The 144,179-nt window shown below is 34.8% G+C and overlaps 11 protein-coding genes, 1 long non-coding RNA gene and 1 pseudogene across 13 annotated transcripts in view; 3 read left to right on the top strand and 10 right to left on the bottom strand.

Moving 5' to 3' along the window:
- The window catches only part of LOC144558178 (protein NRT1/ PTR FAMILY 7.3-like), a 3,901-nt gene extending 768 nt beyond the window's left edge, over nt 1-3,133 (top strand). The window contains exons 2-5 of the mRNA XM_078306948.1: nt 1-118; nt 954-1,171; nt 1,266-1,831; nt 1,985-3,133. The exon at nt 1-118 is cut by the window's left edge and continues 66 nt beyond it. Of these exons, the coding sequence (XP_078163074.1) occupies nt 1-118; nt 954-1,171; nt 1,266-1,831; nt 1,985-2,822 (1,740 nt within the window). The 3' untranslated portion in view covers nt 2,823-3,133. The remainder of the gene's footprint in view (nt 119-953; nt 1,172-1,265; nt 1,832-1,984) is intronic.
- Nucleotides 3,134-3,340: 207 nt separating this feature from the next.
- Nucleotides 3,341-6,048, top strand: LOC144557847 (uncharacterized). Its single transcript, XR_013512805.1, has 3 exons — nt 3,341-3,443; nt 3,527-4,581; nt 5,415-6,048. It is a non-coding gene; the product is annotated as an uncharacterized LOC144557847 (long non-coding RNA).
- A 231-nt stretch (nt 6,049-6,279) lies between these two features.
- Nucleotides 6,280-10,388, bottom strand: LOC144558014 (S-norcoclaurine synthase 1-like; annotated as a pseudogene). Its single transcript, XR_013512834.1, has 6 exons — nt 10,128-10,388; nt 9,390-9,635; nt 7,491-7,524; nt 7,264-7,449; nt 6,799-6,870; nt 6,280-6,699 (listed from the first exon to the last, which is right to left on the bottom strand). The product of XR_013512834.1 is annotated as an S-norcoclaurine synthase 1-like (transcript).
- Nucleotides 10,389-19,185: 8,797 nt separating this feature from the next.
- On the bottom strand, nt 19,186-23,178 carry LOC144557842 (S-norcoclaurine synthase 1-like). The gene is made up of 4 exons (XM_078306459.1): nt 22,871-23,178; nt 21,102-21,349; nt 20,402-20,726; nt 19,186-19,455 (listed from the first exon to the last, which is right to left on the bottom strand). Exons 1-4 carry the CDS (start codon nt 23,147-23,149, stop codon nt 19,210-19,212), a joined length of 1,098 nt encoding a protein of 365 aa, XP_078162585.1. The 5' UTR covers nt 23,150-23,178; the 3' UTR covers nt 19,186-19,209.
- Nucleotides 23,179-26,628: 3,450 nt separating this feature from the next.
- LOC144557846 (S-norcoclaurine synthase 1-like) lies at nt 26,629-29,494 on the bottom strand. The gene is made up of 4 exons (XM_078306462.1): nt 29,156-29,494; nt 27,872-28,119; nt 27,276-27,597; nt 26,629-27,138 (listed from the first exon to the last, which is right to left on the bottom strand). The coding sequence occupies exons 1-4, from the start codon at nt 29,426-29,428 to the stop codon at nt 26,893-26,895; spliced, it is 1,089 nt and encodes a 362-aa protein (XP_078162588.1). The 5' UTR covers nt 29,429-29,494; the 3' UTR covers nt 26,629-26,892.
- A 1,306-nt stretch (nt 29,495-30,800) lies between these two features.
- Nucleotides 30,801-35,233, bottom strand: LOC144557845 (S-norcoclaurine synthase 1-like). Its single transcript, XM_078306461.1, has 4 exons — nt 34,886-35,233; nt 32,111-32,358; nt 31,309-31,630; nt 30,801-31,190 (listed from the first exon to the last, which is right to left on the bottom strand). The coding sequence occupies exons 1-4, from the start codon at nt 35,156-35,158 to the stop codon at nt 30,945-30,947; spliced, it is 1,089 nt and encodes a 362-aa protein (XP_078162587.1). The 5' UTR covers nt 35,159-35,233; the 3' UTR covers nt 30,801-30,944.
- A 13,925-nt stretch (nt 35,234-49,158) lies between these two features.
- Nucleotides 49,159-51,502, bottom strand: TIM17-2 (translocase inner membrane subunit 17-2). Its single transcript, XM_078307092.1, has 3 exons — nt 51,119-51,502; nt 49,837-50,291; nt 49,159-49,385 (listed from the first exon to the last, which is right to left on the bottom strand). Exons 1-2 carry the CDS (start codon nt 51,356-51,358, stop codon nt 49,848-49,850), a joined length of 684 nt encoding a protein of 227 aa, XP_078163218.1. The 5' UTR covers nt 51,359-51,502; the 3' UTR covers nt 49,159-49,385; nt 49,837-49,847.
- A 3,792-nt stretch (nt 51,503-55,294) lies between these two features.
- Nucleotides 55,295-56,919, bottom strand: LOC144558013 (protein root UVB sensitive 6-like). Its single transcript, XM_078306706.1, has 5 exons — nt 56,809-56,919; nt 56,590-56,691; nt 56,243-56,371; nt 55,742-55,980; nt 55,295-55,560 (listed from the first exon to the last, which is right to left on the bottom strand). The coding sequence occupies exons 1-4, from the start codon at nt 56,917-56,919 to the stop codon at nt 55,936-55,938; spliced, it is 387 nt and encodes a 128-aa protein (XP_078162832.1). The 3' UTR covers nt 55,295-55,560; nt 55,742-55,935.
- A 1,295-nt stretch (nt 56,920-58,214) lies between these two features.
- LOC144557844 (S-norcoclaurine synthase 1-like) lies at nt 58,215-60,982 on the bottom strand. Its single transcript, XM_078306460.1, has 4 exons — nt 60,625-60,982; nt 59,327-59,574; nt 58,681-59,002; nt 58,215-58,545 (listed from the first exon to the last, which is right to left on the bottom strand). The coding sequence occupies exons 1-4, from the start codon at nt 60,895-60,897 to the stop codon at nt 58,297-58,299; spliced, it is 1,092 nt and encodes a 363-aa protein (XP_078162586.1). The 5' UTR covers nt 60,898-60,982; the 3' UTR covers nt 58,215-58,296.
- Nucleotides 60,983-66,776: 5,794 nt separating this feature from the next.
- Nucleotides 66,777-69,803, bottom strand: LOC144558481 (tobamovirus multiplication protein 2A-like). The gene is made up of 6 exons (XM_078307322.1): nt 69,535-69,803; nt 69,058-69,157; nt 68,623-68,703; nt 68,447-68,551; nt 67,538-67,747; nt 66,777-67,023 (listed from the first exon to the last, which is right to left on the bottom strand). The coding sequence occupies exons 1-6, from the start codon at nt 69,756-69,758 to the stop codon at nt 66,937-66,939; spliced, it is 807 nt and encodes a 268-aa protein (XP_078163448.1). The 5' UTR covers nt 69,759-69,803; the 3' UTR covers nt 66,777-66,936.
- A 6,765-nt stretch (nt 69,804-76,568) lies between these two features.
- Nucleotides 76,569-85,750, bottom strand: LOC144558845 (putative ABC transporter C family member 15). The gene is made up of 11 exons (XM_078307746.1): nt 83,405-85,750; nt 83,149-83,235; nt 82,366-82,746; nt 81,482-81,739; nt 80,924-81,088; nt 80,515-80,809; nt 78,958-79,172; nt 78,274-78,579; nt 78,135-78,198; nt 77,285-77,524; nt 76,569-76,966 (listed from the first exon to the last, which is right to left on the bottom strand). The coding sequence occupies exons 1-11, from the start codon at nt 85,649-85,651 to the stop codon at nt 76,863-76,865; spliced, it is 4,362 nt and encodes a 1,453-aa protein (XP_078163872.1). The 5' UTR covers nt 85,652-85,750; the 3' UTR covers nt 76,569-76,862.
- Nucleotides 85,751-113,857: 28,107 nt separating this feature from the next.
- LOC144558846 (putative ABC transporter C family member 15) lies at nt 113,858-129,842 on the bottom strand. The gene is made up of 11 exons (XM_078307747.1): nt 127,494-129,842; nt 127,237-127,323; nt 126,455-126,835; nt 125,534-125,791; nt 124,986-125,150; nt 124,577-124,871; nt 116,628-116,842; nt 115,933-116,238; nt 115,794-115,857; nt 114,983-115,222; nt 113,858-114,243 (listed from the first exon to the last, which is right to left on the bottom strand). Exons 1-11 carry the CDS (start codon nt 129,741-129,743, stop codon nt 114,140-114,142), a joined length of 4,365 nt encoding a protein of 1,454 aa, XP_078163873.1. The 5' UTR covers nt 129,744-129,842; the 3' UTR covers nt 113,858-114,139.
- LOC144557937 (uncharacterized) lies at nt 119,413-121,109 on the top strand. Its single transcript, XM_078306608.1, has 2 exons — nt 119,413-120,736; nt 120,874-121,109. Exons 1-2 carry the CDS (start codon nt 119,413-119,415, stop codon nt 120,915-120,917), a joined length of 1,368 nt encoding a protein of 455 aa, XP_078162734.1. The 3' UTR covers nt 120,918-121,109.
- Nucleotides 129,843-144,179: the final 14,337 nt, after the last annotated feature.

Raw genomic sequence — 144,179 nt, 5'->3', positions numbered from 1 at the left:
GATGATGCAATGGAGAAAGTTTGTTGTGGCCACACTCAAGATGGATCGGTGAATTTTAGAGGCAAACCTGCTTTAAAGAACAAATCAGGTCGCTGGTTCGCTGGAATCATAATCCTTGGTACGTTGTCTCAGTCTATATATTTAATTTGCCATGTAACCTTTTTTGAAAGAGACTGTTGATTGTTCAGAGAGATTTTGATTCCACTAGTACCAAAGCACCATCTAGAAAAAAAAAAAACATTTTTCATAATATCATATTTAACCTTCTAAATTCTAAAAAGCTAAAATTTACCCAATTTATTATTTTTTTTTGAAAAATAGTGGTATATACCACCGATTTCATTGAAATCAGAATCCTTAGCACAATCGATCTGGTACCTAAAATTGGTACCAAAATCAAATGTGGCAAGTCTTTACAACATGTCAAAACAAAAGTAGCAACATGAGAAAATAGCAAAAACATAATAACATGCACAAAACATAAGACAACAATCTAAGAAAATATCTAAACAGCATAATATGCACACAAAAAACTAAGTACTACATATCTAAAAGGTCTTCATCATCCTCCTCTTCTCCAAACATTGGAGATGGAGGGTTGACATTGCCAAAATCCTGCATATCTCCTACTGGTGTTTCCTGGGACAGGGACAACAGAAAGTCCATCACTTGGGTCGTATCAAATTTATAAGTTTCTATTTTACTTTTCATTAAAAAAAATACAATTTATGTATAGTTTGTGTATGAGAAATATTTAGTCTTCTAATTTTGATAGTTGTTGGGACAAATGTATAGTTTCAAGATTTTTTTTATTCCGAGTATATATTTCGTTAACAATTTTTTGTACATAGACAAATGATTTGCTAAAAGTTGGAACCTTTTCCAAATCATATTCCCAATATGCGTTACACTCAATTGATTCTGAGTATTTTGCAACATCTTTTTTTATGCAGTAAATCAGGGATTAGCAACACTTGCTTTCTTTGGAGTAAGCGTAAATTTGGTGCTTTTCTTGACAAGGGTTTTGCATCAAAGCAACGAGGATGCAGCCAACAATGTCAGCAAATGGACAGGGACAGTATACATGTTCTCACTGATAGGTGCCTTCCTCAGTGACTCTTACTGGGGCCGCTACAAAACTTGTGCTGTCTTCCAAGTTATTTTTGTTCTTGTAAGCAACTGTAATTCAATTGACAGTTAATTACCACAAGTTTCTTTTAACTGTCAACATATTTTTTACCAGAATTCTGTTTATTGTTTTACAGGGATTGGTGCTATTATCAGTATCAACACAATTATTGCTGATAAGACCTCAAGGATGTGGTAACGAACACAACCGTTGCAGCTCTCACTCAAGCATTGAAGTTCTTATCTTTTACATCTCTCTCTACATGATTGCTCTCGGAAATGGAGGATACCAACCCAACATTGCCACGTTTGGATCCGACCAATTCGACGAGTCGGACGGAACCGAAGCCCATTCGAAAATTTCATTCTTTAGTTATTTCTACTTGTCACTAAATTTGGGCTCGCTTTTCTCAAATACCTTCCTGAGTTACCTAGAGGACAATGGAGCATGGGCCTTGGGGTTTTGGGCATCAGGCGGAGCAGCCGTTCTTGCGTTGATACTATTTATCGCTGGTACCACAAGGTACAGGCATTTCAGACCATGTGGCAACCCTTTATCGAGAGTTTCCCAAGTGCTTGTGGCATCATCGCGAAAATGGAAGGTGATGGGGCCATTAAGTGAGGACCACTTATATGAGCAAGATGGCAGTGAAATTGCTGAGGGAAATGGAAGCAGAAAAATGTTACATACTGAGGGTTTCAGGTGAATAAAACAAATTTCATGATCGTTTACCAGAAAAAAAAAATATATATATATATATATATATATATTTTTTTTTTTTGAGATGAATTTATCACAAGTACATAATTTTCCTCCAATGAATTTGTCCCTAATGATTTTATTATTTATAACTAGGTGCTTGGATCGTGCTGCTTATGTCGATGTAGATGACTTCACAGCAAATCCGAAATCTGTCTCTCGTGACCCATGGAGACTATGCACTGTAACTCAAGTCGAAGAAGTGAAGTCCGTACTGAGGCTCCTACCAATCTGGCTCTGCACCATCATCTATTCTGTGGTGTTTACCCAGATGGCCTCTCTATTTGTTGTTCAAGGTGCAGCAATGCGGCATGATGTGTTTGGCTTTTCAATCCCTCCAGCCAGCATGTCGGCCTTCGATATCCTTAGTGTCGCAGTCTTCATCTTTTTCTACCGCCGAATTCTCCAACCCTTGGCATGTCGATTCACCGGAAATCCATGTGGGTTGACAGAACTCCAACGGATGGGAATTGGGCTTATAATTGCAACTGTAGCCATGCTTTCAGCTGGAACAGTTGAGTACTTTAGGCTTAAAATGGCTACTGAGGATGGTACAAGCACACTACACATAATGTGGCAAATGCCGCAATACGCACTAGTCGGGGCATCCGAGGTTTTCATGTATGTCGGGCAATTGGAATTCTTCAACCGACAGACACCGGATGGACTGAAGAGCTTCGGAAGCGCACTTTGCATGACATCTATGTCCCTTGGGAATTATTTCAGTGATGCAATTGTGACGACGGTGATGAAGGTAACGACGGTGAAAGGACGGGCAGGATGGATTCCAGAGGACCTAAATAAGGGGCACATGGATAGATTCTACTACATGCTTGCAGTTCTAACAGTGATTGATTTTGTGGTATATGTTATGTGTGCTAAATGGTACAAGAGCATAAGAATTGAGGGAAAGTCAACAGCAGTTTACCACTGAAGAGTTCTTTGTAAAATATGGGAATGGGTTTAGGCCTTGGGGGCCCAACTTGATTTGGGCCAAGATATTAAACTAAGAAATAAGAGCCCGTGATGATGCTTGTTCAAGGCCCAAGCATGGGATGGCAATTGTTTTCGGCGGTCTTGACCAATTATGTCAGAATGAGATGAGCTGATTGAAGCATTTGTCAGATTTATTATTTATGTATGAACTGTTAACAGAGTAGGTGATTGATTGTAAAATGTATCATTTACTAAAGATGCATTGTAAATTGAATCCAACTAATATATGAATGAATAGTTTTGTTCTTATTTTTTTACAATCTTCTTGTTTTGGCTACTATGATAATTCAATGTGAGATTTACATTTTGAAAATAAACTTCAACTGGGTCGGTTTAACTTCTAAAATAATTTATAAGAATTTATTTGAGTTGGATTATGGTAATACGCATGTTACAATCAAAGAGAATTATTATGCTCTTTTTAAAAGAAGTACGAATAATAAAAGAAAGAAGATACAAAAAAGAGAGAAGAATCCCAAAAGGGGTTCTCTTTCTTCCCAAGTACGCTCTCTCTCTCTCCCCACACCCCACACCCCACCAGCTTGTTGCCCCTCCAAAGGTTTGGGGTTTTTTTTTAACTTTCTTGTTTGAATTAGAGATTTAGTTGTTGAATTTCGTTACTTATTTCGTTTCTCTAATTAGGTCTTTGAGGCAGCAATATGGTCAAAACCTTCGGGGAAACAGTTCAATTTGAATTCACTACAAAGGTAAGATCGTGAATACTGAAGTTAATGTAGGGTTTTGCAGGCAAGGTGTTTGATCAGATACTTGAATGAACATTTTTTTAGATTTGTACCATTTATGGATTTTAATTAGTCATGAAAACTTTAGGATCTTACCTATGAATTATAAAGTAAAAACCCTGCATTTTCAATAGTTGCAAAAAATCTGTAGCATTGTTAAAGAAATAACAAATGAAAACAATACATTTAGTTTTGTATAGCTTTCGATTTTGATATAGATAACATATCCATAATTGTACTTATTCTATTTTGATGAACTTTTGTTGATTGTTACGGTTGTCAAGTAAAGATGGTTGTCTATACATCCCTTCTCTCAAATGATCCAAATTAGGGTTTGATTGCTTTGGGTATGGCAGTGTGAGGTGGATTGATTTGGCTTTATATCCTTTGTAATTTTTTTTTTGAGATATCTCATTTGATTTTGGCCACTCGGGGTTTTGCAGCGTGAGGTGAATCGATTTGGTTTTATGTCCTTTCTAATTTTGGGAGAACCAGTAGTCTGGTGGCCAAGGCAATTCTCCTTTCTAATTTTGTACTGAAGATATCCTATTGGATTCCGGATGATAACTATCTTGATCGTCCAATCTTAATCCATTGGTGAATGGACTCCAGCACATTGTTCGGTAGCAGGTAAACCCTAATTTCTTTTGTATAAATAAAGAGTTCCTCACAGAAGCCCCTCCATCTAATTTCCAGCCGCCAAGCTGAAACATCTTTGACTCACCTTCCTCTCTCCACCCGTCTACAACTAATCCTATTACTGTCAGCTCTACACCCAATTCAGCTGTGTGTCTACCAACTGGCATGCGGCTGCCAAATCTTAATGACTTCAACTGGCCTTCTCCGTCACACCATTCACATGTAATTTTTGGATGGAATTTTCAAGTACAAATCATTTGCATGGGTGGTCTAGGAAATTGGAGAAGTGTGAGCGGTTGGACACTTCCTAATAAGGTGAGTAGAGTTTAATTTTTCAGTAAATATCATATTTTTATTGCTTATAAGTTGTCTGTGGACTGTGGAGTGTTTTAATTAATCAATCAGTTCATGAAGTTAAGTTGATAATACATCTTCTTTAGAGGTAGGATGAAGTGCTTTGCAAAGCTACCAGTTGGCCTATAATTTGGTTCCATGTCTCAATTTTAATATTTGAATGGCCTATCGAAATGCTCACTATGATCTAAATATTGAAATCTAGTAGGCAACAAAATTTAATATTTTTCAGAATCTTTTTTTACTATTTTCTGGATAGGGAAAAAACCATTTCTATTGAACGATCTAGAATTTTTGAAATTAATATGATTTCTCTTATCCAAAAGATAGGTAAAATATCAAAAAAAAAAAAGTTTAAGAAACTTGGATTGGCTATTTGAATTTTTGAAATTGGGATATGGAGCTGAAGAACTGTCTGATCTATGTTGGCCAAGCACGTTAGTCTACCTCTCTTTCTTGAAGGAAATAGTTAGTCTGCTTTTTTTTTTTAATCTAGGAAGGGGCAACATTATTCTCAGATCATATAACATTTCTGGTTAGATTTCAGTTATGAACTGTAATTTCTACTATAATGTCCTCTTAAAATTGAATTTTTTTTTCTCAGTTCCTTATATTTGATTTCTTATGAATTATTTTGCATTATGTCATAACTACCATTTGTCTTTGGAAACTTTCGTAGGGATTCAATTTGAGGCACTATTCTAAAAGCATCTGAAAGGAGAAGAAAATTATTTTATAATTACTTGAACACAATAATTCGTACATGACTAGAAATCCTGAACTATGTATTGTAGGTCCAAGCACTGCATCATATTTTTTAGGAGGGGAGGGGACTCACTGTAGTCCAAGTCGAAGATAATTTCTTTCCTCCCTCTTCATTTTGGATGTACTCAATGACTTCAAATTAGAGGGAAAGGGAAGGAAAGAAATGCAAGGGTGAGACGGCTATTATTATGGTCTATATACACTAGCTTATGACTGCCTCAAAGATTAATATAAAACCCTAATTTTGACGGCTGATAATCCTAAAAAATGACAAATACATCCCTCCCATTACCCAAATTTGACGGATTAGATTAAACAAATTTGATCCGGATGCATAACCATATAGGTAACCTTTTAAACATTTAAGGTTTATGGCTTTAACCAAAATGCTTTTTCTGTAGATGGCTCTAAACAATTGGTGTATGTGACCTGATGTAAAACTGAATCTCTGTAATATTGTAATATACTGTTTGAAGGAACTAGCTATAAATTTGTTGGCTATATAGTAATTCTTGTTATTACTGCTAATTTCTTGGTAGAAAAATTAGTTTATTTGTATGACTAATGAAGTATGTTGCAAAACAAGATCTTATCTATGTTGTAAATTACATCACAAGGCATTAATTTGTTCGTTCATTACTGTGCGCTCCTTTATCCAAGTGGAAATGAATATTTTGAATTAGATAATTTATTTAATTCAACTTGATTTTATTTGAGATTGGGGAATATAGAATTAATGACAACTTGATTTGTGTTATTTGCTGATTATATCTACATTGTATGATTATTATGTGATGATATTTAAGGTTACCATCTAGAATTGGTAAATATTTCAATTGGAAATTAAAAAAAATTCATAAAATTTATCAAGTGATATATTACAGATCAAGTCTAGAAGGAACAATCAGAAATTAATAATTGGCTGACAAGCAGAACTCCATAAGAGAACAATCTTTTATTACATATCATGTGTCTGATCTAAATCACACCAAGCCAGAACAGAAGTTACATTCAAATGAAAAGGTCAATACCTTTATTTTCTTAATTTACTGTTTATGGCGCACTCTATCAAGGGTTTAATTTCATAAGTTCGATCATGCTCTTTCCATTTAGCTTTTGGGAGAAAACAAGCTTGGCATACTCTTGCATACTCAGTGATTTGAATAGTGACATTTCTTTGTCTACAATCTCTGCAAGTGGGCCCACTGTTTTTCCGAAACTGGGACTATGAAAAGCAGCTATAGACATCCTCTCCTCTTTTGCATTTATAACAACCCTATGCTCTATGCTTTTGTATCTTCCATTTGTTAAGATCTATTAAAAAAAACATGGTGATTTAGGAAATGATTTCAAAGACCAATTACAAGGTGGAATTAACTAATCTCAAATCTGACATGATAGCATCATAATTACCTCTAGAGCATCACCAATGTTGACAACAAGAGCACCAGGAAGTGGCATTACAGGAAGAGTTAGGCTGGGGTGCTATGGATAGCATAGTGGCCTCCCGTGCTACGGCTCAATATTCAAGTTTTGAAAATCCAAACAGTCGATCCGAACCGTTCATCTTGTTCTCCATATTAATATGTGTTTGGAGACCAAATTTTACATTTTTTGAAAACTTTTTACTATTTTTTTAGCTAGGTAGAAAATCAAATATTTTAATGGTGCAGAATTTTTTAGATCAAGTGATTTTCTACCTAGCTAAAAAAATAGTAAAAAATTTTCAAAAAATGTAAAATTTGGTCTCCGAACACATATTAATATGGAGAACAAGATGAACGGTTTGGATCGACCGTTTGGATTTTGAAAACTTGAATATTAAGCCGTAGCACGGGAGGCCACTATGCTATCCATAGCACCCAGCCTAACTCTTACAGGAAACCATTTATCATTCCTTCTGATTTGCAATCTTGCAACTGGACTTACTTGTAAGATAAGAGTCAATCCAGAAGCATCTGAGTGTGGCGAAAGACCCACCACCTTATCATGAGCATTTGCACAAGGTGGATAATAGCTCATTCGTACAGTTTGAGATTCAAACAATAGTTCGGATATTTTCTCCTAGTTTATGCCCAAATTTGTAGCCATGAAGCCTAAAATACTATGTGCTGCCTTCTGAAGTTCCCTTGAGTAGCTCTGCAGTGAATCCCTTTCTAGAACAATAAAACAAAAACATCATTGTCAAATTTAATGCATTATCCAATTTGTCATGAGTAGGTTCTAATATCTCATGTTTTTTATATGTTTTATTCATGCATCACATCTTAATCTCCGTTTTAAAAGTGAAAACAATTGATCTGAACTGATCAATATGATTTCCATATTAAAATATAGTTGGAGACTAACTTTTATGTTTCTTTTGAAAATAATTGACTATTATTTTTGGATATGTACAAAACACCATTTTTTGGATGGTCATAATTTTCTGAAAAATGGTGATTTTGTACATATCTAAAAAAAATATAATAATTAAAAAAAAAACAAACATAAATTTGGTCTCCAAACACATTTTAATGTAGAAATTGTGTTGAGCAGTTCAAATCGACGGTTTGGACTTCAAAAACAGAGATCAGGATGTTAGACACAAATGAGGCATGAGGCATATGTTTCCTGACCTGACTCTCCTTTTTATTTTATTTTATTTGTATTCTCTGAGTTAACTCAAATTTTGAGTTAAGATTTGGTCTGTCAAATTTAAATCCGCAGTAATATTAAAGGACAAGTGCGTTATAGGCATGGGCCGAATTGGTCCGAATTTTAATTGTATGATCTAAAAATTAACTCAAACGATACATTAATGGACATGATACGGATTTAGGGGTGAAAACGGAGCCGGATTATCCGACGGATATCCGCTTCGAATCCGTCTAAAATCCAAATCCGTTTAAAACGGATACGGATAATTCCGGATAATGATCCGAATATTTATTGGATTTGAAAAAATAACCTGGATACGGATAATTCCGTAAGAGTCCAAACGGAACGGATATCTGTATATATCTGAATCCATTCGGACCCGCTAAAACATTTTCATCCGCTATTAACGGATCGCCAGTCTTAGGGAACCGCCACCACTGCATGGGGCAGTTGGTTAAGGCATAGTTCCCCTACGGGAGGGACATGAGATCGATTCTGCTTGGGGGCAGAATTGGAGCCTACAGGCTTTACTCAAAAAAAAAAAAAAAAAAAAAGTCTTAGAGAACCAGGCGAACGACTTCTGTCTCTACTACGCCTATTTTATAGGCACTCCTCCTAACGTCTATTTTTAATGTTCTCATGTGGGACTAAACTTTTCAAATATCCAGAACCGGATAGGACGTTTGGGGACATGAATGGCTGCGTGGAGTTTGACAATGTACTGGACCTTTATAATTATTAAAGGCCTGTTTATCATTGGGCCTGATTTAATATAAAAGCCTAAATTTCTAACTACTACTGCCGTGAATTGGCATTTGGAATTCAAAATCCATTTGGAATTTAAAAAGGAGTGAATTAAAATTATATTTATTTATTTTTATATTTGAAATTTTGAATATAGTTAAAACCATAATTATATTATAAAATTTATATGATTATTATTCGATGATTATTTGTTTCATATCCGTATTCGAATCCGTATTCGTGAATTATCCGTTTCGTATCCATATCCGTATCCGTTTAAGGGGGATTTGGTTTTGAATTTTGATATCCGTTTACTATCCGTATCCGTATCCGCTCATTATCCGACAGATGCGGATATGGTATCAGCATTATCCACTCCGTTTTCATCCCTATGCGGATTCCCTTTTTTATATACATTTAATTTTTGCAATTTGAAGAGAAGGGCAATTTCGGCATTCTTTCTAAATAATATTATCTAACTTGAAATTAATCAAGTTTAAAATTGGAGATATTTTATAAAAACCCATTATTTAAATGGGCGAATTTTTAAATTGTTATTGGAAGATATCAAAAAGTAGAATTTAAATGGAGATATAAATAATTTTCTCTTTGAGTGTTACCTAAAAGAGGGTGGTTGAGCCGGCCAGCGTTTAAAATTGCGAAAATGAGGGGGCTGAGTGAACAGAAAGAGCATGTCTGCCCAGTCTAACTTTTGTTCCTCAGAGAGCACAAATACGGCCATAGCCTTCCACATCTCCTGGAAGCTGAGCCACTTCTTCCCTCTCTTCTAAGGGAAGATCAAAGAATCCCTTTATGTTATCCTTCATTTCCTCTGTCACTTTTTCTGGTACCCCATGATTTACTAGCTGTTTGTTTTATGATACAGGCCAGAGACCAAAATAAATACGAGAGATGTATACATTAAAAAATTTCCTTGAATATGAACTTGCGATTTTTTTTTTAGAAACCATAAATAAAAAAATAAATTTTACTAATCCAACTTGATTGCTTTGTTTTTTACAAAAATCATAAGAACCGAGATACTATTTCGGTCCTTTTTTTTGTGGACCGAATTGTCATTTCGGTCCAAGTCGTTTTCACATAATTCGAGAAATTTTTTTAAAAAAAATTGTCAAGATAACTGGGACCGAATTTGCTATTTTAGTCCAAAAAAAAAATCAAAACCAAAATAACATTTCAGTTCTTATGATTTTTGTAAAAAAAAAAAATATAATCTTAATGGTTTCATAAAAATCTTCTTTCCAGTTATGGTTTATAAAAAAAATTCTGAACTTGCCTCATTTTCGAACTTGCCTCTTTTGAAAATGAATAAATTAGATAAGAGTGTCAGTTCTGACCTGAAAGAAACTCCATTCTTCACAAGCATGCTTGAGCTTTAGGGCCTCTTCTTCCCTCGACAATTCATGATCCATCAGTCTACTCATATCGATTACCGGTATCCCCTTAGAGCTGTCACCTGAAAACATATCGTCACCGTTCATCTCCGGCCAGATGTACCTCTCCATGATCTCGTCCGTCAATTTCTTCTGATCAGCTGCGAGTGCTTGCACGTTTCTTGTCTTTATAGAGGTCCCCAAATCCCTTGGCCTCTCCTTCATGCCCTGTTCGGCAGCTCCGTTCCCACAGGAAATTGATGGGATTTGAGACTGATTCCCACTTAAGTTCCCAAATCCGTTCGGACAGACAAAATTTTTTCAATTATTCCTATATTTGTTCCCATCACAGTTCCTATATCAATGCAAGTTGGTAGGAATTAAAAACAGTTCCTATATCAATGCAAGTTGGTAGGAATTAAAAACGGAGCTCGGACTGAATTTGTTTTTTCCCATCTTCTCTCTTCTTCAGCTCAATTAAAACTAAACTTTTTTTGTCTTTTTTCTCTAGTGCTTTGTATCTGCTTGATAAGAGGTATTATATAAGCACCCTCTGTTCTCTAAAATTTTAATGGTGGGACTAAAGACCAAAACTGATTCGGACACAAATGCACTCAGACATCATGAAATATTTCTTTTGGCGCTCTCTTTATATGTACTTTATTTATTATATAATGCAAATACTAAAAATTGAATCATGATAATGGTAAACTAAGTAATAAGAAGAAAACAAGTATTATACTCATTAAATACACCTTATTTAATTATAAAAAATATTTGTATTTTATAAAATAATAATTATTGGTATGTTATGATTCAATTTATTTAATTAAGTATATGTAATAATTTTATTAATTAAAATAATTATATAATATTAAACATTTTAAAAAGAAAAATGTGATTTTTTTCATTTAAAATAATGTTTGTTCGGTTCTATTTCAGACCAAAGTAATTGTGACAGAAAAAATTATTTGAGATGTGGTTTAAGCATCAGATACGATACAAGATTTTTTAACAATTTCATCCAACTCATTAATAAATTTAACAATTAAAAATCCAGTTTATAAATACACAGATTATATCCCTCTCATTAAATACAATTTATTTAATTATAAACGTAAATACTTATTTTTTATGATATAATTACTAGTAAATGTCATTATGTTGTTATTTAATCTACTTTATTTAGTTATAATATTATTATTAATAATAAGTATAATTGTATAATATATATCAAGCATTTTAGAAAGAAAAATAGAATTCCCACAAATAATCTCACGGTACAACCGAACACTCATTTTACCACATTCCCATAATCAATCCTGTGCGTGGATTCCCACACTTTCAAAAGTAGATTCCCATCCCCATCAAATCCCATTCCGTGTAATCCTGTGACAAACGAATAGGCCCTCAGTTCTCTTGTCTCCATTACACTTCTCTTATCTCACCTCTGTTTCCATTACAATTGCATCTCTCTTTTATTTTTTCATTTGTTTTTACTATTATTATCTGACCAAGCATCTGATAAATCGAGCACGTGCTCAATTTGAAAATAAAGTTGATAGACTATAGGAGACTTTTAATCCCTACGGCCGATAATGAATATTTGAATAAACAAAAAATGCACCTTATCAAAAAGAATTTTGGAGCCTTTCAGTTGCGGTCCGTGGTTTTATGCGGCAGACCTGAGTTACCTCCATGTGGCTTACTGCATCTGTGTCTGATCCATAATGACAAATGAATTATTCGGGTTCAGTTCGGCGAGGTCAAAAATTCGTGATTCGGGAATAATTCGGGTATAATTCGGAAATGATTTGAAATTATTCAGACCAGAGATCTCAGTCCTGCAAGAGAGAGAGAAATATATATATATATTCTGGAAAAAAATTGAGAAAAATTCTTAAAATTCAAAAAAAAGTTCGTAAAATTCGCGAATTATTTGGGTTTAATTCGGTCAAAGTTCAGTTAACCGAATAATTCGGCGTTCGGTTCGGCATCACTAAAAAAAACTAATTATTTGAGTTTATTTCGGATATAATATGCGAATTTTATCACTATGGACTCTGATCTACTTCCTAAAAAATAAAAATAAAAGGACAACTTCAACGTATACTCTTCAAAATCTCAAAATTAAGAATAAGAAAGAAAATTTCCCAAGAAAGGATCCAATGTCAATGATCAATTCTGTCCAACGGTGCCAATTTTTTATTCATATTTAAATTAATAAATTTATATCGTCAAATGTTTTTGATATCATCTTAATTTCATCCTTACAAAAAATCATGAAATTTTGTCATTATTTCGATAGCCATCAAATAAAGGGGTTAAATCAACAAAATTAAGTTCATCCATTTTGTTAGCTCTCGATAATTAATATAAGATGATGGTTCAAATGCATCATATCTTTCATGTCTAATTATGCCTCATATCTTTTATTTATATTTTTAAAGTTCAAATAGTTAATTCGAATCAATCAAGATGATTTTCATATTAAAATGTGTTTGCAAGCTAAATTTAATATTTTTTTTGGAACCTTTTAATATTTTTTAGTTAGATTCAAAATCATTGTTTTTGGATGGTCCAAAAACATTAATTTTATACCTATGTAGAAAATAGTAAAAAAGTTTCAAAGAATATATATATATATATATATATATATATATAGAGTTAGGCTGGGGTGCTATGGATAGCATAGTGGCCTCCCGTGCTACGGCTCAATATTCAAGTTTTCAAAATCCAAACGGTCGATCCGAACCGTTCATCTTATTCTCCATATTAATATCTGCTTGGAGACCAAATTTTATAATTTTCTGAATTTTTTTACTATTTATTAAGTATTTTACAAAATTGTTGATCCAACGGTGGCTGCACAAAACAGTAAAACCGTTGGATTAGCGATTTTCAAAGTGGCTTAATAAATAGTAAAAAAATTCAGAAAATTATAAAATTTGGTCTCCAAGCAGATATTAATATGGAGAATAAGATGAACGGTTCGGATCGACCGTTTGGATTTTGAAAACTTGAATATTGAGCCGTAGCACGGGAGGCCACTATGCTATCCATAGCACCCCAGCCTAACTCTATATATATATATATATATATATATAGAGGTAGGCTAATATCAAATTGATTGTTCCTGAGCCATGGAGCAATCAAGTTTTAAATCGTCTGATCTGATTGAAGATTTGTGCATATCGGATTGATCTGATCTAACAAGTTTCGCTGGAACAATCAAATTTCGCTATCCAGTAACTGAACGTTACTGGACCCGTCCAGTGCAGTAACCCTCCCCCAAAACCCCGACCCCTTCTCTCTCACAGGCGATCTCTCTTCTCTCTTATACTCTCTCTCCCCGACCTGAAATTGGTACTAATATTACTATTATCGCACCAGTCCATCAAAACGCTACCTCAAAATTGGTATCTCCGTTCGAATGGAGAAATCAGAAATCGCACCAATCCGAAGTAGCAGGTTTAGGGTTTTTAGCGTAATCAAATTTTCTAAGTTTTTATCTTCGCACCAGTCTAGGATTATTGAATGACTTATTTCAATTTTTGAAGCACCTTATTTGCACTATGAATTATAATTTTCTGTTATCAAGGTGTCTATGCAGTGACAAAATATCTTTAATTTAATTTCTTAAGTAGTTTGTCTAATAGCAAAACCTAATTGATATATTGAAGGATTGATTGTATTGTGGATCTATATTTCAGGATAAAAGCAGATTGAAGAAATCAAAATCTGAGAAAAAGAAGTGTCGCAGCTCTTTTGATTCATCTGACAAATGGTAGGAAGAAAAACTTTTTAAGTAAACTAGGAAATAAGTATAATTTCTCAATACTGCTCAACTTTTCATAATATCATGTTTCTCCCTTAAAAATCATTACCCTTTGTTTCTGTTAATGCAACTTTTTTGTTAATGCATAATATTGGATTAAGTTCCTCATTTGGTATAATGACAGATTGCAGTATACCTTTGACTTTCTAAACTAATATTTTTTTTTAATTGCAGGTTGTACTAAAGGAATGCTCACTCCAGATTGTGCATGAAGTATATGGACATTGTTAGAGTAGTGATGCTTAATTTTTTTTTGATACTGATACTTAATTAATATATTACTTTTCTTATGGTGAGATTCAGATCTTATTGTTTAGCTTTTGTAAGCATAGGCTAAGTACAGTTACGATGAATACATATTCATTTTTTTACTGCTCTAGTGCTTGTTTTCTATTTATTTTGTATTAAAAACATTTTTGATACATGAATTAAATAGTTTCATTGAATTGCAGTTTAATTGCTGGAGTGAACAGTTGCAAAATAAACAAAATTAGTTCCACTGCACAATTAATAAAAACAGAAAGTACAAATGATGAATTTCCATTTTTTCTAAAATACCCTTGACTGCAACTTGTAGAACAAAATGCACTATATCAGAAAAAAAATGTACTAACAGAAAACCAACATTACTCTTAACAAAAGAAAACAAATAACAACAAAATACATCGTTCAGATTCATCATCTCCAACATCTTCATCTTCATCTTCATCTTCATCATTGTCCTCACTATCGGAAGCTTTTTGGTTATCCTTTCCAAGGCCTTATGCTATCTGTTAATTGGATGAACAGATCAATACTTAGTAGAAATTATTAAAAAGAAGAAAAAAACAAATACTACAACCATTTACCCTTAATTGAATAACTGAAATTAGTTGTACTAGAACAGAAAAATTCCAGCAGTAACAAAAAGGAAAATTAGCAAATTACCCTTGATTGCATTAGCCATACTAGTTTACTTAAAGTTTACAACTGGTTTTCTTAATTCTGATTTACATTTACGTTTTGTTCTCATAGTAATGAACATCATCGAATTGTTACCAAGTACTGACATAGAGGTCACTATACTACTGAAAACTTATAATTTTTAACTTACACATCAAATTGTTACCAGTATCAGGTACCAGTAATTATAATTCTGATTTTATGGTCTGAAATTATTTAATCCATAGACCATGTATAAGGTACCAGTAATGCACTTGGTTGATACAGAATAGTAGCCCACTTTAGTTACAGAATCAAATTTATAAAAATGTTTAATCCACTTGGTTGATACAGCCTGTCTATGTACGCAGACCCTTACAAAATTTTAGAGAAGGCATTTATAATAATTTAATTCATATGAGAGTTCTTTATTCCCTTTAAGAGATCAATTCACACAATTCAAACTACAAATTTTATATACAGGCTCCGAACAAAGCTAAAAGTAGCAAGCAATACATAACACAAGTACTGCAACAGTTCGGTTCGTCTTTCACAATTTGAGAAATTCCCCAAAATCTGATTCAAGCTGTGTTAACAACCATAAGCAATTAACACACAAATCTCAGAAATTCATAGTTCAAGGGGCTCAGCCCACCATCAAGAGTAGATCAACACAGAGCAAAGTAACAAAAAAGGTCAAGACGGTTTACCGAGAATGTGCCGAGAGAGAGAAAGGTTGTCGTTGGAGAAGTTAGCTCCAAGAGAGGAGAGAAGCAGGACAGAAGGGAGTCTCTGAGAGAAGGGAGATCGCGTGTGAGAGACTCTGAGAGATTTAGGTTTAGAGAGACTGAGAGACGGGAGATGGCGTGTGAGAGAGAGGGGCTCAGGGTTTGGGGGGCGATACTCCACTGGACGGGTCCAGTAACGTTCAGTTACTGGATAACAAAATTTGATTGTTCCAGCGAAACTTCTTAGATCAGATCAATCCGATATGCACAAATCTTCAATCAGATCGGACGGTTTAAAACTTGATTGCTCCATGGCTCAGGAACAATCGATTTGATATTAGCCTAACTCTATATATATATATATATATATATATATATATATATATATATATATATATAATTTTGGTCTCCAAGAACATGTTAATATGGAGATCATGTTAATCAGTTCAGATCAACTATTTGACTTTAAAAACAAAGATAAAATACGTGAGGCACGATGAGGGATTTTAACCCTCCTCAATTATAAAATATCAAATTATTTGTTTGGGGGAATTTCATGTATCCCCCTCAAAAACCTTGAAATTACGTATATCCCCCTCTAAAATTCATAATATCATATTTACCCTTCTAAAGCTCAACAACTCACAAATTTACCCAATTCACTGATTTTTCTAATAAAATTTATTTTAAATATAAAAATTACCCACTTTACCCTTGATTACAAAAAATAAAAATTCTCCCTCCCTCTCTCCAAGAGAAACCGTTTGATCCTTTTTGAAAGATTGATGCCATCAGCTAGATCTCAATTTGACGGAGCTCTCCATTAAAATTCCGTCAGCAGCGATTGAGAGCCATCTCCTGTTCTTCTCTCTTCCGTCAATTCACTGCTCTCTCTCATGTTCTCTCCATTTGGATTGAATAGCTTCTTCCTTCTAGTAACCCCTGCCAGAATGATGGACCAACTAGTCTCGCCACCTAGACAACGCTCTTCAATTGCATTCTATCGTCTCTTCTCACGTTACATCCAACACAAATACAAGCATATGGAATTCACATGGACTCAAGAGTGATAATACAACAAAACCTTGATAATAGAGTCAGAGCGACTATCTCAGAAGAGGCATATATGACCCACTAAATCCTAGGGTATAGTTGTAATTAGCACTAAACTGGCAGTTAGTTACAGCTGCTATGTACTTTGTATCAGAGCCTATATAAGGCCATCTCGTGTATCAGACACATTTTGAGATTTAAAAGAAATATAAATCCCATTTAATTCAATTCTTGCATGAACACTTTCACACAGATATTGTTAAAAAAGTTAATTTTGTTTTAGACTACAATTCTACAAGTAGTGGTTTTTACGAACTGTTATCTGACATAGCAAGATTTAATCATCTTTTCTTGAATTTGTTATAATCTGAAAAAAAAAACTATAAGAGATTTTATTTTTCAAATAATAGATCTGCTTAAATATTTTTGGCAACATCTCGGTATACTAGGTTGAGAGAGGCCCAGATGAAATTATTTCCACGTATAGCAGTATAGATATTAATGTAGCATTTTGTACCTCTTGGTACCTGATTAAATGTACCAATATATAACTTTGTACCTGTTCTTTTAGTTAATAATGAAGCATACAAATTGTCCTTAACCTCAGATTTTGGATGACGATCTTTGTGAGACGCTTGATCTGACATGATTGGAAGCTTGCTTTGTTTCTCAACAATGATCGCCAATATAGATTAAGAAGTCAGATTGATCTGATCTGCTCAGTTGGGAGTTGTTTTGTACAAAGGTGTTTTTAAGAACAGTACAAAGGTTTTTATTAAATTGTTCTGTACAAAGGTGCATAAAGTTGAGTTATTTTTTTCTGTTCTCAAGTAATTTAAACTTACAAGAGAAGAAACAAATAGCTATTAATATTAATAGCTTGTGGCTTTTTGTTTTGAGTAATACTTGAGAGCAGAGATCTAAGTCTATGTGGACTGATAAGTTATGAAGATGAAATTCTTTAATTTGAGCATAAATTTCATGTATGAGATTGCACATAAGAAACTTCTGGTACCAGCAATGCAGTGTGAGAAAACTAAATGCAATACAGAAATTCCACTGTGCAGTGTCCTTTAGTCAAACTTTGAGTCTGATTTGTATACTCCTTTTCAAAATCGATACCAGCGGTGCAGTGTCATTTCTTATGTTCTGATATTTTTTTTTTTGAGTGAAAAGCCCTTAGGCATTTATGTTCTGATATACCAGCGGTGCAGAGAGAGTGAGAGATCGAGAACGGACGTATCCTTCTTTGACGGAAAAATTTTAATCTGATGGAAGGTAATGGCACAGATCTCAACACACAACAATGAAACAAATCAATAAAGGGGAAAGGGTAAAATGGGTAAGTTATATATTTAAAATGAGTTTTATTAGAAAAATCAGTGAATTGGGTAAATTTGTGAGTTTCTGAACTTTGAAAGGGTAAATATGATATTATGAATTTTAGAGGGGGAAATACGTAATTTCAAGGTTTTTGAGGGGGATACATGAAATTCCCCCTATTTGTTTTGTAATTTTAATTTTAAAAATATTATTTGAGATGTAATTTTATTGGCACCAATTTAGTAAAAGAATTAAGATACAAACAAGAGTAGAAAAAAAATAAAAGTTTTAGATTTTTGAAATATCTAAATTTTTAGGTCTGTTCGACAACAGATAAAATAACGAAGGAATAGAGGAATTAAGAACTGAGAATTGATCACTCTTTCTCTTTATTTCAATTGCATGTGTTACGTAAACTCAACAATTGAAATAATAAAAGTGAATAGTTATTAAAAATATGAGAATAATATAGGAAATGACTCGTGTCCTTGTTGAATTTTGTCAATATATGCACTAACGTGCTGAATACAATTAATTGATAAGAATTCATATTCACTAAAATATTGAATGCAAATTCAATAGATAAAATTATGAAATACAAATAATATTATAGTCACAATATTTTAATTAAATGTTAAATTAGTACTAACAATAGCAAAACAAATCTTAAGATTTTTTGAGCAGTGATGTCCTAGGGGACTTGCCCAACACTCCCAGGTACCTGACTCAACACAATTGAAATGGACGGCTCAGATTTAATTTCATCCGGTGGGTGCTCAGGATAGCATTAGGGGGGCAGTATTATTTATACTTTGAGATTTGTGTCAAATTAAAAATTCCAATTTCAGACTGTCGGATTCAATTGTACTCAGTCAGGTAACCTGAGGGGATGTGAATTCCTGCAGAAGAGCTCAAAGAATGCTCCCTAGAAAAATCAAATGGCTAGCACACAATGATGAATTTCAGCTAAAATCAAATTAGAGGTGGAGTTTCCAAAGTCTCTTGTCAAAATTTAACCTGTCTAAATTATGACTCAATTAGTAAACAGAACTTCATATGAGAACAATCCTTTATTACATATCATGTGTCTGATCTAAATCACACCAAACCAGAACAGAAGTTACATTCAAATGAAAAAGTCAATACCTTTACTTTCTTAATTTACTGTTTATGGAACACTCTATCATGGATTTAATTTCATAAGTTCAATGATGCCCTTTCCATTTAGCTTTTGGAATAAAACGAGCTTCATATACTCTTGCATGCTCAGTGATTTGTATAGCGGCATTTCCTTGTCTACAATCTCTGCAAGTGGACCCACTGTTTTCCCTAAAATGAGACTATGGAAAGCAGCTATAGATATCCTCTCCTCTTTAGCATTTATAACAGCCCTGTGCTCTATGCTTTTGTATCTTCCATTTGTTAATATCTATGAAAAAAAATAACATGGTGATTTAGAAAAAGATTTCAAGGACCAATATATATATATACATAGAGAATGGCTAAGCTCAAATTGTTTCTTCCTGGATTCGGGAACAAACGACTCGGTTTTCCGATTTTTAAAGTCCAAACGACCGATCCAAAATATTAGATGTTTAATCTATATTAAAATGTGCTTGGTGACAAAATTATATATTTTTTAGAATTTTTTTACTATTTATTAAGATGGTTTGAAAGTCGCTGTTTTTTATGGTGCAAAATTTTAATAAAAACAACGATTTTCAAACCATTTTAATAAATAGTAAAACAATTCCAAAAAATATAAAATTTTGTCTCCAAGCATATTTTAATATAGATTAAGCATCTAACGGTTTGGATCGGCCGTTTAAACTTTGGAAATCGGAGAACTGAGTCGTTTGTTCCTGAGTCCAGGAACAAACGATTTGAGCTTAGCCATTCTCTCTCTCTCTATATATATACATATAGGGGCGGACCTACATGGTCCCAAGAGGGGGCAGCTGCCCCCCCTGGATTTGAAGTTTTAGTAGAGATCGGGACGTTCTGATCAACTTTGCTCCCTTGAAATTTTTTTTGGCCCCCCTTTGAATGTTTGATTTGTAATTCGAATTAAATTTAGAGTTAAAATTAAATAAATTTCTTGAATTATGATTGGTAATTAGAATTATAGATTAGAGACTCAGAAATTACAAGTTAGAATATTGGAAAATATAAGTTAAAGCATTGTTTTTTATCGAGTACCTAATTAGCTAATGGATTTAAATCCGATTCGATATTTTTTTGCCTTATGATAAAAATTCTAGATCCGCCCCAGTATATATAGCCCATCAAAGCATCACACCGATCATAACCGATTATAGGCAATTACGAGGTAGAATTAACTAATCTCAAATCTGACATCATGGTTTCAAAATTACCTCGAGGATATCACCGATGTTGACAACAAGAGCACCGGGAAGTGGCATTATAGGAAACCATTTACCATTCCTCCTGATTTGCAATCCTGCAACTGAACTTACTTGTAAGAGAAGAGTCAATCCTCCGGGATCTGAGTGTGGCGTAAGACCCACCACCTTATCATGAGCATTTGCACAAGGTGGATAATAATTCATTCGTACAGTTTGAGATTCAAACAATAGTTCGGATATTTTCTCTCTGTTTATGCCCAAGTTTGTAGCCATAAAACCTAAAATACTATGTGCTACCTTTTGGAGCTCCCTTGAGTAGCTCTCCAGTGAATCCCTTTCAACAAAAATTAAATATAAACAAAAACAAAAAGATCAGTGTCACATTTACATTACCCATTTTTTCAGAACTATCCTATTTTGGAGAGTATATATGGCTAAATTCATTGCCTAATTCATCCCTTTTTGGTGACTATTTGTACTCACCTAACATATGCATTTCATTTATACAATTTAAGAGAAGTGCAATTTAGGCATTCTCTTTTATATATAATTAATATGAATTTATATTTTAAATTGATTATGTTCGAAATTGGAGATATTTTTATAAGAAATTGTTTTTTTAGATGGACAAATATCAAATTTTAAAACTTTTATTGGAAATACCAAAAACTATAATTTAAGTGTGTATATAATTGTTTTTTACTGTTACCTAAAAGTGGGAGGTTGAGCAGGCCAGTGTTTAAAATTGCGAAAATGAGGGGGTTGAGTGAAAATAAAAAGCATGTCTACCCAGTCTAGCTTTTGTTCCTCAGATTGAACGAATGCTTGGCCATAGCCTTCTAAATCTCCTGGAAGCTGAGCCACCTCTTCCTTCTTTTCCAAGGAAAGACCAAAGAATCCCTTTATGTTATCCTTCATTGCTTCTATCACCTTCTCTGGTACTCCATGGTTCACTATCTGTTTGATTCATACAGGGCAGAGACTAAATTAATTATATAAACATTGTTTTTATAACTTTTTATCCAAAAGCCAAAATTGGCCTAATGTACTAATAATTTGTGGATTGCAAACTTGCAACCCTTTTGCTTGATTATTATTATGTAATAATTATCAAACTGTATTCTTATCCATTATAAGTTTTAAGATACAAATCAGATATCGGACGGATACAAATGCAGATGTGAATATAATTCGGATAACTAAAACTAACATATTAGGAGAAACACACCAGCGGAATATGACAGTATGAGTTTAATCTACTAGTAATGTAAGAGTAAAAAAAATGGTGATCCGGAGCTCAAGAGATGACTATTAGTGCCACAAGGAAACCACAACGAAAACATATGCATTCCATTAATTAGTTTGTCAATTAAATTGGCCCATATAGCTGGCCCAGATATCAACCTAAGAATCGGATCTCCATTTTCTGACTTGGCCCATATTCTATCCGACTATCCGAATGCATCAATTTTCGGATTCTGACCCCGAATAAAATCGGATTGTATTTGATCTAGGGGTTTGCTAACGGGTTACCCGTTAGGGGTAACGGGTAGGACGGGTAAAGGGGTAGGTCGGGTACGGGTAAAACCCGTAACGGGTAGATGGGTAATTTTCCCAAAACCTCTATCCGGTCCGTTTATTACCCGTACCCGTTGCGGGTTGACGGGTACGGGTCCGGTCCGCCCGATTTTTTTTTTTTTTTTTCAAAAAATTCAAATTTTTTTGAAGTGAAACGGGTCGGATACGGGTAACGGGTACGGGTACGGGTATGCGGGTAGACGGGTACGGGTAGGCGGGTAGACGGGTACGGGTATAACGGGGTTTTTTTCAAATTAGGTTGTCCGGTCCGTTTATTACCCGTACCCGTCTACCCGTTTGTACTCGGGCAACGGGTACGGGTAGCTCGGGTAACAGGTACGGGCCGGGCAAAACGGGTTGAACCCGTTAGGAGTTTAGCAAACCACTAATTTGATCCGTTTACACCTCTAGCTCAGGATGTGTACTACATAGTTCAATTTTCAAAGGCACCGTTCATTTTGGAAAAAAAATTGTATGTGCACCATTTTTTGTACGCATATGCATTATTTATGTGTCGTCTTTAAAGGATGCGTAAACAATATTTGCGTGGACAAATGATTTTTTTTTTTTTAAATATTAGTACTCAATTTTAGAACATAGATTAAATATTATTCATACCGTTTTCACACCTAGTTGCCAGCGTCCTGGTAAAAGGAACAAATTAACTATATCCACACAAAACTGACTGTACCATAGAGATTTGGTATGATGGGCTGATAGATACCTGACAATACGGTAATCAATCAGCCAATTGATTTTTCTTGCTGACACGCACAAGTGTTGGGACTTGGGATTATAACTTCTTACCTTCTTCTCTTGCCATCAAGATACTAAAATTTTCCATGAACGACTGGCGTCTTTAGAAAACGAATAAATTAAAAAAGAGTTTCAGTAGTTGACCTGAAAGAAACCCCATTCTTCACAAGCATGTTTGAGCTTGGAGGCCTCTTCTTCCCTGGACATGGACATCTCATCCATCAGTCTATTCATATCAATTACTGGTATATCTTCAGAGCTGTCATCTGAAAACATATCGTCACCGTTCATCTCCGGCCGGATGTACCTCTCCATGATCTCAACCGTCAATTTCTTCTCATCAGCTGCGAGTGCTTGCACATTTGGCGTCTTCATAGAGCCCCCCAAGTTCCTTGGCCTCTCCTTCAGTTCTGTTGTCTCCATTACTTCTCTCTTGAATTGCTTTCTATACAAATGAATCTCTCTTATTTATAATCATACCGCTATCAATCTGAAAGAGCAGACATTTCTATGGATTTTCTGTGGCATGTCTACATTTACATGCCATGAATGGGGCTCTAACGTTTTGCAATCTGGCAGCTGTTGTGGCTACTGCAATGTGGGTCACACTAAATTTGCGTTGGGTGACACAAGAAGTCCCACAAGACGGACGCTTCGTTAGAAATATCTGTTTATTTTTTTAAGAAAAAATTGACTATTAAATTGAGCACATGCTCAATGAGAAAAATAATTGATATGCTTACCAAAAATAATTGACTATTAAATTGAGCACAGCGAGACTTCAGTTCCGGTCCGTGGTTTTATGCGGCAGACTCGAGTTACCTTTTTATGGCTTACTGTGTGTCTGATATGCTTACCAAAAACAAAAAGAAGATAAATGATCAATCTGCCCAACGGTGCCAATCTTTTTTATTCATATTTAAATTAATAAATTTAAATCGTTAAATGTATTTTAAATTGATACAAAATGGATCAATATTTTAACAGAGCAGTTTGGCTTCATGTAACATACAGACTACAGATCATTGAACCAAAACAACGCTCATATTGTTCCTGGAAAATAAATCTGCTACGATCCTAAGGGATTGTAGGGTCATACGATTCCAAATCCAACATTCTATTTTTTAAATATTACGAATCTCCATAAAAATTATTTTTTATGTACGAATTTTAAAACAAATAAAGATTGAATTTAGAATCGTAGAACCCTACAGTCCCTGTTAAGATCGTACCAGATTTATTTTCATTGCTCCTATGCTATGCTGCGGAAATCCACCGAAATTTTTAAATAATACTATTTCTTCAAAAAGAAAAAGAAAAAGAAAAAGAAATTGTTTTTAAATTTTTTTATTTCTATCATAACCGCACTATGCAAATGATAGGTCCGTTTTTGAAGTCCGCACAGATGTTTTGCAGCTCTATTTTTTTTTTTTACCTTCTTCTTTGAATTCGCATTCTTGAGAATTGAGATACCTCAAAAAATTTTGTCTTTTCTGCTTGGAATCTGAACCCTCTGAGATATCTGAAAGCTTTTTCTAATATTAATTCGAACCCTCTGAGATATCCCAATATTCTAATATTAATTTTTGTTGGAATTCGAACCCTCTGAGATATCTCAAAGTTGAAAAATCTCAACCGTTAAATTAAATTTTGCACGAACCTCAAGGCACATATAATACCCGCCCCTGCGTTAAAGTTGAGCGGTTGGGCACTTCCTAATAGGGGTGAGTAAATCGCTCATAACTCGTGAGCCGCTCATAACCCGCTCATTAAAAGCTCATCTAAACTCGTTCATTTATCCGCTCATTTAAACTCGCTCATTTATTTAATGAGCGAGCATGAGCATGACCCAACTCGCTCATAACTCGCTCATTAAGAATTTGCCACACCTAATCCCTGCCACATTTAATCCTATGTAATTCTGTATAACATCAACCTTGCCTCATTAAAATTGATAGATAGTGAGCATAGTTTCATATTTAATTATGTGTAATATAATGAGTACAATGTAACATTTAATCCTGTGTAATATACTAATATTCATAGTTTCATATTCATTTTTTTTGTAAATCGGCAGAATCAAAACCTCCGCCAAAAGCCCAAAACAAGTAATAGTCATAACAACTCACTCATTTAAATGAATTATAACAATCTGTTGGATTTTATTACGATGACTTTTAACAAATTTTGTTATGCGTGGACACACTATATAATTTTGTTATGAGTCACAAGTCATAACTCGTGAGCCGCTCATAACTCGCTCATTAAAAGCTCGCTCATTTACAACTCGCTCATTTATCCGCTCATTTAAACTCGCTCATTTACTTAATGAGCGAGCATGAGCATACCCTAACTCGCTCATGCTCGCTCATTAATCACCCCTACTTCCTAATAAGGTGTGTGAGAGTTTATTTTTTCAGTAAATATCATCTTTTTAAACTTCTAAATTTTCTAATATTTCTGTTCTGTGTCTGTTTCTGGTACTTATACTTGAATCTAATACGACTTGTTTGGAATTGTTTGGAATTTGTATGAAAATTTATTTTTAGTTTGGATTAATTTTTATTTTTTAATTTATAGTTTGGATTAATTAAGCAAAGGTATGAGATTCCCAGCTTTATGGTGACTAGGACTGGGCAAAAAAGCTCGAACTCGTAACTCGCTCATAATTCGCTCATTTACAGCTCGTTTAACTCGGCTCATTTACAGCTCAGCTCATTTACAACTCGAGTTGGCCAACTCGTTTAATAAATGAGCCGAGTTCGAGTTGGCCCCAACTCGCTCATTTATAACTCGAGTTGCAAATTATTGGTCACAATAAATTCCAAAATAATCAAATCCGAATCTCTAGACTGTTATTTGTGCTTTGAGATTCGTGCAAAATATGTTTGAACTTGTGTTGTAATACTATCACTGGTTAAACGAGTTATAAATGAGTTGTGAGCCAACTCGAGTTGATAACGAGCTGAGTTTGAACTTGTGTTGTAATACTATCACTGGTTAAATGAGTTATAAACGAGTTGTGAGCCAACTCGAGTTGATAACGAGCCGAGTTCGAGTTGGCTCTACAACTCGTTATTACCATCTCAACTCAAGTTGGCTCGCTCGTTTATTAAACGAGCCGAGTTCGAGTTGGGGGTAACTCGCTCAAACTTGGCTCATTTACAGCCCTATAATGGTGACAAATGAAGACGTAGGTTACAAGAAAGACCTGATCCATGTTGTAAATTAGATTAATAAGGCACTAATTTGTTCCTTGATGAAAGCTATGAAGTGGTGAGGGGAATCGAACCCAAAACCTTTGAATAACTAACAATCTTAGTATTTTTTTTCTAATCAACTGTGCTACTTTCCTTTTAGATAATTTATTTTAATGATAACTTTTTACGGTTTTGCGTTGATAAAATAAATGTCATATGTATTGTGTTATTGAGTCTGAAGAGGAAAATGATGACAGCAAATGTTGATGTTTTAGTTGATTGAGGAATTGAGAATGACAGTCAAGACAGTGAGTTTGGACTCAATGGAGGCCATTAGCTTTTGATGAGCCGACAAATTGAGTCTGAATTTTGTTATCTGCTGATTTTATTTTGCATTGTATGATTATTATGTGATGACATATTAAACTTATCTCTTTTTTTATATTGGAAAATATATATGTTGGAAATTCAAAATTTTGCATACAGTTTATCAAGTCTCAAGAGGAATGTAAGAAATCAGCCTGATACACTACACATCAGGCCTAGCAGAAAAATCAGAAAGTAAGAATTAGCTACAGGCAGAACTTCATAAGAGAACAATCCTTTATTACATATCATGTGTCTGATTTAAATCACACCAAGCCAGAATTTTTACACTTATTTTGCATTGTATGATTATTATGTGATGGCTTATTAAGCTTATATCTCTTTTTTTTTTATATATTGGAAAATATATATGTTGGAAATTCAAAATTTTGCATACAGTTTATCAAGTCTCAAGAGGAATGTAAGAAATCAGCCTGATGCACTACACATTAGGCCTAGCAGAAAAATCAGAAAGTAAGAATCAGCTACAGGCAGAACTTCATAAGAGAACAATCCTTTATTACATATCATGTGTCTGATTTAAATCACACGGAGCCAGAATTTTTACACTGATTAACTTAATATTGATGGCTCACTCTATCATGGATCTAATTTCATAAGTTCAATAAGGTTCTTTCCATATATCTTTAGGGAGAAAAGGAGCTTCGCATACTCTTGCATACTTAGTGATTTGAATAGTGGCATTTCTTTGTCTACAATCTCTGCAAGTGGGCCCACTGTTTTCCCGAAACTGGGACTATGTAAAGCAGCTATAGACATCCTCGACTCTTTTGCATTTATAACAGCCCTGTGCTCTATGCTTTTGTATCTTCCATTTGTTAATATCTATCAAAATAAACCAGGTTGATTTAGAAAATGATTTCAAAATTAAAATACCAGTTTATAGCCCATCAGAGCATCACTAATCATAAATAAGCAACACGACTATCATTCCAAAACTAATATAATGGCATCAAAATTACCTCTAGAGCATCACCAATGTTGACAACAAGAGCGCCCGGAAGTGGCATTACAGGAAACCATTTACCATTCCTTTTGATTTGCAATCCTGCAACTGGACTTACCTGTAAGAGAAGAGTCAATCCACAGGCATCCGAGTGTGGCGTAAGACCCATCACTTTATCATGAGCATTTGCGCAAGGTGGATAGTAATTCATTCGGACAGTTTGTGATCCAAACAGTTCGGATATTTTCTCCCGATTTATGCCCAAGTTTATAGCCATGAATCCTAAAATACAATGTGCTACCTTTTGCAACTCACTTGAGTAGCTTTCTAGTGAATCCCTTTACAAAATATAACAAAAATTAGAACATTGTCACATTTAAAGTATTCATTACGCAGAAATTTCCTAATTTGGAGTTTGGAAAGTATACATGGTCTACGTTCATTGCCTGATTCGTTCCTTTTTCTGAACTATTTGTACTCACCTAAATTATGCATTCCACTTTTACAATATGACCAAAAAAAATATATATCAACATTTAAAAACTTTTACTGGAAATTATCTAAAACTATAATTTAAATTGGGGTATAAATAATTTTCTCTTTTAGTATTACCTAAAAGAGGAAGGTTGAGCCGGCCAGTGTTTAAAATTGCGAAAATGAGGAGGTTGAGTGAAAAGATAAAGCATGTCTGCCCAGTCTAGCTTTTGTTCCTCAAAGAAAATGAATGCTTGGCCATAACCTTCTAAATCTCCTGGAAGTTGACCCACTTCTTCCCTCTGTTCTAAGGGAAGACCAAAAAACCCCTTTATGTTATCCTTCATTTCCTCTATCACCTTCTCTGGTACCCCATGGTTCACTAGCTGTTTGTTTCATTCAGGCCAGAGATCAAATTAAATACTGAGTGACTATGACTTCTTTCTGGGGGTTACAAACATATCATATATTATTTGTCCATATTTGAATTTTTTCGAATTCAAATATAAATATTTTGAGGATACAGGTATGAATGTGGATATGATTTGTAATATGTGGATACAGATACAAATATGGTTGCAGTTTCGAATGCGGATACGGATAAGAATACAAATAATTATTCGTATATGTATGTTTTAATTTTTTGAATATCTGTATGTTAATTTTCAGATATTTGTAAGTTAATTTTTGGATATCCGTTTATTATAGAACCATCTATGTTTAGAGAGAAAAATGTTTTTTTGTTGGTACTTTTTGATTAAAAATATAATTATGTTGGTGATTAATTTTTTTTAACCACATATTTTATAATGACATATACTATGTTTAAAATGAAAAAAATTATTTCGTTCATCATAATATTGAATATCCGGACCTTAATTTGATGTTACTTTTATTTTCGAACGTTAAAAATAATTTGTTGCTTAATATATTAATGTTATTACAATATATGAATTATGGATCCAAATTATATCAATATTTCTATTCTTAACATCCGATTTGTACTCGTATTTGTTTAATATGTGTTTAATATGTGATACGTATCTAATATTTTTATTTGTATCTGTACCTTAAAAATAAAAACAAATTAATACATATATGATCTGTATCTAATATTATTTTTGTATCCGTATCTTGAAAATAAAAACAAAATCATACAGATATAACCTTTATCACTATCTGATCTGTACTTGACCTATTTGTTTCCATATTTCTTCCCATCTTTTTGCCATCAAGACATTAAAAAAAATTGATAATTTTGTACCAATTTTAAAAAATAGTAAAATATTTAAAAAAATTATAAAATTTCAATTTAGACTTTAAAAATTAAAATATATAATATGAAATATGAAAAATATGATTTATTGAAACTCTCCTCTTTTAGAAAATGAATAAATTAGATAAAAAAATTTAGTACTTGACCTGAAAGAAGCCCCATTCTTCACAAGCATGCTTTAACTTAGAGGCCTCTTCTTCCCTGGAAATCTCATCCATCAGTCTACTCATATCTATTACCGGTGTATCTTCAGAGCTGTCACCTGAAAACATATCGTCACCGTTCATCTCCGGCCGGATGTACCTCTCCATGATCTCATCTGTCAATTTCTTCTGATCAGCTGCAAGTGCTTGCACGTTTCTTGTCTTCATAGAGCCCCCCAAGCCCCTTGGCCTCTCCTTGATTTCTGTTGTCTCCATTACTCTTTTTCTACCTAGCTAGCAATCTTCTCAGATCTCACCTCTGTTTTGAATTGCTATCTATACAAATGTCTCTCTCTTGTATATATATATATTAAAGATAATTCAAATTGAAACCGTTGGCTTTTTTCTATGGATTTTCTGTGTCATGTTTAGATTTCACATGCCATGGATGGGGCTTTAACATTTCGCAACCTGTCAGCTCTGTGGCTACTGTAACATGGGTCCCACAAGACAGACACTTCATCAGAAATTGGTAATTTTTTCAGATCAAGCATCTGATCAATTGAGCACGTGTTCAGTGATAAAATAATTAAAGTTAATCGGCCGATTGAGAGGATTTTTAAATTGGAGTTGATTCATACGGCCGTGATTGAATATATAAATATAATGAGAAATGGAGCTTATCAGAAACGAATTTTGGAGTTTTTTCAGTTCCTGGCCGTGGTTTTGTGTGGCAGATAGGGGTGTAAACTGAGCGAATTCGGAGCGGATAATATTAATATCAATATTCATATTCATATTTCAATGAGCGATACAGATACGGATAATAAACGGATGTTAAAATATAAAATCAAATTTATCTTAAATGGTTACAAATAGAGAGCGGATAATTTATGAATACAAATTCGATACGAATAATTGTCAGATAATTGAGTTATATGAATTTTAAGATATAAATATCAATCAACAAAATTCATATTGAATCTGGAATTAATCTTGATGTAATTTGTAATAAAAAAAATCTATTTAGAGAGTGCACTAAAAAAGTTAATTGATGATAATTTACTAATACATAATATATTGTAATTAAGTAGGTTGTCTAATATTAAATTAAAAAAATATTAACGAACCTGTTTTAAAATTTTAAATATTGATCATATATGTGCAAACTCAAAAAAAGTTTCAAAACATAAAAGCGGATTTCGGATATGTACGGATATCCAATATGTTTCCGAATACGGATTAATATCCGTATCTGAATCTGCTCTTAATATTTTTTTTGGGTCTTGCACTGATAAAATAAATGTCATATGTATTGTGTTATTGGGTCTGAAGAGGAAAATAATGACAGCAAATGTTGATGTTTTAGTTGAGATTGAGGAATTGAGAATGACAGTCAAGAGTCAAGACAGTGAGGTTGGACTCAATGGAGGCCATTAGCTTTTGATGAGCGTCGGATTGAGTTTGATTTGTGTTATCTGTTGATTTTATTTTGCATTGTATGATTATTATGTGATGACATATTTAGCTTATATCTTTTTTTTTTATATTGGAAAATATATCTGTTGGAAATTCAAAATTTTGCATACAGTTTATCAAGTCTCAAGAGGAATGTAAGACATCAGCATGGTGCACTACACATCAGGCCTAGCAGAACAATCAGAAATTAAGAATCAGCTGCAGGAAGAACTTCATAAGAGAACAATCCTTTATTACATATCGTGTGTCTGATCTAAATCACACCAAGCCAGAATTATTACATTGATTAACTTAATGTTCATGGCTCATTCTATCATGGATCTAATTTCATAAGTTCAATCAGGTTCTTTCCATATAGCTTTAGAGAGAAAAGGAGCTTCGCATACTCTTGCATACTCACTGATTTGAATAGTGGCATTTCTTTGTCTACAATCTCTGCAAGTGGGCCCACTGTTTTTCCGAAACTGGGACTATGTAAAGCAGCTATAGACATCCTCTCCTCTTTTGCATTAATAACAGCCCTGTGCTCTATGCTTTTGTATCTTCCATTTGTTAATATCTATAAAAATAAACCAGGTTGATTTAGAAAATGATTTCAAATACCAGTATATCAGTATATAGCCCATCAGAGCAACACAACTATCATTCCAAATCTGACATCATGGCATAAAAATTACCTCTAGAGCATCACCAATGTTGACAACAAGGGCACCAGGAAGTGGCATTATGGGAAACCATTTACCATTCCTTCTGATTTGCAATCCTGCAACTGGACTTACTTGTAAGAGAAGAGTCAATCCACATGCGTCTGAGTGTGGCGTAAGACCCACCACCTTATCATGAGTATTTGCACAAGGTGGATAGTAATTCATTCTGACAGTTTGTGAACCAAACAGTTCGGATATTTTCTCCTGGTTTATGCCCAAGTTTATAGCCATGAAGCCTAAAATACAATGTGCTACCTTTTGCAGCTCACTTGAGTAGCTTTTTAGTGAATCCCTTCACATAAATATAACAAAAATTAGAACATCTTACATTTAGGGCTGTTCGGCTTTTACTGTTCGTGTGGGAAAAAAAAAACTTCACTCATAAATTTTTTTTTCCCACGTGAATAGTGTTTTGGCCATTCAAATTGGACCCGAACCCAAATCCATTCCCGTTCCTGCCTAGCAACCAAACAAGTCCTTAAAGTATGCATTACCCAGAAATATCCTAACTTGGAGTTTTGGAGAGTATACATGGTCTACGTTCGTTGCTTGATTCGCTCATTTTTCTGGACTATTTGTACTCACCTAAAGTATGCATTTCACCTTTCACAATATGACCAAAGAAAAAAAAAACCATCTACAATTTGAAGAGAAGGGCAATTAGGCATTCTCTCTTTTTTTGGCAAATATCAACATTTAAAAACTTTTATTGGAAAATATCTAAAACTAGAATTTAAATTGGGGTATACATAATTTTCTATTTTAGTATTACCTAAAAGAGGGAGGTTGAACCGGCCAGTGTTTAAAATTGCGAAAATGAGGGGGTTGAGTGAAAAGATAAAGCATGTCTGCCCAGTCTAGCTTTTGTTCCTCAGAAAAAACGAATGCTTGGCCATAACCTTCTAAATCTCCTGGAAGCTGAGCCACTTCTTCCCTCTGTTCTAAGGGAAGACCAAAAAATCCCTTTATGTTATCCTTCATTTCCTCTATCACCTTCTCTGGTACCCCATGGTTCACTAGCTGTTTGTTTCATACAAGCCAGAGATCAAATTAAATACTGAGTTCCTATAACTTCTTTATAGGGGTTGCAAACATGTCATATATTATCTGTCCATATTCAAATTTTTTCGGATTCAGATATAAATATTTTGCAAATACATATACAAATATGGTTGCAGTTTTGGATGCAAATATGGATAAGAGTACAAATAATTACTTGTACATGGATGTTTTAATTTTTCGGATATCCATATGTTAATTTTCAGATATTTGTAAGATAATTTTTGAATATCCGTTTATTATAGAATCATGTATGTTTAGAGAGAAAAATGTTTTTTTTTTCTTGGTACCTTTTGATTAAAAATAAAATTATGTTGGTGATTAATTTTCTTTAACCACATATTTTGTAATGACACACTATGATTAAAATGACAAAAAAATATTTCGTTTACCATTATATTGAATATCCGGATTATACCTTAATTTTATGTAACTTGTATTTTCTAGCGTTAAAAATAATTTGTTGCTTAATATATTAATTTTATTACAATATATGAATTAGGGATCATATCAATATTTGTATTCTTATATGTTTAACATCTGATTTGTACTTGTTTAATATGTGATACGTATCTAATATTATATTTGTATCTGTATCTAAAAAATAAAAATAAATTACAGATATGATCTTTATCACCATCTGATCTGATCTGCGGCCATTTTTATTAATATCCCTAAAAACTAATTAATTTTAAAAAGGCCCCTGTGTACCATTTTTTTTATTTCTGCCTTGACTGCCTGAGCTTCGGGCGGCCCAAAATACCAAATGAGGCGCCAGCCCCTGGGGCGCCCCATAAGACTAGTGAGGCGCCAGCCCCCCGGGCGCCCCATGGTGTATTTTTTTTTTTTAGAGATCTTAGTATTTTGATTTAAATAATTTTGTGAAGAAATTTTTTTATTGTTTAGAGTGTATGCCAAAAAATAAAACATTTGATATATTTATGAAGTGATGTCGTAACTCTTTATAACTATGATTTTTATTTTTTATTTTTTTTGTGAACTTTGATTTTATTTATCAGTTGGATATCACAAGTCTAAATATAATACTAATTTAAGAACTTGGCTTTTATTCAAAAAAATTTAAGTTTTAACAGCTTGTTGATCTATTTTTTTTCGATTTTTATAATATATGTATAATATATACACATATACACATATACATATATACATATACATATACATATACACATACACATATACACATACACATATACATATGCACATACACATATACATATATACATATATACATTTTTTTTATAATATATGTATATATGTATAAATATGTACATGTACATGTACATATACATATACATATACATACATATACATGTAGAGTAAGGCTATGCTAGTTCATAAATACTTGGCTTTATTTTTGAATGCTCTACATACTGGTGCAATCACTTTTGCAGTTTAGTCCCTGTATCAATCCCCACTACTTCATTAGAGGAATGTTGACAATGAGACTATTGGAGGATTGAAAAGAGAGGATCATCATATCAAGTTATGCACGAAAATATTAATATCCTTCTTTGCAAGTATTAATCTCTTATTTCTCAAGTATTTATACCTATAAAAGTTGACGCATAAACTAATGTAGTGACTGAAAAAGAAGGTCATAAAATTAGTGGAGACCATATCTTTTACTGTAGTTACGAGGACAAAAGAAAAACTGGAGTGCAAAAATGACTATAACCAAAATCTATGGTAAAAGTTTTTATTATAGAAATGTATTAAATATTTTGTAAATAATCTGAAAGATGGATTTTTTTTAATGGCATGAAAAAATTTGTATTGCATATCAACTATTGTCTATGGTTAATGATTTTGGTATGCATATAAATTTTAAGGAATAAAATCAATAATTTAGTTCTTTAAAATATACTTCAAATCAACTATTGTCTTATTTTTTTGGCATACACTCTAAACAAGAAAAAAATTTCTTCACAAAATTATTTAAATCAAAATACTAAGATCTCTAAAAAAAAAAAAATACACCATGGGGCGCCCGGGGGGCTGGCGCTTCACTGGCCTTATGGGGCGCCCCAGGGGCTGGCGCCTCATTTGGTATTTAATTTGGGCCGCCCGAAGCCCAAGGGGTCAGGGCAGAAATAAAAAAAAATGGTACACAGGGACCTTTTTAAAATTAATTAGTTTTTTAGGGATATTAATAAAAATGGCCGTCTGATCTGTATTTGGCCCGTTTGTTTCCATACTTCTCACCATCTTTTTGCCATCAAGACATAAAAATAAAATAGAAATTTTGTACCTATTTTTAAAAATAGTAAAATATTTTCAAAAATTATAAAATTTCATTCCAAAATATATTTTATTATGGATATCATGTTGAGCAGTTCGAATCGACAGTTTTGACTTTAAAAATGAAGATATATAATATGAAGTATAATAAAGTATGAAAAAATATGAGGTATTGAACCCTCTTCCTTTAGAAAATGAATAAATTAGATAAAGATTTTTAGTAGTTGACCTGAAAGAAGCCCCATTCTTGACAAGCATGCTTGAGCTTGGAGGCCTCTTCTTCCCTTGACATCTCATCCATCAGTCTACTCATATCTATTACCGGTATATCTTCACAGCTGTCACCTGAAAACATATCGTCACTGTTCATCTCCGGCCGGATGTACCTCTCCATGATCTCAGCCGTCAATTTCGCCTTATCAGCTGCAAGTGCTTGCACGTTTCTCGTCTTCATAGAGCCCCCCAAGCCCCTTGGCCTCTCCTTGATTTCTGTTGTCTCCATTACTCTTTTTCTACCTAGCTAGCAATCTTCTCAGATCTCACCTCTGTCTTGAATTGCTATCTATACAAATGTCTCTCTTATATATATTATCAAAGATAATTCCAATTGAAACCGTTGGCTTTTTTCTATGGATTTTCTGTGGCATATCTATATTTACATGCCATGGACGGGGCTTTAACATTTCGCAACCTGTCAGCTCTTGTGCCTACTGCAACATGGGTCCCACTCGATTTGCTTTGGATGACACAAGGTGTCCCACAAGACAGACACTTCATCAGAAATTGGTATTTTTTTTAAGATCAAGCATCTGATCAATTGAGCACGTGCTCAGTGATAAAATAATTAAAGTTATTCGGCCGAACGAGAGGATTTGTGAATTGAAGTTGATCCCTACGGCGTGATTGAATATTTAAATATAATGAGAAATAGAGCTTATCAGAAACGAATTTTGGAGCTTTTTCAGTTCCTGGCCGTCGTTTTCTGTGGCAGATAGGGGTGTAAACTGAGCGAATTCGAAGCCGATATTTTTATTTTTCACCTTTTTTCAATATATTTTAATAAAAATAACCAAACTTTTGAGACTTTTTAAAAATATCCAAGTCACAGGATTTAAAGCCCCAAGTCGCAAAAAAACCCTATGACTTGGGTATTTTTGTTTTTTGTTTTTTTGCACTATAAATATTGAAGGTTTCTCTCTCCTCCCTCACAAATTCAGTAGATCTTGTTCGGAGAAAGAGAAGAAGAGGAAGAGAGAAGGAGAAGGCAAAAAAGGGCGATTCAGGTACTACCCAGCCAAGAAGGACAACCAGTAGGAGAAGCACATCGCAAGCAGGGCCATCAGGTACAACCAATACGGTACCCAACCAGGCACAAGCAGGGCCATCTGGTACAGCTAATATGGTACTCAACCAGGCACAAGCAGAGCAACCAGCAAGAAGAAATACATCATCGATGGGATCTGGTCGGTTCTTCGGAATTCCATAGAGGCGTGGTAGTAGAAATTAACTTGCAAACTATTTTTATGTGTTGAGAACTTATTTAATTAGATGAAGGTTTGTGAACTATTTGTATTTGAGGTTTGTATGAACTTTATTTGTATGTGTTTAAAACTATTTTGATTAGATACAAGTTTGAGAAGTTAACAATTTCAAATTGTTTCCTCTGATTTAACAATTCCATCGAAACAATCTCCTCTAACTTAACAATTCCATCGAAAACGTTTCCTCTAACTTAACAATTTCATCGAAACCATCTCCTCCGTCTATCCCACATTGTTGCATTTTATAATCTTAAGTGACATTAGTCATTGTAAATAGACCATGATTTCTTATTATTGTAAATAATTTTATGTGCTATTTAACTAATTTACAAAACATATAATTATTGAATTTTACAGTTTTTCTGGTTGAGAATATTTTATTACGAAGATCATGTTGAGCAGTTCGGATCAACTGCTCGGATTTTGAAAACAGAGATAAAGGATGTGGAGCATATTGGAGCACAAAATCATGATTCATTTGAACCCTTATCTAGATAAATATAAATAAACAAAATATATAGGTCAGGAAAGGACATACTACATTAGCATTCTATTTTTATTCAATCACCAATTCCATATATAATCTATACCACTTCATCCAAAAATTAAGTGCTTGTAAAATCAATACATCATGGATCTTTAATTTCATGACAACTTGGATGAAGATCCTACTGATCCTCAAATACTAGATCATTGATTTTGATGTTATGAACCTAGCTAATTGCTGGCATTTAATTTAAGGAATCTTTACAAACTATTTGATATTTTCTAAAATGCGGAATTAGCTGCAAAAATTGGAAATGTAAAACAGATCCCCAAGTCATCGAACAAACTCTGCCTTCTGCTTCACTTTTCAAAATTCGTGCACTTCACTTTTTTAAATTTCTCACCATTACAAACATTACTGGACTTCTTCTTTTATTTCATTTTTTCTACAACTGGGTCATTGTAGAAAAATAGGCGACATGAAGGATGTGTGTTTTGAAAGTTATCTTTTAATAATAATTTATGTGTTGTTCATGATTTTATTACGAATATTATTATTTTTGTTTCTTGAGATTTATATGTTATATCTTTGGAAGTATTCAAGAAGATACTCTTGGTCTTGAATCATATAACTCCTAAGATGGGAAACATTTAATCACTAAATAAGTTCACGATCGTGGTAATTAAGGAGGAACATTAATTACTGAGGAAGATTGTCATGTAGATTAAAGTACATTGAAGTTCTATAAATGTTGATAAAGGATTATCATTTAATTACATGAATATATAAAAAATGTGTATTTTATATATTGAACATGACCTAAATAAATGGAACATTATATGGATTGTGTTTTATGTCATTAATGTTTCTATTGTGTCTTTAGAATCTTAGATATGAGATGTGTAGGTTTTTCATATGAGAAGTATATAATGTGATTGCTATTTAAATACTATCTTATGATAAGAATAAAATAGTAATTCGTTATGTACAACTTGTGCGGTAGAAATCTATGTGTTAATATTATCATTGTCCCTCAATTTGAGTTATGATATTACTGGGCCCCTTGGTAAAGTGGAATTATATCGCATGCAATATAACTAATGTAGTTATAATTATAATTCACTTGAGAGACCAAGAAAATGAATATAATGCAAAAATGACACGATCCTATTTTGCATATTATTCATAATATCATGTGACAAGGATAGACACGAAATTAGTGGATTGAGTAAATGATTACTATGTCATTTGGATAACTATAATGTAATGATAGAACCTCTTATAGTCAATAATATAAAGTTTTATATTATTGCCAAGATAACATAGATCGTCTATACGGTCACACCAACTGAAGAGAAACAACAAGTATTTTACATTTCATAATGATGTATAAGATAAAATACATGTGATGAAATGCTAAAATAAAATGTCATAATATGACATGCTTAGATCATAAATAAATTTATGAAGTTATGCAAATATTATTTGGTTTAATGTTCGAATACAGTATAAGAATAATATAAATATTGTATAATAGAATAATATTAATAATATTATTTGTTCATAAATTAATTTATTGAACCAATCATAAGATGAGATTAAAGAGAGCATGAGATGGCTAAACAAGGCTAGTGACATTTGTGTAATTGATTCAAACCTTACACAAAGGGTTGCCCTAACCCTTGCTTATTTAAGGGTGCTCATTTGGGAGAAAATTAAGCTAATTTTCTGCCTATAAACCTAGCCAAAATCAGCCCCTTTGAGCAGCCACGTTTTTCCTTTCCCTTTGGCCGAAACTTTGAATGGAGGCTCTCATCTCTCATTTCTTCTTGCTAGGTGGTTAGATCTAAGCTCTAAACTTCACATCCATCTATCTAAGAGGTGTGCTAGTTTGTTGTTTAGGTTCAAGGTGAACCAAGAGGTGGAGAGGCGCTTCAATTGAAGAGGTGATTTTCAAGAGATCTAGAAGGGAAATCGACTTCCCTATAATCAAGAGATTTGACAATCTCTTTAGGTATAAATTATTATCTCCTCTTGTGTGAGAAATGAATAAATTTATTTGTTTTTATTTAGTACACATTAGGTGCTTGATGAAACTATTAAGAAATTTCTTGTTTGTTATTGTCATATAAATAACGTTTTTTGTGTATTGAGCTAAGTGGTGATAGGAAAAATTTTAAATTCTCACCACATATGCATACACATGAAATCCCTTCAATTAGACCATTGGATCAGCGATTTTCAAAGTGGCTTAATAAATAGTAAAAAAAATTCAAAAAAAATGTAAAATTTGGCCTCCAAGTACATTTTAATATAGAGATCACATCTAACGGTTTGGATCAACTTTTTGGACTTTAAAAATTAAAAAATGACTTAGTTGCACAGGACCTCAGGAGCAATCGATTTGATATTAGCCAACATATGTATATATGTGTGTGTGTGTGAATTCTCATTTATATAAATCCACATATGCAACTAATATGTAGTATGCGGTGACTTTTTACATATCGCATAAAAATTGCATCTAGAAACAATGGTTATAGCCCTCGTGAAGTCCCAAAAGCAGCTCTCTTGACTTTTGGTGTCCTCATTTCTCTTCTTGGTACCTAATTACAATCTTATCAGATCTCACCTCTCTTGAATTGCTTTCTATATCAATGTCTCTCTCTTATATATGACCATTAAACTAAAGGAGTCGAATTTTGGCTTCATACAACACAGAGACTATAGCCGAAGAATGGTAGAAATCCAGGCGATTGGAGAGGCGACCCAGCCAGCACCGCTTACAACCACAACACCAGTGAAGGTCAAGACTTTATTCGACATTTTCAATGAAGCAATGGAAGAACGGCCACGAGACATTAGTGAGGACTTCTCAAAATACGGGAGAATCACAGGAGAGAGTAGAAAACCACCGCCGAAAAACAACACCGCCCAAACACCGCCCAAACAGCCACCACTCCGATTAGCGCCTCCGCTCTGCAATCTGACACCGCCGAAGGCCGTGCGACCCAAGGTGATTAATCTGCCGAAACGAAGGCCACCCAAACAACGGCCACTCAGATCCCTGCCCGCGCCCTCCAATCTGCCACCGCTACTACCTACTCCAAAACTCACCGCTCCCAATCCCTCAGCTGCTTCAATTTCATATCCTCAAGACTCTTCTAACCTTGCTCCGCAAAACTCTTTGATTCCACCCTCTGACCAAGTGAACAACCAACTCAAAATTGGGAATGAAGATGGATGGACATTAGTCACAAGGAAAAAACGACAAAAAACTGAGAAACAACAAAAACCACTTAATTTCTTCCTCTTGTCCAAGTTAGAAAAGATGAGGAACCAAAATCGATGCTTCAAGTGCCTATCTGTTGGTCATTACAAGGTTAATTGCAGAGAACCAATTAAATGTCTTCATTGTCATCGATTTGGGCATACATATCGGTCCTGCTCTCAAAAGCTTCATAAATTGAGGAAACCTTCTGATGGTCGGGTGCCTGTTCAGACTATGCCTACTGGTCCTGATATCCCACCATTGTCAGACTCACCTCCGCACCATCCGATACCTCGGCAGCTGCATCAACCCCATAAAAATCATGCTTACCAATTGCATACACAATCAAATTGGAAACCTGGAGTTGTGATTTCCATTCCAGAACTTGTTAACACTATCAAGGGCCCTGGTATTGTTGCCATTGGTGGAGTACAATGCCCACTACATTACCCTCCATTTCCTGTCTTAACTGGAGAAAGCTTACAACCATTAAAATCTCCATTTACTCTCAACAAAGCTCCTCTCCAGTTAAATTTAAAAAAATCTGCATCAGGCTTCAGTTCTCTTGGAAATGATCAACCATTAATTCAGGTTGACATTCAAACTGGAATTTTTAATGCATATTCTTTGAAGATGGGACCGTTATTCACTGCTCATTATTCAATTCCAAAAAATCCAGCTTTTGGTTTTGAGTTGGGCCGCTTCAATTTTTCTACTACCTCAAGATCAGGGATTATGTTGGGCCTTGATTTTGGAGACTTGAGATCCCTTTACACTACTTTCACTGATTTCTCTTCTGGACCAGTTCACGTTTTAGACTATGGTTCCCTTTCTATTAAATCAAGCTCGACTGACCTTTTCTCTAAGCCCTCCAAGGTTCAGTGCTTGCTCCCTCCAAGTGATGAGCTGGATGCTTCAACTCAGTTTGAAGCAGAATCACCTGAAGAATCCCCACCAGGTTTTAGCGGCCCACCAAAATATCAACAGACCACTCTAAGAAGAAGCCCACGCCTGAGAGAAAAACACACAGGGCCATATCAGACTGCTACACAGAGAGCACAATTGGTGGTTTACAAAGATGTTCAACAAAAAATTCGTTCTCCAAGGAGGAAAAGCTCTGCAAATACTTCACCTTTGGATTACACAAACAGCAATGTGGCACTCAAAATTTTCCAGGCAGAGGCGGTAGTTTCAGCTGCTGGAGTCACCATTACCCCTTTGATTGCTGATCAATTGAACAAAGCCTTATCTACTCCCAATGACATGTCGGTGGTTGCTTCTTTGGATTTGGAAATTCCAAAGGAATCTGCTAGAGAAGAATTACTTATTTAATGGATCTTTTCACAATATTTGCAAGGCCTTGCGGGTGCTCTATGTCTGGTTCTCACCTCTTCTCTTCTCCACTTGCTTTCAATGCTCAGAGTTATCTATTTATGAATGGATTCAGTCAACACATTTAAAATTATCTCTTGGAATGTGCGAGGTTTAAACGAGAAAAACAAAAGGTTGGCAATTCGGCAAACTTTTCTATTAGAAAAGCCGAATCTGATTGCTCTACAAGAAACAAAATTATCAGACCCGCCTTCAAGCTGGTTGCGGGAAATATGTGGATCGACTTTAAATAAAAATATTTCCTTGCCGGCAGTTGGCTCAGCGGGAGGAATTCTTCTAGCATGGCGAGATAATGAACTAGACCTTCTTCATTCTAATCAGGGAGTTCATACAATCTCTACTGACTTCATTTTCAAAAAGGATGCTACAGTTTTCAGATTCACGGCGGTCTATGGTCCATCTAGCACATCAGACCGTACATCATTCTTTCAAGAACTCACAGATTCTAAGCCTACAAATGACATTCCTTGGATGCTTGCAGGAGATTTTAACGTGGTTGCTGAACCACTTGAGAGAAATAACCCCACATATGACCTAAATGGAACAATTTCTTTTAGTCACCTATTGCAAGACCTTGGTCTTGTAAATCTTTCACTTGCTGGAAGAAGATTCACTCACTCCAACTCCCGTGACCGACCTTCAATGGCGAGGCTTGACAGGTTTCTTACTTCAGCTCACTGGAACAACATCTTCCCTAATATCTCTCAACAAGCATTGCCCAACACCTCTTCTGACCATTGTCCAGTGCTTTGCTCATGTGTCAAATATTTTCAGTCTTCAAACATATACAGATTCGAGAATTACCTTCTAAAACTGCCTGATTTTCAAGAGTTTGTCAGGAGCAATTGGAATCAACACCCACGCCCATCTGATTTTTCGGGCCTTGCTATGGCTCTCTCAAACCTTGCTAAGGCCATTAAAATTTGGGATAATCAATACAAGGTGAACCTTAAAGCGCAACTGGAGACTTGCAGAACTTATATTGGTTGGATTGACAAACAAATGGAGATTAGAACTGTAACAGCCCTTGAGAAACTCGTGCTAGCACTTATTAAAAATCGATACACTGAGTTATCGGTTCTTGAGGAAGATAAGTGGAGGCAAAGATCAAAAATAAGATGGAATTTAGAAGGTGACAAGAATACACGTTACTTCCATGCATTTGCAACACATCAGAAGCGTACAAATTGGATTCACTCAATAGAAGTTGATGGTGAGCAAGTTACTGATCAACGTGCTAAAGGAAGGGCTTTCTTCGATTTCTTTTGTGAACTGATGGGCAAGTCTTCAAACTCACCACCTGAAATAGATTGGTCTACAATCTATCCCAATCCACAATCATTTCCAACTCTTTCTGCACATATCTCACAAGAAGAAATTCTACAAGCTATCTCGTCTTGGCCTAGTAATAAAGCACCGGGCCCAGACGGCTTCACTGGTGAATTTTACAAGAAGTTCAAGGATCTTTTCTTACCTTGTTTTCTCCATCTCTTCAATAAGGTACTACTGGATGGTATTTCTTTGCACCCTTTGAATGATTCATTCATTGTGTTGGTTCCAAAAAAAGAAGATGCAAGCAAACCAGATCACTATAGACCGATAAGCCTAATAAATGGAATTCAAAGAATTTTCTCTAAAATTCTTGCAAATCGGATACAAGTGGTGATAAACCAGTTGATAGATGAGACACAGACAGGGTTCATGAAGCACAGACAAATTACCCACGGCTTCCTCTATGCCCAACACATAATTCAACATGCCACTACTTCAAATATTCAAGTTGCTCTTTTCAAGGCCGATTTGCACAAGGCATTTGACACGATAAGTTGGCCATTCCTTCTCCAACTCATGACAGCTAAAGGCTTCCCTGAAACTTGGTTAAATTGCATTCACCATGGAGTGTTACAAGGATGCTCTCGAGTCATTGTCAATGGATTAGCGGGTAAAAAGATTGTTTTAAGGAGGGGTGTTAGACAAGGAGACCCATTATCTCCGTACTTATTTATCTTAGCTATGGATTTCCTTGCCGCTTGGTTCAGCCGACTTACTGCCATTCAAGCTTTAAGGCTTCCATTTCCTGGGATGAAGCCGTGCTTGCTCTACGCTGACGATGCTCTTTTCTTCTTGCAACCTACACAACAGCAATTTCAAATATTGAAGATTGCATTCATGGTTTTTCATAACATCTCAGGACTCAAACTCAATGAGGCAAAATCTGAACTTCTTATAACATCTACGACAACCAATCAAACTCAGTCTTGGGCTGATTTTATGCAGTGCAAAGCCAGTACATTTCCCCTGACTTATTTGGGATTGCCTTTGTCCGATAAGAACCTTTCTAAAACACATTATCTCCCACTTATTCAGAATATGGCAAAAAAATTATCCGGTTGGCAAGCAAATTTGTTATCACTGGCGGGTCGCTTGGTCTTATTGAACTCTACTTTGTCTGCAATTCCGATTTTCTTCATGTCGACATTCATGCTACCTTCATGGGTAATTGTTGAGATGGACAAAATACGCAGAACTTTCTTTTGGCACGGCTCAACTCAAAGAACCGGGAAATTTAATCTAGCTAATTGGGAGCTCATATGTAGACCAAAGAAAGTTGGAGGATTGGGCATTAGAGATTTAAAGACCGTAAATCTTTCGTTGCAAGCTAAGTGGTTGTGGCAATGGTTCCAACCAACCGTCTACCTATGGAAGCAAGCATTTTTGTCTACTGGTACTTCCCTCACTGATGGCAATCTTTTGCAAACAACACCATTCATGAGAGGATTGAGGCGCATTCTAACAGTATTCCTTTCAAATGTTACATTTCATCCTGGAAATGGCCATGTAATTTTGTTCTGGCATCACAATTGGGGACATGGTATTTTGAAACACTCATATCCTAATCTCTACTCTTTCTCACTCTGCCAAGATGCGACCCTACAACAAGCTCTCTCTCAAGATAATTGGTATCTTAATATAAGGCCGAATCTGTCCCTTGAAGCCGAGCAAGAGCAAAATTCTCTGTTACATCTTTTTTCTCATGGGGCCTTTGTTCTTAACTCATTAGCTGACATGATCACTTGGAACCTCAATTCCAACGGATTATTTACTTCTAATTCTCTTTACAATTTCATTAAGGAAGGAGTTTGCCCATGCACAGAGATAAAAAATATTTGGAAGGTGAGAATACCACCTAGGATGCAAATCTTTGCTTGGCTGGCAATTCAAAATAAAATTCTAACAACCGACAACTTGATGAAACGAGGGTGGTCCCTTCCAAGCATCTGCTACCTCTGCAAACAAAGTGTAGAGACGGTGTCACACTTATTTAATGAATGCCCCTTCTCCTTATCTCTCTACCAATCCTTACAAACCGTGATTTTACCATTGCTCTCACACAGATATGGTGAAATGATAAATGCAACACCATTGTGTGCTATTCTTCAAAATAAGTACCCTATGCAGTTGAGAAGAGTCTTCATGATTGTCATCTTTATATTATGGAGAGAGCGATGCAATCGAATTTTTAGAGACAAATTTTGCTCTATTTTTCAGTTGGTTGGTCAAGTGGTACAAGAAATGTAATTTTTATTTTATCTTTGCTCAATACTCATTGAGCAATTTCTTGCTTTTTGACTCTTTTGATTGTATCTATATTTAATTTATCAATAAAATATAAGATTAGGGGCTTGACCCCTATCTTATTTTCAAAAAAAAAAAACTAAAGGAGTCGGCATTTATTTACGGATCTTCCATGGCATGTCTACATTACATGCCATGGATGAGACTCTTTTAGGACCTATTCGGCGGACGGAGGAAAAAGAGAATGAGAATGGAATTGCAAAATTTTTGAATTGATTGAATTTTTTTTTTCCCACATAAACAGTACTATTTTTTTTTTTTTGAAAGCCTTGGCTGTGTCTGCCAATGGTAAATTTTTTACCATAGCTGAATGAGACCTTAAAGTTTCGCAATTTAGCAGCTCTTGTGTCTATTGCAATGTGGCTCCCACTCGATTTGCATGGCTGACACCAGTGTTGTAAAAAACATCCATTTAGGCCGATTAATCGACCGATTAGTCGTTGGCGGTGACCAAACAGTCATGAATTTTTTCAACTAATTGACCGATTAATTCCGATTATGACCAATTATTCCCGATTAATCGCTTGGCAGGGTTCGTCCGACGACCGCATACCGTTATTTACAACACTGGGTGACACAAGGAGTCCAACAAAGCTGACACTTCATCAGAAATGCTTGTTGTTATCTTTTCTTAAAAAATTGACTATTATCATCTCACCTGACTAAGTATCAATTGAGCACGTGCAGAATGAGAAAAATAAAATTGATCGACCTAAGCTTTTAATCTCTATGGTCGATTTAAATAATACAAAAAATGCCGCTTATTATTGAAAGCACCTGGTTACAGTATTCCAAACACTTGTACTATGAGATTTCGGCCATGTTCGCATCACAGTGGTGTCAGTGTCCCGGGAGAGCAAAAGTGATTAGCTGGTGTAAAAACAAGTTACATGGGCTGCTTTCACTTGTGGGGTAAGTACAGCTTTTAAAGTGTTACAAAGTTCAAACAAATACCTACTTCCCGGGAGGCAATTTATACCATTTTACCCAGAGAAGGAAACGTAAACCCCTAAAATCCCTTCGCTCCAGCTTCTCTCTCCCTCTGTCCCGTCACCCCTGTCTCTCCCTCTCTTCAGATTTTTCTCTCTTCCGGATTAAAATCATTGTTTTCTCTCTCTCGGATGAGAACAATCTTTTTAGTCACACTTTCTTGTGGGTTCGAATTTTTCCAATTTCAAACCCGGTTAGAGTTTTCTCCCCTCTTTCATCTTGAGTTGCGACTTTGCTCACAACCCGTTAAGGATTCTTTGTCCCTGTTGCTTACTGTCAAGTGGGTTGAGCTTTGTGCCGTCAAGTAGGTTGATGAAATTTCCAGTAAGTTATCGAAGGCTTTGATTTCTTTCTTTTCATTTTCGAGCTTTGTGGGCTGAGCAAGGCCTGCTAATGAGCGGTAACTTGCTCAAAACTCGGCCCGGCCCTATCAATCTTCAATAAAGGCCCGACTCGGACTCAGATCAAATATGAAGGGAAAAGCCCGGCTCGATTCGGTCCATTTGCTCAACTCGGCCCGTGGCCCGTGAGTTGTGAATAAGTCGCTGATTTTCATTTAATTTATATGTAGCGATAAACAATAAAAACTCGGCTCCTGGCTTATATGTAGCGATAAACAATAAAAATAGCTACTGATTGAAGACTGCGTGACTTTAACTTTTCACATTACAATAAAAATTAACTAATAACTTCTTCAAAATTCAGCAATCTTAACATTACAAATTAAATGTTAATTAAAATCTATGAGAATCAACATGCTCAAATTTCCTAATATGCGCCCCTAAACTCAAATCCCAAGAAGCAAACAATTTAAATCACATAAATGTAACAAAAAAGAAAATAAACAAAAAACATAAAAAAAAAAAACTTGAAAACAGCGAAGAGCAAAAGTTCCTTGGACCATTTCTGACATCTAATTCAACTCAAGCATAGTGCAAACTTTTCAGAAGGATTTTGATAGTATCAAACATAGCCCCAAACTGAAGAGAAAAACATCGAAAAAAACTCAATTCCAGCTTTGGAATATGAACGGGAAGCTACCAGTTCATGATGACTTGCCAAATCCTCTTCAAGAAACAAAATTGGTGGCGCACCTAGTAGAGCCAAGACCTACATCGAATTAGATGTGTGATTGTGAGTGTCTATTAAAATTCACTTTTTTTTCAATATACTATCAATTACATGGACATGAAAGTAGGTACCAGTACCGATTTATGCTGAAACTCAGAATAAATCTACATCTCCAGCTCAAACATTGACCGCCCCTTTAACCCAGCAACCTTCATTTCAACTGCATCAGAGGTGGATAGAAGAACAACAGAAGGTGTACAAAAGCATTGGATGCTGAATAAGAAGGTGCATAGGTTTAGAGAGCGTTGATTTCTCAGTTTTTACAGTAATTGGGATGGTGGTAGTAAGGACAATAATTTATGTAATTTAAGTATACAAAAGACACCATTGAATTAAATGTGAAAAGTTAAATGTGTAGATTAAACAGTATAATCTAAGGGTCAGCCACTCTCAGATTATACCATACATCAATTACCTGATAGATCTCACTTAAATCATTTCAGGGGACAAGTTTGTGTTTACCAGTATCATGGATATCAGTACCAGTATCACAGAGAGATAGAATCGGACTGGTACTTGATACTTTGGATAGTTCAAAATGTTTCAAAAATCGTAATTTAACAAAACCCACAAAATCAAATCAGTACCAGTATCATGGTTTTCTATCCAATTTAAGCAGCTCAGAGAGAGAGAGAGAGAGAGAGAGAGAGAGAGAGGGGAGAGGGATTCATTTCAAAAAAGAGAGAGGAGAGGAGAGGAGAGGAGAGCGAGAGCGAGAGAGAGAGAGCACCTGAGAGAAGAGAGAAGAGAGAAACTGGAGGCGACGGATCGAGAGAGCAGATGGAGAGCGACGGAGCGAGAGAACGAGAGCTCAGCTGTTCGACAGGGAGAAGAATTGAGCGAGAGCGAGAGGAGAGGAATGGTTCGACTCAGTGGGCAGCTCGGCTCGGCTCGGATCAGAGCAAGTATGTGAAATTTATTTCGAGTTCGAGCCGAGTTCGGGCTTAGCTCGAATTGAGCTCAGCTCAATTTGACTCATTCAAGAGTCCAGCTCAAAGTCCATGGGCCGGCCCGGCTCGTTTAGCAGGCCTAGCTGAGCTTTGTTGCTTTTTGCTTGTGGTTTGGAATGTGAAAATCAATCCCTCAATATGCTTAATGTAATGAATTGTAGACCCTATTTTGTCTAGTTAGATGAATAGTGTGTTACTTGATTCAGTATTCTAATGCTGCCTGCAGGTGAAATTGACTCAAGTTTTCAATGGATGAACTTCAGCCTGAAAATAACAGTGCTGTTATCAATGTAAATATTGATATATAAGATAAAAAAAATGAAGGGATTTGAGGGGTTTACGTTTCCTTCTCTGGATAAAATGAAGAATAAAATGGTCCGTCAAAAAAGAAATGTTCTGTAAAAATTGAAAAATGTTCTGTATAAATTGCCTCCCCTACTTCCCACACAAGAGAGAATCACAAAAATATGAAGGCATAAAATAAAATAAATTGTAATTATCTCGTCGAAATATTCTGGACTGGTCAAGTCTCAGATGTCCGGTACATTACTGATGAAAAGGTACGAAATTATCACACTTTTGAACATCAATGCCATGCCATTATAATCATCATACATTAATCAATTATTGTGATTGAAACCATCACAAGTATCATCTGCTGATAAAACAAAACAAAACACAGGAAACTCAGAGCTCGATGGCAGAACCAGAGAGAACGCTGTGCTGTTTAGAATGCTCAAGGGCATCGCATATTGGTTAAATGCATTCTCTGGCATATTAGCAATGTGAAATGCAGATCTCTCCTTCACAAACCATAAATAATTACCAACCAAAGCTCGATAAATCGACCTTTTCTGTAACAGGTAATTGAAGTTGACCACATCAGATATGTTCTTATTCTAGTCCTGACATAGCTCAGGTCTAAATAATCTTTACAGGCCTCAATCAGAAACCTTTAACCACAAAATTGGCACCAAAATGTTTTATCCACAGTAATATCCTTTTCATTTATGAAGACACTCCACAGGCGAATCATACGCAAAAACATACTGGCAACTTCATAGAGATACCTCCAGCATGAATACCAACAACAGCCAACCAAAATTTACTCGGATGAAAATCCTTTCAAGGCATAGAACCTTATACATAACTTCTGGAAATTTTTTAACTAAAAAAAAAGGAAAACAAAGAACATAAAAGAATCCTAAATACTGAAGGAAACTATGTAATAGTATTATGAAATCAGAGTACAAATAAAGGTAAATTATCCAACGAGGCCATCCAGCCTTGTCACTCTTACATAAGCTATACTTCAATGACACAGCCAAATCCTGGAAATGAAGATTTAACAAACAGTGGTCAGATAAGTTACCGAAAAAATATTAACTTTATTTTAAATAAAATTACATCACAGAAAGAACAAGGACGAACCATTGATTTCCTTTTTTTCCTTTTTTCATCTAATGAACACTAGATTGGAACCCAGAGAAGAAAAATAATATACCTGTTTCTTGTAGAATTAAATTGCTACGTGTGAAAGAAAGATGAACACCTAATTTTTTCTACTTGGCACTGGCTTTGAAACAAAGTTCTCCAAAAAACTGGTAATGGTTCTTTACAGTAGTAAAATCAAATATGACCACACCTATGAGCTTTAATTAACGTCTCAATTAATAACCTCCATCAATAAATCCTGATAAAACCTAAATGATGCAAAAAGCTCAGTGAAGAACAAGGGAACCAGCACATAAAATGCTAAAATAACAAAATAACAGAAATTACCTCTTCATTATTTATTTATACTCAAAACTAGGGATAGGTGTGGTAGATGAGTCGAAGCTCTCCAAAACCTCACTCTTCGGCTCCTCTTTTTTCTTCTCACCCCCAAAAAGTCCCCCTAACCAACCCCCACCTCCAGTCTTCACCTCTTCCATCTGAGGTGTACCAACTGATACATGCCCCATCCCAGCTCCAGCCCCTGGTGGAGCACCACCCATTGTCATGGAGACACCTGGCGGCATCCCAGCTGGGTCCTCCATCATGGGAGGGAGATTCTGCGGATTAGAAAGGAAGCGATTGAGCATTATCCCAGCACCTTCAATTAGGGCTAAGAGAACCCCACCAAAGAGCGCTGATCTGGCAGCTGGGCCCGGCCCCTGACGCATCTGTAGAAAGCCTCCAGTGGCTGCACCAGCTATGATAGAGTTCCAAGGGTCTTCTTTCTGACGCATGTACACCTGCACATGAAATTTGTTAATATAAAATGTAAAGGAACTGAGAGGTTAAAGACCTGACCAATTAAATTAAGAAATACTCTAAGAAATGGTTATAGGACCAAATGAATTTGGTAAAGGTGTTCAAAAATAATCCTTCTAAGTATTATTACAGATTAAGTGAAGGAATGCTAACCCCAAACAGATCAGTTCAGTAACTATGTATTAAGAGCATCTCCATCAATGCAATTGATTAGCAATTGCAAGACAGTTGTCAAATTGAAAGTAGCCACTAATTGTAAAATAAATGCATTCATGAAAGAATAGTAATTGCAAAATTTTACTTTTTAAATAATAGTAACTGCCAATTTTCTCATATGAAAGTGCTTTTGAAAGCTTTCAAATTTTCAAAGGGTTCAATATTTTTGAAAATAGAAATGAAACTGCCAACAAGGACTCTGCAATTGCATTTACAAGCCATTGGAGATGCTCTAAGAAGGCAGCCACTGCCAAACTTTCAAAAAGAATTATGTATTAAAAAGTGTTGCAATTAAACGATAGTATTCTTTGGCCTTGTATCAGAATCATTTCTTCAAAGAGTTCAATGTAAGTAATTTCCCTTTTATCTTCTCAACAGTTGAACCAAAACATAATATTTTGTTCTCCTTTTCTCTCTTTTTGTCCCGTCTCTTCTACTAAAACCAAATAAATAGCAAAAAAACTGAAAAATAAGCAGAAAACGAAGTTTCAGTTACAGCTAAGCCCAGTTGTTACGTAACGATACTACACAGATTCCTAAAGCTTGTGAATTTCCAAAAGATAACCACACGAAAGGAAAGATAGACCATTACCATGGAGCAATCAAAGGCAGAAAAGAGTCCGCCCCAAACGGCGAAGCTACCACCAACACGTGGCGCGTTCATACGCACAGCCTGGACTCCACCAATCATTCGTTCTCCATTCGGAGAGTTATACAATCCCTTTAAGAAATGAAACGCTGATCCACCGACAGCGCCCATGCCAAAGGCGCCGCCCACGTCGTCGAGGATCCGGTCAGGGCACGGCTCGCGCGATGTCTCAGGCGTTCCCATGGCGATCTAGGGTTAGTGTTGAAATTTCGATGGAGATATGGAGGAGAGGAGGGAAGACAGCTAGGGTTTAGTGTAGAGGTTGAGTTGTATGCTGCGTGGGGGTGCGGTGCCTTGGACAAGTTGGACTTGGACTTGGACTTGGACTTGGGAAGGAAGAAAAGGGCTTTGAGATTTTTGTTTCTTATTTTTTAATTAATTGAGCTGTTTTAGGTGAGGTGCTGACAGTGGGTCCTACTCTATTATCTCTGGTCCGTTGTCTATTTTGGCATTGTTAGTAATAGGATGTAAATTTATGTTGTCAACTCCGTGATTTTTATTAATACTCTCCAACAAAAATAATAATAACAAACTAACCGTCTAGCGTTTGAACAGTCACCTTTTTTTTTTTTTTTCTTTTTTATACAATTGTTTACCAAACCGCCCAGCGTTTGAGCGGTCAGCTATAATGATTTTTTTTTATATAAATCTTAATATTTTTAGATGTTTATCAAGGTACAAACTAATTTATACTAGAAAATAGTAAATATATACTAGTTTTAAAATAATTGTAATTTTTTTTTAAAGATGTTTACCAAACAGTACATTTTTTTAAGAGAGATTTTAATATTTTCATCTAAAATGTATATTATATGACATCTATCCTAGATGAGTAGATTGTAATCATAGAGAGATTCAGCCGTCAGGCACCCATTGGAGACATAAAATTGACAAATGCATATCTAAAGTTGCCAAAAACAAAGAGAAGAGCTTCCAAACTTGAGTTGAAGTTTCTGATTAAGTTTTTCATTTTTATTTTTTGAACATGTAGAATACCAATTTTTATAACAAACATTCATTCTATACACACTAAACATCTCTAAAAAAAAATTATAGCAAACGACCCCATTGTGGAGCGGTCAGCTAAACATTTTTTTAGAGATGTTTAGTGTGTATAGAATGAATGTTTGCTATAAAAATTGGACATTAAAATGAATGTTTTGATATCTTTTTTACTATCTTTCAAGCTAGATTTATTACCTAGAGGTTTCGTGGCGCGGGGATACTGTCTTGACATTTCTCATTTTTAGCACTGAATTGAACATTAATAAAAATTTTAAAATGAATGTTTGCTATAAAATTGAATATTTTTCATTTTTCATTTTTAGATGAAAATATATTAAGATTAATAAACAAAATTCAACTCAGAGGGCATATTTACTATTTTTTTTGTAGGAGAGTATTAATAAAAATCACGGTTGTGAACTTGTGAACAAAGATAAGTGTTTATGTGTCTTGTTGTGATTATAATTATGTAAATAGTTACGATATGTTAGTTATGTTGTAATCAAATGTGACGTGTATAATTAAGTTATATTTGATTATATTTAATTATTGTTTTTGAATTTTAAGTAATTAGTTTTAAAAAAAATCAGACAAAATTCTAAATAAGAAAAAAATTAAATAATTATAAATTAAAATAAACAATGTTGTAAAAAAAAAGATTTTATGTATAGAAAAGTAAATATATTGTTAGGAACTTAAATTGTTATTGAGATAAATAATGACATAATTTTATATTATTTTGGAGGAGGGACTTACAATATTTTACAACAATTTTATTTTGTAATTTAAAAATTCAAACAATCGATCCTATGAACGATATCTATAATAAAATGTGTTTGGAAATAAAATTTTACATATTTTTTTATTTTTTTAATATTTATTAAATATTTTACAAAATTGTTGTTTTTAGATTATTCTGGACCACTGAAAAATAGTAATTTTGTAAAATACTTAATAAATACTAAAAATATTTTAAAAAAATGTAAAATTTTATCTTCAAGCACATTTTAATATAAATATCATGTTGAACGGTTTGAATCGACTGTTTGAACTTTTAAAATTACAAAACCAAACTGTTATAAGATGTTGTAACTTACCAATGTTGTAAGTGGATCACTCCTCATTATTTTGTTCACGTGTAGTGACATTTGCTCACGTTTTTGTGTCGTATTGTGTCATATATTATCATCAAACTAGCTTATGTGTCGTGTCGTATCGTACTATTTATTTCAAAAAATAATCACGACACATAAACAAACCTGAAATCATATTGTACCGAGCCTATCCAATTACAACATTACAACATGACTTTTTTGCATCCTTAATTAATTGTCAGCCTCTCTGTGAAAGTGACCGTTTTTTTTTTTTTTTTTTTTTTCTGCAGCTCTAGCATTTTTATGGACATACGCGAGAATTCCAAATTAATAAAACATTTAAAAATAACTCTTAAATATTATCTGTCTTACATTTTTTTTCTCATTCTATTTTAGCAAATATTCCAACCAATTCTACTAATAACTACCAATTATGTGAGAAGATATCTTGTTTTTATTGTAAATTGCATCGAGGAATTCTATTCCTATGAGACTTTTCTATATGAATATGGTTTGTTCGTTTTGGACCAAATCAATCAAACTGATAAGCAGAATTTTGATTTTCGAACCGAGATTAAATGTGAAAAACAAACTAACTATAGTAATTAGTAATTTTACAAAAAGAATAATATTTAAGTCTAATTGACACTATCACCTTGTTTGGATGGAGTGTATAGATAGAGAGAATTCTTATATCAGATTTCTAGCGAATATAATCGCAACTCGCGAGTACAGTGAACAGATACGTACCGTCCATTTTGAACCTGATGGTATGGTTCTGGTTGAGAAATTACCAGCTGCTTTTTTAGTATAGTTAGGATACCTATGATCGCTGATCGGAAATAAATCTGCTGTTATTCCAAATTGATAACTTATTCCTATCCCAATCATTCTAAATTTTCTATGCACGAATTTCAAAAGAAAATGTCTTTATGTACGAATTTCAACAAAGATCAACGGCTGGAATCCAAATAACAGCAGATTTATTTCCTCGCTGATCAGGCACGAACTGACGGCCATTGGTTTCGCAGACGATTTTCGAGAGATCGGAAACTTTCAGCTGATTGGTATACTACGAAGTACTATGAAACCCAGCCGAAAATCAAGTGATATGATGAAGATTATATCCATTACTTTATAATATATAAACATGTAAAATTCATAAACTAGATTTTGTCTATCACTTTGTGTGACTTTATGATCATCTAAATTGATTAAAAACATCAAGAAACACACTCAAAGTACTGTAAATGCTTTCAAAAAAAAAATTATGAATAATATTTTTGTTGTCTTTGTTAGATTTACCACATATAAAAGACATAAATTAGATATTCTATGTTTATGTTGATGATTTTATGACCATAAATATGACAAATTATTAAAACCACCCACAAACACAAAACTAATATACTGTACTGAAAGCATGTCTACGCACAGCTGCCACTTCAGGTAGAGTAGAAACCTCTGCTACTCAACTGAAGTTCAGGCAGCAATTCTACCAGCTAATTTTTTAAAAAGAGAGAGAGAGAGAGATACTTGAACCCACAAAAATTACACAGTTCATTCAGTGAAAATCAGGGGAATCATATACTTTGTTATAAAAATACTCTTCAAGATTTGGATTGAACCATACTTTAAATATAATGAAATTTAAAAACTGATTTGCTACCCACTGCGCGCGCGGATTAAAAAACAACAATTTAACTTTACTGACATGTGACCAATATCAACAATTCTTAAATAGCACTAAAATTAATATATGATCTATTTAAATAATAAAAAACCACATCTAAAATTTTATAATTTTCAATTTTGCATAAATTTTCATAGTTTTCAGAATAAAGTTGGTTGTCGATCGGTTCTCAATCTCACCCAACAGAGGATAAAACTCAGAAGCACGCAAACAAACATTATTTAGTTAGAGAAAACTGGAGCAAAAAACCAGAAAAGGTGGTGTACAATGTTCAACCCCTTAAAACTGTTCAATCACTAGCATTATACCCCCCCAAAAAAAAAAAAATTAAGGCAGAAGTTGCAGCAAAGGGTACTTCAACAAGATCCAGCAAAGGTTAGGTAGCTACTATATACATATACAACCACAACCCAAATAAATATTATAAGATCACTCGATCGACATCTCAAAGGTGGAGATGACGACCAAATATAAGCAGCCGCATATGTTCAAAAGAAATATGAAAACTGGTAAGACACAGCCTAAGGTACAATGTTCTCCTCGCATTAATTGCCTGCCTAGTCCTATATTATTTTAGCCTACAGTAAAAAACACTGCAAAAAGAAAACAATTTAGTTCATAGGTAATGAATAAAAGAACATATAGGAATTTAAAAGGTGATGACTAAAAATAATTCACTTTGTTATTCAACTTGTCACAATCCTTGTGTAATTATCACTAACTGAATATTTTGGCCTATGACGTACGAAAGAAAACAAAGAACAAAGAAAATACCAATCTTATTGTCTCTGGTGCCATGAAAATGAGAAGGTAAAGATGCTTGGATCGCAGTTAAGGTTTAGATGCAAGGCTAAGTTCTTATTGCCATCACATAAATGCTAGTTGAAAAACTATATATATAGCAGAAATATGCATATGGCACCAGCTGCAACTTCAAAGTGCCATTTATTGTCTTTATAGGCACAAAATCAAGCACGACCCGGATTAAGAAGAGCATCAGATATAATCCATCCCTGAAGAGTTAAAAACAATAATAAAAATTTAGAAAACAAATGGAAAAGTCTGGCTACTTTACTCATGAGAACCAACCATTTGAGAAGAAAATAAAGATGATTATATGTTTCCCTTTTTCGCACTGGAACTTAAGCAACCTATTCTTCGCACCAACTAGTACAGTTCGGTACGTTTTCCTACAAACTAGTAGCAGATTACCAGTATGGCATATGTTTGATTTTCAGTCTTCATATCCAGCCAAAAAGCAAACAGTTAATTTACCTGTTCTTTGGCTTTATATTTGAATGCCCCATATGAGGAAGAAACAACCCTGCAGGACTCGGCAAGTTGTGCTGTAAAATCCGTGTTCTTTTGTTTTGTTGAATTTATATAATGCAGTAGCACATGTGCCTAAAAGATAAAAGATAAACATTACTCAAAAGCAAGCCTTCTATTTCCTTGATTTCATGGTAAATCTCCAAAAAATCTCATATGAGAAAAAATGAACTCCCAAGTAGTCCCAACACCCCCCTCCCAAAAAAAAACAACAACAACAATTACAATCCAATCACAAATGCTCCCAACAAAGTAGTAAAGAGTGAATAAAAGAATTTAAAAGAAGGCAGTACATGATAAGCAGCCTTTAAGATGTCATCAGACTTAGCTTGGTCCTTGAGCAGTGCATATATCTTATCCTTTGATGGATTATATGTGACCATATATCTCTCACTCTGCAATAAGTACAGATGGAGAATTAATTCCCTGCTAAGCGAACATAATTACTCTGATAGGATGGTACCAAAAACCAGATCAATAATGTAGCAAATTAGAATTGGGATTGTACGTACCTCGAAAAGGGGTTTAATGGTCAAGAAAGAGGAAGGTTCCTGAAATGCATCTCCAAACCTTGATCCTATTAAAACAAATGAAAATTTAGATTGTTTTGGGCCAGACTTCATTATTTACTTCCATATAGAACTCAATATGAAATTTGGACAATACACACTTATATTAGTGTAAAGAAGAGTATAAATCAGAATATGCATGTTTCCACAAAATTAAATATAGTATATTTACATATTGAATCCAGCATCAAATTTGGATAATTAGTACAGTACTGATCCAAAATTAAACTTGTACATCCTTTTTTTTTCAGGCTAGAGATCTCGATGGAAATTTTTTAATATGTAGATCAAGAAATGAACTAAATAAACAAATAAAACATAAATCAGGGTTTATTGTTAACAGCCATAACTGAAAGAAGGCAAGGCAGAAATTTTTCAATAAAGACTCGCCAAGTGGGTAGGCAGTTAATACTAAAGACCACACAACATATGATTGTCAACATTATCCAAGAGAAAAATATTTGCACTGCCCATACCAGTTTTAATGAAAGAATCCACAGCTACATTGCACCGCGCCCTGTTTAGAGTGTTTAGCACCACATTTTTCACCTATGAAAGGACATAGCATAATTATCAGCACATCCAAAATTGTAGCAGAAGAAAATAATACTCCTATCAAGATCAACACAAACCTCTTTGTATGAACTAAAGAGATAACCAAATGAGAAAATGGAAAATGCGGCAGCCATGGATGGGTTATGTTTTGAAATCATTATGCTCATTCCTGTTCCCATCTGAAAACAAAAAAAAATAAAAATATTAGAAATGATTGAAAAATGCTGTCAGAAATCATAATGACTTTGGCAATGTAATAATTCACCAAGAAAGACAAATAGAACCTTTTCTATTCTACTTTTACACAGTATAACTGTTCCTACACCATCTAAAAACTCTGTGCATGCATGTGTTGGCGGGGGATATTTTGGGGGCAATATTATGTAAATCTAAATGAATATTTTGTTTTGAATATGGATAGTTTATGACTATGGTTTTACTGCGCACTACAAATATTTCTGAGATAGTTTTAGAGTTGTACATTTTACAATAATCTGGATTGTTGAGGGGTTCATGAGCTTAACCTAAAAACTACTAGATAGGTTTCAAAACACAAATTGAACCATTGATCTTGATCATGAGCCAATCATGTATTCCAAGCTTGATCATGAGCTTAACCTAAAAACTACTAGATAGGTTTCAAAACACTACATTTCAAGAAGTAAGAAATCAGCATGATGCACTACACATCAGGCCTAGCAGAACAATCAGAAATCACACCAAGCCAGAATTTTTACATTGATTAACTTATCATATGTCTGATCTAAATCACATATCATGTGTCTGATCATGAGCTTTATTACATATCATGTGTCTGATCTAAATCACACCAAGCCAGAATTTTTACATTGATTAATTTAATGCTGATGGTTCACTCTATCGTGGATCTAATTTCATAAGTTCAATCAGGTTCTTTCCATATATCTTTAGGGAGAAAAGGAGCTTCGCATACTCTTGCATACTCAGTGATTTGAATAGTGGCATTTCTTTGTCTACAATCTCTGCAAGTGGGCCCACTGTTTTTCCAAAACTGGGACTATGTAAAGCAGCTATAGACATTCTCTCCTCTTTTGCATTTATAACAGCCCTGTGCTCTATGCTTTTGTATCTTCCATTTGTTAATATCTATGAAAAAAACACCATGGTGATTTAGAAAATGATTTCAAATACCAGTATATATAGAGCCCATCAGAGCATCACTGATCATAAATAAGCAACACGACTATCATTCCAAAACTAACATAATGGCATCAAAATTACCTCTAGAGCATCACCAATGTTGACAACAAGAGCATCCGGAAGTGGCATTACAGGAAACCATTTACCATTCCTTTTGATTTGCAATCCTGCAACTGGACTTACTTGTAAGAGAAGAGTCAATCCACAGGCATCCGAGTGTGGCGTAAGACCCACCACCTTATCATGAGCATTTGTGCAAGGTGGATAGTAATTCATTCGGACAGTTTGTGATCCAAACAGTTCGGATATTTTCTCCCGGTTTATGCCCAAGTTTATAGCCATGAAATCTAAAATACAATGTGCTACCTTTTGCAGCTCACTTGAGTAGCTTTCCAGTGAATCCCTTTACAGAAATATAACAAAAATTAGAACATTGTCACATTTAAAGTATGAATTACCCAGAAATATCCTAACTTGGAGTTTGGAGAGTATACATGGTCTACGTTCGTTGCCTGATTCGTTCCTTTTTCTGGACTATTTGTACTCACCTGAAGTATGCATTTCACCCTTTACAATATGACAAAAAAAAAATCCTTCTACAATTTGAAGAGAAGGGCAATTAGGCATTCTCTTTTTGGGCAAATATCAACATTTTAAAATTTTATTGGAAAATATCTAAAACTAGAATTTAATTTGGAGTATAAATAATTTCCTATTTTAGTATTACCTAAAAGAGGGAGGTTGAGCTGGCCAGTGTTTAAAATTGCGAAAATGAGGGGGCTGAGTGAAAAGATAAAGCATGTCTGCCCAGTCTAGCTTTTGTTCCTCAGAGTGAACGAATGCTTGGCCATAGCCTTCTAAATCTCCTGGTAGCTGAGCCACCTCTTCCTTCTTTTCCAAGGGAAGACCAAAGAATCCCTTTATGTTATCCTTCATTTCCTCTATCACCTTCTCTGGTACCCTATGGTTCACTAGCTGTTTGTTTCATACAGTCATACAGGCCAGAGATCAAATTAAATACTGAGCTACTATGACTTCTTTATAGGGGTTGCAAACATATCATAAATTATATGTCCATATTCGAATTTTTTCGAATTCAGATATAAATATTTTGCAGATGCAGATAAAAATATGGTTGTAGTTTTGGATGCAGACATGGATAAGAATACAAATAATTACTCATATATGTATGTTTTAATTTTTTGGATATCCATATGTTAATTTTCAGATATTTGTAAGTTAATTTTCGGATATCCGTTTATTATAGAAACCACATATGTTTAGAGAGAAAAATGTTTTTTTTTTCTTTGTACCTTTTGATTAAAAATATAATTATATTGGTGATTAATTTTTTAACCACATATTTTGTAATGACATATTATGTTTAAAATGAAAAAAAAAAATCATTCGTTTGCCATAATATTGAAAATCCGGATTATACCTTAATTTTATGTTACCTTTATTTTCTAACTTTAAAAATAATTGTTGCTTAATATATTAATTTTATTACAATATATGAATTAGGGATCCAAACTATATCAGTATTTGTATTCTTATATGTTTAACATCCGATTTGTACTCGTATTTGTTTAATATGTGATACGTATCTAATATTATATTTGTATCTGTATCTGAAAAATAAAAACGAATTAATACAGATATGATCTTTAATTATCACTATTCTAATCTGTATTTGGCCCGTTTATTTCCGTACTTCTCACCATCTTTTTGCCATCAAGACATTAAAAAACTAGTGATTTTATACCTATCTTAATAAATAATAAAACATTTTCAAAAATTATAAAATTTCATCTCAAAAAAAAATTTAGTATGATACCATGTTAAGCAGTTCGGATCGACAGTTTAGACTTTAAAAATGAAAATATATAATATGAAATATGATAAAGTATGAAAAACATGAGGTATTAAACCCTCTTACTTTAGAAAATGAATAAATCAGATAAAGATTTTTAGTACTTGACCTTTCTAAAGGAATAAATTAGATAAAGATTTTTAGTAGTTGACCTGAAAGAAGCCCCATTCTTCACAAGCATGCTTGAGCTTGGAGGCCTCTTCTTCCCTTGACATCTCATCCATCAGTCTACTCATATCTATTACCGGTATCTCTTCAGAGCTGTCACCTGAAAACATATCGTCACTGTTCATCTCCGGCCGGATGTACCTCTCCATGATCTCGTCCGTCAATTTCTTCTGATCAGCTCCAAGTGCTTGCACGTTTCTCGTCTTCATAGAGCCCCCCAAGCCCCTTGGCCTCTCCTTGATTTCTGTTGTCTCCATTACTCTTTTTCTACCTAGCTAGCAATCTTCTCAGATCTCACCTCTGTTTTGAATTGCTATCTATACAAATGTCTCTCTCTTATATATATTATTAAAGATAATTCAAATTGAAACCGTTGGCTTTTTTCTATGGATTTTCTGTGTCATGTTTAGATTTCACATGCCATGGATGGGGCTTTAACATTTCGCAACCTGTCAGCTCTTGTGGCTACTGCAACATGGGTCCCATTCGATTTGCTTTAGGATGACACAAGGTGTCCCACAAGACAGACACTTCATCAGAAATTTGTAATTTTTTAAGATCAAGCATCTGATCAATTGAGCACGTGCTCAATTATAAAATAAAGTTAATCGGCCGATCGAGAGGATTTTTAAATTGGAGTCGATCCCTTCGGCCGTGATTGAAATCATTGAATATTTAAATACAATGAGAAATGGAGCTTATCAAAAAAGAATTTTGGAGCCTTTTCAGTTCCTGGCCGTGGTTTCGTGTGGGGTGTAAACTGAGCGAATTCGGAGCAGATTCGGAGCATATAATGTTAATATCAAATTCATATTTATATTTCAATCGGAGCATATAATGTTAATATCAAATTCATATTTATATTTCAATCGGAGCAGATAATGTTAATATCGAATTCATATTCATATTTCAATGAGCAGATATAAATACGGATAGAAAATGAATATTAAAATGTAAAATTAAATCTATCTTAAATGGCTACAGATACAGAACAAATAATCCACGAATACAAATTCGAAACGAATAATTGAGTTATATAAATTTTAAAGTACAAATGTTAATCAACAAAATTCAAATTGAATTTGGAATCTTGATGTAATTTGTAAAAAAGTTAATTAATAATAATTTACTAATACATAATATATTGAAATTAAGTAGGTTGTCTAATATTAAATTTAGTTAAAAAATATTAACGAAGCTGTTTTAAAATTTTAATTATTGATCATAAAAAAGGTTAAAACTTAAAAGCGGGTTTTGGATATGTACGGATATCCGATCAGTTTGCGAATACGGATTAATATCCGTATCCTAATCTGCTCTGATTTTTTTTTTCCTTTGGAAACAGGCCTGTTGGCTAAGAAAGATCTTTTTAGAAATTAAATGGGATCCAATGTTAATTGTTATTAGTGTCAAACGGTGCCAACTTTGTATTATCTATACAATTAATTTGTCTTGTAATTATATTTATTTAAATTTAACCTTTTTGGCACCGATTTGTCATCAAAATCATTTATATTGAAACCGTTCTTTTTCTTTTTTCTTTTTATTTGCAAAAGAGCCATATATAGACAAGCTGGTGTAGTAAAGAGTTCACGTCTATTGCTATGGAATTCAATAAATTGAATAATACTCAAAACAACGGATACTCATAATGAATCCATAATGTGGTTTAATTGAAGTTCATTTATGTCAAAAAAAAAAAAATGGAAGTAATTCATACCTGCTAAGAAAAGTAGGGCTTTCTTATTCTAATCCAGACCATCTGATTTATAACAAACAACTAAGATGATAAACTTCATTTGCAAGTAAGAAATCCTTTTTATGTGAATATGATTTGTTTGTTTTTAATCGTATGATCCGATTTCGATTTAATGGTATGGTGACATTTATTTAACTTTAATGTAGTGTAGTAAAATATTTTTCCCTCTATTATACAACCACACATGAACGCTATGCATGATCTCACATTCAGTATATTAGGAGGGGAGTCAGATTTTCCAGTTATGAAAGTCAAACGTGATTAATGATCAATCATATAAAATTTTATTGCTGAAAATGGAGATCATTTTGCACTATTCATAACATTTTACTATAAATTATATGAAAAATAAGACACAAATGAAAAAGTTTGAAAAATAAATTTTGTCAATTGACTCATTCTTATATTGTGGCTCCACCACTTGTATCATGCACATGTGCGCTAAGATTCTTGCTATGGATCTGGTCTTCTAGCAAATAAATCACAAATTAATTTAGCAATGTTTGATTGAGATCTAAAGTTTTGGAGGTGTAAGTTTATTTCAATGTAGTCTTTTTTGTTTTGACAAAAACCAGGTAGAGGCTGCAGGGGCTTTATTTCAATTTAGTCTGATTTAAGTTATTCATATTTGGTTGAGATGCGTGCGCTAAGATTCTTGCTATGGATCTGGTCTTCTAGCAAATAAATCACAAATTAATTTAGCAATGTTTGATTGAGATCTAAAGTTTTGGAGGTGTAAGTTTATTTCAATGTAGTCTTTTTTGTTTTGACAAAAACCAGGCAGAGGCTGCAGGGGCTTTATTTCAATTTAGTCTGATTTAAGTTATTCATATTTGGTTGAGATCTAAAGTTATTTCAATATTGCTTAAACTATTAAAATATGATATTGACTACGAAAGAGATAGAGAGGAATAAAAAAATTGAATATTTGATGATGATGATGGTAGTGAGACTGTAGGATAACTTTTAAAACCAAATAGAGAGATGGTTTTACATTAGAAATGTAATTTTAGAGTGACGCCTAATTAGGCTAGCCTAATCAACCCTCATTTAATAAAATAATTGAAACATAAACCTCTTATTTCATGAATTAGGCCTCAATCAAACACCACAAAAAGTCGATTCATGAATTAGGTCTCAATCAACCTCAACCAAACCCTCATTTAATGAAAATCACTGATCCAACAGTGTCTTAACCAAACAATAAAACAAGACTAGACCATTAGATCAGCGATTTTCAATGTGATTTAATAAGTAGTAAAAAAAATTTAAAAACAAATGTAAAATTTGGTCTCCAAGCACATTTTAATATAGAAATCACATCTAACAGTTTGGACTGATTTTTTGGACTTTGAAAATTGAAAAATAACTTAGTTGCACGGGACATCAGAAACAATCGATTTGATATTTAGCCTATATGTATGTATGTATGTATGTATGTATGTATGTATGCATGCATCCATCCATGTATGATGCATCCATGGATGAATGGATGGATGGATGGATGTAGACGGAATAGTCTCTCGTACAAGAAGACTTTTTTTCTTTTGTGCATATGTAAAATGAAGCTCATTACTTTTCTACGTATGGACCGGACCAAAGGTAACGAGCAATGGGTTGCGGGGCAGACTCGGGCAGCGTAAAGGTTAACGGGCAATCAGGCAGAGGAAAAGAACAACGGTCAGGACGGGTACTAATTGGGCCTAGCCTAGCCTTCTCGAAGGATTTACCCAAAGGGAGGAAGGCAACGAGAATTCAATTTCACCGGGTCCATGTCGGAGACAGTAGGGCAGTCATTACACCATTTGTGCAAGTCGTTATGTATGCATAAATTCTCATTTAAAATTCGTATATGTAAATCCATATATGCAATCAATATGCAGTATGCGGTGACTTTTCGCATATCATATAAAAACCGAATATGAAAATACTGGTTATAGCCCTCATGAAGTCCTGAAAGCAGCTCTCTTGACTTTTGGTGTCCTCATTTCTCTTCTTTGTACCTAATTAACAATCTTATCAAATCTCACCTCTGTTGAATTGTTTTCTATATCAATGTCTCTCTCTTATATATGACCATCAAACTGAAGGAGTCGGCATTTATTTACGGATTTTTCGTGGCATGTCTACATTACATGCTATGGATGGGACTCTTTTAGGGCCTATTCGGCGGACGGAGGGAAAAGAAAATAAAAATGTAATTGTAAAATTTTTTAACTGAATTTTACTATTCACGTACAAAAATTAAATTTTTTTTCCATGTAAACAGTAAAATTTTATTGTGGCCGAACAGGACATTAAAGTTTCGCAATTTAGCAGCTCTTGTGTCTACCGCAATGTGGGTCCCACTCGATTTGCTTGGGTGACACAAGGAATCCAACAAAGCTGGCACTTCATCAGAAATGTTTGTTGTTATCTTTTCATAAAAAATTGACTATTATCATTTGACCAAGTATCAATTGAGCACGTGCTGAATGAGAAAAATAAAGTTGATCGACCTAGCTTTTAATCTCTACGGTCGATTTTTTTTTTTTTTTTTTGACAAGTCTACGGTCGATTTGAATAATACAAAAAATGCCGCTTATAAAAAGGAATTTTGGAGCCTTTCAGTTGCGAGATATGCTTTTATTCGGCAGAGCTATGTCACTTACATGTAAGTGGAATATTGTGTGTGGGGTCTACTATTTATCTTTCGAATGATTTTGCATTATGTCATAATTATTATTTATCTTTGGAAATTTTCGTGGGCTTCAATTTGAGGCACTTTGCTATTTGCTAAAAGCATCCGAGAGGGGAAAATTTTCATTTAATAATTACTGGAACACAATAATTTGTAGATGACTAGAAATCCGAACTATGTATTGTAGCTCTTTGTTGGAGGGGACCCATCTGGATCCAGCTCCTTACAGGTACCGTAGACGATTCCCTTATTTTACGGTTTGAGATTAAATCTAAGTTGGTATCTAAATCGGTTAAAAATTCGGACTAATGCAGAGCAGTATTATTGGACTTTGAGATGCCAAGTTAAAAAGGACGACCCGAATCCACTAATTGTAAAATATTATCTTTTCAAGTTAAAAAGAACGGCCGGAGCAATCTTCTCAGATCTCACCTCTGTTATGAGTTACTAATTCACAAGAGAATAGCGAGAACAGCGAATAGCTACTGTTGAGAATAGTAGATTAAGAACAGCGAGAACAGCTACTATTTAAGAATAGCGCTAACTCAAAACTATTCGGAAGTTGTTTGGATTGAACATTTTAGAATAGCGAGAACATCGATTGAACATTTGAGAGAGTAGTTTGCTATTCCATGTTTTTATAAGAATAGCGAGAACATCGCTATTCTCGCTGTTCTTGAGTACGTTTGAATGGATAAGAATAGCGCTGTTCTCGCCATTCTCGCTATTCTCCCTGCATCCAAACATACCATTGCTTTCTACACATGTATCGCTCAAATTGAAGGAGTTGGCTTGTTTTTATGGATTTTCTGTGGCATGTCTACATTTATATGGCATGGATGGGGCTCTAAAGTTTCGCAATCTGGCAGCTCCTTTGGCTACTGCAATGTGGGTTCCACTCAATTTGCTTTGGGTGACACAAGGAGTCCCACAAGTCAGACACTTCATCAGAATTTTTTTTGTTTTTTCAGAAAAAAATGACTATTAATTATCATCTGACTAAGCATCTGTTCATTTGACCGTGTGTCCGATAAGAAAAAATAAAGTGGATCAACCAATCAATAGGCTTCTAATTCCTACGGCCGAGATTGAATATTTGAATAAAAAAAATTGATCATTGGTGACAAGTACATGCAAGTGGTTTATTGTAGGTGTTCGGTGTACTTCCAAAAAAATATAAAAAAAAAAAAAAAAAGTTTCCCCAGAAGGGATCCAAGTCAATGATCGTTTATGTCAACGGTGTTTTATTTTTTTTTTATCATGTTTAAGTTATCAAGTTTTGAATCGTTCAATGTAAGTTTATCTCATCTCTATTTAATATACAGAACGAACCATAAAATTTTGACATTGTCCCGAAATTGACAGCAAATTACAGCCTGTACAACCATAACACAAAACACAAACAATTAAAAACAAGACTAGAAACAAAAATGCCGAATACGCATATAACGTGCCAAAATTTCCGCCATTGATTTTGTTAGCTCTTGTTACATTTTGGATCCATTTATTTCATCAAATTAATTAGTTTTGTAATTTAATTTTCAAAAAATTGTTTGAGATATAATTTTACTCGCACCGATTTAGTACCAGAACTATTGACAATGGATCCTTTCTATTGTTCCTATCTTCAAAAGGGACACTGGCAAGCTGCTGCAATACGGTGTCTAAATCTGCTGCCATGGATTGCTTAAAATACCTTTCTGGAGGCAATAAAACCATTATGACAATTTTACAGGAGTTGTAAGGCAATCCACACACAGAATTTGCCATACAAGAAAATATGTTTCATTCATGCAAATTTACTAATAAACAGAAAACAATATTGAACAATACAACTTCACAAAAAGAAACACGTCCTTATATAATGTTACACTGCCTTCTTTCTTCATCTGAAGTAGTTGGAGCAGCCGGGTTGTATGTGAACTTACTTGTGTTCAAACCATACTGACAAGAATAAAAAATGGCAAAATTGACTTAAATAATAATAATAAAGAAACATTTTATTGGAGCACCACTTTTCCACTTTCAGTCTGTATGCATCTCGTGGATTTTAATCGGGCAAGCAACCTGATCCAACCAGATCCAAGCCTGGTTTGTTTCCAATTCACACCCACCAATCAACAAGAAATATTGATGCTAATCCTAAATCTATCCTGATCATAGTTCATCAATGGTCAAACTTGATTGTTTTTTGTTCTTTCTTTTCTCTTTTCTTTATTGCAAGGATCAGGTCAACAGTGTACCAAACGAATTTGAAGCATGATACTGATTTTGGACAAGTTCAATTGAAGTAAGAAATGAGAACATGTTTGTACGAGTTGGAAAAATCAAACTCATCATGTCAAATAATAAATTGGTGCCATGTTTAAAAAGTGAACTATACTGCCTAATTTTCTTTAATTTTTTTTTATAAGTATACTGCATAGCTTTTTACTAGAACTTGAAATATATCATCTACCTTCTCCCTCATTCGTTGGCTCCATGAGTCGGTGCGGATTGGTTCTTGATCAGAACTGTTTTCTTGATCATTAAAGCTCTCAGTTCGCTGGCTATGGATTAAGGGCTGACGGTTGCTTCCTGTTGGCGACTCGCAGTCGAGATCACTGTCAAACTCATCAGGTGGTGCATTCAGCGCTCTCACCACAAAAGCTACCAAGAAAGCCATTGCCTGCAAATCCAAAAGCAGTGACAGAAAATATTTAAATTGTAATAATAAACATTAAATAGATGTAATCTACAAAATAAAGATTTGCTCCAATACACCACATTTTAGAGAATTAAATTGATTTTGACCATCCGATTGATAGAATCGATTTAATATTTGAGGCAAAACTTAATATATTTAGTAGTAGAAGAGATAACACTCTACGGTAAAAAATTTACTTCTTCTATTATCAATATTATCTTATTCTCTTACAAATTACAAATGACAACATCTCAATTTATAGGCTAAATGGTGCCCTTTTGATAACCTACAACATAAATGTCATAAATTATGACACAAATACCAACTGCATGAATTGCACAACCCAATATGACTCTAGAAAACCTATACATTTAATTTATTTATCCAAATACATTCACCCTAACCATTTGACTAATTGTCCAACTAATTTACTATTTCCAACACCGATAAACTAAGAACAATATCAAAAACTAAATAGTTACACCTCCTCCTAGGATGAAATCTTATAAATAATATAAGAGAAGGAAATATTTCGTGTTTAGGAATATCATGGTAGATGTATAATCGCAATACTATCCTTGTTAGAAAACTTTCTGATCAAATTAATAATGACTGTCATATTATTTTAGTGTCTCAGAGACTCACCCAAGCAAAGATAAAATAATAAATGTGAAAAATAACCTCCAAAGTAATGACTCCAAGAGCAAACCATTTCATGGCCTTCCAATTTTGCTTCAGAAAACTATATACCTCATGTAAGTACCCTGTTTTGTCAGCTCGAATTACCTAGATATAGGAATTCACTTAAAATTCATTAGAGCCAAAATTAGTAAATTTCAGAAACAAAATAACCTTACATCTGTCCAGTGAGGGTCCAACAGTATGAAGGCTGTCCCAATAAGTTGAATGAGTATCAATAGCACGACCAGGATGATATACTTTTTAATGTCAAGGACAGACATTGAAGTGAAAAAAAAAATATTTCAAAAGATTTCTTTTCAATGAAAAAAAAAAGATTAAACTGAAGTTCGACCCAAAACAAAATTCCTCGTTTTGAAATTGTGTTTAATTCCTACTCGTTTTGACAAAGGATCAATTTGCAAGCTAAAATGATTTATATCATATAATGCTCTCAGGCATCTACACCCCCTGCCAAAATAAACAGAACAAACAACAAATAAAAAAATATTTAAAAAAAGAAAACGTTTGCACGACGGTGTTTCCATTAAAAATAAAGGAACACTAATTCACAGTTCTTTTGCTATCATCGCTCCACAAATAATTTAGGATACAAGGGATAAACATATTCTACTCTTTGTTACTGCTCCAATGTAGCCAAATAAAGATATTATGAAAAGAGCCGCCCCGACACCAATAAGCAAGTAGACAAACCTAACAAATTGCCAACTTAGTCAAAAATCTACAGTAGGGTTACCAAGAGAGGCAGAAAACTAAACCTCAATATAACAAATTGGCACAGTATAATTGCCAAGAGAAGCAAAAAAACAATCTGAGGTCACTTTCAATTGCATGCAAATGTTAATTTATTACATGCAAGTTTAGATGCATTGCAAAACTGAAACTCAGTAAATAACAGTTGTACCCTTTTTTTTAGTCTTTTACCAATATACTCAGGGATTGGAGGTTCAATTGCTATTAATACCAAGTTTACCATAAATATAATTTAGTCTTCTTCAATTCATTGATATAAATAGAGAAAAATTAAAAAAATCTGGCCGGATTTTGAAATAATAGTAAGATGGTAATACCAAGTTTTTGACAGCTTATTAACAAAATTATTGGGAAAACCAAGCTCCATTAGCAGATTCTGGCTTAGTTGAAACAATTCAGTGATGTTTTCATCTTCTCCAGAGATTTGATTCAACTCTACGAGTAAATACACACCAAAACACATCATGATCAACCCCAGGGTTCCCAGTGCAAAATTGAGCAGCTTTAGCACCCCCTCCCAAAAATCACTACAAGTTGCCATGATCTTTTCTTTGTAACTTCGCTTGATTGTTGATCAAATCTCTCCTCTCTGATCTCTTTGTTTTGTTTTGTGTTGTTCGCCGTTGTTTTTTTCATGCTTTGGGTACATCCCCGTAAGGGGTGAGATGACACGTGGTGATGAACTCTTTGCATCCTGTTGGCGTCATGGTGATGAACTCTTTTCATGCTTTTCGGTTTATACCGAAATTTTTATTAATAAGAACATCAATAAATAAATATCGACAGTGAAGAAAAAAATGGTGTAAATTTGACATCTACAAATTAAAAATGTGATAGATAACGTTATAAATAATTATGATCAACTTAGCAAAATCTAATTACTTTTTGACTAAATCGCGGAAAAAAAATAATTTTGGACTTCATAGTCCATCACGGTCAGAGAATATTTCATATCTTTGTGGCTTCGTAGCTTCGAAGTCTAGAGAATACATCAAGTATCTTCGTGGCTTCGAAGTCCAGAGAATACATCAAGTTTAGGTATTCTTTGACCATAATGGACTATGAAGTCGAGAATTATTTTTTTTCCGCTATTTAGTTAGAGAATAATTAGATTTCACTAAGCAGGCTGTGATTGTTCTGGACGTTATAAACTATTACGTTTTTTTTAGATGTTAAAATTCTGTCATTTTCTTCTCCACTATCGATATTTATTTATTTATTTGAGAAATGTTCTGGTACCCCGAGCCACTAAACCCGAGCCCATCCCCGAACTGGTTTAACTGAGTTTGACCGTCCGCTAATAATGATAATTTATTAATTTGTCATTAATTAACCCATCGCAGTATTAATTTGATTGTTTTCAACGTTAGCTTTGCATGCTTTTGTACTGTGTTTTAATTTCGTGGACAGTTTGTTAGGAGCAGTTGTAATCACCAATCCCCGAGTTAGTCTCCCAGCTTGTTAATGGTCCTCTAATCATTTGCTAACTACTTAAACTAGTTATAAGTACTTTAAAGTACTTTAGTGTACTTTAAAGTACAAGTTTTAATGATTAGCTCGGGGACTAGCTCGGGGATTGGTTCTAATTTTAATGATAAGTACAAATTTTAATGATGCAGATTAACAGTTTTTGATATTTAATAACTAAAAAAAGAGTCTCCATTTTGTTTTTGTATTGCTTCGTTTCTTCTCTCTCTATTTTCTTCCTCTTTGTGTTTTCCATTGTTGAGCAATGTTATTTTATACAAAATTTTGACTTCTGACAAAAATGAGTTTAAGTGGGAATTGAAAGATGTGTGAACATTTGTTAATTTTGTGAACAATCTTTTTCCCTATTTGGTTCTAATTTGTGAACAGTTGTATATAATATTTTTTGATAATGCAATTATTTTTTGCTTGTATTTTTTTGTTTTGAAATAATTGATGAGTCTGCTAACAATAATTGTTTCGAAATAAGAGTTTTATTGTTATTTAATAGAGGTTTCCTTGGTTTCAAATTGTCATTGTTGTGAAAAGTTTTAATTTTGACAACATAAAATAAATGATGAGTCTGCTAAGAATGATTGTTTCGAAGTAGTAGTTTAATTGTTATTTAATAGATGTTTGCATGCTTATAAATTGTTATTGTTGAGAAAAGTTGTAATTTTGACAACATAAAATAATTGATAAGTCTGCTAACAATTGTTATTTCGAAGTAGTAGTTTCATTGTTATTTAATAGAGTTTTACATGCTTAGAAATTGGCATTGTTGGGACAAGTTCTAATTTTATAATTGTTTCGAAGTAGTAGTTTCATTGTTATTTAACAGATATCTGCATGCTTAGAAATTGTCATTGTTGGAATTTTGACTAACATAAAATAATTGATGAGCTGCTAACAATGGTTGTTTCGAACTAGTAGTTTCATTGTTATTTAATAGAGGTTTGCATGCTTAGAACTAGTAGTTTTGACTAACATAAAATTCAGAGCTGTAATCATTTTGGTGGGGGACGCGCTCGGGTATTGGTACAAATTTAGAGCTTTAAATTTTATGCTCGGGGACGCATTCGGGTATTGGTTCAAATTTAGAGATATAAATTTGTGCTTGGGGACGCGTTGGGGGATTCGTCTTTTTTTTTATTTAACTCATTTACAATGAAAGTTAAACACTAGAACGTAATTGATTAAACGCTTTCTTTTACATGTTTAAATTATACGATTGTTTCACTGCATTTGGCGCTATTTTTGTTAACTTTTTGAACAGAGTATTTTTCGCTTCATGCAGCGAAAGGTTATACAATAAATAAAGATTCATACTATTATTGCGCTGTATGAAAGAAAACCTGCTTGTTTTGTCACCGACATGCTAGAAAGTTGGAGGACGCGCGCGAGAATTTGTTTGAGGTACAATTATCAGCTTCCTATTTATTTATTTTTCTATTAATAAAATTTTCGGTTAATACAAGGGGGGGCAGTATTGTTTGAACTTTGATATTCGTGCAGGACGTCTTTGAACGGTTAAGATATTCCAAGAAGTCGCGCAAAAAAATTAACAAGCAAAGTCAGTCGATTGATGTTACTCGTTTGGGATTCGGGAATCAGACTTAGATCTAGATGACTTTCTCGGGCTACATTCAACGGTCAACCTCAACCATTGCGGGTAGGAACTAGGAACTAGGAACTAGAGTGGATTGGATTACGGGAAGTGTATCCTCTACGGAGTCATCGCTGCGGAGCTTTTAATCTGGTTCATTCGTTTCGGATCGGACGGACCATATCAGATCTTTCAAAATTTGAGAATATATATATTTTTTTTAATTCGGACAAGATCTAATATTATCTGTCTGATCCGAAACGAACGGACCAGATTAAAAGCTCTGCACAGCTTCACAGAGGATACGCTTCCTTGGATTACGAGGATACCTTCTCACCTGTTATGAGGTTTGCCTCTATCCAGCTCATTCTAGCGCTTGTATCGTTCATGGACTTAGTTCGAGCTATAGACGACTTAAAATTTTAAATTAGTGATTTCCATTTTTTATTTAATATTTTTTTTATTATTATAAATTACAATGAGATTTCATAAATTCAGGGGAATCAATGGATTTATGTCATTTCGACGAGGTACACACAAACTTTCTACATGCATTCTCTTATAAATGAGAAGAATTCAAATACATTTTTTTTTGTCTCTTTATCATGTTTCTATTTTTTTTTTTAAATTTAATAATTTAAAATGTAAAACTTAAAAGTCAAAATAAAATTGTTGGATATGATCTACATCATTTTATCTATACATGTATAAAAATTATAACATTTCAACTTTGTTTTAGTTGTTATTAAGAGCTTGTAAAAATGTACTAATGTAGATAATTCATAGACGTTGATTTTTCAAATGATTGATTCACGTAAAAACAAAATACAAATGTGATACTTTTTTATGAGCACATAGAGAAAATAACATTGATCACATCTAACGGTTTTATTTTGACGTTTATGATTTAAATTTTGATTTATTAACACTTTTAAAATTGAAGGCATGATAGAAGCACAAAAAATGAAGGCATTTGAACCCACTTCTTTATAAATAATAAACAGTGCAATAAACAAAATTTGTCTAGTATCACAAATTTAACAGAAAAAAATTTGATATGTGATAAAATCAAAACCAATTGGGTCCATTTTTTTTTTTTTTGTAAATAATATAATCAAGCCGACGCAAATTCAAGCCATGAAAATTGGTAATATCTAATTATCAGACAATCAGAGTCTACCATCTTATTTAGTGAAACAATGGAAAGAAATGCCTACATAGCAAGTATTAAATATATTATCAGAAAATCAATAGAATTATCGGAATAATTAAACAAAGTTTGTCGCATCACAACATAGGCCCAATCAGCCCATTTTGGGCTAATTCTACAAATAATTTTGGGCTAAAATTTTAAATTGTTTGCATATTTCTGATTAAATTGTCTGAAAAGTATTTCGTGATCGTTCTATTACATTTAAATATTTTATCTATTTTGTTTTGTAATCTTTTTAATATATAAAAATTTTAAAATAAGAACTTTTATTTTAATATTTCAATCGATAAAAAACAAACTTTTGGTCCGATTTTCAAACTGGGCCATTACTGGATCGGTGGTGAAAGTGTTTCATACTCTCATTTGCTCCAGGTGGATCGGGCTTTGGTAAATTTCAAACTAAACGTGCTAATTTCGTTTGAAGACTTTTATTTATTTTTATCTTAAAAAAAAAGAGTAAAGATGTTGTCCCCTTGAATCTGTCCCCTATCTGTCCCCCTAACAACTTTCTTTTTTTGTTCTCTCACGTGGTCAAAACCCACCCTCTTCAATCTTCAATCTTCTCACTTGACGAGGAGAGCGTGGTGCACCGTCGAGATCCGGCGAGGAGAGCGTGGTGCACCGTCGAGATCTGACGAGGAGAGCATGGTGCACCGTCGAGATCTGACGAGGAGAGCATGGTGCACCGTCAAGATTCGGCGGAGAGAGCGTGGTGCACCATTGGAGGGGGTCCATGCTAGCCCAGCGAAGGTTGTCACAATGCAACATATGAATACTTCATTAGTTAGATATTAATACTTCAGTTGTTAGATATGCGTACTTCATGTTACATATGAATACTTCTTGGAAGAGGTGGGATGAGAGAGATGAATCTGACTTTGAATTTTGAATTGTATAAATTATTTCGAACATGTATGAATACTTCGTAATTGTCAGTATGAATAATTCTTTAGTTAGATATGAATACTTCATTGTTTTAGATATGCATACTAGTCTGTTGAGAATATTTCTTGGTCCCAATCTGGGCAGGTGTGAATATTATTAGTGTCAGATGTGAATATTGTTAGTGTCATCTGTGAATACTTTATTAGTTACATATGAATAGTTATATATATGAATATTTCATGTGTTATATATTGAGTACTTCATTAGTTAGATATGAATACTTCATTTCTTAGATATGCATACTTCATGTTAGATATGAATACTTCTTGGAAGAGGTGGGTGAGAGAGATGAATTTGACAATGAATTTTGAATTGTATAAATTATTTTGAACATGTATGAATACTTCGTAATCGTCAGTATGAATACTTCTTGGAAGAGGTGGGGTGAGAGATGAATCTGACTTTGAATTTGAATTGTATAAATTATTTCAAACATGTATGAATACTTCATAATCGTCAGTATGAATACTTCATTTGTTTAGATATGAATACTTCTTTATTTAGATATGAATAATATATAGTTTCGCTGTAGTGGTCCCCAATCTTGGCAAATGTCGCTTTCAGACGATTGCGGTCCCCAATCCAGGCTGTCACAAGACGTCAGCGGTCCCCCTAGTTGTTACTGGTCCCCTCCAGCTTGTGTTTACATATGACAAATGTTTATGATAATAAGTATGAATACTATAAATTCGTAGGTATGAATACTATGTGTTTTGACTATTAATAAAATAGCATTAATCTTGCTCTTTGGTGGTAGTTAGCACGTTTTAACTATTTTTTTTTGTCTTTTAGTGCGGGGGACAGATAGGGGACTGAAATAGGGGGATTGTTAGTCGATCCCAAAAAAAAAATCTTGAGCGTCATTATTTGCTTCTCCTCCTCTTTCGGAATTTTTATTAATATCACTGTCAAAAAAAAAAAAAAATCCTCGAATTATAATGAATTAGAAAAATATCAGTTTCCAAGTCAATCTGCAATTTTACTTTTGAAGTCCGCAGATTGACATTGAGATTTGAGACCTCTCAAAAATCTAAAAATACACTATAATATACTGATATTTAGATTTTTCAGAGGCTGTAGATTGACTTGGAGGCTCTCTAAGAATAAAGTCACAGATTAATAAAATTTTCCGTGGTACTAATAAAAATGGTAATAAAAATTTCAGTGGTGTTTTCCTTTTTTTTTTTAAATAGTATTAATAAATTTTTCAGTCCCCCCTCTAAGAGCATCTACATCCCTGAAACTCAAAAGGATTTCTAAATAACTGTTAACTACTTTTTAGAAATTATGGTCTTTAAAGTTTCTAACTCTCACATCCCTGAAACTCATTTTAGAGTTTCTATTAAGCCACGTCAGCAACAAATTAAAAAAGGAGAAACAATTTGAGCCAATTATTTGGCCAACATAGAATTTATAAACAGTTTCTTAATAAGAAACTTTCCTGCATAGTTTCTAAATAAGAAACTCTCCCACATCCCTGAAACTGGATTAGAAACTGCCACGTTAGATTAGAAACTCTAATAGTTTCAGGGATGTAGATGCTCTAATGTGCCAAAATCATGGCTGAATCGCTCCTCTATCCATTTCTCTCGCTGAGTCTCGCACAACAACGAATCGCGCAAGTTCTAAAATTTAACTTTTGTTAAAGTTTATTGGCCTTGGTTGAATCGCCACTTTTTTTGAATTGTATCCCTCCCGCCCCTCTCTGCATTTATGATTTATGTGATGTTGGTATAAACTCAAAACGGGTTATCTCCACTATCTAAAAAAGTAATTTTGCATCAAGGGCCCTAAGCTTCAATTTCTGTTAGAATCGCCAAACAATTTTGCATTAAGAAACATGTATAAACTGAAAGGGGATTTTTAATTTTTTATCATCAGAAACCAGCACACCTTCAAATTTAGCTTTTGTTAAAACCAGTACACATGAATTATCCTTTTTTCCAAAACTTAAAAATACAGGGTGGTAATCATGTTTGTAAAGGCAATAGCATCAATGATTCAGCACCAGCACCAGCACCAATAATTTAGCTTGCTAGTTTAACACAACCATTTGTTACTCTCAGGCAAGTTTCTTTCAGTTACATATTATAATTGAAATATGAAGGTTTCTTCCGATCAGTCGAGAACACTTGTAGGAAAATATATTATTTTGGCTCTCAAAAAAGCATCTATGTGGATAGTTACTCATACAACTTCAATGAACTAATTGAGGAGGTGATGAAACATTATCCTTATATCTTTCCTCATTTACCACAGGTCTTTTACAGTCTCTAAATTTATAAAATTATAGGATACCAGTTGACAATTCTACTAGCTAACTAAAAATTATTTTGAAACTAAAATGAGCAGATGCAACAAGAGATGCAACAAGAGCTACGTGCAATAGGGAGTAGCTTGCCCTGGTTCTAATACTAAATCCCTTTTGATCTCATTGAGTATTCCTTTATTAGCTTTGAAAATGCAGAATCCTCTCTTTCTAGAAGCTTTGATGGTGTGTCATATTCCAGTACTTTTCCTGAAAAACCATAGCAAGTAATTTTAGCCACATAAGCAAGTTCAACCAATATCTAGAATTAGGTGAAAACTATCTTTTGGTCTAGTGGTAAAGACAATACTATGAGGTTTCAGTTCGAAATCCGGATGAAAAATTCTTTGTGGACATTAAATAGTTGGATGGTTTCATCCATTGACCTCTAAAAAAAAAAACACCAATATCTAAGTGAATTTTGTCATATATGTACATGTATCTTCACACAACTTCAAAAAACACAAGCATAAAAATAGAATTGCTTTACTTGAGAAGTTAGTATTGTCTTTTTGTTTTTCATATTACCATCACTTAGAACGAGAATGAGGTCGCTGTCTATGACGGTATGAATCCTATGAGCAACTGTGAGAACCGTACAGTTGCTAAACTCCTTGCGAATTGTCTCCTGTATGATTCTGTCAGTGGCTGAGTCAACGGAAGCCGTTGCTTCGTCAAGAACCAGAATGTTGCTACGCTTCAACAAAACTCTTCCCAGGCAGAACAGCTGCCTCTGGCCCACACTCCAGTTCTCTCCATTCTCCACAACTGTAGTAAACACAATTCACATGTAAGTGTACCTGCATATAGTTTGGCATTGTAAAAGAACCTTTTAATATTCTTGCTTTTTTTTGTAGGGAAAATAATTATTTATAAACTTATTAACAGAGTAATACCCTGATTTGACAATTTTTTGAAATGAAATAAGGTGTGTGATACCAGTAGCTTCTGAAGGTCTGTGCATTAAGGTTGAGTTAGAGTGAAGATTACGCATATAATAAATTAACATGCATCTCATCAAAAGTCGCAGGGATTTTGAAAATTGGCCTATATGTGTAATACTAAGCCTAATTACACTTTTATCCCAAGCAAATCATGGGATATTGTGGACCTTTTCCAAACCCTAATCTCGAAGCCTAAATTAGAGCTATAAAATGTATCTAAGGAATCCTCAACTAAACAAAAGAAGAACAAAGGGAAATCAACAAAATATAAAACAACATAGTAAAAGAATTCAAATTTTAGACCAACAAATACAGCTGGTACAGCTAAAGGTACCTCTGTTAAAATTTGTAATAAGGAAATATATCAATGGAGTATGTCTACTGTAGTAGTAAGATAATTACAATATATCTATTTATTGGAATCAAGTTCTTACCTGAGGAGTCTAGCTTCTTTTCGCATCCGCGTATCAAGTCCCCAAGCTGACACTTGTCAAGCACCTATGATATTGCAACATCGTCACATTTGTGTAATCCTAATAATAGCTTTAAATATATAAATTCATCACAGTTTACCTCCCATATCTCTTCATCTGTGTATTCGTTCAGTGGGTCAAGATTTCCTCGTACTGTTCCCTCGAACAATGTCGGTTCTTGTGGAATAATGCTGAGTCGAGATCTCAAATCATATAACCCAATCTTGCAAATATCCACATTATCAATTTCAATTGTACCTTGTCTTGGTTCTACTATCCGGAAAAGTGCTTGTATAAAGGTTGATTTGCCGCAGCCAGTGCGGCCAACTATACCTACTTTTTTCCTTCCTGGCACTACACATGTCACACCTCTTAGCACCGATGGTAGGTGCTCTGCATACCTTACCTATAAAAGTAAATAATTTAGTAATTAATTTAACAAATTATGATAACTAGCCCAAAAGGCACCCTCAGAAGACTAGAAACCTCTTGCATTCAAACAATATATTACATGTAAACAAGGTAAATGAAAACAGTATTACAAATCAAATTACGTTGTGTCAACCAAGGTACCTAATTGGAGATCAATACTTTATAAGGATATGTGGCATTTAAAATTGTGAAATTAAATTAATAAAAAAGTATGTAGGGTCATTTTAGCTCTAGTAAGATATCTCTTTAGTTTAAGCAAAAAGGAAACCAGTGCAAATTAATCTGCCTCAAAATATAATCCACAATGTAAAGAAAAATAAAATAAAAATGCAAGGCACAAATTTTTGTTTACCTCCAAGTTATTTATATGAATTGTTCCATTTTCAGGCCATTTGTTTGGTGGCCTGCAGTCTTCAATTAGCAAAGGAGCTTCACTTGGTATATGCGAGTACTGTAGTATTCTCTCAACTGATATCATTTTATTTTCAGCGGTGCATATGTTCCATATTACTGCTGATAGTTGTGAATTGAGACTTAGTGCATAAGTTGCTGCAAGCCCTGCAATGCCTGTATAATAATATATATCGGATAACAATATATTAGAAAGTTGAGATGATATTAATTTTAACATTTAGACATTCATGTAATATTAATTTGGAACATTTATAAAACAAGGAATGATCCTGAAAATTAGTCTCACCTTTCACTGTCTAGTAGAAAATAGGAAACTTTGATGGTATATTCTTTTGAGCAAAAAAAGGGTTAAGCCCTTATTTATATATTGATTGGAAAAAGGTTTTAGGTTTTCCTGAAAAAACCTAATATTAAACAATAAACAGACTCAAAACATTTGAGTCTTAAGAATAGAAAAGCTAAAAGAAAGAAACATAAAATGAAGAGAGAGTAAAAAAAAGGAAGCAGAAATGCAGAAAAAGAAAATGACAAAACTGAAAGTAGTAATTCTGACTATAAAGTTATTGCATATGATCATCTTCAAGAGTATGTTAGTTGTAGGAATTAATGAAGAAAGATATTTTGAAATTTCAATGTTGCAACACTGATGGAAGGAATTTACCCGGTCTCAACCCCATGTTAGCCTAGTATATGCACAGGTTGAAAAGTGCAGTCAGACTGGTATGATTACATAAAGAGCAATTAGAGACCAAAAATCACGAGTAAATCACTATTTGGAAAGCCTTGATAGCCAAATATCCGAGACTGAGGCTAGAAGGCTTGATAGCCAAATATCCGAGACTGAGGTTCTAGCCGCAATAAATGAAATGCCAACAGATAAGGCTAGCGGACCGGATGGTCTACCGGTTGAATTCTACAAAACTTTCTGGAGCATAATCAGAACCGATATCATGAATCTGATAATGGATTTTCATGATTCGGGCCGTAACCTCAGACCCATCAACAGAGCAACCATAACATTGATCCCGAAGAAACGAGCACCAATAAACATGTCCGACTACCGCCCAATCAGTGTCATTAACAAGATTGTCAAAATTATTACAAAAATTTTGGCGAACAGGCTACAGACATACCTGCCGGAAATCATTGCACCAAACCAAACGGCTTTTGCCCAAAAGAGCAAACCCGAGTTTAATTTAATTAATGATGCAGCAATGGATGCACATAATTGGATGCTATTTAGCTAGATGCAACAGTGCGAGGGGAGGGTTGGGTGTCATTGGTGATTTCTTAATTTTACTATCGGAGCTTTTTAGGAGTTGAGCTAATTTGTAATTTAATATGGCTATGGGGATCTTCTCATCCTAGTAGCCACTCTGTACAGTTTTTTAACATCAATATATCTTAGTGGAAATCTCCACTAACCTTCCAAAAAAAAAATCACTATGCTAATGACATAGTTTATGAATTAAGTAGAAATGAACTGAGAACTCACTTGGGTTTATGAAACCTTCAGGGAGGCTGACAAGGAGGAGGAGAGAGAAAGCAAATATGAAATTAGATAACACATTGAGCCTGAAAGAAAGCCATTCCATGGCTGATATATTATGAAACCAGGGTTCCGAGTGGCTATTAATGCGGCTTAAATTTGACTTGCTAAACCGATCCTCCTGGTTAAATGCCCTAATAGTAGCAGCTCCTGCGAGTGACTCAGCAAAATGATGAAGAATTGGGGCTCGCTGAATTTCTGATAGGCGGGCCAGCTCTCGTGCTGTTGGGATGTAGTACTTCTGCAATAGTGTAGTCATTATTTAACTTAAGAAGGATGAATACTTAATTTGGCAGTGCAATCGTGTAACACTCTGTTTGTATGTCTGTGCAAGAAAGAGAAAGAAAGATCTTACTTGATACCAGAGGCAGATAAATGTTACAGGAACAAATATGGCAAATACCGGCCATGCAATTTGTGACATAACCACAATTGTTGCCGTGATTTGTATGATCGCAAAAGCACACCATCCTAGCTTGCCCGCAATTTCCATATCTAGCACACTCTGGTCATTTGATGCCTATTGATGACAAGAACAAATAATTGAAGATCTACTTGACTTGTTCAACTGTAAATTGGAGCCTAATGGGAATAAATTGAAGCCTATATCTAATTGAAGGATAATTTATCAGTGCTTGTCCCTGTCAGGTTCTCCTAAATTTTTCTTCTGAATTTGATTTCTGGTGACTAATTTCAAAATAAGTAAATCGCAATATGATTATGGACTAATAGGACAACTGAGAGTTAACTGAGGCTAGTTAAGGCAAATTAAGGCTAACTGAAGGATTTATGATTAGTTGAGTCTGCACTTAGTCATGCTTGGAAATAATACTGTTAAATAGAAATAATCATTAATGCAACTCTTTATTGTCTTTATTGTCTAATAATGAACCAAAGTAACTCAACAACTAACCCGATTTAATATCCTTCCTGTTGGAGTAGAGTCAAAGAAGAGCATGGGTGCACGAAAGATGCTATGAAGCATTTTCTTGAAGAATTTCTCTGATGTATGAAGCCCTAACGAAAAAACGAACAATGCCCTTGCAAGCATGCCCAGTGAACTCCCAAAGGATAGAAGTGTGTACACCAAGAAGAGCATCCCCATGCCCACCGCTGGTTTAGCTGCAGTTGTGGCTGGAGACGCCCATGAAATCCAGTAGTAGCTCGCCACCTGTGCGCATATTCAGAAATTTAATTTAACAAACGTGCACTACAGAACAACATGCATAAATTCCTCCCAGTACCAACCAACAGAGCTTGTTAACTTATAAACTTAATTATGAGTTAACTACTGGTAAATGTGCCAATGCCAAAGTAGAGCAATTAAGTTCTGAGAATCACTAGACCAATTTTTGTGCAGTACAAAGGGCATTGAGAAGTACATTACTTTCGGCTAAAAAGCCATGCGTAGTCATATATCACTGTTTTTCCTTTTTTGCCATTTCTCTGGTATTAAGGGTAGCAGAATCGCTATTGAAGATTATGCAAGAATTGGAAACGCAATAGCTAGAGACACTTAGCAGCGTATGCCATATGCAATCTTTTCAATATCAACTTCCAAGATTACAATATCAATTATATTAATATCCAATCAATTTGGATCAATTTGTTGGATTAAAATTTTGTGTAATAAGAAAGCCCAACGACTAGTAGAATAATTAGGAAATCTTCACAATGACTAATTATTCTATATTATAAACCCTTGTAAGCAATGTAATCCTCAATTCAACCAATGAAATATTTCATCTTCAAATTCCATCTCAAAATTTAATAATCTCACTGGCACACAATCCATACCTGCAGTGACTGGTACAAAATTTGCACCAAAATTATGACCGGGACCAGGGCACCGCCTTTAACAGCTGTCATATACGTCCAATAGACCTGTTTACCTATGGCGCCTTTCTCTCTCTCTTCCTCCTGTGTAAGCCTCCCTTTCTGGGTGTTGTCCTGAGAAAGGTCATGCAGTGACTCTTGCTTGCTTTTGCTTTCAGATCGGTCGGTGGTGCTCTTAGAGTTGCATTCTGGAGGCATTGATGAAAGCCTGCTTGAACTTTCTGCATTTAGGATGGATCCTAGAGCTTGGCTATGCGCACCAACCAAGGACTCAAACCCTATGTTTTGCTGAAGTAGATCTTTGAACTTTCCTGCTTGTGCAATCTTTCCATCTTGCATTACCTATTGTGCACATATGTGGTAAATCTATTCTCAATGTAAAAATGAATGTAATCGGCATGCAACAGGTAGCAAACAGAAAGACCAAACTGTTTTCATAGCTGCTTTTGGAACTCGACTATTTGAACTAATTAAGTTAGTATTCTTTTCTTCTAACACTGTTTACATATTTTGACTAAATCACAAATGATTTTTTATTCCCCCTTTGGTGGATCTGTTGTACAGAGTTAGAATAAGACCGTCTGGTAGAGGTTACTAGGCTGCTAATGTAATGCTTATGCCAGGGTTATATGCAAATATAATGCAATATTTACATTTGAGGTAGCAAAATTCACATATTACATTGTTGAAAGAAATCCCTTAGAAAAACATTGATGAAAGAGCCCTTAGTCTATATAATCTTACAAGGATCAGGTCTGCAGCTGGAAGAAGTTCAACTTGATGAGTGACATAAAGTATTGTTTTTTCCTTGAGAATGCCCATCAGGCAATCCTGCATTAAAAAGTAAAACCAAATATATCTTATAAAGGACATTAAATGTCATGATATTCACATAACTTGGAAATATCTTATCTTAATATAGTTTTTTGTATAACAAAATATATATAAATAAGCCTTATTAAATGCAAAACTTGATACATAGATTGAATGGAATATTTACTTTAAATAGTTGGCTTCCTGTGTGAGCATCGACAGCACTAAAAGGGTCATCAAGTATATAGATGTCAGCGTCCTGATAAACTGCTCGAGCAATTTGAATCCTCTGCTTTTGGCCTCCACTTATGTTAATACCTCTCTCTCCAATTTCTGTCAAGTCACCATTGGCGAATAAATCTAAATCCTTCCTTAAGGCGCATGCTTCTATGGTCATTTCATACTTCTCCCTCTCATACGGTTTTCCAAAGAGGATATTTTCCCTTACATTGCCTGACAAAATCCATGGTGTCTGTGGTACGTAAGCTTTGGTTCCTCTTACCATTACAACCCCGCTCAGTTTTGGAATTTCACCAAGTATGCATGACAATAGACTAGACTTGCCTGAGCCAACAGCCCCACAAATAGCCACTTTCATGCCTTTACAAACTTTCAATTGTATTTCCACCAGTGTTGGTACTTTCAACTCCTCCCAACTAAATTCACCATCCGTAATCTCAATCTCATATTCTGACTTGTCTTTTGCCATTATCTCAACCCCATTTGAGTCTAGTTCTTCTTCTTGGAGATATGAGGCAATCCGATCACCTGAAACCTTCCCTTGAGCAAGCACTGAAAGCAAATCAGGAAGACTATAAATTGGTTCTTGTAGCATTCGGAAGGTGGCCAATGCTGCCAGAACCCTACCGGCAGTTAGAGGAACCCCCATTAATATACATGACCCAAATGTAATGGCTGAAATAAATGTTGGTGAACCAAAAAATATAAAGCTAATAATAGCTGCGATTCGTACTGACTTCCAGAGCCAACCACATTCAACTCCTCTCAATTCTTCCAATTTATTAAGGTACTGAGTGTCCCAAGTTTGCAGTTTCAAAATCCTCATGCTTTTTAGAACCTCGCTTGTAGCTTTCATTCTAGCATCCTTAGATGCCATAATTTTCATATGCAAACTCTTAAGGATGCGAGTTAAGGGTATATTTAAAGCCATAATAGCAAGTGTGGCTGCAAGACCAGCAAATGCCCCCATGCCAAGATTTTGGTGAAGAACAAAGATAGCAAGTGGCACTTGTACTGGTAACATCCAAACAATATTTGCATACCATACAACATCCGTTACTTTCTGTACATCGACACTCATATGGTTTATGATCTCCCCACTTGTGTGAGCTTGCTTAGACCGGCTAGACAAACGAAGCCCCTTTTGGTAAATATGGGATATTAAAGCGCCTCTAACCCGCATTCCTAATTGTCGTGCACCAAAAATCCACTGCCTTTGAAATATTGTTTCTAGAACTTTTGCACTGAGGAATGCAATAGCTAGTACATACCCTCTTCTCAATCCATTCTTTCTCTCTCCACCTAAAAAACTAACAAGCTGGTCGATTAAAGATGGCCCCACATAAGAGGCACTTGCACTTGCAACCGCAAAAAATGCATTTATCATCACCTTTCTTCCAACAAATAGAAAGATGGCTTTGTAGACTGCAGAGGTACTTAACCCCTGCCTCTCTTTCACACTATTCAGAATGTTAGCAAAGGAGCTTGATACAAACTCAGAGGCATCTTTTTCATATAGTTCAGGTACATCATCCCTTTCTAGAGGCTTCTTGTATCCTTTTGCAAATAGGGGGCTCATCCAAGAGAAAGTTACCAATTGAATGAGACTAGCATTTCCATAAAGAGATTTTTTTTTATTTTCCCTGTTCTCTTCAACTGAACTAGTTAGAAGAGGTTGCATCATCTCATTTTGTACCAAAGTGATCCCAGTTTCCCCTTTGATTGAAATGGCAAATAGATAGGTGGAAGAAAGTGCCATTATTATGTTGGCACATTCTCGCACTCCAATAGAATATTTCTCGACGAGTATCTGGTGTATATCAAAAGACAGAGAGATAATAGCCTGAAAAAAGTTGCATGTCCACCATGCTCTAATAATTGGTGTGATTTGGGTACATTTCAAGTGCTGAAATTTGAATGTAATCATAGATAAATATACCCATGATATTGATTGTAGAGCTTCAGATATAACCGAAAATTGGTACCAGCAGCCGGTTTGGTCGAATTGTAGTATTAGCAGTGTGATTTTCAGGATGTGGGATGCTAACACTATCAAGCAGCAAGCTTTGATTGCTTGGTAAGCCAAACTGGAACTTAATTCTGAAAAATTATTGTTTGAGTTGGAATTTCTGCATTCTACGGTTTGGGGTCTCTCTGATTTTTTTCTGATCTTCTTAAGTAGAAAATCAACCATAATAGTTGTGATAAAAATGAGGTGGATGAAAGCAAAAAGACTATTCCAGAAACAAGGTGAAGAAATTGTCGACCATCCTTCCCAAATTTGGGAAAATTGGAGGCCTGCAGTGCAGTTCAATGATAAAACATATTAGACTGATGCCTTGCAAATTGAATATATATCTTCTTTAGGTGTTATTTTTGAGAATTGAACAAATTGAACATGTGTTCTCTTGAAAGAGAAACGAGAGCTCGTGCCGCAGTTCTTTTATTCACCTTTTAGTATTGCAACAAAATTATTATTATATAGAAAAAAAAATATAGTATACAATTGTCCTTTTGTTGTAATATAGAAACTGTTAATCATGTACTTGTGACATGTTCTCATGTAATTCAAATGTGGAATTGGATAAGGGGTGAAAACAGAGCGGATAGGGGTAAAACCATATCTATATTTCTTTTTAATTTTTTGGATACGAATATAGATCGAATATTAAATGGATGCGAATCAGGTCAAATATTTATTAAAAATATATAAAATATTATTAAAAATACTAAAGTTCATAATATTCATTTAATTATAATGTTGAATAACATTTTTTTTTTCATAATATATATTAAACTATATGGTATATATCTACTATTCAGATAAAGATAATGAAACATAAAATTATATATGTATCCATATCCACACAAATATCAGATATCAACATTTAATTTTTCGAATACAGATCGGATTTTATCCACATTGTTTTCACCCCTAGATTGGATTGCTGCTTTTAATGGGTTTTATTTCAATTGTTCATCTATTAAGGATTTGTCGTTCCTAAATGCAAGTATTCCTTTTTTTTTTGAAAACTTGGTAGTAGCTACCAAGGTTCGTGAGGGAGAATCGAACTATCGATCTTTGGGTATAACAACTCTAGGACATTTTCCTAGCCAATTGTGCTACCTCCCCTTTCTCAAATGCAAGTATTCCTTTGAAAGACAAATTGTTTAGAGCTAATAAGTGGGGCTTGTGTTATGGATGATATGGTTATAACTCATGCTTTTAAGATTCTGCAATCAAACCTATCCAAAATATAGCAGCAAAAATAACAAGCTTAGCATCTTTTTGGTGTACATGTAAAGATGATAAAACATTTTTTAAACTGACTCTTGTCTTGCCTAATGAAATAATGATTTTTTGGATTTAATTAGTATCGAGTTTAGATGACAGATATAGAGGAGCATGAGGCAGTGAAGCAACAACTTGAGTGTGGACACGTCATCATCACTGAAGATAGATAAACAATCCTTTTTTGTTATGTGAAATTTTGGGTTCTAGGAAATTTTGTTGATGCTCTCTATATTTCTTGTATTTTGATGGGCTAGATATCAGTTTTTTGTAAGAACTGTAATTTTTACTTTCGCAAGGTTCTATTTGTAAAAACTGATAGTTTGTACTTTAGGGGTATTCAAACAGTCGGTTCGGTTGAAACTGGACTAAAATAACCAAACTAAATTTTTTTCGGTTTTCAAAAATAGAACCAAACGGAACTAATTAAATTTATAAACCGATTAAGAACTGAATCAAACAAACCGAAGTAAATTTCAGTTTGTGTAGTTCAAACCGAATTAAACTTATTAGTGCCATTATTAATGAAAATTAAACATGTTCATACATAACTTGTTCAATTTCATACAAAATATACAGATGTTTTGAAATATTTAAACTAAAATGAAAGAAAAGAAGCAATACTTGAACCAAACAAAATATAAACCATACTTGAACCAATATAATTTGATCGGTTCGGTTTAGTCGGTTTTGACAAGTCTAAACCGAACCGAACAATTTAAACCGAATAATTCAAAAATTCAAACGAACCGATCCATTTAAACCGAAAAACCAAACCATTTACACCGACATTTTTTGGTTCAATTGAAAACCGAACAAACCGAACCGTTTGAACACCCCTAACTCTGTACCAGATATTTGATACGTAGTTTGTCCTTACTTTTTATTTCGTACAAATCGGTGGTTTTCCAACTTCTATAAAAAAAACAAAGAAAAATTATGTACGACATATTATTTCTTATTGGAAGAAAATTTGAATACGGCTTATTTGGAGATATTTCTCCGTTTTAATCATGATATAAACATGGAAAGTAGATATATTATAGTATAATTAGCTAGTGTCTCTCAAGTTCATCAAGTTATTTGATTAACTTGATGAGCTTAACTTTAAAACAATCAAAAGGATTTTAAATAATAAGTTTAAATTGTTGAAACCAATCAACTTGATAAGTGATATGTTTATACTTTATATGGAAAATTTATAAAAGTTCCGACTTAATTTAGTATTAAATCAAGCAATAAAAAAAAACAGATTTACAAGCGAAAAACAAATTTTTCGTACCTGATAGATTGAACCACTGGCGACGAGCCGTGAGTAGCGTATCCTCTGAGAAGCTTTCAAGCCCCTCCTCTAGGAACCTGCTTAGACGGTTCTCTGTATCCATTCGGTACATTAAACTCAGTTAAAAGAGGTGTAAGAGAAAAGAGAGAGAGAGAGAGAGAGAGAGAGAGAGTTACCGAGAGCGCGCGTATATATATATATATATATATATATATATAACAGAGGAAATATTAAAGGATGTATTGAATATTTGAAGTGATTGGTTTGGTTTTGTAGGGTCACAACTGACGAGACATAAAGCATTTTATATTCTCAAGATTGCTCTGTATTTCATAATTTTGTTTGATTATTTTTGGGTGGAAAATTTTAGGTATGCTCCTTCAAAACTACTAAATTACATATTTTTTCTTCTAAAATATATAATATTATATATATTTAAAAAATTTAATTCACAAAGTTGCTCAATCTATTGTATTTTTTTAGAACTCATTTTAAATCTGTGAACTACCAATTTAATCTTTTATTAAAAAAATAATAATAATAATAATATGTAGCACAATCTTTTAATTAGTTTGTTTGTGTGAACAAATGATTTATTTCTTAATTTGTGATGTACACACAACCATAAACCTAAATGTTGCTTTGTATGCGTCAGAAGTAAGGAATACATTTTTTCACCTTACAAATTGACCAATTAGATCTTACATACATGTTACATATTTTTTTATTTTTTTTAATAAAGAATAAAATAAGTACTTTATAAATTTAAATAAGTTTTAATTAAAAGAAGTAATAAATTGATTCAATTGTGAGATTTTTATATGATATTATAAACAGGAGAAATACGTAATTTCAAAGTTTTTGAGAGATATATGAAATTTCAAACTTTCATGTATTCAAAAAACGCGAAACCATAAAGAAGAAACTTATAAACAAGCATTCAACTTAATATTATATTTAAGAATCAGTCTTTAGTCTAATGATAAAAAATCAATGTCTTTTGTGTAAGAGGTTGCAAATTCGAAATTCAATTAAAAGATTCTCAGTGGACATTAGAATTGAAGCAGGAGACTTAGACCTCTATTTTTTTCTAAGAAAAATAATTGTATCTTTCTTGAATTTTTAAATAATTCTTTACTATGAGTTCCATCTCGTTAAGAATTGTGAGTGCAAGGTTCTTAGAAGCGAGCCTAGACGTTACGAGGTAGTGTGCAGAGATAATTTTTGTAAATTTAAGTGTTGCACGAAGCAGAACGATCTTTCAGAATCTTAGATTATTACCATGTTAGTTTGTAATAATCTAGAAGTCAATAATACGATAAATTATCATAAAGCTTTGTTCATGAATTGAATGTATATCATTTTGTTGCCTTGAGTATTATTGCATTTATGGATCATTTGGAGTTCATGACTGAAATTGTGAAACTCCATAATATAGATGATATATACTCTTAAAATGTCACTGACCAAGGTAATTAGCAAGAACACTAATTACCGCTACAAGGTTAGTATGTGGATTAAAAGATGGTTAAGTTTTACAAACCACCTGACACGAGATGTCATTTTAATCACATAAATACATGTTCTAGGAACATGGTATTTGACAGACCCCGAATGAAACATTAAATAGAATTGTGTTCGTGTCATTAATGTTTTCATTCAGTGTCAAGTTCTACAGTATGAGGTATTTATTGTTCCCACTAAGAAATATGTATGTGTGAGTGTTATCTAACGCTGTCCGTAAAAAGCAGTCATAACGGTAGCATTTCCATATGTATAGCTTAGCTGAGGAAGTGATAGTCTGCCAAGAATACTATTTGTCCCTCGTATCTCTATACGAGCTATAGCATCACTGGGCCCCTTGGTAGAGTTAGATTATCTGCATGCGGTATAATTACAAGAGTAATTATATTTGATAATCTGCTCAAGATCAAGAAAAGATACAGTTAGCAAGGATGACACACATCTACCTTGAAACTGATCTGATAGCTATGAGACAGAAGAACTGACACAAGTAAATTGTTTACTGGATCGTGATATTGTACAATACAGCATCATCTGTGTAATTGGATGGTCATAGTGTATACTGCCAGATGCCTCCTATGATTATAGAAGTTAAAACAGTTTTAACTCTATTTACCAACATAACACAGATCCTATTGGGTCACACCATATAGGAGCTATTCGGAGAATCTTACTGATTAATTATAAATTGATTGTAATTAATATTAAGATGGTTATAATTAATTATACGTGTTATAATTAAATTATATTTGTCATGTTAAAAATGACAAAGCAAAAACTAATGGTTATAATTAGTTATACTTGGTATAATTAATTATAATTAATCGTACGTCATTTAGAATGACAAACAGAAACACTGGTTAGTTTATAAACGTGTTTGACATGTTGTATAAAAATTACCAAACGAAAACCGTAGACGAATATAATTGTACATGACGAATATAATTGTACATGACAATTATACATATTTAATTTGGATATTTACTATTCATAATGAGTTTGGGTTAATGGGTTTAGAATTCATTAAACTAATCTAACCAATATGAAGTTGCAAAATCAAATTTGAATGCCAAAAGGGCATTTTGGGAATTTTGGCAATTTCGGGGGTATTTCGGTCTTTTGCGAACCTCCTCAAATGCCTATAAATAGAGGGGCATAGGTGAAAGAGAAAACTCACTAATTCACGTGTTAATCCGATTACTTCGTTAATTGGAATTTCTCTCTTTCTCTGTTTACGGTTTTTCGATCGGTGAATAGTGTTTTACCGAATTTTTGCGGTATTTCAGATTTGGTTTATTAGTGAATCTGATTAAGCGAAAAATTTCGGTGAATAGTGTTTTTGGCAAAAGAAATAAATCGCTCTCTGGTTAGTCCTGGTGGATAACCAATAGAGGTATCACACGTGTGATACTCCGAGTCGATTCCTTCCCTGGTGAGGCTCTACTCGCTCGGTCTGCATTCCAACTGTAATTTGGAAACAAGGTATAAACATGTTATATTAATCTATTTAATTGATAAATAGATTTAATGTTTTAGAAATCAATTATGGAGTAGATCTGTAAATAGGATTAAACGAATCTTCTTGATTCATTTAATCCGTAGCTTAAGGTAGATGTAAAAGTTTTGTTTTACTCTTTCTGCACCTTAAGCATATAAATGGGTTTGAACAGTCAAAACCCCAACATAATTAATCAATGGGTTTGAACAGTCAAAACCCAACATACCAAACAAGCAATTCCTCATACATGCACAGTATCGGCAACACGTATTGATCATTGTCAGCTTACAGCAGAGATGGTTGCCCTTGCGATTGATAAGACCATTAGAAGGGATGTGTGCTCTTCTATAAATTATATTCGAGATATCGTCATGCAGAAATATGATAAGGTAACCCCCAAGTACAACAAATTATGGAGAGACCGTGAGCTTGCTATTGCAAATCTGTTTAAGAGTTGAGAGAACTCGTACAACTTGCTAATTCCACTATTGGAAGCCATCAAAAGAAACAATCCAGGAACTAAGTATTGTGTGATTTCGACTCCGATTGTCGGAGAAACTGATAGGAATTTTCACAGAGCAGCATGGGCATTTGGAGCTATTGCAGCGATACCGTTCCTCAGACCAGTGATTAGTATTGATGCATGTTTCATGTCGGGACAGTACCAAGGTAGGCTGTTGATGGCATGTATGTACGATGTCAAAAACCAATTGCTTCTAGTGGCTTTTGCAATTGTGGACAAAGAAAGCGCTGACAACTAGGATTTTTTTATGAGATAGTTGAGGTTGGAAGTAATTGGAGATAATCGATTCTTTTGTGTCATATCGGATAGACATTTGGGGATTAAAGCTGTGTTCCAGGATCTGAATCTCGGATGGGATGAGTCTACCGATCAATGTGTGCATCGGTATTGTTTTCAACATGTTGCCTAAAACCTTTTGAAGCACGTGGGCTGAAAGAGAGAGGTTAGCGACAGGTTCATAGCTAGAGTGAACAAATGCAAACCTAGGAGGTTGCAGGAGATGTTACAAGACTTTGAAATTGGTTGTCCAAAGGCTATCGACTACCTTAACAAAGTGGGTAAGAGGAACCCTAATGATGAAGGCAAGCTTCCATGTCCAGAGAAGTTGTATCAAGCATTGGATGGAGATCACCGATGGGGGATAATGACAACAAATGGGTCAGAGTCACTGAACGCCGTGTTCAAAATTAATCGATGATTACCGGTTGCAGCGTTCGTGGAGGACACGTTCTATAAGTTGAATAAATAGTTTTTTGAACGATGGAACAAAGCTCAAATGGGATGTCAGCATAGTCAGGTGTGGTCCGACAGGGTAACTAAGTTATTGCAAAAGCGTATCAAAAAAGAAGGGATATGACTGTGATTCCTTATCGTACCGGACATGAGCTTTTTGAGGTCCTATTTAAGGGTGAAAAAATTGCAGCAAGGCGTAATCAGCCGAGACTTGAGTATACTCGTAGGGATTTCGGGTATAGGGTTATTGTTATGGACAACAACAAGGTTGAATGTGAATGTCAGAAGCCTCAATTGACCGACATACCATGTTCTCATTTCATGGCGGTTGTCTACGAAATGAGATATAATGAAAATTTATACGTCAAACCCCTTGTACCGTATGCCAATAGTGGTACAAACATGGAGTGGACATTGAGAACCGAAAGGCAACCAATGTGACTGGCATTTATACAACGGCCCAAAAATTAAACTTGAGACGAGACTGATCAAAAAAGGAAGAAGACAACACGACCGTATACTGATAAAAATGGACAGAATGCGTGGTCAAAGACTCGGACATCAGCCTCATCGTGAGACAACTGATCAAAATGCAGCAGGTATAATTGATCAACCAATTATAATTGCTTGTTTTAATTAAATTCACAATTTAATACAAGTTTCACTTGTAATGTAGAGGAGGCAGCAAGACAGGCGCAAACAGCAGCAGAGCAACCAACAAGAACAAGTACATCTAGTATATCATTCTTTGGATTGCATTTTAGTCTGCATGTAGAAATTAAATTGCAAGTTATTTGTATGTGTTGAGAACTATTTTATTTGTAGTATTTTAATGTTGATGAATTTATTAAATATTGTATTATGTTGCAGATTTTTTTAATTATTATTTTTTAATTAAATTGTAGACGAGAAGGATGGACAGTAACAATCGAGAAAATAACGACGAAAAGAAAAACAACTGTCTCTAGACTAGAAGAAATAAAAATAACTGTCCAAGATGTGTGCAGATAAAATAATATTTTCGATATGAAATATCTTATGATGATTTTGTAGATAACCCCTATGGCTATGGTTTTAAAAAAAGGGGGTTGATCTAGAGACGCCTAAAGCTAAGACTAAGGCTCGGAGTAAGGCTAGCATGGCATCTGTTGTAACTGATCCAAATTGGTCAAACTCGGACGATGACTTTATTCCATGTACGTTCAAGTCGTCGAATTTAGTTTAGTTTGTATTTGAAAATTATATTGCTCATTGTAAGAAGTAGTATGTTGTATTTGGAAATTATGTTGTACAATTTGAATTATTTAAGAGTTCTGAATTTCTCATTTTATTTAGTTTCTTATTTAATTTTGTTCCTTTTTTATAATTTATATTTCGATGGAATTGTTAAGTTATAGGAGACGGTTTCGATGGAATTTTAGTATTTTAAGGAACCAATTATAAGCAAATAATACCTAATGATAAAGCAAATCATATCAAAATATACGAATAGTCCTACAAGTAAAGAAAAATACCAAAAGATACAACACAAATGATAAGATAAAAATATATAAATCCTACGAGTCACACTGTGCATTACATGGTAATCCGAATATTGTGAATGCGAGAAGGGATCCACTGGAGGAGGTGTTTGAGTCTGATCATCTGGAGGAGGTGGATAAGAAGACGCCCCTTCATCACCCAGATCAATGTCCTGTGCTGGAGTCGGAGAAACCTCCCAGTGATGCCGCAGTGATTCGTATCTGGCTTGATCAAACTGTATTTGCTCCACCTCATTCGCCTGCTCCTGAGACATACCTGGATAATAACGATAACCTGTCTGATCTTGAGACATTTGCATTTCAAACATATTTTTTAATTTAGTTCATTGTATATTAAAAAAGAAAATTACTTCAATTAAAGTACTACATACCTGTCCGGCCCCAATGCCGAGTATTCCAGACAACCATTCACACCCCTGCGGTATATCGAACCCCTGAGCTTGCGATTGCGGTATCTCAAACCCTTGCATCTGATCCTGCGATATCTCGTACCCCTACGTCTGATCCTACGATATCTCGTACCCCTGCGCCTTCAATTCATACATAGTTTTTCTTAGCTATAAACTAAATTTGAAATCAGCTTGTAATTTGAATTCATACCTGCCCGATGTCTGCATGTGCTGGTGGAGTATTTACTACGAACTCACCTGGCTAGATGTAATTCCTCCATTGGGAGCCATCATATAACCTGCCTGCTACTGGATTTGGGCCTTGGAATACAAGTGGCTTTGGGAATGGCTCCTGTGACACCCCAAATACGGGTATAAACAGCCTGCTGCGTATATTTATTAAGACATATACGCAAAGCAGTGGATCTTTTATATGCATTACCAATAACACCATTACATATTAACCACATCCCAATATTTCTTACCAAATTTATCTGACATAATACGGCAAACGATAATTTAGAAATGCCTCCCACGTCCTGTCAGTTTCAACAACCCAAACCCAGTATTATGTGGTTATGCTGTCAGATGCAATCCAGAACTGTCTCTTTGTATATGTATAAAAACCTGAAAATAACCCAAAGGGTGGGGGTGAGAAATAATATAAATATTATCTCCCAGTGCGAATTTGCCACAATCAGGCCACTGGACTTGCAATCAATCCATATCTAGTATTAAATCCTTGCAACTTGACATTACTAGTTCAATTTTTATATATAAATGAATGCATATGCTCAATCACAATATTCAATTGAATCTCAATTAATAGAATATCAAATGAAGCTCAACAGATAAATTTGGCTTAAACTCATATTATCAGGTCTGGTAACACATACAGATGATCCACCAACTTGTCACACAGGTGGCCACGCTAAATCCACACCTGCCAGTACCATATAGTACCCTCAAACTGACCTTCATCTGCTATGTTTTTGGCTTATACATTTAATTAAGGTCTGGTTAATAGTCAGATGAAATTTTGTATGCAAATATATTTAAAATTCGTACTATCCGTATAATAATCAAATTGTCATTATCTCATATGATAATGACCCAAAAATAACAGACGTTCAATAATAGCCACCTATAGTCTCCGTCAATATCTCATTACCAATCCCTCGTTCCAACCGATACTGGGAATCTATTCTAAGGGCCATTCACCTAATGCGCATATAGAATCCCGGATAAAAGTCTAGTCTATAGCTCCTAGACTTTGTAACTCATATATCTCAAATTTAATTGGTGGCTTCTAAACATCATCAATAATAGGAGAACAACAAAACGATAAACCATTCGAAATGACAAGTCAACAGTATCACATAAACCCAGTTATAATTTGATTGGGCTATGTACATGATTCATACATCTCAAATAATGCAACAAACAATCATTCAACCTGACAAAGGAATAACAATTCATTCTAAAAATATAATATCAAACAAGTCCAATAACTCCGCACCTGATATCGTAGGGAAAACAATGAACTCGTAAGCAATGCTAATCCGAAAAATTCCATCACGTCTGTCTCGTCAATCTCTTTCATAATTACGACAACAGGTAGCGCAATAGCTTCTATTTACTTTCAATTAAACATATTACCCATCTTCCTTTAAATATATTTCTCTCTTTTTCCATTTTTTTTTGTTTATCTCTCAGTTTCTCTTCCTTTCTCTGTATCCGTATTCTTTCTTTTTTATTTCTTTTTTTTATTATTGAATTGAAGAGATATAGCATTTAAGGGTAGGGAGTCGGTTAGAGGATATGCAAATTAATGGAGAAGAGCCGCATGGCACAAATGCCACGGTGTTCCTTTTTATTTTCATTGTTTTGCTTGCATCTTTTATAAATAAACCCTCAAATTTTCCTAATTGATAACCAATCCAAAAATTGTTTGAAAACAAGTTTATGAAACATATTTTTTTTATGATTACTTTATTCTTTAAAACAATTCTTATTTTACCAAACAAATACACCAATACAAACATTCATTTTGTATTTTCATTTTGTTATTAATATCATATATATATTGTGATAATGTTACAACTCCGTTCCCAAAGGATCACTCTTGTTGGATGAAATTGCTTCCCAATTAGGTGGAACCCCCACCTCCTCCATCATGGCAAGCGCACAGTCTTCGAAACCATTATCCCTGCAAAAGCACAGACCAGTCTCATTTTACCTTTGCCAATTGCACGAAGACCCTTGATGAAAAATGTCTGTACGCCATGTGCCAACTCTCCCATCCCACGCAATACATGTACACATTATCGGAATATAAGAAATGATATATAATAAATGATTTATAAATTTCATAGTTAGAAATGTTTACATTTCGAACAATTCTCGATCCACTAGGAATGTATCCGGACATCGAGTGCTCGTCCATTAGAACCGAAACATTACGATCCATCCCCTCCACATGCTGGTTGTTCGCTTCTCAGAGTGTGCTTACAAAGTTTCAGGTACAACAAGTTGTACCAGTTTAAACCTTGAATTTACTCTCGTCTAAGGTTGCAAGTGCACAACCCTATCCGTGTAGTATATTAAGGTATCGATCCTCAGGGACGGTTTAATTCGATTCTAAATTTCTACAAATCCAAGCTAGGTACTAGAAGTGTGAAAAGTTGGGTTTGGTTTGTTTATATTTCCTAATTTCAAATGAAGATTCAATTAACAGTAATGAAAGCAGTTAAAGGTTTTAGTTTTGAATCAAAGATAAAAGGCGTTCCTAGGGTTTCAGGTTTCATCCCAAACTTTGCCTTCTCTGGACCTATCATGCGACTCGCATCATCTCTGATGCGACCCGTATGATGCGACTCGCTTCATCTCTGATGCGGGTCGCATGGCCCTCGAGCAGAGCTGACATGTGTTCGTATCTAAGTTGATTTCTTGTGCGAGGCTTCAACCTGTGGCTCTCGCCTACTGGTATCTAACCTAAATTGATTGTCTGGTTAACTAGAGGTATCTACAACCTTTCGATAATAGAAATTTCACCTCTCGGCTACTATTGATCTTAGATCTACCTCAAATGCTCAATCACAATTACAAGATACATCAAGGCCAAATTACTAGAAGAGATGCTATAGACATCTAACAGTAGACAATCAAGAATCAATCAAGAAATCACAATCAAGCAAACAATGAATACTCAAACAACAATCACACAAGTTCAAACTTAGATCAAAACATCATTCAACTCAAAGACAAGGTTTAGAGACTACATCCTAACCCTAAGAACTAGAGATCTACTCAAGCATAGCAAAAGAAAGCATAAAAGAGAGAGAGAATAGGCAGATCATGATGAAGCTCAAAGATCCAAGGTGGATTGGAGAGGATCTTGCAATCTTCTCTTCTTCTCCAAGCGATCTCCAATCTCTCTCTTCTCTCTTGATCTTTTCTCTCTCCTTGAGGCTTTGAATCTTTAAATTTCGGAACTCCCTCTCTGGTAGCAGGGGTGGCCTATTTATAGGCTTTTTAAAACGAGTGCTTCAATTCTGGGCCTTTGCTGTCTGCTCTGGAAACTCGCGATGCGACCTGCATCAGGTCTGATGCAACCTGCATCGACTCTGATGAGGGTCGCATCGACTCTGATGAGGGTTGCATCGACTCTGATGAGGGTCGCATCGACTCTGATGAGGGTCGCATCGGATGTGATGAGGGTCGCATCAGATGTCTCAGATTTCAGTAACTTCCCTGATTTTGCCCGTTTTCGCCTGATTCCTGCAAAGTAAGAACCAAAACATAGCAGTACCACATTCTATGGATATTCAATGTAAAAGGCACCATTTGTTGGTTCAAAACATAGATTTTTGTATGGAAACAAGTCGAAATAATAGGTCTAATAAAGTGATATCAAATTCCCCCAAGCTTAACCTTTGCTTGTCCTCAAGCAGAGATCTGTTCTTTGTTACCGGGCTGGACTCTAAATGCAAGTTAAGTTCCTAAATGTGAAAATTTACATGAGTTGCTTAAATCAAGAACCTCGAGAATCTTTATGGTATGATTTGGACTTTCCTTGATCAATTTTGATTCACCCCACAAATTGACTAATCAAACTTCAAATTCTAGAATGTTTTAATACTTGCAAAGCTGAATACTCGAATTGATCAATCTATCATTCTTTTACTAAAATCAAGCTCTCATTTGTGGAGATTTTCCCTTTTTCTCCCCCAAGCTTGGAACAAGCTTAGGTTAGCAAGTCGCGGACTTCGTGTGTTGATATATGCAAAAGTTATTCTTCTTTTCTAAATTTGGGAGACGAGCTCAAAGGCGCCCAACAGGACTTATTGCCAGTACTCTTATTTTCTCCATCTTTTCTTTCTTTTTCTTTTTTTTTTAATTTAGGAGACGAGCTCAAAGGCGCCCAATAGGACTTATTGCCAGTACTCTTATTTTCTCCATCTTTTTATTATTTTTTTATTCTTTTGCTTTTGCACATACCATGAATACACACATCCATTGGTATTCATTCATACCAATGAATATCCAAATTTTTCTTTATTTAAAATCCCCATTGTCCTATTTAAAAGGCACAGCTCAGTTTCAAAAAAAATTGATTTTTGATACAATTCAAGTTTTCATCCTTTCAAGTTCTCAAAACATCCCTTCCTAATCAGTTCTTTGATCAATTATGAGGTTAGTTCTAATTTTTCAAAGTCATCCAAATCACAACCAAAATTGTTCAAACAAGTCCTTAACACAAGCAATCACACAAATTTATCACCTAAAAATGCAAATTTTGGAAAAATAAACATGACCTAAATGCAGATACAGTTTTCTTCTATTCACCCCCCAAGCTTGAATGAAGCATTGTCCTCAATGCTTGAATTCACACAAGAAAAAGTAAATAGAAGAAAATATGGAAACTAACCAGACATGGAGTGAGGGGTGAGGCGGGGGCGTCTCACAGGTTGGTGGAAGGTGGATCAGGCGGCACTGGGGGAAGCACCCACTTCTGTGGTACACGGACCATGCGATCAAGCCCTTGCATCAGGAGAATCCACAAGATTTCTTTCAAGGTCATGATAGAGCACCTGATCGCGCCTGTGTTAGCTTTCAATTTCTCCAAGAGCGTGGCAGTCCGATCGGGTTTGAGATCTGCACTTATGATCACAAGACAAGATTTATCTGGGACTAGGAACTCATACCTGAAGTTAAAGCTAGCTTGGAGATTCTTGAGTTCAAAAGTCGGCGCCTCTGGTTGGGCTTTGACACAACCCGCGTCTGGTGCAATCGGCTCGCGTACGGACCCCGCGTGGGTTTCATCCAACCCGCTTCCTCTGGTCTCCAGGTCTTCAGGTCGTGGCACGCGACTCGCGTGAGATTCATGCGGCCCGCATCCAAGTTCCCCCAGGTCAACAGTTGTCACCTCTGCTCCATACACTGGTTCTAACTCGTTTGTTTCAACCTGCAACTCATCAGGGTAATTTTTAACTGAACTCTCGTATCCCTCGCGGAGTTGTCCCTTAGTCAATTGATCCATTAGCATAATCATCATCTTGCTTCGAGCAGCTAATTGGGCATTGATCGCTTGCATCTGCTCGAGCATCATCTGATTCATCTTCCCTTGCTGGTGCATGAAGTCACTCACAGCGGGATCAATGTACGGCTCGGGTGGATCAGATTGAAATGCGTGGTTGTTCGAGTTGTTGAATGGTGCATTGTTGTAGAAATTGCGATTGTAGGTGCTGAGATAGTTGACCTGCTCGGGTTCCTCATCCCATTCCGCCAGTGGGCAATACTCGTAAGAGTGCCTCCTATCCCCACATATGACACATGGCTATGGTTGATGGTTACCGACTGCCTTCATGCTCATTTTGATTAAAGCCTCTTGCATGGCCTCCTCCAGCTCGGCAGCTCTAGCAGATAGAGCTGCGATCTGATCAACCCTGTATCGACCGCCTCCTCCTCCTCGAGAATCGTCGTGGCTGGACCACTGTTGGTATGTTTCCATAGCGTCTTGAGCTTCTCTGTCTCTTCCACGCGAGTCGCGTCGGTTGTGATGCGGGGCGCGTCGAGAGGTGGTTGTGCAGGAACAGCTGTGTTCCTGTGGTAAGAGAAAAATAAAAGAAAAAGATACAAATTAAAATCTAGATTAACTTGGATAAGCAAAAATCTAGAAAAGAATTAATAGCCGTCCCCGGCAACGGCGCCAAAAACTTGTTCGCTTCTCAGAGTGTGCTTACAAAGTTTCAGGTACAACAAGTTGTACCAGTTTAAACCTTGAATTTACTCTCGTCTAAGGTTGCAAGTGCACAACCCTATCCGTGTAGTATATTAAGGTATCGATCCTCAGGGACAGTTTAATTCGATTCTAAATTTCTACAAATCCAAGCTAGGTACTAGAAGTGTGAAAAGTTGGGTTTGGTTTGTTTATATTTCCTAATTTCAAATGAAGATTCAATTAACAGTAATGAAAGCAGTTAAAGGTTTTAGTTTTGAATCAAAGATAAAAGGCGTTCCTAGGGTTTCAGGTTTCATCCCAAACTTTGCCTTCTCTGGACCTATCATGCGACTCGCATCATCTCTGATGCGACCCTTATGATGCGACTCGCATCATCTCTGATGCGGGTCGCATGGCCCTCGAGCAGAGCTGACATGTGTTCGTATCTAAGTTGATTTCTTGTGCGAGGCTTCAACCTGTGGCTCTCGCCTACTGGTATCTAACCTAAATTGATTGTCTGGTTAACTAGAGGTATCTACAACCTTTCGATAATAGAAATTTCACCTCTCGGCTACTATTGATCTTAGATCTACCTCAAATGCTCAATCACAATTACAAGATACATCAAGGCCAAATTACTAGAAGAGATGCTATAGACATCTAACAGTAGACAATCAAGAATCAATCAAGAAATCACAATCAAGCAAACAATGAATACTCAAACAACAATCACACAAGTTCAAACTTAGATCAAAACATCATTCAACTCAAAGACAAGGTTTAGAGACTACATCCTAACCCTAAGAACTAGAGATCTACTCAAGCATAGCAAAAGAAAGCATAAAAGAGAGAGAGAATAGGCAGATCATGATGAAGCTCAAAGATCCAAGGTGGATTGGAGAGGATCTTGCAATCTTCTCTTCTTCTCCAAGCGATCTTCAATCTCTCTCTTCTCTCTTGATCTTTTCTCTCTCCTTGAGGCTTTGAATCTTTAAATTTCGAAACTCCCTCTCTGGTAGCAGGGGTGGCCTATTTATAGGCTTTTTAAAACGAGTGCTTCAATTCTGGGCCTTTGCTGTCTGCTCTGGAAACTCGCGATGCGACCTGCATCAGGTCTGATGCAACCTGCATCGACTCTGATGAGGGTCGCATCGACTCTGATGAGGGTCGCATCGACTCTGATGAGGGTCGCATCGGCTCTGATGAGGGTCGCATCGGATGTCTCAGATTTCAGTAACTTCCCTGATTTTGCCCGTTTTCGCCTGATTCCTGCAAAGTAAGAACCAAAACATAGCAGTACCACATTCTATGGATATTCAATGTAAAAGGCACCATTTGTTGGTTCAAAACATAGATTTTTGTATGGAAACAAGTCGAAATAATATGTCTAATAAAGTGATATCAAATATCATTACTCTAAAATAGAAAAAAAAATCAATTACAATATAATTTGATTACTGACCGAGTTATGAAACATGAAATAAATAAATGCTTACCTCCTTAGGCGCCTCAGATACCCTATGATTGCCGTGAGTTATCCACAATAAGCCGCTAAATGTATGCTTAAGTACTTCGTCTGCCATACTAAAAAATTCGAACAATATTCTAAATCATTTTGAATTTTTCTAAATTATTCTATACTATTTTGGCATTTTCTAAATTATTCTAGACCATTTTAGTATTTTCAAAATAATTCTAGACCATTTTGGTATTTTCTAAATTATTCCAGACCATTTTGAAAAATTTTAAATTAATAGGGTAATATTCTCAACTATTTTGAAATTTTATAAATTATTCTAAATAATTTTGGAATGTTCTAAAAATTCTAAATTATTTAGACAATATTCTAAACCATTTAAAATGAACTAATTAATTATATTAATAAATTAAAATTAAAATAAAAAAACTTTAATCGAAGAGCCGAGCGATCAGACATTCAAAGCTCCGAAAGGGATCCGAAAGAAAAGAGATTCCTAAAAAAATTCTAAATCATTTTAGAATTTTCTAAATTAATCGCACAATTTTCTAAATTAATAGGGCAATTTTTTAGACAATTTTTGAATTTTTTAAATTATTCTAGACCATTTTGGTATTTTCTAAATTATTCTAGAATTCTAAATTATTGGACAATATTCTAAACCATTTAAAATTAAATAATTTATTATATTATAAAATAAATAAATAAAAAATTACCTTGAAGGATGTGGGGCTGCCGTGGGGAGAGCAGAAAGGAAGGGTCGGGTCCTTATGTAGGGTAATCCCGGGTCCGGTAAAAAAATTTCCGGTATTGGGACTAGAGTCCGGAAAAAGAATTTCCAGGATTGGAGACTGGAAAAAATTTATCCGGTTTTAGAATTGACTTTCTGGAAAAAAAAAATTCCGGGTATGAATGTTGAAACCGCAAAAAATTTTCCGATTTGGATAGTTTTGGAAAAATCACAGCCAGTTGGTTATTTTTTTAAATTTTATTTATTTTTTTGGATATAAATAAAAAAATCAATATTCCGTTCGTGCTATTTTTTTTTATGGAATCAATGTGATTTATTTGAATTTTATGGTACTAATGCTATTAATAAAAAAAAGATGGCTGGTACATGTTTTTATACTAGCATAGGTCCTAGTCCAAGTTATTAATAGTTCAAATTAGAGTTTTAAATAACACACCATTATAGTATTTTCAGACCATAAAAACTATAACACTGTAGCGCACTATAATAGCGCAACATGACAATAGCATTATTTTTTTTATTCTTCTGCCATAATGCGATAAATGTTATTTAAACATTTGATCGAAATCAATTGTTGTAAAAGTTTCCATATTGTCAATATAATATGCTGTATTTTTTGTTGAGCGCATAGAATTGCTGTCCCACAGAGTCAATGACAAACATTGACGAACTTTAATTATAATTACAAGATACAGATATATACATAAATAATTTTGGAGTTACTTTCTTTAGAAGTCCTTCAATTTTCTTCCACATCACAAATTGGTAGTATTTTAAACGCCTGTTAACATCAAAAAGAGACTCATCCATAATGATATTTTTGCCAAAAAAATTAAACGCAACCCAATTATACCGGGTTGGAAATTAACTTTTTCATGCCCATTCATCCGTTAAAAATGTCACTATGTTACAATTTTTGTACTATTTTTTCAAATACGTAGAAAATACATTCATTTAGAAGGTTCTGAACCATTTCATAGATAGTGATTTTCTAGCTATCTGAATAAATAATAAAAAAATTGAAAAATATATAAATTTAATCTTCAAGCGCATTTTCGTAGAAAATAATGTAGAACAATTTAGATCTAGATCGATTGTTTAGACTTTATAAATGAAAATATATATTAACATGACCTTTATTTCACGAAGCACATTAGTCCCACCTCGTAATCATATATATATTATCATAATAAATAGTTGCAGATATATGAACTATATATCTAGAGGAGGGCTCAAATGCCCTCATCTTCATGCCCCGATCGTACTCCAATACTTTTATTTTTTATTTTGAAATCTAAACAAAAGATCTGAACCGCTCAATATGATATTCACATTAAAATATACTTAGAGATCAAATTTTATATTTTTTAGAATTCTGTTTACTATTTTTAAGATAGATACAAAATCACTGTTTTTTAGAAAATTGTGGATCATCTAAAAACAGTGATTTTATATTTATCTTAAAAAATAGTAAAAATAGTTCAAAAAATATATAATTTGATCTCTAAATATATTTTAACGTAGATATCATGTTTTGTAGCTCAGATCTTTTGTTTGAACTTTAAAATAAAAAATAAAGATATTGCAATATAATTGGAGCATGAAACAATGGAGCATTTGATCCCTCATATATCTATACGTAGTGATTTTTTGTCCTCAATGGATAAGTATAGAGTTTATCTGTGATGGAGCCAATCAGCCTTCATCTATTAAAAGCTATTGTTTTAAGTTTTTTTTATAATACCACTAGTAATTAACTAGTAATTAGCAATCTTAATCACTTTAACCTGTAATGCAGTCAACAAATTATTACGGACAAGTGATAAATTATAGTATTATGATAGATTAATTAGTTGCATCTGTCCCTGTGCAAGTTGATCCAGTATAAAATATATGACCAACTCAAGACTAACTTTTGTTCTCTGACTGTATGTCCAGACTCGAGAGTCTTTCTTTTAATTTTTTCTTAATTTAAATTCAGGCAAACCTGAGTGGGATTCATACTCTCCGCTGCGCACCTCGTGAGTCCTGACAAAACGAGAAGTTTCCATCTGCTTTCATTTTATGTTCAAATTCCATTTTTAATTTGTTCCTGTTGTCATGATTGATTGTTTTGTGTTGTCACTTGTCCGAACTCTTTAATAAGCGAAAAATATAAAATTTATTTTTTAAATATACTTTTATATGAATATCACATTGAACAATTCGAATTAATTGTTTAAATTTTAAATATAAAAATATGAATCCATAAATAATACATATTGATATACGCTATAGCATCACTCATTGTACTAATTACTTATGGCATTGGAATAATCATTTAAAGGATTAGTGGTATCAGATGCAGAGTAGAATTAGGCTGTTTTTAAGTTTATCAAGTTCTTTTGTATATTTAATTCTAAAATCTATCAGGTTGACTTTAAATAAAATAATGAATTTGAATCATTGAAATTCATTTATCTTACTAGTGATGTGTCTACATACAAAAATTAGAGATGAGCTACGGTGAGTTGTGAAGTAAAACGCGTTTCTACTTCACGCCGTATTTTCATTTTGAAAGTCCAAACGACTGATCCGAACCATTAGATGTTTAATTCATATTGAAATGTGCTTGGTGACCAAATTTTACATTTTTTGGAATTTGTTTACTATTTATTAAGCATTTTTGAAAATTGCTGTTTTGCACTGAACAGTAAAAAACAGTAAAATTTTCTGGGCCATCAGATCAGCGACTTTCAAAATTGCTTAATAAATAGTAAACAAATTCCAAAAAATATAAAATTTGGTCTCCAAGCACATTTCAATATGGAGAACAAGATGAACGGTTCGGATCGACATTTTGAACTTAAAAATCGTAAAATATGAGCGTGAAATAAAATAGTCGCTTTACTTCACAACTCACCGTAGCCCATCTCCAAAAATTATATATTTTTTTAATTAATTTAGTATAAAAAGTCAAACGATCAAAATTGAAAGGTTTATATATTAATTTTAATACATTCATTTTTTGAACGTTTTTTTTACCATTTGACTCTATATAAAATTAATTCAAAATTTTAAAATTTTCACATGTAGATGCATAGCTCGTAAAGTAGAAGGATTTTAACAATTCAAATTCATCATTTGAAACTAATATGACATATTTTAGAGTTGAGTTTACAAAAAAGTTTGATGAACTTAAGACTACACTAGTTCTACTCCTAGATGCATATAAGAATCTTTAATTTTCTAATTACGTTGGAAAAAATAAATTGAAGATGTCAATTTGTATGCTTATGGGAAAGATTAGAGAATTTACTCAAAGTCAAGTTAATTACACACCATTTAAAAACAAATTAAGTGTTAGAGGCAGATATCAGTACGAAGGTTTCCATATAAACAATGGAAAATCTGGCATGTTTAGGAAAAAAAAATCTGATTTAGTTTTATTTTATTAATACCACTAATAAAAAATCTTAATCACTGAGGTTTAATCTGTAAAGTAGTTAACAATTATTATGGACAAGTGACAAGCTATAATATTATGATAGACTAGTTGTATCCATGACAAACTAATAGTTCGGGTTCGGTTTAGTGGGATCAAAAATACGTGATTCAGAAATAATTCGGATAGAAATCATGAATGATTCGATACCACAAGAAAGCAAAAAAAAAAAAAAAACCCCAAAAACCCCCCAAAAAATGAATTTGCATTTTTTTCGTGATTTTCTCACGAATAATTTGTGATTTGAATTTTATTCTCGTTTTATTTACAAATAAAATGTATTATACATTTTTTTTTTGCATTTTATTTAAAGTTCAGTTTAAAAATGTAAAAAAAAATAAATAACATGCAAATTATTTGTGAATTTATCACGTTCATGTTAGTAAGTTGTATCTATGTACAGGGGCGGATCCAGAGTAGAACAGGGGGTAGCCACCTTCCCTCGGATTTTGAGTTTTAGTGGTGATCTATCAGTACCGATCGACTTTGCCTCCTTTGAAAATTTTTTGGCCCCATCTAGATGTTTGATTTGTAATTCGGGTTAAATTTAGTGTTAAAATCAAAATAATTTTTTTGAATTATGATTGATAATTAGAATTATAAGTTAAAGCATCATAAATTATAAGTCAGAGTATTAAAAAATATAAATCAAAGTATTATTTTTTATCGAATATTCAATTAATTAATAAATTTAAATCCAATAAACTATTTAAACTCAATTGAATATATTTTTTTTCCTAATAAAAATCTTAATCTTGAGTCTGCCCTGTCCGTGCAAGTTGATTCAATATATATATTAAAAATTTATGACCGACGAAGACTAAATTTATGTCCCGAGTCTTTCTTTTGTCATTTTGTTTGGATGTAAACTCAGAATCAGATGGCCTGAGTGGGATTCATACTCTGCCTGCGCCTCGCGCCAAAATTGAGAAGTTTCCATCTGCTTTCATTTTATGGTAATTTTTTTTTCTTTACTTATTTTTTTTGGTGATTACATAGTCTGCAACTCCGCATGCCCCTTGCTAGTTGCTATTCTTTAATTCAATTCTAAACTGCGGTATTGAAAAACCGTTCCTCTTCCAACAATGTATTCTACCCAGTTTTACCAGTCCATGTGCAATTCTGATTCTGACATCTTCCGTGCTACAGTAAGCACTTATAAATCAATTTCATCATAAATTAGTAAATTACTAAATAAAAAGTTATTTAAAAATATATAAATCTATTATTATTATTATTATTATTATTATTATTATTATTATTGTTATTGTATAATTATATGTACAATAAAAGAAATTATCATATGTAATTTTATATTTATCAATTATTCCATAGTGTAACGGGTACAAAGTGAAAAAACTAATATCTACATTGGGATCAAAGAGGTTCAGAGGTAGGCAATGATATTTAAAGTGTCTATCTCTAAATGGAAATAAGGTCTACTCCTGAAATTTAATTCACGACTCATTAGAAGAAAATTGTGTAGAAGAAAAAGTCAATTTAGGCTAATTTGCACAAAATAATTATGCAATCCAGCCGGTATTGTATTCATTAATTTAGCCAGTAGAATTACTGTATGTAGACTAACTTTCTTTTTGGCCAGTAGAATTACCTAGAACAAAGTTAGTCTAGACTCTAGACTTACTTTCTTCTAGAATTATTTATATAAATTATATTTGTATATGTATATGTATCTGAAATGGTATTTGTATATGTATCTATATAAATTATATGTGTATCCGTATTAAAATATTATTTATATCCGCATATTTAAATTGGAGTAAGGCTAAGGTGCTATGGGTTGCATAGAGGGCTACGGTACTACGGCTCAATATTCGAGTTTTCAAAATCCTAACGGTTGATCCGAACCGTTCATATTGTTCTCCATATTAATATGTGTTTGGAGACTAAATTTTACATTTTTTGGAATTTTTTTTCTATTTTTTTAGATAGGTAGAAAATCAAATATCTGAATGGTGCAGGATTTTTTTAGATCCAGTGATTTTCTATCTATCTAAAAAAATAGTAAAAAATTTCTAAAAAATGTAAAATTTGGTCTCCAAACACATATTAATATGGAGAACAAGATGAACAGTTCAGATCGACTTTTAGAATTTTGAAAACTCGAATATTGAGCCGTAGCATCGTAGCCCTCTATGCAACCCATAGCACCGTAGCCTTACTCCAATTTAAATTGCAAAAATTTGAAGACTGATCTGGACAGGAATCGGTCAATCGAGATAATCTCCGATCCATTTGTACTCTATCTAAAAACGAGATAAAATCATAAAATTAATAGAGTTTATGGAAAGTGGAACAAAGTTTGTTGCATCACAGTTCGCTGTAGGGATATCGGGCTCAGGGGCGGAACTAGGAAATTGAGATAGAGGGGCTAGTTGAATAAGCGTCATGTAATTTTATTTTATGAAGAGGGCTAATAGTGATATTTTTTTGTAAAATTTAAATTTTTAAGATAAAAAATACAAAATTTTCAAAGAATAGGGGAGCTTAGCTCCCTTTTCTTACCATGTAGTTCCTCCACTGATCGGGCCGAATCAGCCCATTTTGGCTTGGGCTGATTCGAGAAACACTTCGGTTGGGTTTGAATAGCCTATTTTTCAGGTGAGCAATCAAAGTGGGTATTCAAGAGGTTGGATAGAATATGAAATAAATTTTTATGGCAGGGAATTAAGCAGGGTGAGCTTGGAGTGAAGGAATTAAGCATAATGAACAAAGCGCTGCTCACAAAAACTATGTGACAATGGATTCAAGTAAACAGCCCACCATGGATGCAAATAACACCCAAGAGATTGGGGAACCAGATCATGGGATCTTAACATGCCAACACCGTTTTGGAAAAATATGAAGCATCTACACGGATTCTTTTCAATTTTGGTACAGTTCAACCTTGGCCAGGGAACGCACGTGCGTTTCTGGACTGACGCATGGATGGGGCAACCTCTTAGTGCCAGGTACTCAGACCTCTATACATATGCCATTAACAAGGAGGTTATGGTAGAACAGATGACATAATGGTCACTGGCAGGTGCAGATTAGACTGGACATACCACATAAACATCGACTCTGATGCAATGGATACTGACAAAAAATCATGCACACAGAGAACAACACACTCCCAAGAACTCCCTTCCCACCCTGATTTATTTATCAATTGAATTAAGCATTACAATGATTTTTTTTCTCTTGTTCTATATTTTTTTGCTGTTACAATACAGCCTCTCTTATAGAATTATAAATAGTTCTTCCTTTTTATTTTTTTTATCTTTTCTATATTTAACATATATCACTATCTATACAAAATAAGAAATAACTTCATCCATCTAAGTAAAGAAATTAAGAAGTATCATCTCCTCCATGAGTCATGACAGAATCATTCATGAGTCATAACCGAATCCTTTATGGGTCATGAGCTGGCCAAATTCACCTCCACGAGTTGCCTTCTTTGTTTTATCATTCCTTTTTTGATTAGATCTATTCTGATTCTATGACGTGTCAGAGTGCTAATTTTAACACTCCCCCTCACTTGGACACGTAAATATCTTCAATCCCGATCTTTATTAGAGCATCATCAAATTCCTTGCTTCCTACGGCCTTGGTGAGAATGTCTGCCATTTGTTCCTGGGATCTTACAAATGGCCAGGAAATAATTCTTGAATCTAATTTTTCTTTAATAAAATGTTGATCTACCTCAATGTGTTTAGTTATATCGTGTTGCACCGAGTTGTGTGAGATATCAATCGCAGCTTTATTGTCACAAAATAATTGCATCTCCTTTTCTGGTTTAAAACCCAGCTCAATAACTAATTTCTTTAACCAGAGTAACTCACACACGTCTTTCACCATTCCTCTGAATTTGACTTCTGCACTTGAAAGAGCCACAACATTTTGTTTTTTACTCCTCCAGGTTATGAGATTTCCCCCAACAAATGTAAAATACTCAGTGGTTGATTTTCGATCTATGATATTATCTGCCCAATCTGCATCAGTGCACCCTATAATTTCAGTGTGTCCATGTTTTATGAATTTGATACCTCGTCTAGGAGTCCCCTTGAGGTATCTAATAATTCTCATAACTACCTCCATGTGTTCTTCTGCTGGGTTATGCATGAATTGGCTAACTATGCTAACTGCATAAGCTATATCACGACGAGTGTGTGACAAATATATTAACTTTCCTACCAGCCTTTGGTACCTTTCTTTGTTAACAAACTTATTTGATCTGTTTACATCCAGTTCGATATTTTTCACGCTTGGTGTATCAGCAGGTTTACATTCAAGCATACCAACTTCAGTCAAGAGATCCAGTACATATTTTCTTTGGGACAAGAATATACCATTTTTGTTCCGAGACACTTCTATCTCAAGGAAATATTTTAAGCCCCCCAAATTTTTCATTTCAAAGTCTCCAGACAACTTTTGTTCAAGTCTCTTGATTTCCTCTAAATTATCTCCCGTGATGATCATGTCATCCACATAAATAATAAGGATAGTTATTTTACCTTCAGCTCTTTTAAAGAAGAGGGTATGATCTGAGTCTCCTTGTATATATCCGTAGCTTCTCATAGCATTACAAAATCTCCCAAACCATGCTTTGGGTGACTGCTTGAGCCTATAAAGATTCTTCTTTAGTTTGCACACTTTGTTTCTTGTTTCAGGCACGAGGTACCCTGGTGGAATCTCCATGTATAGCATCTTCAACTTTTTCAGGTACAGTAATGGAAAAGAGTTGGTTTACAAAGGCATTTAAAGGATATGGTAGCAATGTAGTGCAAGTGTAATTGGAATTGGGTAATTCACATTGCGATTAATACCATCTTCTGGCGCATATCAAGCTGGAGGTATTCCACGATTTATTCGAGGAGGAAGTGTTGGTATAAATTTTCAGAATATTCGAATAGTTAGAAATTAATTAAAATAAATCAAATTGAAATAGAGTTATCCGGATCGTGTACGAAACACTTTCCTTAAGCGTATTCCATCTCATCGTGCAAGATGAAACCGCAACCAAGATAATTTGGGGTACTTGTTGCTCCTTAGACACGCCATGGAAGCAACTGATGATAACTCCGCAATATCCAGCATAGATCAGAATTTAAATAATTGGGATAAAATATAAATGGATTAATCAAAGGACTTTGTGTGAGAGTAAATCAAAGAAAAGGTTTTTTTTTCTCCTTTTCATTTATTTCTCATATGCTATTAACAGAGAAGGGATGCGCCCATATATAATATTGAAATATTAGTAATTGGCTGGTGCGCTAATTAAGAGATTTAAAAGAGATTAATGAGAGCTTTAAATATAAAAGAAATGCATTATAAAATGCCATGAATAGATGCAACGGAAAGATATCATTAATAAAATAATAAGTTGTTATTGACAAAATAACTCACAATTAAATAAATACATATTCGATTTAACCCTCTAATTTTCAAATATCACAAATGGAGATTTTAAGCAAATTTATTGAAGAGTGAATTTTGAGTTTTTAGAACTAAAGTTCCAACAATCCCCCACAAAACTCAAAATTTAAGAATATCAAATGGTAAACATTATGGAAACAAATTACTGGATATTAATATTGTGCATCAATGAAGTAGTTTAGAAACTTTGAACTTCATTTAGTATCAATAGCTTTAACTTCATTTAGGATCGGTTGCTAATGATGGTATTGGCATATGAAAATACAGGATCGGTTGCTAATGATGGTATTGGCATATGAAAATACTTGGCATCTATTGCGTACCTTTATTTTTGTGCAACTTTTATCTTAACATACCATCTGATATATTTGTTGTTTTATTTTTGCTCTATAGGCCGGGTTTATATCTTGGACATGTATAATGCTGTAATATATCCCTTGGTAAGCACTCTCAACCAGTATTCATTTATTCATTTTAAGCAAATTTATTGAAGAGTGAATTTTGAGTTTTTAGAACTAAAGTTCCAACAGAAAGAGTGTACCTTTGTTCAGAGATAAGTACCTGAGGTTCATTATGGGGAGAGACTGGCGGTGTAGGAATAGACTGTATTATTTCTTCTTCATTCTTCTCACGTTCTTCCCATTGGTTTGTTTCATTCTCCTCTCGTTCCAGGTTAGTTTGTGTATTGTGCCGAGTATAAACTTGAAGTTGGGCAGGGGCATTCTGGACCGAATTGGTACCAGTTCCCTCATCTGAATCAAACTCCTGTGGACCTGATGTAGGCCGAGTCTGGTCCTGATTTGGCTCTGTAATTTTGGACTGAGAAATGTCACAACCTAAGTTTGAATTTGTTGCAGAAAACCAAGATCTTGGTCATTCTCACTCTCCCCCTGAGCAAGATCCTGGTTTTGTCTAAAGTATGTCTCATTTTCTAAAAATGTCACATCTATAGTCACATAAAACTTTATAGTAGAAGGATTATAACATTTATACCCTTTCTGAAATTGTCCACACCCTAGAAATACACATTTTTCTACACGTGATCATTCAAGTTTGTTGCGTCTATGTTTCTAGATGTGTACATACACACTACAACCAAATTCTCTAGGAGGTAAATTTAGGATAGAAGGTATACGAACGTGTGATGACAGACTTTGTAAGGGAGTTTGGAAATTGTTTGTTGTAGTAGGCATTCTATTCATGAGGTAAACAGCAAAAGAAACAGCATTATCCCAAAAACTAGCAGGTACCTTCTCAAATAATAGCGATCTAGTTATTTCCAGTAGATGTCTGTTCTTCCTCTCTGCCACACCATTCTGTTGCGGAGTTTCTACACATGAGATCTCATAGAGCCATTTTCTGAAGAAAAAAAAAACTTTGTAAGAAAAAACTTAATTCGAAAAATATCAGTTTCCAAGTCAATTTGCAGTTTTACTTTTGAAGTCTGCAATTGACATTGGGAACTCTCAAAAATCTAAAAATACACTATAATATACTGATATTTAGATTTTTCAAAGGCCGTAGAATGACTTGGAGGCCCTCTAAGAATAAAGCCACAGATTGATAAAAATATTATTAATAAAATTTTCTATGGTAGTAATAAAAATTTCAGTGGTGTTTTCCTTTTCTTTTTTTTAAATAGTATTAATAAATTTTTCAGTCCCCCTCTAATGTGCCAAAATCATGGCTGAATCGCTCCTCTATCCATTTCTCTCGCTGAGTCTCGCACAACAACGAATCGCGCAAGTTCTAAAATTTAACTTTTGTTAAAGTTTCTTGGTCTTGGTTGAATCGCCACTTTTTTTGAATTGTATCCCTCCCGCCCCTCTCTGCATTTATGATTTATGTGATGTTGGTATAAACTCAAAAAGGGTTATCTCCACTATCTAAAAAAGTAATTTTGCATCAAGAGCCCTAAGCTTCAATTTCTGTTAGAATCGCCAAACAATTTTGCATTAAGAAACATGTATAAACTGAAAGGGGATTTTTAATTTTTTATCATCAGAAACCAGCACACCTTCAAATTTAGCTTTTGCTAAAACCAGTACACATTAATTATTTTTTCCCAAAACTTTAAAATTAAGGGTGGTAATCATGTTTGTAAAGGCAATAACATCAATGATTCAGCACCAGCACCAGCACCAATAAATTAGCTTGCTAGTTTAACACAACCATTTGTTACTCTCAAGCAAGTTTCTTTCAGTTACATATTATAATTGAAATATGGAGGTTTCTTCCGATCAGTCGAGAACACTTGTAGGAAAATTATATTATTTTGGCTCTCAAAAAAGCATCTATGTGGATAGTTACTCATACAACTTGAATGAACTAATTTGAGGAGGTGATGAAACATTATCCTTAAATCTTTCCTCATTTACCACATGTCTTTTACAGTGTCTAAATTTATAGGATACCAGTTGACAATTCTACTAGCTAACTAAAAATTATTTTGAAACTAAAATGAGCAGATGCAACAAGAGCTACGTGCAATAGGGAGTAGCTTGCCCTGGTGGCTGGTAAAATACTAAATCCCTTTTGATCTCATTGAGTATTCCTTTATTAGCTTTGAAAATGCAGAATCCTCTCTTTCTAGAAGCTTTGATGGTGTGTCATATTCCAGTACTTTTCCTGAAAAACCATAGCACATAATTTTAGCCACATAAGCACGTTCAACCAATATCTAGGATCAGGTGAAAACCGGCTTTTGGTCTAGTGGCAAAGACAATACTCTCTATGTGGGAGGTTGCAGTTCGAAACCCGGATGGAAAATTCTTTGTGGACATTAAATAGTTCAATGGTTTCATCTATTGACCTCTATATGAGATAGGCTAATGTGCTTTCGGTAGCATATATGGACCGAAATACACACGGTCCAAATTTGAAATTTCAAAATCTAAATAGTCGATTTGAACCGTTCATCTTGTTCTCCATATCAATATGTACTTGGAGACCAAATTTTATATTTTCCTGAATTTTTTTACTATTTATTAAGCCACTTTGAAAATTGCTGATCCAACAGTGGCTTAACAAAACAGTAAAACCGTTGGATCAGTGATTTTCAAAGTAGCTTAATAATAGTAAACAAATTCAGAAAAATGTAAAATTTGGTTTCCAAGCACATATTAATATGGAGAACAAGATGAACGGTTCAGATCGACTTTTTGAATTTTAAAATTTCAAATTTGGACCGTGTGTATTTCGGACCATATGCTACCGAAAGCATATTAGCCTATCTATATATATATATATCTAAGCGAATTTTGTCATATATGTACATGTATCTTCACACAACTTCAAAAAACACAGGCATAGAAATAGAATTGCTTTACTTGAGAAGTTAGTATTTTCTTTTTGTTTTTCGTATTACCATCACTTAGAACGAGAATGAGGTCGCTGTCTATGACGGTATGAATCCTATGAGCAACTGTGAGAACCGTACAGTCGCTAAACTCCTTGCGAATCGTCTCCTGTATGATTTTGTCGGTGGCTGAGTCAACGGAAGCCGTTGCTTCGTCAAGAACCAGAATGTTGCTGCGCTTCAACAAAACTCTTCCCAGGCAGAACAGCTGCCTCTGGCCCACACTCCAGTTCTCTCCATTCTCCACAACTGTAGTAAACAAAATTTACATGTAAGTGTACCTGCATGTAGTTTGATATTGTAAAAGAACCTTTTAATATTCTTGCTTTTTTTTGTAGGGAAAATAGTTGTTTTCTAAACTTATTAACCGGGTAATACTCTGATTTGACAATTTTTTTAAATGAAAGAAGGTGTGTGATACCAGTAGCTTCTGAATGTCAGTGCATTAAGGTCGAGTTAGGGTGAAGATTACGCATATAATAAATTAACATACATCTCATCAAAAGTTGCAGGAATTTTGAAAATTGGCCTATATGTGTAATACTAAGCCTAATTACACTTTTATCCCAAGCAAATCATGGGATATTGCAGACCTTTTCTGAACCCTGATCTCGATACCTAAATTAGAGCTATAAAATGTATCTAAGGAATCCTCAACTAAACAAAAGAAGAACAAAAGGAAATCAACAAAATATAAAACAACATAGTAAAAGAATTTAAATTTGAGACCAGCAAATACAGCAGGTATAGCTAAAGGTATCTCCTTTATTAAAATTTGTAATAACGAAATATATCTATTTATTGGAATTAAAGTTCTTACCTGAGGAGTCCAGCTTCTTTTCACATCCACGTATCAAGTCCCCAAGCTGACACTTGTCAAGCACCTATGATATTGCAACATAGTCACATTTGTGTACTCATAATTATAGCTTTAAATATATAAATTCATCACAGTTTACCTCCCATATCTCTTCATCTGTGTATTCGTTCAGTGGGTCAAGATTTCTTCTTACTGTTCCCTCGAACAATGTCGGTTCTTGTGGAATAATGCTAAGTCGAGATCTCAAATCATGTAACCCAATCTTGCAAATATCCACATTATCAATTTCAATTGTACCTTGTCTTGGTTCTACTATCCGGAAAAGTGCTTGTATAAAGGTTGATTTGCCGCAGCCAGTGCGGCCAACTATACCTACTTTTTTCCTTCCTGGCACTACACATGTCACACCTCTTAGCACCGATGGTAGGTGCTCTGCATACCTTACCTATAAAAGTGAATAATTTAGTAATTAATTTAACAAATTATGATAACTAGCCCAAAAGGCACCCTCAGAAGACTAGAAACCTCTTGTATTCAAACAATATAGTACATGTAAACAAGGTAAATGGAAACAGTATTACAAATCAAATTACGTTGGGTCAAGCAAGGTACCTTATTGGAGATCTATCCTTTATAAGGATATGGGGCATTTAAAATTGTGAAATTAAATTAATAAAAAAAGTATGTAGGGTCATTTTAGCTCTAGTAAGATATCTCTTAAGTTTGTGCAAAAAGGAAACCAGTGCAAATTAATCAGCCAGCAGACATATCTCCCTCAAAATATGATACACAATGTAAAGAAAAAAAAATGCAAGGCACAAATTTTTTGTTTACCTCCAAGTTATTTATATGAATTGTTCCATTTTCAGGCCATTTGTTTGGTGGCCTGCAGTCTTCAATTAGCAAAGGAGCTTCACTTGGTATATGCGAGTACTGTAGTATTCTCTCAACTGATATCATTTTATTTTCAGCGTTGCATATGTTCCATATTACTGTTGATAGTTGTGAATTGAGACTTAGTGCATAAGTTGCTGCAAGCCCTGCAATGCCTGTATAATAATATATATCGGATAACAATATATTAGAAAGTTGACATGATATTAATTTTGAACATTTATACATTCATGTAAATATTAATTTTGGAACATTTATAAAACAAGGAATGATCCTGAAGGAAACTGTTGAGATTTGTATGTTTATGCATTTATAGAAGTTATAGGGACCTTTTAGTAAGAAAAGGAATATAGAACATTGTAAGGACTTGAATGTAAGATTGGTGCATATATATGCCCAATGTGAACAATGAAGATATACAATTCATTTTTCTGAAATTCCACTCGGTATCAAGTTAGGGTTTCTGGCCGTTTTTTTTCTTTCCCGTTTTTACTGTAGCTGTTGCCACAGAACCGATCCGCCAAGCAAGCAAGGAGGTCCGCCCCGCCAGTCAGCCGGTGACGACCGCCTGAGCTCCGCCGCACCTGGAGGCGGGTCGCCTGACCCCGCTCAGTGATGGTCGAGCTCAGGGGCGAGTCCAATGTACAACAGGGGTAGGCACTTCCCTACCCCTGGAATTTTTTTTTTTTTTTTTGGACTGGGCTTATGTTTTGGGCTTGCCTACCCCAGGAGTGAAATTCTACCTACCCAGGCCCAGAACCATCTCTTACGTGAAGGAAAAGAATGTCTCTGCGTGAAGAAAAGAAGAAGGGGAGTCGCGTCTGTCTGTCGCGAAGGGAAAGGAGGCCGGGCTCCGTCGGCCGTTGCGCGTCTCTCCTGCGTGAAAGAAAAGCTGCGCGTCTTCTCTCCTTCGCTCAGCGTGTGCGCACCGGCACCGCGCATCTTCTCTCCTGCCGTCCTGACTCCTGTGCGCCTCAGCTTTTCCTTCTCTCAGCGCCAAAACCTAATTCCTTCGCCTCAACTTTAATTGCAAAGGTTAGTTGATTTAACACTTTTATAGCAGATCTGATTGACTTGATTTAACAATCTGACATCGCCAAACAATTATGGGAAAATAAACTTATACTAAAAGCATCCATTAATTGGTTTTGGTTAATTTTACAATATATCAGATTGGTCAATTTTACAATACAGCTTTAATTGGTCAATTTTCTGCAAAGCATCAATTAATTGGTCAATTAATTTGGCAATTGGTTGTATGTATAGCTTGGTCAATTAATTTGATAGGGATTTGTTTCTGCAAAGTTTAGTGCTTTCTATTTTGTATAATGTTGAATTGCTGATAGGTATTTGTATAGGCATTTGTTTCTGATAGGTTTTTGTATAGCTTGGTCAACTAATATATTGTATATTTGTATAATGCTTTCTATTTTGTAGTACTGCACATGGCTAAGTTAAATTAACTACATTATAATGCATGCTTTGAGTGGTTGATTTGGTACATTAAAACTAATAAATTTTGTATGTCATGCTTAGACCCGAGTAACTCTTTTTCATCATTTAATAAAGATAGGTTGGTTCAATTAGCTCGATTCTATCTCTCTGATTTCAACCAATATGAACTTGTTGTCCTAGATGGTCAATTGGAGAATTATCGCATGGATATGCGAAGTGATGATGATTTTTTGGAGTTAAAGGGCATAGTTGAACTTTCTAAAAAAATGGTGGAAAAGAGGAGGCACAATGTTTATCCATTAGTTTACAAATTAGTGAAATTAGCATTGATATTGCCGGTAGCTACGGCTAGTGTTGAAAGGATATTTTTGGCGATGAATTATGTGAAAAACCGAGTAAGGAATTCAATGGGAGATCAATTCTTGAATGATTGTTTGGTTACTTACGTTGAGAGTGAGTTATTTGATGAGGTAGTTGATGAACGGATTATGCAACGATGGCAAAATATGAGTAACCGTAGAGGAAAGCTCCCTCCATTGACTTGATTTTGTAGCGTTAATATATTTCATCTTTTTTTTTATATGTAAAATAATATTTGTTATAAACTTTTGACTTAGTTGAAACCTTTGATGTTCATTTATGTTAAAATTTTTTTTACAATTATTTTATAGTTTTTCTTGCCTACCTTAGATTGAATTCCTAGACTCGCCACTGGTCGAGCTCCGCTCCTGACTGGCCAGCCCGTTTTTTACTGTTTTGTCTTTTTTTTGGGTTGATCCGTTAGTTAGATGGAGTTTGGTTGATATTATTGTTTTGTCGTTTTTTTTTGTAAGTTAGATCTGTCACTAGATCTGTTACTGTTTTTAGTCCCCTAAAAAAAAACAAAAAAAAAATAAAGAAGAAGAAAAGAAAAACAGCAACAGCTACGTTTTTTGGTTTTCTCTTCTTTCTAGCCGGCTAACCAAGGTAGATTGGGTCTTTGTTGAGTGATTGGGCTGGCGTGGGGGGTCTATACCCCACGATACCCGAGAAACGGGATTTGATTAAGGTTGATCGTTTTTTTTCTTGACTCGAATCTTGATGCGCTAGATCAAGATCGGATCAAGAGAGGGAGATGTGGATCTAAATCGGGTAGAGAACTCGATTTTGTAAAAGTGATTCGGACTTAGAACAACAATACGTGAGGCGTATATCTGAGTCGGATCGATGTCGGAAGAGGTCAAGGAGAGGGATCCGTTTGCTGAGGCTATTGCGAAGCTGACTGCGAAGGATGTCTCCTGCCATGATGACTCACATGATGCGAGAGTTTGGCAAATCTGGTTTGGGCCAAGCTCCCGCAGCTCCTGCAGCTCCTGTAGTTCCTGTTGAGCCGAGACAGCATAGGTTGGATCTTCCGCCTATTGATACGAAACTCGATGGGCCAGAGAAGTATCTGAGCTGGTCACGTCGAGTGAGGTACACTCTAGCAGGAAAGAATCTAGAGGGGTACTTGACTGGGGACAAGGCAGAGCCAATGGAGGATGCACTAGGTAGAGATGAGTGGAAGGCCACTCACATGCAGGTGTACATCTGGCTTTTGAGCTCGTTGCCTTCGTCTATTGCAGACACTGTGGATGGCTTGGAAAAGGTACATGAAGTCTGGGACAAGTTGAAAAGAACTTATGATGGTGTGGGAAATATCATGAGGGTGTACCAGATCAAGGGGGAGATCTCGGATGTGGTACAATGGGCGAAGACCGTGCAGGAATATGCCATAGAGCTGGAGCGCTTATGGTTAGAGCATGATCACTACAGGGTCCGACCATGTTGCTCACACCCTACGTGTTCTGAGAGAGAGACATCCATGGAGGATAGGACTATGTTGTTCCTCAAGCATCTGGCGCCAGCATTTGAGCAGAAGGTGGCTATGTTACTGAGCAGGAACAGGATTCCCTCACTTGCGGAGGCAGTCTCAGCCATGATACAAGAGGAAAGCCGAATGAGACTACAGGCTGGAGCAGGAGGACTTCCAGGAGTGAAGTCAGCACTAGTGGTCTCCAACTCAGGTAACACAGGGTACAGAGGCGAGACTCGACAGTGCTACAACTGTGATGAGGTAGGTCACCTGAAGCAGGCTTGCCCTAAGCCACCAAAGGAGAGAGACACATGTGGGAGGGGGCAGTTTGGGAGTCTTGGTCGCGGCCGTGGAGGTCGGAGAGGTGGAAGAGGAGGCAACCGAGCACATCTGATGGTTGCAGAGGAGGAAGAAGAAGCCGGTTGGGAACTTACCGAGGAGGATCAGGCACTCGTGGAGGCCTATTCTCAGGGGCTCAGAAGCAAGCAGAAGTTGACATGTGATGGGAAGAGTGTGAGAGATGATGCGTCTACCTCTACTTCTTCCAGGGGTAACTTTGCTTCTCTTGCCCACACAGCTACAGGTACTCATGATACCTTTGCTCTAGCCTCTATACCCACCACGAGATCACCAGATTGGATAGTTGACTCTGGTGCATCTCGCCATGTGACTGGTGCTGTTGGGGAGTTTTCTTCCTATACTCGCCTAGCAGTCCCAGAGAGCATTCAGACTGCCGATGGTACGGCTCAGCCCGTAGTTGGTAAGGGTACCGTGAAATGTACCAACTCTTTGACTTTGTCTAATGTCTTGCATGCTCCTTCTTTTCCAGTGAATCTCTTATTCATAAGTGCCATTATATTACAACTAAACTGTGTTGTTGTGTTTGATATTCCTAAGGTGATCTTCCAAGAGAAGGGGACAGGCAGGCAGCTTGGGATTGACACTTGGGATAGCGAGCTGTGGTACATGGATAGAAAGGGTATGGACTCGGCCCTCTCATCTATAGTAGAGAGTGCTGAAGGAGTTGAAAGAAGTGTGGAGGACTTACTGCTGCTCCATCATAGGCGCTTAGGTCATCCTTCATTTCTTGTTTTGAGTAGGTTGTATCCGTCTTTATTTGAAAAGGCCAATAAAGGAACACTGGTGTGTGATGCATGTGAGTTAGGCAAACATACCAGGAGCTCTTATGCTAGCTCTGGTAGTAGAAGTTCTTGTGTTTTTAATTTGATTCACTCTGATGTATGGGGACCTTGTCCCACAACTACTGTGAATGGATTTAGATATTTTGTTTCTTTTATTGATTGTTTTTCTCGTGCGACTTGGATTTATTTGATGAAAAACAAGAGTGATGTGTTTGCTTGCTTCAAAGATTTTCACAAAGAGATGCAAACTCAATAAGGTGCAGTTGTGAAGGTATTGAGGTCTGACAATGGGACATAGTACACCAACAGGGCATTTGGAGAGTACTTGTCATCTCAGGGAATACAGCATCAAACCACGTGCCCGTACACACCAGAACAGAATGGGGTAGCAGAACAGAAGAATAGACATCTACTTGAGGTAACTCGGAGTATGATGATTTCGATGAAAGTTCCAAAGTACTTGTGGGGGCAAGCAGTTCTGACAGCAGCCTACTTGATTAATAGGGTACCCTCGCGGGTGCTAGATTGGAAGTCCCCGATGGAGATGCTGAAAGGTAAGAATGAAGATATTCTTCCTCTCAAAACCTTTGGCTGTGTGTGCTTTGTGCAAGACAACAGACCAAATGTCGGAAAATTGAATCCAAGGGCTGTGAAGTGTATCTTTGTTGGGTACTCGGGTACTCAAAAGGGGTATGTATGCTGGAGCCCTGTGGAGAAGAGACTATTTGTGAGTATGGATGTTACATTCCGAGAGCTCGAACCATACTACTCCTCAGATGACACATCACCCTTTGGAGACTCGCTCGATACAGGAGGTATGAGGCGAGAGGGGAAGAGTAGTAATGATGGTGAGAGAAGGTTGGTGAGTGTAGGTGGTATTGGTTGCCCAATTATTGAGAATTCGGCTGTAATTGAGCCAGAAAAGGAGGATTCAGTTGTGGTCGAGCCGAGAATTGAGAGGAATGAGTCCGAAGGTGGCAGAACTCAGGCTCAGGGGGAGTCGAGATACCGTGAAGTGTATGTTAGGAGAACAAAGCAGAATGAGGGAGCTGTGCCTACAGTATCACCTATGCCAAGTCCTTTGTCCCTGCCTACTCCGACTCTTGAGACACTTTCACCATCCACCTCAGACCTAGAATACACAGGTGATATGATTCCTCTCTCTACTCCTCCCACTCCCTTACCGGTAAGGCAGACTGTTCGCGAGAATGCGGACATTCCTCCTGACCGGTATGGTTTTCCACATGATATTGCCCAGTTTGTCTCTTACTCACACATATCACCTGTACATGGAGCATTCATTGCATCATTAGACACTGTCTCTATCCCTAAGTGTTGGCAGGTTGCTAAAGAAGATTCAAAATGGAAAGCAGCCATGCTAGAAGAGCTCAGTGCCCTCCGCAAGAACAAAACCTGGGAACTTGTGTCACTACCACCAGGCAAGAAGGCTGTCGGATGCAAGTGGGTTTTCACAGTAAAGCAGAATCCAGAGGGTCTGGTTGAGCGCTACAAGGCTCGGTTGGTAGCGAAGGGGTACAGTCAGACCTATGGCATTGACTATGATGAGACCTTTGCACCCGTGGCAAAGATGAGCACAGTGAGGACACTGGTCTCCATGGCAGTGAATGGTGGATGGCAGTTGCACCAACTCGATGTGAAGAATGCATTTCTTTATGGTGGTTTGTTGGAGGAGGTGTACATGGAGGTTCCATCAGGGTTTGGCTCAGACCAGACAGTAGGTAAGGTGTGTAGGCTCAAGAAGTCGCTCTATGGGTTGAAGCAATCCCCTCGGGCCTGGTTTGATAGGTTCAGGAAGGTTATGGTAGGTATGGGCTATCAGCAAATCAATGCTGACCACACGGTATTTTCTCGACAACATGGTGGTCACATTACCATGCTGGCTGTGTATGTCGATGATATGATCATTACCGGGGATGATGAAGGGGAGATTGCACAGTTGAAGGCAAGATTGGGGAAGGAGTTCGAGGTGAAGGATCTGGGACAGCTTAGGTACTTTATTGGGATTGAGGTGGCTCGTGGAGCAGAGGGGATTGTTCTATCCCAAAGAAAGTATGTCCTAGACTTGCTCACAGAGACAGGCATGTCAGGGTGCAGGCCTGCAATTTCTCCAATTGATATGAAGGCCAAGATAAGTGCAGAGGCAGGAGAACAGGTTGATCGTGAGAGGTACCAGAGACTAGTAGGCAGATTGATCTATTTGACACATACTCGTCCCGATATCTCATTTGCAGTGAGCGTGGTGAGCCGCTACATGCATGACCCTAGGAGGGACCACATGGACGCAGTGTATCACATTCTGAGGTACCTGAAGAGTGCACCGGGGAAGGGCTTAATTTTCAGGCAGAATGGGCACATGAACATTGAGGGTTATTGTGACTCTGACTGGGCCAGTTGCCAAGATGACAGAAGGTCCACATCTGGCTACTGCATGTTCGTAGGGGGCAACTTAGTCTCCTGGAAGAGCAAGAAGCAGCCGGTTGTTTCGAGATCGACGGCAGAAGCTGAGTACAGGGCTATGGCATTGGGAGTTGCTGAGATGCTGTGGCTGAAGAGGTTATTGGAAGAGCTCAAGGTGAATCACGGAGCTAAAATGAAGTTGTGGTGCGATAGTAAGTCAGCGATCAGCATTGTCAACAATCCTGTACAGCATGATAGAACCAAGCATGTGGAGATCGATAGGTTCTTCATAAAGGAAAAGCTGGAAAGCGGACTATTGGAGCTGAGTCATGTAGCTACTGGAGATCAAATAGTTGATTGTCTCACCAAAGGACTTAGCTCAATAATTTTAGTTAGGTTATGTGACAAGATGGATTTGATGGATATCTTTTGCCTATCTTGAGGGGGAGTATTGAGATTTCTATGTTTATGCATTTATAGAAGTTATAGGGACCTTTTAGTAAGAAAAGGAATATAGAACATTGTAAGGACTTGAATGTAAGATTGGTGCATATATATGCCCAATGTGAACAATGAAGATGTACAATTCATTTTTCTGAAATTCCACTAAAACTTTGAGAGGAAGTTCTCTCATAAAGATTATGATGACCAATATAGTTGATAGGTATTGTCACACAAAAATTAGTCCCACCTTTCACTGTCTAGTAGAAAATAAGAAATTTGGATGGTATATTCTTTTGAGCAAAAGAGAGCAGGAATACAGAAAACGAAAATGACAAAAACTGAAAGTAGTAATTCTGATTATAAAGTTATTGCATATGATCATCTTCAAGAGCATGTTAGTTGTAGGAATTAATGAAGAAAGATATTTTGAAATCTACTCAGTCTCAACCCCTTGTTAGCCAAGTATATGCACAGGTTGAAAAGTGCAGTCAAACTGGTATGATTACATAAAGAGCAATTAAAGACCAAAAGCCACTAGTAAATCACTATGCTAATGACATAGTTTATGAATTAAGTATAAATGAATGAGAACTCACTTGGATTTATGAAACCTTCTGGGAGGCTGACAAGGAGGAGGAGAGAGAAAGCAAATATGAAATTAGATAACACATTGAGCCTGAAAGAAAGCCATTCCATGGCCGATATATTATGAAACCAGGGTTCCGAGTGGCTATTAATGCGGCTTAAATTTGACTTTCTAAACCGATCCTCCTGGTTAAATGCCCTAATTGTAGCAGCTCCTGTGAGTGACTCGGCAAAATGATGAAGAATTGGGGCTCGCTGAATTTCTGATAGGCGGGCCAGCTCTCGTGCTGTTGGGATGTAGTACTTCTGCAATAGTGTAGTCATTATTTAACTTAAGAAGGATGAATACTTAATTTGGCAGTGCAATCGTGTAACACTCTGTTTGTTTGTCTGTGCAAGAAAGAGAAAGAAAGATCTTACTTGATACCAGAGGCAGATAAATGTTACAGGAACAAATATGGCAAATACCGGCCATGCAATTTGCGACATAACCACAATTGTTGCCGTGATTTGTATGATCGCAAAAGCACACCATCCTAGCTTGCCCGCAATTTCCATATCTAGCACACTCTGGTCATTTGATGCCTATTGATGACAAGAACAAATAATTGAAGATCTACTTGATTTGTTCAACTGTAAATTGGAGCCTAATGGGAATAAATTGAAGCCTATATCTAATTGAAGGATAATTTATCAGTGCTTGTCCCTGTCAGGTTCTCCTAAATTTTTCTTCTGAATTTGATTTCTGGTGACTAATTTCAAAATAAGTAAATCGCAATATGATTATGGACTAATAGGACAACTGAGAGTTAACTGAGGCGAGTTAAGGCAAATTAAGGCTAACTGAAGGATTTATGATTAGTTGAGTCTGCATTAGTCATACATGGAAATAATACTGTTAAATAGAAATAATCAATAATGCAACTCTTTATTGTCTAATAATGAACCAAAGTAACTCAACAACTAACCCGATTTAATATCCTTCCTGTTGGAGTAGAGTCAAAGAAGAGCATGGGTGCACGAAAGATGCTATGAAGCATGTTCTTGAAGAATTTCTCTGATGTATGAAGCCCTAACGAAAAAACGAACAATGCCCTTGCAAGCATGCCCAGTGAACTCCCAAAGGATAGAAGTGTGTACACCAAGAAGAGCATCCCCATGCCCACCGCTGGTTTAGCTGCAGTTGTGGCTGGAGACGCCCATGAAATCCAGTAGTAGCTCGCCACCTGTGCGCATATACAGAAATTTAATTTAACAAACGTGCACTACAGAACAAGATGCAGAAATTCCTCCCAGTACCAACCAACAGAGCTTGTTAACTTACAAACTCAACTACAGTACTAATATTGAACCAAACTCATTCAGTTAATTATGAGTTAACTACTGGTAAATGTGCCAATGCCAAAGTAGAGCAATTAAGTTCTGAGAATCAGTAGACCAATTTTTGTGCAGTACAAAGGTCATTGAGAAGTACATTACTTTCGGCTAAAAAGTCATGCGTAGCCATATATCACTGTTTTTCCTTTTTTGCCATTTCTCTGGTATTAAGGGTAGCAGAATCGCTATTGAAGATTATGCAAGAATTGGAGACACAATAGCTAGAGACACTTAGCAGCGTATGCCATATGCAATCTTTTCAATATCAACTTCCAAGATTACAATATCAATTATATTAATATCCAATCAATTTGGATCAATTTGTTGGATTAAAATTTTGTGTAATAAGGAAGCCCAACGACTAGTAGAATAATTAGGAAATCTTCACAATGACTAATTATTCTATATTATAAACCCTTGTAAGCAATGTAATGCTCAATTCAACCAATGAAATATTTCATCTTCAAATTCCATCTCAAAATTTAATAATCTCACTGGCACACAATCCATACCTGCAGTGACTGGTACAAAATTTGCACCAAAATTATGACCGGGACCAGGGCACCGCCTTTAACAGCTGTCATATACGTCCAATAGACCTGTTTACCTATGGCGCCTTTCTCTCTCTCTTCCTCCTGTGTAAGCCTCCCTTTCTGGGTGTTGTCCTGAGAAAGGTCATGCAGTGACTCTTGCTTGCTTTTGCTTTCAGATCGGTCGGTGGTGCTCTTAGAGTTGCATTCTGGAGGCATTGATGAAAGCCTGCTTGAACTTTCTGCATTTAGGATGGATCCTAGAGCTTGGCTATGCGCACCAACCAAGGACTCAAACCCTATGTTTTGCTGAAGTAGATCTTTGAAGTTTCCTGCTTGTGCAATCTTTCCATCTTGCGTTACCTATTGTGCACATATGTGGTAAATCTATTCTCAATGTAAAAATGAATGTAATCACCATGCAACAGGTAGCAAACTGAAAGGCCAAACTGTTGTCATAGCTGCTTTTGGAACTCGACTATTTGAACTAATTAAGTTAGTATTCTTTTCTTCTAACACTGTTTACATATTTTGACTAAATCACAAATGATTTTTTATTACCCCTTTGGTGGATCTGTTGTACAGAGTTAGAATAAGACCGTCTGGTAGAGGTTACTATGCTGCAAATGTAATGCTTAGACCAGGGTTATATGCAAATATAATGCAATATTTACATTTGAGGTAGCAAAATTCACATATTACATTGTTGAAAGAAAACCCTAAAAAAACATTGCTGAAAGAGCACTTAGTCTATATAATCTTACAAGGATCAGGTCAGCAGCTGGAAGAAGTTCAACTTGATGAGTGACATAAAGTATTGTTTTTTCCTTGAGAATGCCCATCAGGCAATCCTGCATTAAACAGTAAAACCAAATATTATATTATAAAGGACATTAAATGTCATGGTATTCACATAAATTGGAAATATCTTATCTTAATATAGTTTTTTGTATAACAAAATATATATAAATAAGCCTTATTAAATGCAAAACTTGATACATAGATTGAATGGAATATTTACTTTAAATAGTTGGCTTCCCGTGTGAGCATCCACAGCACTAAAAGGGTCATCAAGTATATAGATGTCAGAATCCTGATAAACTGCTCGAGCAATTTGAATCCTCTGCTTTTGGCCTCCACTTATGTTAATACCTCTCTCTCCAATTTCTGTCAAGTCACCATTGGCGAATAAATCTAAATCCTTCCTTAAGGCGCATGCTTCTATGGTAATTTCATACTTCTCCCTCTCATACGGTTTTCCAAAGAGGATATTTTCCCTTACATTGCCTGACAAAATCCATGGTGTCTGTGGTACGTAAGCTTTGGTTCCTCTTACCATTACAACCCCGCTCAATTTTGGAATTTCACCAAGTATGCATGACAATAGACTAGACTTGCCTGAGCCAACAGCCCCACAAATAGCCACTTTCATGCCTTTACAAACCTTCAATTGTATTTCCATCAGTGTTGGTACTTTTGACTCCTCATCCCAACTAAATTCACCATCCTTAATCTCAATCTCATATTCTGACTTGTCTTTTGCCATTATCTCAACCCCATTTGAGTCTAGTTCTTTTTCTTGGAGATATGAGGCAATCCGATCACCTGAAACCTTCCCTTGAGCAAGCACTGAAAGCAAATCAGGCAGACTATAAATTGGTTCTTGTAGCATTCGGAAGGTGGCCAATGCAGCCAAAACCCTACCGGCAGTAAGAGGAACCCCCATCAATATACATGACCCAAATGTAATGGCTGAAATAAATGTTGGTGAACCCCAAAATATAAAGCTAATAATAGCTCCGATTCGTACTGACTTCCAGAGCCAACCACATTCAACTCCTCTCAATTCTTCCAATTTATTAAGGTACTGAGTGTCCCAAGTTTGCAGTTTCAAAATCCTCATGCTTTTTAGAACCTCGCTTGTAGCTTTCATTCTAGCATCCTTAGATGCCATAATTTTCATATGCAAACTCTTAAGGATGCGAGTTAAGGGTATATTTAAAGCCATAATAGCAAGTGTGGCTGCAAGACCAGCAAATGCCCCCATGCCAAGATTTTGGTGAAGAACAAAGATAGCCAGTGGCACTTGTACTGGTAACATCCAAACAATATTTGCATACCATACAACATCCGTTACTTTCTGTACATCGACACTCATATAGTTTATGATCTCCCCACTAGTGTGAGCTTGCTTAGACCGGCTAGACAAACGAAGCCCCTTTTGGTAAATATGGGATATTAAAGCGCCTCTAACCCGCATTCCTAATTGTCGTGCACCAAAAATCCACTGCCTTTGAAATATCGTTTCTAGAACTTTTGCACTGAGGAATGCAATAGCTAGTACATACCCTCTTCTCAATCCATTCTTTCTCTCTCCACCTAAAAAACTAACAAGCTGGTCGATTAAAGATGGCCCCACATAAGAGGCACTTGCACTTGCAACCGCAAAAAATGCATTTATCATCACCTTTCTTCCAACAAATAGAAAGATGGCTTTGTAGACTGCAGAGGTACTTAACCCCTGCCTCTCTTTCACACTATTCAGAATGTTAGCAAAGGAGCTTGATACAAACTCAGAGGCATCTTTTTCATATAGTTCAGGTACATCATCCCTTTCTAGAGGCTTCTTGTATCCTTTTGCAAATAGGGGGCTCATCCAAGAGAAAGTTACCAATTGAATGAGACTAGCATTTCCATAAAGAGATTTTTTTTTATTTTCCCTGTTCTCTTCAACTGAACTAGTTAGAAGAGGTTGCATCATCTCATTTTGTACCAAAGTGATCCCAGTTTTTCCTTTGATTGAAATGGAAAATAGATAGGTGGAAGAAAGTGCCATTATTATGTTGGCACATTCTCGCACTCCAATAGAATATTTCTCGACGAGTATCTGGTGTATATCAAAAGACAGAGAGATAATAGCCTGGAAAAAGTTGCATGTCCACCATGCTCTAATAATTGGTGTGATTTGGGTACATTTCAAGTGCTGAAATTTGAATGTAATCATAGATAAATATACCCATGATATTGATTGTAGAGCTTCAGATATAACCGAAAATTGGTACCAGCAGCCGGTTTGGTCAAATTGTAGTATTAGCAGTGTGATTTTCAGGATGTGGGATGCTAACACTATCAAGCAGCAAGCTTTGATTGCTTGGTAAGCCAAACTGGAACTTAATTCTGAAAAATTATTGTTTGAGTTGGAATTTCTGCATTCTATGGTTTGGGGTCTCTCTGATTTTTTTCTGATCTTCTTAAGTAGAAAATCAACCATAATAGTTGTGATAAAAATGAGGTGGATGAAAGCAAAAAGACTATTCCAGAAAAAAGGTGAAGAAATTGTCGACCATCCTTCCCAAATTTGGGAAAATTGGAGGCCTGCAGTGCAGTTCAATGATAAAACATATTAGACTGATGCCTTGCTTTTGTCTATATGGGGTAATTATTCTTATACAATACAATTTGTGGGAAATATTTATGTTTCCTCTGTGTAGTAAATTGTATATATATCTTCTTTAGATGTCATTTTTGAGAATTGAACAAATTGAACATGTGTCCTCTTGAAAGAGACGAGAGTTCATGCCACTGCACTAAGTCCGCAGTTCTTTTATTCACCTTTTATTATTGCAACAAAATTGTTATTATATAGAAAAAAAAATATAGTATACAATTGTCCTTTTGTTGTAATATAGAAACTGTTAATCATGTACTTGTGACATGTTCTCATGTAATTCAAATGTGGGATTGGATAAGGGGTGAAAACAGAGCGGATAGGGGTAAAACCATATCTATATTTCTTTTTAATTTTTTTAATATGAATATAGATCAAATATTAAACGGATACGAATCAGGTCAAATATTTATTAAAAATATATAAAATATTATTAAAAATACTGTAGCTCATAATATTCATTTAATTATAATGTTGAATAACATATTTTTTTCATAATATATATTAAACTATATGGTATATATCTATTATTCGGATACAGATAATGAAACGTAAAATTATATATGTATCCATATCCACACAAATATCGGATATCAACATTTAATTTTTCGAATACATATCGGATTTTATCCACACCGTTTTCACCCCTAGATTGGATTGCTGCTTTTAATGGGTTTTATTTCAATTGTTCATCTATTAAGGATTTGTCGTTCCTAAATGGAAGTATTCCTTTGAAAGACAAATTGTTATTAGAACTAATAAGTGGGGTTTGTGTTATGGATGATATGGTTAGAAAGGTATAACTTATGCTTTAAAGATTCTGCAATCAAACCTATCCAAAATATAGCAGCAAAAATAACAAGCTTAGCATCTTTTTGGTGTACATGTAAAGATGATAAAACCTTTTTTAAACTGACTCTTGTCTTGCCTAATGAAATAATGATTTTTTGGATTTAATTAGTATCGAGTTTAGATGACAGATATAGAGGAGCATGAGGCAGTGAAGCAACAACTTGAGTGTGGACACGTCATCATAACTAAAGATAGATAAACAATCCTTTTTTGTTATGTGATATTTTGGGTTCTAGGAAATTTTGTTGATGCTCTCTATATTTCTTGTATTTTGATGGGTTAGATATCAGTTTTTTGTAAGAACTGTAATTTTTACTTTCGCAAGGTTCTATTTGTAAAAACTGATAGTTTGTACTTTAGGGGTGTTCAAACGGTCGGTTCAGTTGAAACCGAACTAAAATAACCAAACGAAACTTTTTTCGGTTTTCAAAAATAGAACCGAACCGAACTAATTAAATTTATAAACCGATTAAGAACTGAATCAAACAAATCGAAGTAAATTTCAGTTTGTGCAGTTTGAACCGAAGTATACCTATTAGTGCCATTATTAATGAAAATTAAACATGTTCATACATAACTTGTTCAATTTCATACAAAATATACAAATGTTTTGAAATATTTAAACTAAAATGAAAGAAAAGAAGCAATACTTGAACCAAATAAAATATAAATCATACTTGAACCAATATAATTTGATCGGTTCGGTTTAGTCGGTTTTGAAAAATCTAAACCGAACCGAACCATTTAAACCGAATAATTCAAAAATTCAACCGAACCGATCCATTTAAACCGAAAAACCGAACCATTTACACCGATATTTTTTGGTTCAATTAAAAACCGAACAAACCGAACCGTTTGAACACCCCTAACTCTGTACCAGATATTTGATACGTAGTTTGTCCTTACTTTTTATTTCGTACAAATCGGTGGTTTTCCAACTTCTATAAAAAAAACAAAGAAAAATTATGTACGACATATTATTTCTTATTGGAAGAAAATTTGAATACGGCTTATTTGGAGATATTTCTCCGTTTTAATCATGATATAAACATGGAAAGTAGATATATTATAGTATAATTAGCTAGTGTCTCTCAAGTTCATCAAGTTATTTGATTAACTTGATGAGCTTAACTTTAAAACAATCAAAAGGATTTTAAATAATAAGTTTAAATTGTTGAAACCAATCAACTTGATAAGTGATATGTTTATACTTTATATGGAAAATTTATAAAAGTTCCGACTTAATTTAGTATTAAATCAAGCAATAAAAAAAAACAGATTTACAAGCGAAAAACAAATTTTTCGTACCTGATAGATTGAACCACTGGCGACGAGCCGTGAGTAGCGTATCCTCTGAGAAGCTTTCAAGCCCCTCCTCTAGGAACCTGCTTAGACGGTTCTCTGTATCCATTCGGTACATTAAACTCAGTTAAAAGAGGTGTAAGAGAAAAAAGAGAGAGAGAGAGAGTTACCGAGAGCGCGCGTATATATATATATATATATAAAACAGAGGAAATATTAAAGGATGTATTGAATATTTGAAGTGATTGGTTTGGTTTTGTAGGGTCACAACTGACGAGACATAAAGCATTTTATATTCTCAAGATTGCTCTGTATTTCATAATTTTGTTTGATTATTTTTGGGTGGAAAATTTTAGGTATGCTCCTTCAAAACTACTAAATTACATATTTTTTCTTCTAAAATATATAATATTATATATATTTAAAAAATTTAATTCACAAAGTTGCTCAATCTATTGTATTTTTTTAGAACTCATTTTAAATCTGTGAACTACCAATTTAATCTTTTATTAAAAAAATAATAATAATAATAATATGTAGCACAATCTTTTAATTAGTTTGTTTGTGTGAACAAATGATTTATTTCTTAATTTGTGATGTACACACAACCATAAACCTAAATGTTGCTTTGTATGCGTCAGAAGTAAGGAATACATTTTTTCACCTTACAAATTGACCAATTAGATCTTACATACATGTTACATATTTTTTTATTTTTTTTAATAAAGAATAAAATAAGTACTTTATAAATTTAAATAAGTTTTAATTAAAAGAAGTAATAAATTGATTCAATTGTGAGATTTTTATATGATATTATAAACAGGAGAAATACGTAATTTCAAAGTTTTTGAGAGATATATGAAATTTCAAACTTTCATGTATTCAAAAAACGCGAAACCATAAAGAAGAAACTTATAAACAAGCATTCAACTTAATATTATATTTAAGAATCAGTCTTTAGTCTAATGATAAAAAATCAATGTCTTTTGTGTAAGAGGTTGCAAATTCGAAATTCAATTAAAAGATTCTCAGTGGACATTAGAATTGAAGCAGGAGACTTAGACCTCTATTTTTTTCTAAGAAAAATAATTGTATCTTTCTTGAATTTTTAAATAATTCTTTACTATGAGTTCCATCTCGTTAAGAATTGTGAGTGCAAGGTTCTTAGAAGCGAGCCTAGACGTTACGAGGTAGTGTGCAGAGATAATTTTTGTAAATTTAAGTGTTGCACGAAGCAGAACGATCTTTCAGAATCTTAGATTATTACCATGTTAGTTTGTAATAATCTAGAAGTCAATAATACGATAAATTATCATAAAGCTTTGTTCATGAATTGAATGTATATCATTTTGTTGCCTTGAGTATTATTGCATTTATGGATCATTTGGAGTTCATGACTGAAATTGTGAAACTCCATAATATAGATGATATATACTCTTAAAAGGTCACTGACCAAGGTAATTAGCAAGAACACTAATTACCGCTACAAGGTTAGTATGTGGATTAAAAGATGGTTAAGTTTTACAAACCACCTGACACGAGATGTCATTTTAATCACATAAATACATGTTCTAGGAACATGGTATTTGACAGACCCCGAATGAAACATTAAATAGAATTGTGTTCGTGTCATTAATGTTTTCATTCAGTGTCAAGTTCTACAGTATGAGGTATTTATTGTTCCCACTAAGAAATATGTATGTGTGAGTGTTATCTAACGCTGCCCGTAAAAAGCAGTCATAACGGTAGCATTTCCATATGTATAGCTTAGCTGAGGAAGTGATAGTCTGCCAAGAATACTATTTGTCCCTCGTATCTCTATACGAGCTATAGCATCACTGGGCCCCTTGGTAGAGTTAGATTATCTGCATGCGGTATAATTACAAGAGTAATTATATTTGATAATCTGCTCAAGATCAAGAAAAGATACAGTTAGCAAGGATGACACACATCTACCTTGAAACTGATCTGATAGCTATGAGACAGAAGAACTGACACAAGTAAATTATTTACTGGATCATGATATTGTACAATACAGCATCATCTGTGTAATTGGATGGTCATAGTGTATACTGCCAGATGCCTCCTATGATTATAGAAGTTAAAACAGTTTTAACTCTATTTACCAACATAACACAGATCCTATTGGGTCACACCATATAGGAGCTATTCGGAGAATCTTACTGATTAATTATAAATTGATTGTAATTAATATTAAGATGGTTATAATTAATTATACGTGTTATAATTAAATTATATTTGTCATGTTAAAAATGACAAAGCAAAAACTAATGGTTATAATTAGTTATACTTGGTATAATTAATTATAATTAATCGTACGTCATTTAGAATGACAAACAGAAACACTGGTTAGTTTATAAACGTGTTTGACATGTTGTATAAAAATTACCAAACGAAAACCGTAGACGAATATAATTGTACATGACAATTATACATATTTGATTTGGATATTTACTATTCATAATGGGTTTGGGTTAATGGGTTTAGAATTCATTAAACTAATCTAACCAATATGAAGTTGCAAAATCAAATTTGAATGCCAAAAGGGCATTTTGGGAATTTTGGCAATTTCGGGGGTATTTCGGTCTTTTGCGAACCTCCTCAAATGCCTATAAATAGAGGGGCATAGGTGAAAGAGAAAACTCACTAATTCACGTGTTAATCCGATTACTTCGTTAATTGGAATTTCTCTCTTTCTCTGTTTACGGTTTTTCGATCAGTGAATAGTGTTTTACCGAATTTTTGCGGTATTTCAGATTTGGTTTATTAGTGAATCTGATTAAGCGAAAAATTTCGGTGAATAGTGTTTTTGGCAAAAGAAATAAATCGCTCTCTGGTTAGTCCTGGTGGATAACCAATAGAGGTATCACACGTGTGATACTCCGAGTCGATTCCTTCCCTGGTGAGGCTCTACTCGCTCGGTCTGCATTCCAACTGTAATTTGGAAACAAGGTATAAACATGTTATATTAATCTATTTAATTGATAAATAGATTTAATGTTTTAGAAATCAATTATGGAGTAGATCTGTAAATAGGATTAAACGAATCTTCTTGATTCATTTAATCCGTAGCTTAAGGTAGATGTAAAAGTTTTGTTTTACTCTTTCTGCACCTTAAGCATATAAATGGGTTTGAACAGTCAAAACCCCAACATAATTAATCAATGGGTTTGAACAGTCAAAACCCAACATACCAAACAAGCAATTCCTCATACATGCACAGTATCGGCAACACGTATTGATCATTGTCAGCTTACAGCAGAGATGGTTGCCCTTGCGATTGATAAGACCATTAGAAGGGATGTGTGCTCTTCTATAAATTATATTCGAGATATCGTCATGCAGAAATATGATAAGGTAACCCCCAAGTACAACAAATTATGGAGAGACCGTGAGCTTGCTATTGCAAATCTGTTTAAGAGTTGAGAGAACTCGTACAACTTGCTAATTCCACTATTGGAAGCCATCAAAAGAAACAATCCAGGAACTAAGTATTGTGTGATTTCGACTCCGATTGTCGGAGAAACTGATAGGAATTTTCACAGAGCAGCATGGGCATTTGGAGCTATTGCAGCGATACCGTTCCTCAGACCAGTGATTAGTATTGATGCATGTTTCATGTCGGGACAGTACCAAGGTAGGCTGTTGATGGCATGTATGTACGATGTCAAAAACCAATTGCTTCTAGTGGCTTTTGCAATTGTGGACAAAGAAAGCGCTGACAACTAGGATTTTTTTATGAGATAGTTGAGGTTGGAAGTAATTGGAGATAATCGATTCTTTTGTGTCATATCGGATAGACATTTGGGGATTAAAGCTGTGTTCCAGGATCTGAATCTCGGATGGGATGAGTCTACCGATCAATGTGTGCATCGGTATTGTTTTCAACATGTTGCCTAAAACCTTTTGAAGCACGTGGGCTGAAAGAGAGAGGTTAGCGACAGGTTCATAGCTAGAGTGAACAAATGCAAACCTAGGAGGTTGCAGGAGATGTTACAAGACTTTGAAATTGGTTGTCCAAAGGCTATCGACTACCTTAACAAAGTGGGTAAGAGGAACCCTAATGATGAAGGCAAGCTTCCATGTCCAGAGAAGTTGTATCAAGCATTGGATGGAGATCACCGATGGGGGATAATGACAACAAATGGGTCAGAGTCACTGAACGCCGTGTTCAAAATTAATCGATGATTACCGGTTGCAGCGTTCGTGGAAGACACGTTCTATAAGTTGAATAAATAGTTTTTTGAACGATGGAACAAAGCTCAAATGGGATGTCAGCATAGTCAGGTGTGGTCCGACAGGGTAACTAAGTTATTGCAAAAGCGTATCAAAAAAGAAGGGATATGACTGTGATTCCTTATCGTACCGGACATGAGCTTTTTGAGGTCCTATTTAAGGGTGAAAAAATTGCAGCAAGGCGTAATCAGCCGAGACTTGAGTATACTCGTAGGGATTTCGGGTATAGGGTTATTGTTATGGACAACAACAAGGTTGAATGTGAATGTCAGAAGCCTCAATTGACCGACATACCATGTTCTCATTTCATGGCGGTTGTCTACGAAATGAGATATAATGAAAATTTATACGTCAAACCCCTTGTACCGTATGCCAATAGTGGTACAAACATGGAGTGGACATTGAGAACCGAAAGGCAACCAATGTGACTGGCATTTATACAACGGCCCAAAAATTAAACTTGAGACGAGACTGATCAAAAAAGGAAGAAGACAACACGACCGTATACTGATAAAAATGGACATAATGCGTGGTCAAAGACTCGGACATCAGCCTCATCATGAGACAACTGATCAAAATGCAGCAGGTATAATTGATCAACCAATTATAATTGCTTGTTTTAATTAAATTCACAATTTAATACAAGTTTCACTTGTAATGTAGAGGAGGCAGCAAGACAGGCGCAAACAGCAGCAGAGCAACCAACAAGAACAAGTACATCTAGTATATCATTCTTTGGATTGCATTTTAGTCTGCATGTAGAAATTAAATTGCAAGTTATTTGTATGTGTTGAGAACTATTTTATTTGTAGTATTTTAATGTTGATGAATTTATTAAATATTGTATTATGTTGCAGATTTTTTTAATTATTATTTTTTAATTAAATTGTAGACGAGAAGGATGGACAGTAACAATCGAGAAAATAACGACGAAAAGAAAAACAACTGTCTCTAGACTAGAAGAAATAAAAATAACTGTCCAAGATGTGTGCAGATAAAATAATATTTTCGATATGAAATATCTTATGATGATTTTGTAGATAACCCCTATGGCTATGGTTTTAAAAAAAGGGGGTTGATCTAGAGACGCCTAAAGCTAAGACCAAGGCTCGGAGTAAGGCTAAGAGTAAGGCTAGCATGGCATCTGTTGTAACTGATCCAAATTGGTCAAACTCGGACGATGACTTTATTCCATGTACGTTCAAGTCGTCGAATTTAGTTTAGTTTGTATTTGAAAATTATATTGCTCATTGTAAGAAGTAGTATGTTGTATTTGGAAATTATGTTGTACAATTTGAATTATTTAAGAGTTCTGAATTTCTCATTTTATTTAGTTTCTTATTTAATTTTGTTCCTTTTTTATAATTTATATTTCGATGGAATTGTTAAGTTATAGGAGACGGTTTCGATGGAATTTTAGTATTTTAAGGAACCAATTATAAGCAAATAATACCTAATGATAAAGCAAATCATATCAAAATATACGAATAGTCCTACAAGTAAAGAAAAATACCAAAAGATACAACACAAATGATAAGATAAAAATATATAAATCCTACGAGTCACACTGTGCATTACATGGTAATCCGAATATTGTGAATGCGAGAAGGGATCCACTGGAGGAGGTGTTTGAGTCTGATCATCTGGAGGAGGTGGATAAGAAGACGCCCCTTCATCACCCAGATCAATGTCCTGTGCTGGAGTCGGAGAAACCTCCCAGTGATGCCGCAGTGATTCGTATCTGGCTTGATCAAACTGTATTTGCTCCACCTCATTCGCCTGCTCCTGAGACATACCTGGATAATAACGATAACCCGTCTGATCTTGAGACATTTGCATTTCAAACATATTTTTTAATTTAGTTCATTGTATATTAAAAAAGAAAATTACTTCAATTAAAGTACTACATACCTGTCCGGCCCCAATGCCGAGTATTCCAGACAACCATTCACACCCCTGCGGTATATCGAACCCCTGAGCTTGCGATTGCGGTATCTCAAACCCTTGCATCTGATCCTGCGATATCTCGTACCCCTACGTCTGATCCTACGATATCTCGTACCCCTGCGCCTTCAATTCATACATAGTTTTTCTTAGCTATAAACTAAATTTGAAATCAGCTTGTAATTTGAATTCATACCTGCCCGACGTCTGCATGTGCTGGTGGAGTATTTACTACGAACTCTCCTGGCTAGATGTAATTCCTCCATTGGGAGCCATCATATAACCTGCCTGCTACTGGATTTGGGCCTTGGAATACAGGTGGCTTTGGGAATGGCTCCTGTGACACCCCAAATACGGGTATAAACAGCCTGCTGCGTATATTTATTAAGACATATACGCAAAGCAGTGGATCTTTTATATGCATTACCAATAACACCATTACATATTAACCACATCCCAATATTTCTTACCAAATTTATCTGACATAATACGGCAAACGATAATTTAGAAATGCCTCCCACGTCCTGTCAGTTTCAACAACCCAAACCCAGTATTATGTGGTTATGCTGTCAGATGCAATCCAGAACCGTCTCTTTGTATATGTATAAAAACCTGAAAATAACCCAAAGGGTGGGGGTGAGAAATAATATAAATATTATCTCCCAGTGCGAATTTGCCACAATCAGGCCACTGGACTTGCAATCAATCCATATCTATTATTAAATCCTTGCAACTTGACATTACTAGTTCAATTTTTATATATAAATGAATGCATATGCTCAATCACAATATTCAATTGAATCTCAATTAATAGAATATCAAATGAAGCTCAACAGATAAATTTGGCTTAAACTCATATTATCAGGTCTGGTAACACATACAGATGATCCACCAACTTGTCACACAGGTGGCCATGCTAAATCCACACCTGCCAGTACCATATAGTACCCTCAAACTGACCTTCATCTGCTATGTTTTTGGCTTATACATTTAATTAAGGTCTGGTTAATAGTCAGATGAAATTTTGTATGCAAATATATTTAAAATTCGTACTATCCGTATAATAATCAAATTGTCATTATCTCATATGATAATGACCCAAAAATAACAGACGTTCAATAATAGCCACCTATAGTCTCCGTCAATATCTCATTACCAATCCCTCGTTCCAACCGATACTGGGAATCTATTCTAAGGGCCATTCACCTAATGCGCATATAGAATCCCGGATAAAAGTCTAGTCTATAGCTCCTAGACTTTGTAACTCATATATCTCAAATTTAATTGGTGGCTTCTAAACATCATCAATAATAGGAGAACAACAAAACGATAAACCATTCGAAATGACAAGTCAACAGTATCACATAAACCCAGTTATAATTTGATTGGGCTATGTACATGATTCATACATCTCAAATAATGCAACAAACAATCATTCAACCTGACAAAGGAATAACAATTCATTCTAAAAATATAATATCAAACAAGTCCAATAACTCCGCACCTGATATCGTAGGGAAAACAATGAACTCGTAAGCAATGCTACTCCGAAAAATTCCATCACGTCTGTCTCGTCCATCTCTTTCATAATTACGACAACAGGTAGCGCAATAGCTTCTATTTACTTTCAATTAAACATATTACCCATCTTCCTTTAAATATATTTCTCTCTTTTTCCATTTTTTTTTTGTTTATCTCTCAGTTTCTCTTCCTTTCTCTGTATCCGTATTCTTTCTTTTTTATTTCTTTTTTTTATTATTGAATTGAAGAGATATAGCATTTAAGGGTAGGGAGTCGGTTAGAGGATATGCAAATTAATGGAGAAGAGCCGCATGGCACAAATGCCACGGTGTTCCTTTTTATTTTCATTGTTTTGCTTGCATCTTTTATAAATAAACCCTCAATTTTTCCTAATTGATAACCAATCCAAAAATTGTTTGAAAACAAGTTTATGAAACATATTTTTTTTATGATTACTTTATTCTTTAAAACAATTCTTATTTTACCAAACAAATACACCAATACAAACATTCATTTTGTATTTTCATTTTGTTATTAATATCATATATATATTGTGATAATGTTACAACTCCGTTCCCAAAGGATCACTCTTGTTGGATGAAATTGCTTCCCAATTAGGTGGAACCCCCGCCTCCTCCATCATGGCAAGCGCACAGTCTTCGAAACCATTATCCCTGCAAAAGCACAAACCAGTCTCATTTTACCTTTGCCAATTGCACGAAGACCCTTGATGAAAAATGTCTGTACGCCATGTGCCAACTCTCCCATCCCACGCAATACAAGTACACATTATCGGAATATAAGAAATGATATATAATAAATGATTTATAAATTTCATAGTTAGAAATGTTTACATTTCGAACAATTCTCGATCCACTAGGAATGTATCCGGACTTCGAGTGCTCGTCCATTAGAACCGAAACATTACGATCCATCCCCTCCACATGCTGGTCAAACAAGTAGACATTTGTCATGCAATTCTTCTGGTACCATCTTCGATATCTTGCAAGGTCATTTACATCAAACGGATGAGCTACTTCGTACACATGATGTGCATATTGTATCGCATGGTTCACATGCCAGTAGTGCACTTGCTCCCAGTTCACATTCCTCTTTGAACCCCATTTCAACCTTTTTACAATATTAGTAAAATAAATATGTAAATAAGTATATTAAAATAAATAAACCACAGAAATACTGCGAATATTACTTGTGAAGCTTTTGGTGCTCGTGCTTATTCAGGGGAGGCGGTGGCTCTATTTGTTGTCATCTTTCAAACTGTCGCATACAGTGGTCATGATTGTGATGCTCAACATTCCAATAAAAAATAAGAGGACCACGGTACAAGTACTACGGCTGATAAATTTATAGTTGCAATGTTAGGTATAATTTATAATTATGATGACATAAATAAAAGAAAGTATGCGACTTTATTACAATGTACCTGGTCCGCCCGATTCACCATACGTACGGCTGCCAATTCACTATGTTATCCGTCAGTTGTTGAAACTGGTTGCGGGGGATGCTTGGACCGGCGGTACTTACATGCGACGAGTTTTCCCAATTATGTGGGTCTTTCCATAGGTCAGCAAAGGCTGGGAATGTATCTTCTGTTTTTGCGCCCCATGCCGGTTGAGATCCCGGTAACGGCCGGTGAATTTGAAATCGACTCCACAACCATTGTTGTAGAAGCATGGTGGAACCATGCATAGAGTGGCAGCTAGGATTGCATGTGAGGCATAGATTTCAGTATAAATATATGAGAACAGCTCAACTCTAATTGTAATTCTTCGGCTTGTCCAAATTGTCCACCATGTTGAGATACCATAGCGGTATCCCATCCCCGCTACTGTCGGCAAACATGTTATTCCCTAACATGTCAAGGATAAATCCACAGACTTACCTAATCGCCAATATTAGAATGTGAGTACATTATTAAAAATATAAAATACGAATAGGGTTTTAAATAAAAAAAAATACTAACCACTCCAATTGTTGGTCGGTCGCATCTACAGGCAATGTTTTGAAGCGCTCATGGAGCGCTTTTTGGCCACAAGCATGTCTGAGGTTCTCTCATTGGCATCATTTCCCCTCTTTTTTATTAAACCCTTGATTTCATGATCTTTGATGCCTAACAACTCATACAGTCGGCCTTGGATACTCGCCGAGTCTGTAATTCTCGTTATCGGATCCCCCAAAATAGGCAAACCCCACAAGCAACTCACATCCTCCAGCGTAACTATAATTTATTTGACTTGTCAGCAAGAAATTAAAAAAAAATATATTTGAATTAGTTAATACCTGTCATCTCTCCGAAGGGAAGATGAAAGGTGTGTGACTCCGAATGCCACCGCTCGACAAGTCCATGAATGAGGGCCACATCGAAGGCGATATCAGGCAATGTCGCGATCTGATATAAGCCCATTCGAATTAAAAACGGTGCGTACTGCTGGTGATACTCGCATTTGTGTCGATAGTGTCTCACGGTTAAAATATCATTACTATAAAATAGAAAAAAAAATCAATTACAATATAATTTGATTACTGACCGAGTTATGAAACATGAAATAAATAAATGCTTACCTCCTTAGGCGCCTCAGATACCCTATGATTGCCGTGAGTTATCCACAATAAGCCACTAAATGTATGCTTAAGTACTTCGTCTGCCATACTAAAAAATTCGAACAATATTCTAAATCATTTTGAATTTTTCTAAATTATTCTAGACTATTTTGGCATTTTCTAAATTATTCTAGACCATTTTGGTATTTTCAAAATAATTCTAGACCATTTTGGTATTTTCTAAATTATTCCAGACCATTTTGAAAATTTTTAAATTAATAGGGTAATATTCTCAACTATTTTGAAATTTTATAAATTATTCTAAATAATTTTGGAATGTTCTAAAAATTCTAAATTATTTAGACAATATTCTAAACCATTTAAAATGAACTAATTAATTATATTAATAAATTAAAATTAAAATAAAAAAACTTTAATCGAAGAGCCGAGCGATCAGACATTCAAAGCTCCGAAAGGGATCCGAAAGAAAAGAGATTCCTAAAAAAATTCTAAATCATTTTAGAATTTTCTAAATTAATCGCACAATTTTCTAAATTAATAGGGCAATTTTTTAGACAATTTTTGAATTTTTTAAATTATAATAGACCATTTTGGTATTTTCTAAATTATTCTAGAATTCTAAATTATTGGACAATATTCTAAACCATTTAAAATTAAATAATTTATTATATTATAAAATAAATAAATAAAAAATTACCTTGAAGGATGTGGGGCTGCCGTGGGGAGAGCAGAAAGGAAGGGTCGGGTCCTTATGTAGGGTAATCCCGGGTCCGGTAAAAAAATTTCCGGTATTGGGACTAGAGTCCGGAAAAAGAATTTCCAGGATTGGAGACTGGAAAAAATTTATCCGGTTTTAGAATTGACTTTCCGGAAAAATAAAATTCCGGGTATGAATGTTGAAACCGCAAAAAATTTTCCGATTTGGATAGTTTTGGAAAAATCACAGCCAGTTGGTTATTTTTTTAAATTTTATTTATTTTTTTGGATATAAATAAAAAAATCAATATTCCGTTCGTGCTATTTTTTTTTATGGAATCAATGTGATTTATTTGAATTTTATGGTACTAATGCTATTAATAAAAAAAAGATGGCTGGTACATGTTTTTATACTAGCATAGGTCCTAGTCCAAGTTATTAATAGTTCAAATTAGAGTTTTAAATAACACACCATTATAGTATTTTCAGACCATAAAAACTATAACACTGTAGCACACTATAATAGCGCAACATGACAATAGCATTATTTTTTTTATTCTTCTGCCATAATGCGATAAATGTTATTTAAACATTTGATCGAAATCAATTGTTGTAAAAGTTTCCATATTGTCAATATAATATGCTGTATTTTTTGTTGAGCGCATAGAATTGCTGTCCCACAGAGTCAATGACAAACATTAATTGACGAACTTTAATTATAATTACAAGATACAGATATATACATAAATAATTTTGGAGTTACTTTCTTTAGGAGTCCTTCAATTTTCTTCCACATCACAAATTGGTAGTATTTTAAACGCCTGTTAACATCAAAAAGAGACTCATCCATAATGATATTTTTGCCAAAAAAAATTAAACGCAACCCAATTATACCGGGTTGGAAATTAACTTTTTCATGCCCATTCATCCGTTAAAAATGTCACTATGTTACAATTTTTGTACTATTTTTTCAAATACGTAGAAAATACATTCATTTAGAAGGTTCTGAACCATTTCATAGATAGTGATTTTCTAGCTATCTAAATAAATAATAAAAAAATTGAAAAATATATAAATTTAATCTTCAAGCGCATTTTCGTAGAA

Source organism: Carex rostrata, chromosome 8 (assembly GCF_964058835.1).
Source record: "Carex rostrata chromosome 8, lpCarRost1.2, whole genome shotgun sequence".
NCBI classification, from domain to species: domain Eukaryota; kingdom Viridiplantae; phylum Streptophyta; class Magnoliopsida; order Poales; family Cyperaceae; genus Carex; species Carex rostrata.
The sequence above is the reverse complement of the archived record's forward strand: the minus strand, read 5'-3'. Positions and strand labels throughout refer to the sequence as shown.

Bases quoted from the DNA above. Each gene is read 5' to 3' on its own strand.
- LOC144557842 (XM_078306459.1), bottom strand. From the start codon at position 23,149: ATGGAGACAACAGAACTGAAGGAGAGGCCAAGGAACTTGGGGGGCTCT. The intron at 21,350-22,870 runs GTCAACTACTGA...TGAATCAAACAG, and splicing joins AAGAATGGGGTTTCTTTCAG to ATAGTGAACCATGGAGTACC. The intron at 19,456-20,401 runs GTAATTTTGAAA...TTTTTTTCATAG, and splicing joins ACATCGGTGATATCCTCGAG to ATATTAACAAATGGAAGATA.
- LOC144558845 (XM_078307746.1), bottom strand. From the start codon at position 85,651: ATGGTTGATTTTCTACTTAAGAAGATCAGAAAAAAATCAGAGAGACCC. The intron at 80,810-80,923 runs GTAAGATCTTTC...ACACTATTGCAG, and splicing joins TTATCTGCCTCTGGTATCAA to AAGTACTACATCCCAACAGC. The intron at 77,525-78,134 runs GTAAGAACTTGA...TGTTTACTACAG, and splicing joins AAAGAAGCTAGACTCCTCAG to TTGTGGAGAATGGAGAGAAC.
- LOC144558481 (XM_078307322.1), bottom strand. From the start codon at position 69,758: ATGGCAACTTGTAGTGATTTTTGGGAGGGGGTGCTAAAGCTGCTCAAT. The intron at 68,704-69,057 runs GTATCCTAAATT...GACATTAAAAAG, and splicing joins GTAGAATATGTTTATCCCTT to TATATCATCCTGGTCGTGCT. The intron at 67,024-67,537 runs GTAGATGATATA...TATTCTTGTCAG, and splicing joins GCCAACGAATGAGGGAGAAG to TATGGTTTGAACACAAGTAA.
- LOC144558013 (XM_078306706.1), bottom strand. From the start codon at position 56,919: ATGAAGTCTGGCCCAAAACAATCTAAATTTTCATTTGTTTTAATAGGA. The intron at 56,372-56,589 runs GTACTGCCTTCT...TTTATCTTTTAG, and splicing joins TCTTAAAGGCTGCTTATCAT to GCACATGTGCTACTGCATTA. The intron at 55,981-56,242 runs GTAAATTAACTG...TTAACTCTTCAG, and splicing joins AATATAAAGCCAAAGAACAG to GGATGGATTATATCTGATGC.
- TIM17-2 (XM_078307092.1), bottom strand. From the start codon at position 51,358: ATGGGAACGCCTGAGACATCGCGCGAGCCGTGCCCTGACCGGATCCTC. The intron at 50,292-51,118 runs GTAATGGTCTAT...TTTCATGTGCAG, and splicing joins CTGCCTTTGATTGCTCCATG to GTGTACATGCGTCAGAAAGA.
- LOC144557937 (XM_078306608.1), top strand. From the start codon at position 119,413: ATGTCTCCTGCCATGATGACTCACATGATGCGAGAGTTTGGCAAATCT. The intron at 120,737-120,873 runs GTAAGGGTACCG...GATATTCCTAAG, and splicing joins TACGGCTCAGCCCGTAGTTG to GTGATCTTCCAAGAGAAGGG.
- LOC144558846 (XM_078307747.1), bottom strand. From the start codon at position 129,743: ATGGTTGATTTTCTACTTAAGAAGATCAGAAAAAAATCAGAGAGACCC. The intron at 127,324-127,493 runs GTAAATATTCCA...TGTTTAATGCAG, and splicing joins CGGGAAGCCAACTATTTAAA to GATTGCCTGATGGGCATTCT. The intron at 115,858-115,932 runs GTAAACTGTGAT...GCAATATCATAG, and splicing joins CAGATGAAGAGATATGGGAG to GTGCTTGACAAGTGTCAGCT.
- LOC144557846 (XM_078306462.1), bottom strand. From the start codon at position 29,428: ATGGAGACAACAGAAATCAAGGAGAGGCCAAGGGGCTTGGGGGGCTCT. The intron at 28,120-29,155 runs GTCAAGTACTAA...TGAAACAAACAG, and splicing joins AAGAATGGGGCTTCTTTCAG to CTAGTGAACCATGGGGTACC. The intron at 27,139-27,275 runs GTAATTTTGATG...TTATTTTGATAG, and splicing joins ACATTGGTGATGCTCTAGAG to ATATTAACAAATGGAAGATA.
- LOC144557844 (XM_078306460.1), bottom strand. From the start codon at position 60,897: ATGGAGACAACAGAAATCAAGGAGAGGCCAAGGGGCTTGGGGGGCTCT. The intron at 59,575-60,624 runs GTCAACTACTAA...TGAAACAAACAG, and splicing joins AAGAATGGGGCTTCTTTCAG to CTAGTGAACCATAGGGTACC. The intron at 58,546-58,680 runs GTAATTTTGATG...TTTTTTTCATAG, and splicing joins ACATTGGTGATGCTCTAGAG to ATATTAACAAATGGAAGATA.
- LOC144557845 (XM_078306461.1), bottom strand. From the start codon at position 35,158: ATGGAGACAACAGAAATCAAGGAGAGGCCAAGGGGCTTGGGGGGCTCT. The intron at 32,359-34,885 runs GTCAACTACTAA...TGAAACAAACAG, and splicing joins AAGAATGGGGCTTCTTTCAG to CTAGTGAACCATGGGGTACC. The intron at 31,631-32,110 runs GTAATACTAAAA...ATTTATGTGAAG, and splicing joins GTTCAACCTCCCTCTTTTAG to GGATTCACTAAAAAGCTACT.